General features: G+C 34.0%; 9 protein-coding genes and 1 long non-coding RNA gene across 17 annotated transcripts; 6 read left to right on the plus strand and 4 right to left on the minus strand.

The window, feature by feature from the left end:
* The first annotated feature begins 27,031 nt into the window (after nt 1-27,031).
* On the plus strand, nt 27,032-38,021 carry LOC132605628 (peroxisomal ATPase PEX6). 2 transcript variants are annotated; one of them, XM_060318795.1, is made up of 16 exons: nt 27,032-27,335; nt 29,075-29,698; nt 29,906-30,149; nt 30,795-30,936; nt 31,742-31,925; nt 32,445-32,606; nt 33,314-33,586; nt 34,101-34,172; nt 34,782-34,868; nt 34,979-35,101; nt 35,170-35,280; nt 35,754-35,792; nt 35,888-36,009; nt 36,090-36,234; nt 36,833-36,913; nt 37,367-38,021. In XM_060318795.1, the coding sequence occupies exons 1-16, from the start codon at nt 27,108-27,110 to the stop codon at nt 37,454-37,456; spliced, it is 2,727 nt and encodes a 908-aa protein (XP_060174778.1). In that variant the 5' UTR covers nt 27,032-27,107; the 3' UTR covers nt 37,457-38,021. The 2 variants fall into 2 exon arrangements, with proteins under 2 accessions (XP_060174778.1, XP_060174777.1); XM_060318794.1 differs by having other exon boundaries at nt 27,033-27,335; nt 32,445-32,627.
* A 6,183-nt stretch (nt 38,022-44,204) lies between these two features.
* LOC132605629 (cysteine-tryptophan domain-containing zinc finger protein 7-like) lies at nt 44,205-56,866 on the plus strand. 4 transcript variants are annotated; one of them, XM_060318798.1, is made up of 14 exons: nt 44,205-44,977; nt 47,387-47,459; nt 47,551-47,681; nt 48,398-48,742; nt 49,277-50,000; nt 50,091-50,849; nt 51,147-51,721; nt 52,321-52,469; nt 53,128-53,288; nt 54,173-54,276; nt 54,998-55,817; nt 55,903-56,092; nt 56,172-56,246; nt 56,348-56,866. In XM_060318798.1, the coding sequence occupies exons 1-11, from the start codon at nt 44,900-44,902 to the stop codon at nt 55,175-55,177; spliced, it is 3,279 nt and encodes a 1,092-aa protein (XP_060174781.1). In that variant the 5' UTR covers nt 44,205-44,899; the 3' UTR covers nt 55,178-55,817; nt 55,903-56,092; nt 56,172-56,246; nt 56,348-56,866. The 4 variants fall into 4 exon arrangements, with proteins under 4 accessions (XP_060174781.1, XP_060174782.1, XP_060174779.1 ...); XM_060318796.1 differs by having other exon boundaries at nt 44,207-44,977; nt 54,116-54,276; XM_060318797.1 differs by having other exon boundaries at nt 44,207-44,977; nt 54,116-54,276; nt 55,907-56,092.
* Nucleotides 56,867-57,355: 489 nt separating this feature from the next.
* LOC132604915 (cullin-1-like) lies at nt 57,356-67,230 on the minus strand. The gene is made up of 20 exons (XM_060318271.1): nt 67,122-67,230; nt 64,679-64,843; nt 64,305-64,404; nt 63,408-63,593; nt 63,209-63,256; nt 62,895-63,098; nt 62,434-62,511; nt 62,043-62,132; nt 61,852-61,932; nt 61,681-61,740; nt 61,319-61,348; nt 61,147-61,233; nt 60,412-60,561; nt 59,993-60,048; nt 59,773-59,893; nt 59,520-59,681; nt 58,958-59,101; nt 58,653-58,871; nt 58,402-58,569; nt 57,356-57,874 (listed from the first exon to the last, which is right to left on the minus strand). Exons 2-20 carry the CDS (start codon nt 64,816-64,818, stop codon nt 57,773-57,775), a joined length of 2,226 nt encoding a protein of 741 aa, XP_060174254.1. The 5' UTR covers nt 64,819-64,843; nt 67,122-67,230; the 3' UTR covers nt 57,356-57,772.
* Nucleotides 67,231-69,571: 2,341 nt separating this feature from the next.
* Nucleotides 69,572-78,871, minus strand: LOC132605630 (uncharacterized). Of its 2 annotated transcripts, none has more exons than XM_060318800.1 (10): nt 78,702-78,871; nt 76,372-76,536; nt 73,893-74,073; nt 73,187-73,243; nt 73,022-73,092; nt 72,038-72,116; nt 71,595-71,654; nt 70,857-70,960; nt 70,699-70,759; nt 69,572-70,115 (listed from the first exon to the last, which is right to left on the minus strand). In XM_060318800.1, the coding sequence occupies exons 1-10, from the start codon at nt 78,818-78,820 to the stop codon at nt 69,732-69,734; spliced, it is 1,281 nt and encodes a 426-aa protein (XP_060174783.1). In that variant the 5' UTR covers nt 78,821-78,871; the 3' UTR covers nt 69,572-69,731. The 2 variants fall into 2 exon arrangements, with proteins under 2 accessions (XP_060174783.1, XP_060174784.1); XM_060318801.1 differs by having other exon boundaries at nt 76,372-76,531; nt 78,702-78,839.
* A 1,830-nt stretch (nt 78,872-80,701) lies between these two features.
* LOC132605632 (F-box/kelch-repeat protein SKIP30-like) lies at nt 80,702-86,335 on the minus strand. 3 transcript variants are annotated; one of them, XM_060318802.1, is made up of 2 exons: nt 86,179-86,335; nt 80,702-82,470 (listed from the first exon to the last, which is right to left on the minus strand). In XM_060318802.1, exon 2 carries the CDS (start codon nt 82,397-82,399, stop codon nt 81,362-81,364), a length of 1,038 nt encoding a protein of 345 aa, XP_060174785.1. In that variant the 5' UTR covers nt 82,400-82,470; nt 86,179-86,335; the 3' UTR covers nt 80,702-81,361. The 3 variants fall into 3 exon arrangements, with proteins under 3 accessions (XP_060174785.1, XP_060174786.1, XP_060174787.1); XM_060318803.1 differs by lacking the exon at nt 86,179-86,335 and adding an exon at nt 85,108-85,742; XM_060318804.1 differs by lacking the exon at nt 86,179-86,335 and adding an exon at nt 82,944-85,079.
* A 1,249-nt stretch (nt 86,336-87,584) lies between these two features.
* LOC132604916 (uncharacterized) lies at nt 87,585-90,266 on the minus strand. The gene is made up of 3 exons (XR_009568930.1): nt 90,092-90,266; nt 89,322-89,372; nt 87,585-87,948 (listed from the first exon to the last, which is right to left on the minus strand). It is a non-coding gene; the product is annotated as an uncharacterized LOC132604916 (long non-coding RNA).
* A 2,992-nt stretch (nt 90,267-93,258) lies between these two features.
* Nucleotides 93,259-94,543, plus strand: LOC132604917 (uncharacterized). The gene is made up of 2 exons (XM_060318272.1): nt 93,259-93,600; nt 94,350-94,543. The coding sequence occupies exons 1-2, from the start codon at nt 93,354-93,356 to the stop codon at nt 94,382-94,384; spliced, it is 282 nt and encodes a 93-aa protein (XP_060174255.1). The 5' UTR covers nt 93,259-93,353; the 3' UTR covers nt 94,385-94,543.
* A 3,275-nt stretch (nt 94,544-97,818) lies between these two features.
* Nucleotides 97,819-99,089, plus strand: LOC132604918 (uncharacterized). Its single transcript, XM_060318273.1, has 2 exons — nt 97,819-98,177; nt 98,787-99,089. Exons 1-2 carry the CDS (start codon nt 97,907-97,909, stop codon nt 98,822-98,824), a joined length of 309 nt encoding a protein of 102 aa, XP_060174256.1. The 5' UTR covers nt 97,819-97,906; the 3' UTR covers nt 98,825-99,089.
* An 11,828-nt stretch (nt 99,090-110,917) lies between these two features.
* Nucleotides 110,918-112,171, plus strand: LOC132604919 (uncharacterized). The gene is made up of 2 exons (XM_060318275.1): nt 110,918-111,273; nt 111,874-112,171. Exons 1-2 carry the CDS (start codon nt 111,003-111,005, stop codon nt 111,909-111,911), a joined length of 309 nt encoding a protein of 102 aa, XP_060174258.1. The 5' UTR covers nt 110,918-111,002; the 3' UTR covers nt 111,912-112,171.
* Nucleotides 112,172-136,598: 24,427 nt separating this feature from the next.
* On the plus strand, nt 136,599-137,873 carry LOC132604920 (uncharacterized). Its single transcript, XM_060318276.1, has 2 exons — nt 136,599-136,971; nt 137,570-137,873. Exons 1-2 carry the CDS (start codon nt 136,701-136,703, stop codon nt 137,605-137,607), a joined length of 309 nt encoding a protein of 102 aa, XP_060174259.1. The 5' UTR covers nt 136,599-136,700; the 3' UTR covers nt 137,608-137,873.
* The last annotated feature ends 6,306 nt before the right edge of the window (nt 137,874-144,179 follow it).

Consider the following 144,179-nt stretch of genomic DNA (forward strand, 5'->3'; position numbering starts at 1 on the left):
CGGAGCACCTTTAATTTCCTATTAATTAAAAAACACCACTATTGGTTCAAAAAAATTCCTCATTTCCATCCCCCGAGAATCTTTAGTTTCACATTTATTAAAAAATACCACTATTGGTTCAAGAAAAATTCCTCATTTCCATCGCCGAGCATCTTTAATTTCCCATTTATAAAAACAATACCACTATTGGTTCAAAAATAAAATTCCTCATTTCCATAGCTGAGCATTTTTAATTTGTCATTTATAAAAAAAAAAATACCATTATTGGTTCAAAAAGAAATTCCTCATTTCCATTGCCGAGCATCTTTAATTTCCCATTTATCAAAAAATACCACTATTCGTCCAAAAAAAATCCTCATTCCCATTGCCGCGCATCTTTAATTTCCCATTTAACAAAAAATATCACTATCGGTTAACAAAATCCCTCATTTCCATTCTTGAGTATCTTAAATTTTGAATTTATCAAAAAAATACCACTACTAGTTCAAAAATAAAAATCCCTCATTTCCATCCCCAAGCATCTTTAATTTCCAATTTATGAAAAAATACCAATACTAGTTCGAAGATAAAAATAATACTAGTTCGAAGATAAAAATCCCTCATTTCCATCCCCCAAGCATCTTTGGTTTCTCATTTATCAAAAAACAAAAAAAATACCACTATTGGTTCAAAGAATATATTCCTTATTTCCATCGCCGAGAACCTTTAATTTCCCATTTATCAAAAAATACCACCATTAGTTCAGAAAAAAATTCCTCATTTCCATCGCCGAGCATCTTTGATTTCTCATTCATCAAAAAATATCACTATTGGTTCAAAAATAAAATTCCTCATTCCGATCACCGAGCATCTTTAATTACCCATTTATCAAAAAATACCATTATTGATTCAAAAAAAAAGTCCCTCATTTCCATCTCCGAGTATCTTGTAATGTCACATTAATCCAAAAAAAAAAAAAGTACCACTCTATTTTTATTTAACTTCGTTTAAATTTTTGTGTAATTCTTGTGCAGGACAATGCTAATTTATAGGAAGAAACTCACCTTTTATACCGGTCAATTTTATCCTCCATCACGTTTTTGGCTAAAAAATGCCATCACCGTAACGTTTTTTGTTCAATTTTGCTGACCAATTTTTTTTTAGCCAAAAACATAACAGAGGGTAAAATTAACCAATTTTTTTTTTTTGTTTCTGGGTCATTTTTGTGCAATGACTATGCTAGTTTTCTCTATACGAAAAACTTATCTTCTAGACCGGCTTCTGGTCCCATGGAAACCCATTCCGACTGTTGATCGGACTGTGACCAACCGTACAGCTCCATTTTTATCTGAATCTGCTTTTTACTTCGACTAAAGAATCAACAAAAAATGGAAAAAAGGGGCAAGGAATTTACACATACAAAACTGATCAAAGAACTAGATCATGTATATATGTACACAAAGTACTGACCTTTTAGTATACCTTTATTTGGTTTCTAATTTATCGTTGTTTAAGATTTAGAATTGTTAGCTTCCGCATGGCATCGTGTTATTTCGATCCCAACATCAATTTCTATGTGGATTATGAGATAGAACACAGAATGAGTGTGTGTTTTTGGTGTTTTTTTCCTTCTCTTGTAGAGAGCTCGTACAATGGAGTGAAGTGAGCTTTTTCTTTTCTGTGTTCCATCTTTGAGATTGTTTGCCTATATATTTCACACACAAGCGCTCTCTCTCTTTCTTTCTTTCTCTATAACAGTTTTTTTCTTTGTTTCTTTTTTTCCTAGGTACCCACCAAAGTATGGAAAGGGGTTAAGCATTAAATGAAACCACCACCCTTTAACTTTTTATGTATCAGGAGTCGAATTTAGAATTTAAATTTTAATATTTTTAATTTATTGAGTTTGAAGGTAATTACTTTCACTTATTTAATAATCTAATTCAAAAGTAAAACGACTATCTAATATACTCTCAAGACGAGTTTACAAGAATAAGAATGTTTGCTCTGACGGAGAAGCCAACTAAATTAAGTTTAAGTAAACTACATAAGTTACTCCTCAAACTTGTTTCATGTCAATTGAGTTAATTGTATGATGTTAGCTTTAGATATGAGGTCTCATCAAATGTTTTACTTTTGCAATAATAATAAAGAACATATAAACAGAGTTTTAGATTTTGAGAATCATAGGAGAAATTACAAATTAGCGATTTCTTTAATTTTATATTTTTGTAAATAATAAATAGACCCAAACCCGATTGTTAGGTATCTTGGATGTATTTTTGCCACAGAGCAAGGGACAAGATCAATTCTTCTAGGGTTTATCTCTTTTCATCTCTATTTCATCATTGAACCTTGTATTATCTATGAATTCTTGTGTTCTTGCTCGAATCATTAGGAGCTAAACCTTGTAGCTCTAGGGTTGTGGCACTAATATGACAGTTGACGTTTGACTATAATTTATATCTATTGGCTTTCCATAATTGGTTTATTTATTTATTCTTGATTTTAATTGTTTGATTATTTGACGAAATAATTAAGCACTATTTGTGGCTCGTTAATTGAACTTGAAAAGGAGATTTGCGAGCATAATAAGAATAAATAGGGCGTGTTCATGAACCTCTAGATAGGAAATTGTTTCGCTTATGAGGATAAAAATATACTCCCTCTGTCCCAAAAAAATTGTCCTGCTTTCCTTATTAATTTGTCACAAAAAGATTGGTACTTTTCTATATTTAGAAACAATTTAACTTTATGAGATGATTTACAGCCACATAAATATCTAAAGTTTGTTTTGGACCACACATTTTAAAAGTCTTCCTTTATTTCTTAAATTCCGTGCCAAGTCAAACTAGAATAATCTTTTTGAGACAGAGGGGGTACCATTTAGCCTCGCTTAGTTGAATACGGAAATTTAAATGCATTCGGCTATTTCCCAATGACCCTGGAAATATAGGTACTGGAGTAGTTTGAATAGGCTTAGGGTTATCAGCATGATGCTCATAAGTAAAATTAACCTGCAATTAGTAACTCAGGAAAATCAATAGGTGTAACGATTGGAATATTCAACTGGATTGCTAGTTGTCATAGTCCTGGATCTCTCACTCATTTATTAAAACCCAACTCTCTTCAGATTCAAATCATTCCTACATTTTTTTTTAGTCGGTACATTAGTTACAATAAACTCCACAATTGTTTACTCTCTTGAATAGTTACAAGTTGAGTTTGAATTAGACAGTCAATCATATAAGTCTCTATGGGTATGATATCTGGACTTCAATCCTATATTACTTGGCGATCACGTATATTTCTGTGTGTGTTTGGAGCAACATTTGCGCTGAGAAATTCTACATTGGGGAAAGTCGCTCCCTCCAAAGGCTAGCTACTTTATGCTCAAATCTGAAATATCTAGTTAAAACTAAATACTTATTTATCACTCCGCCACAATCTTCCACACGATTAATATGAATCTTTCATTTGTTTAATTAAGACATATTAGTAAGTGTTTTCTTTCCACAAGCAACTGTTCTTACGGTTTTTTTTAACCAAATGATAGCAACCGACACTTGTTTTCCTTTAATTAAGACATATTAGTAAGTGTTTTCTTTTCACAAGCAATTGTTCTGACGGTATTTTCAACCAAATGATAGCAACCGACACTTGTTTTCCTTTAAATTTTGAAATTACGGTCATGTCCTTCACATACTTGCGAAGGACATTCGTGATCGTTTCATCATCAAAAGTATATTGAATTATCTCTAAGGGTCCCACTAAAATGTCTTTTTATAAGTATAATTTGAATGAACATGACATTTCTTATGGGTTCAAGTTTAGTTGATTAGTAGTGGAGTACTAAGGGGCGTACATAAACCGGTTGGTTCGGATTTTTTAAATATCAAATTAAATTAATTGGGTCGAGTTTTTAAATTTATACACCAAATCAAACCAATAAAATTCGGGTTTTTCAATCTCAGGTTATTCGGGTTTTTCGGGTTTTTTTGGAGAAAAGTCTTCATACAAAACATATAACTTTTACTTCAAATATTTCTTTAGTTAAGAATTAAGGTGTTTCGTAAGAAAATAATACAAAATGTGAGATAAGTGACGACATTGTATTAAAATATTCAACTAAAAATATCATAAAATCGATTAAAATAAATATTTTAGCATGACCAAGTCATGCTAAAATAAGTATGGCTATTAAGTATTAATTACATGACAAAGAAAAATATTAAGTAATGTATTTCACTCTCTAAGCCAATTATGCAAAACTAAAGAATAGATATCCAACATCATTGTCATTCCTAGTAGTAGAATTGAATTTCTTTTGTTAGCATTAGTGTTGAGTTGGTTTCGGTTGGACTTTATTTGAGTTATTAACATCCATGGGATATAAAACTTATTGGCATTCAAAATTCTAAGTTTAAGCTCGAAATATAATATGATAAAAGATAAAAAAACTACGAAAAAATTCAAGAATATTTACAAATTACATTACAAATATATGTATAAAATAATTTAAAAAATGATTACATGTAGTGTCGGGTTGGCTCAGTTCCGTTTGACTTTTTTTAGCTAAAACCAAACCAAATCAATTATGGTCAGTTTTATTTTTCAACACCAAACCACTAATCGGTTTTTTTCTCGGTTTGATTCGGTTTATTGGCTTGATGCGGTTTGTCGGCTTACTTTGTACACCCCATATGGAGTACATAGTTAAAGTTTAATCCTAATTGTCATTACTAACATTTACCAAAATCCATTTTTGTGCGTATAAAATGTTTGACTAGGCACAAAGAAAGCTTTCAACTTCTTATTTATACTTCTTTCTTTTTTCGATTTACCCCTCTTCATATATTGGTTCTACATTGCCAAACACAAAAAGTAAACAAAACCCATTTCAGAAATAAACCATTTGGATCATCAGAAACCCTAAACACAGACACACACTCACACAATTTACACATGATCCCCCAAAAGAAAAACATAAACAACCCCAAAAGTCAAAATTCATCAGAGCAAAAATGCAAAAGGAAAGTTGTTTCTTTGGTGAACTATAGGTAACATAAAAGGAAAAATACTAAGTACAGTAGTATATATTCACTCTAATTTTTTTTAACCATATTGGTATTTTCCATCCCCAAGCATCTTTAATTTCCCATTTATAAAAAAAATACCACTATTGGTTCCCAAAAAAAAAAAATCCCTCATTTCCATCCTATGCATCTTTAATTTCCCGGAGAAAGAATTAATAAATGTCATTTTATAATTTTACCCCTGGGATTCTAATACAGACTGGGTCGTTTGGTTCAAAACCATGATATGCCGAATTATAATCAGGATTATAACAATCAAACTCGCCTTTTACATGGGATAAGTTGTTAAAAAAAACCCCCATTTCCATCCCCAAGCATCTTTAATTTTCCATTCATCATAAAATACCACTATTGGTTAAAAAAAAAATCCCTCATTTCCATCCCCCGAGCATCTTTAACTTCCCATTTATAAAAAGTTACCACCATTGGTTCTAAAAATTTCCTCATTTCCATCGCCGAGCATCTTTAATTTCCCCATTTATATATATAAAAAAAATTTGCATATTTTAAATTTCTGCGCCATTTTTGTGCAATGACTGTGCTAATTTTCTCTATATGAAAACTTATCTTCTAGGTCCAGCCGGAACCCATTCCGACTGCTGATCAGACTGTGACCAACTGTACAACTCCATTGTTATCTGAATTTGCTTTTTTCTTCGACTAATGAATAAAAAAAAATGGAAAAAGTGAGCAAAGAATTTACATTGATACAAAACTGATCAAAGAACTAGATCATGTATATAGTATACACAAAGAACTGACCTTTTAGTATGCCTTTTTTATTTCTGATTTATCGTCGTTAAGGTTTAGAAATGTTAGCTTCCGCATGACACAGTGTGATTTCGATCCCAACATCAATTTTTTTGTGGATTATGAGATTGAACACAGAGTGAGTGTGTGTTTTTGGCATCTTTGAGATTGTTTGCTTATATATTTCACACACAAGCACTCTCTTTCTTTCTTTCTTTCTCTCTCTATAACCGTTTTTTTTTTTTTTTTTTGCTTTGTTTGTTTTTTTCCAATGTACCCGCCAGAAATTTCAATAATGTACAATCTAGCATATAAAATTACATTTGTGCAGCCATATTTTAAAATGACACCCTGTGTAGCCATTTTTTTCACAATATACAACATTATACAACAATATATAACTTTATACATCTGGAGTAGAACATGTATCAACATTTTATAAAAGTGTATAATAACTTATATGAGGTGTATATATCCAAGAAAATTCAATTCTATACCTACAATATTTTTTTAATTGTAGTGAGGGTACAAATATACAACATGCTTTTGAAGTGAGGGGTACAAATTGGGCCATTTCGGGTAATTTTACAAACATGGGCTATTTTGGATAATTATTTTTCCTAAATAGTCATAGAGGGTTATTTTCCCTTAAATGAGAGCACCATCCTTTAACCTTTTATTTGTGAGGAGTCCAGCACAAGCGAGTTTAGAATTTAAATTTTATCAATTAAATCTAGATTTTTTTTTTTGATTTATTGAGTTTGAAGTTAATTACTCTCACTTATTTAATAATTTAATTCCAAAGTAAAATGACTATCTAATACTCTCAAGACGAGCTTACAAGAATAAGAAAGTTTTCTCTAATAACGGAGAAACCAACTAAATTAAGTTTAAGGAAACTACATAAATTACTCCTCAAACTTGTTTCACGTCAATTGAGTTAATTATATGATGTTAGCTTTAGCCTTTAGATACGAGGTCTTATCAAATGCTTTACTTTTATAATAATAATAAAGAACATATAAACAGGGTTTTAGATTTTGAGAATCATAGGGGAAATTACAAATTAGCGACCTCTTTAATTTTATATTTTTGTCTGAAATGCATATGTTAAGTCCTAAATAGTAACATCACAAAGAATGTATTTCCACCATCCCAAAAGCGCGTAAGGAGAGAAAAAGTAACGTAACAAAAAATGTATTTCCACCTTCCTAGAAGCGTGTAAGAAGAGAAGAGACATTAAAAACATAATACAATTGTATTCAGACACATTTTTTTTGCAGAAGTTGTCAAAGCGACTCTTACATTAAAGTTTTATTTTAGGAGTTTTTCACCCTATGTTAGATATTTTTATTGGGACTTGATTAAATGTAAATTTGCTGATATTTGACACAAATATATGCTATTATGTGATGCTTTTATGCTCTGTCTCAATACCTAGATTGCTCTTTTCGATATGAATTTATATATTATATGAGCTTATAAGTGTTGGCATATTTTAATTGTAGGTGAAGTTTAGTGGCATTTTGAGCTAAATCGAAGTCGAGCGAGCAGAGAAACGGATAAAAGCCAAAAAATATTAGTTGGGCGTGCCACCCGACATGTTACAATGGGCGGCACGGCCAGCTGCAAAAATACTTCAGAGACACAGGCATGCCACCTTGGTGTCATGCCCACGATTTCAGAATTTGCTAATCTTTCTAGGATTTGGTTTTGAAGGCCCAACCTTTTTGTAAACTATAAATAGACCCCTAACACGATATTAGGTATCTTTAGCGTATTTTTGCCACAGAGCAAGGGACAAGATCAATTCTTCTAGGGTTTATCTCATTTCATCTCTATTTCATCATTGAACCTTGTATTAATTATGAATTCTTGTGTTCTTGCTCGAATCATGAGTAGCTAAACCTTGTAGCTCTAGGGTTGTGGCACTAGTATGAAAGTTGACATTTGACTATTATTTATATTTGTTGGCTTTCCATAATTGGGTTATTTATTTATTCTTGATTTTAATTGTTTGACTATTTGACGAAATAATTAGTCACTTTTTGTGACTCATTAATTGAACTTGAAAAGGAGAATTGTGAGCGTAATAAGATAAATAGGGCTTGTTTGTGAACCTCTAGAGAGGAAATGTTTTCGCTAATGAGGATAAAAATATACCACTTAGCCTCGCTTAGTTGAAAACTGAGATTTAAATGCGTTCGACTATTTCCCTTCTATCAAAAAATACCCCCATTGGTTAAAAACCCTCTGTTTCCCCAAGCATATTTAATTTCCCATTCGTAGAAAAATAACACTATAGGTTAAAAAAATGCCTCATCTCCATCCCCCGAGTATCTTTATTTTCCAATTTATCAAAAAATACCACTACTGGTTCTATAATAAAAATCACTCATTTCCATCCCCCCAGCATCTTTAATTTCCCACTTTAAAAAAAAAAAATACTACTATCGGTTCATCTCATTTCCATCCCTGAGAATCATTAATTTCCCATTTATCAAAAAAAACAAAAAAGATCGCATATTTTAAATTTCTGTGCCATTTTTGTGCAATGACCCTGCTAATTTTCTCTATATGAAAACTTACCTTCTAGATCCAACAGGAACCCATTCCGACTGCTGATCGGATTGTGACCGACCGTACAGCTCCATTTTTATCTGAATCTGCTTTTTTCTTCGACTAAATAATCAAGAAAACTGGAAAAAGGGACAAAAATTTAAACTGATTAAAGAACTAGATTGCGTATATGTACACAAAGAACTGACCTTTTAGTAGATCTTTTTTTTTTGTTTTTGATTTATCGTCATTTAAGGTTTACAACGGTTAGCTTTCGCATGCCACCATGCATGTTATTTCGATCCCACCATCAATTTCTGTATGGATTATGAGTATGAACTGAACACAGAGTAAGTGTGTGTTTTTGGTGTTTTTTTTTCTCTTTTTGTAGAGATTCGTACAGTGGAGTCAGGTATGTGAAGTGAGCCTTTTTTTTTTTTCTGTGTTCTTTCTTTGAGAGCGGATTTGCTTTTATATTTCACACAATACTTCCAACCCGACGTGCATAACAACCCTTTTTCAAGTAATGCCCAATTCTACCCACTGGAAACTGCAGATCCACCTTAACGGAGCGGGAAACGGGCTTCTTCTTGGGCACACCTCCCTTTCTTCCACCATCACCTTTCTTCTCCATTTTAAAAAATAAAATAACAACAATATGCTTGTAGGAATTGATTGCGATAGATTTTTGAGTTAAACAGTGAGCTGACATTTTTATATAGTTTTTGTGTTTTAAGAAATGGTTTTGAGTAGTGAGGGGTGTTTTGAGTCTTTGGATTTTGGGAAAATCTACGGGAGTGAGATGAGAGGACAGAGAGCACGATGGCTTGATGAGTGAGGTTGACAGACCGGATAAGCCTAAAGCGTTTGCACCAGAAAAGTATTTTCCTAAAAAACAAAAACTAAGAGCTTGAAGGACTCGCCAAAATAAAATGTGGTAGAGAATCAAAAAGTTTCCGCTGCCGGCGGGCGGCACTAGCCAATATATGTCGCCCTTCTGGCCAAGAATATATATATTGGCGAACTTCGGGCCAATAATATGAGTATGAAATATAATCATGCTGATTGAAAAAAAAAGTATTGCAAGTTTCAAGAGGTGCAAACAAGTTTGCACAAGGGGAAGGAACTATCTTCTCTAAAAAATGGAGAAGTGGTTAAAAAAAAAATTGAGTGTTGGTGACAAAGTGCATCAACGGGGTTAGTGACAAGTGCATCAATGGGGTTGGAGACAAGTGCTTTAACAAAAATTAAAGGTTGGTGCCAAGTGCATCAACAGGGTTGAAACATGTGCATCAGCGGGGTTGGAGACAAGTGCTTCAACAAAGTTTGGTGTTGGTGACTACTGCATCAATGGGGTTGAAGCCAAGTGCTTCAACAAAATTGATGGGTTGAAAACAAGTGCCTCGGCAGTTTGAAGATGGTGACAAGTGGATCAAGAATTAGATACACAATTTTGAATTACGGGAGAATGTTGGAAATAATAATTTAAAATTTTAGAAAATCAAAATTGGTTAAGATTTGATATTTTAATCCGTACCTAGTTAGGATTTATAGTCAAATTAGTATATAAATAAGTTTTCTGTTTTGAGTTAAAGTAGGTTTCTAGGGTGCTACTAGCTATTTTCATAACAAGAGAGATTATGGAGATTGTTGGGAGCAGTCAGAGATTCATTGAGTTTATCAATAAAATATTTTCCATCACCTCTTAAGTTTACTTTAGTACCCAGTTCTGTTCCATTTTTGTGCATGTGAACGTGTTTGACTAGGCACAAAGAAAACTTTCAGCTTCTTATTCATATTTTCCTTCTTTTTTCGATTTGCCCCTCCTCATTGGTTCTCCATTGCCAAACACAAGAAGGAAACAAAACCCATTTCAGAAATAAACCATTTGGATCATCAAAAACCCTAAACACACACACAATGTACACATGATCCCCAAAAAGAAAAACATAAACTACCCCAAAAGTCAAAATTCATCAAAGCAAAAATGCAAAAGGAAAGTTGTTTCTTTGGTGAACTATATGTAACATAAAAGGAAAAATACTTAGTACACTATATATTCACTCTAATATTTTTGAACCAATAGTGGTATTTTCCATCTCCGAGCATCTTTAATTTCCCATTTATTAAAAGCTTTACTAGTTGTACTTATTCCAATTGTTAGCTGAAGTAACTGCTGGGGGTGCCTATCCAACTGTCTCCGCCGCTGGTGGAACTGGATATCGATCCAATAATGATGGATTCGGACGTGAGCGAAGGGAAGCTAGGTACTAGGGTTCGATGGGTGAGGATGCTAGGTTACCACTATTGGTTCCAAATAAATCCCTCATTTCCATCCTGTAGATCTACAATTTCCCTAAGAAAGAATTAATAAATGTCTTTTTACAATTTTACCACTGGCGTTCTAATACTGGGGGTCGTTTGGTTCAATACTGGTAAGCGTAAAACACAGTACAAATTAAGCGCTTCGCTAGTCAAAGATGATATAGTTTAAGATCGTCTCCACAGGGATTGGTACAAATAATTACTCAATTGAAACCTTGCTCAATATTATTCAGGAAATAAAAACTTGAGTTTGTTGTGGTTATAAACCACGATCATCGACTACAACGTAATTAAAGATAATTAACAACGAATGCAAAGGTTACTCTTAATATGAGAAGTAAGGATAATAGACAAGACATATGCAAGATTTTAGTAATTAGCTTCGATTCGTTTTATCATTCTCCTCTAAATTTTATTGAGTCTCTCGAATTCAATAAGTAATTAGTTTACTCTAGAATCTAATAAATATCTTCTGATTATTTATATAGATTTCAGAAATAAAACTAATTCCAGCCCTGTGAATGTTCAAAAAATATGGATAGAAATAGATCTTCAGACTACTTCTCACGAATATCGTCAGCTTATAACCCAAGATAAATTATTCAAGAGTCTCTTCCGATTACTCAATAAAATCATTCAATCATGAGCTAAATCAGATTTATATTAAGATAATTGATAAAACACTTTCTCTTCCTATTAAAGCATTCAAAAATATCTCAATAATCAAATAAAATTACTATCCACGAGTTCAAGATTGATGAAAAGCCTATAAAAATATGCAAGAAAACATTACGGGTTTAGTCTCAAGGAAATCATCTCTCGAATATTTTCCTCTCTTGGTTCAACCAAAAATTCAAGAAGCTCTTTCGATTACTTAGAAGAATCACCAATTAAAATCAAACAAAATAATGCAAAGATATTCACCAAACTATTCCTCTTTCGATTATAAACAAAATAGTAGATAACTCTGCAATTCAATTCAAAATCCTGTTAATGATTCAAGCAATAAAACAAGAATCGAATCTAGAAACGTCAATCAACACATCATGTATGTCAAAACCCTATAAGAAACTACTCCATAATAGAATATATAAGACCTAGCCCCCCTTGCTTGTACTTATCCTTGTTGATGATTTGTTTAATTATTATTATTATTATTATTATTAATAAAAAAAAGGTCCCCAATTTCAGATTTTCTGATTAAAAAAATAGAATAAATAAACATAGAAGAAATATAAGTAGAAAACATTGCAACCGACGAATGATCCAAACTTTCGTATTGAATCGAATCGTGATGGAAAGTAATGAATTCGGCCGTCAAATCGTGTTCTACGCCCCTCCAATGCTCTCTAGGTCAAAAGTCCCTTCAAAACCGTGTGTATTAAGTATTTAAACCCTCCAAAAAATAATCCCGGACCAAAATACCCTTAATAAAATTCAGAATAAAATTTTTGAAGAAACGGAGCACTGCTACTCAGACTTTGAAGTTCCAAAGTATCCATTTTACCTTCAAAGTTGCTCCTTAGCTAAAAATCAAGTCCTACATAATAAAACTCATGTAGTAAGTATAAAATACTAACATTATAGCTCAAACACGGTTAAAGTGTAGTAAATAAAAGGCACAATGTAGCTAAAAATATGTGTTTCTAGACTACCATCAAATACCAGGATATCCCGAATTATAATCAGGATTATAACAATCAATCTCGCCTTTTATATGGGATAAGTGGTTAAAAAAGCCTCATTTCCATCCTCGAGCACTTTTAATTTCTCATTCATAAAAAAATACCACTATTGATTTTTAAAAAACCTCATATCCATCCCCCAGCATCTTTAATTTCCCATTCATTAACAAAATACCACTATTGGTTAAATAAATCCCTCATTTCCATCCCCCGATCAGCTTTAATTTCCCATTTATAAAAAGTTACCACTATTGGTTCAAAAAAAAATACCTCATTTCCATCACCGAGCATCTTTAACATCCCATTTATCAAAAAATACCACTATTGGTTAAAAAATAAATCCTCATTTCCATCACGGAGCATCTTTAATATCCCATTTATCAAAAAATATCATTATCGGTTAAAAAAATCCCTCATTTCCATCCGCATCTTTAATTTCACATTTATCAACAAAAAAAAACACTCTATTTTTTTTTAATTTCTGTGTCAATCTTGCGCAATATTCATGCTAATTTTCTCTATACGAAAAAACTCACCTTTTAGACCGGTCAATTTTATCTTCCGTCACGTTCGCCCTTACATTTTTGGCTTAACTTTGTTTACCAATTTTTTTAGCCAAAAACATAACGAAGGGGATTTTATTTTATTTTTTGTGTGTCATTTTTGTGCAATGACTGTGCTAATTTTCTCTATATGAAAACTTACCTTCTAGACCGGTTTCCGATCCAACAAGACCCCTTTTCGATTGCTGATCGGACTGTGACCGACCATGCAACTCCATTTTATCTGAATCTGCTTTTTTCTTCCACTAAAGAGTCAACAAAACTGGAAAAAAAGGGACAAAAAATGTACACTGATCAAAGAACTAGATCGTGTATATGTACACAAAGAACTGACCTTTTAGATCCGCATGCCACCACGTGTGTGGATTATGAGTATGAATAGAACAAAGAGTGAGTGTTTTTTTTTTTCTTGGGTTCTTTCTTTGAGAGTGTTTTGCTATAACCGTTCTCTCTCTTTCACACACTCTTTCTTTCTTTCTTTCTTCCTATATAACCTTTCTGTTTTCTTTGTTTGTTTTTTTCCTTATGTACTGGCCAAAGTATGGAAAGGGGTTAAGCATTAAGGGTGTGTTTATTATGATGGAAAATGTTTTCCGTGGAAAATGTTTTCGATGGAAATTAAAGTAGCACCCCCAAACCCCCATTGAGAAAGAAAGGGTAGCACCCTTTAACCACTTATGTGTGTCACTACCTCCCAATGGCGGATTTATAAATTTTCTTGTAAACTTATTCTATTTGTTGAGTTCTAAATCAATTGTTCTAAGTAGATAAGAGGCATTTCGCAGAAGTTGTCAAAGTGGCTCTTACATTAAAAGTTTTCTTTTTGGAGTTTTCCACCTAATGTTCGAAATCTTTATAGGGACTTGATTAAATTTGAATTTGCTCTCGAGAGTACCACATTAATGGTAAAGCGCTCCCTGGCAAAAGCAATTTTATAGTTGAGATTCGAATCCAGAACATCTAATTTCATATGTTTGTCTGAAATGCATCTGTTAACTCTTAAAAAGTAACGATATATTCTCACCTTCCTAAAAATGCATAAGAAGAGAAAGGCATTAAATACCGAATACAAGTATGTTCAAACACTTTTTTTCTTGTGGAGAAGTTGTCAAAACGACTTTTATTATAAAAAAACGTTTGGGCTTTTCCACCCAATGTTCGATATCTTTATTGGGACTAAGATTAAATTTGAGTTCGCGATGAGAAGTTTCATATTTAGGGCACATCGCTATCTGATAAAAGCAAATTTATACATAGGACTCAAATCAAAGAATGAAAAATTATTTATCGCTCCACGCCTCCACCACAGTAGTGATTGGTTAGTATGAACCTTTCCATTTGTTTAAGACATACTGGTAAGTGTTTTCTTTTCATAAGCAATTGTTTTTAACGATTTTTGTAACAACTAGTTTCAGCTTACGTGCGTTGCACGTGCATATCGTGTCAATTGGTGAAGAAGCAGCTTTGGCGATACTCCGGCGAAGACAAGTAGCTCCTGGACTCAAGAACTTCCATATTTTGCGATTGATGTTGTTTCATAGGATTCTGTATCTATCGTGACTATTTAGCTTTTGTTTATTTTTTATTTTTATGTTTTTTCCTATTTATAATAAAATATCCCTCCACTTAGCGTTTTTTCAAAAATAATGCTCAAGAAAGTTCATTCATATAGCCCTTACGCAATTCCTGGCCCTCATGGTATGTTAAATTTATTCTGCAACTTGTTTCAGCGCACGTGTGGGTCAATTGGTGAACAAGCGGCTTTGGCGATACTCTGGCGAAGACGAGTAGCTCCTGGACTCGAGAACTTTTCGATTTTGCGATTGATGTTGTACTTACATGGGTGGAATTGGATACTTTTCATTATGCATCAGTTGTACAATATATATACGATTACAAAGATATGGGAAGATATTTACAATCCCAAAGAATATGCTACTATAATCCCACATAATATTCTAATTGATTTACACTTTAAAACAGATCTGCACCTAAAAGGAAAGCCAACTAATTTTCCTAACTCATGCTAATAGTTATTTCATAGGATTCTAGATGTGTCGGGACTATTTGGCTTTTGTTTATTTTTTGTTTTTCTATTTTTTACTTAGCCTTTTTCTATTCCCTCCACTAAGTTTTACTTAGCCTTTTTTTATAAAATTAATAGACGCTCAAGAAGTCCATTCATCTAGCCCTTATGCAATTCCTAGCCCTTATGGTATGTTAAATGTATTGTGCAACTAGTTTCCACGCACGTGCATATCGCGTCAATTAATAGTAAACTTATATTTGACGTTAAAATGAATTCAAATTTCATCTGAATGACAAACTTTAATGATACTAAATATAACAAAAATACTCGAGTGATAAAAAATTGGATATCTTCTAAACCTGTAAAGATAAATAAGTCAACTAAGTTTCTTCTTCTTTTATGGAAATAGAGAATTCTTCTTTGTCCTCCATTGATTGTTAGGTTTGGAGAAGAGAAAAATGAAAACTTTGAGACCATGAAAATTGGGTAAGAAACCGGGTTAATTTAATTGGGTGGGACCGGTAATTGATGTGGGCCATTTGATTGGAGGTCACATGTCCAATACTATTTTTGTATTTTCTGGCATTTTAAAACCAATCATTTGAGCAAGTGTATAAACGGGTCATTTCGTCACGGCGATGGCATGAATAGGACCAACTATTAACGAGTGGCATAAATGAGCCATTTTTAATAGTTCAATAGCGTATTTGAGTTTTTTTTTCCCCTTTAAGTTCAAGGGTAACTACATAAATTACTCCACAAACTTTGTCTCATTTAACACAATATTTCAACTGAATTATATGATGTTAGCTGTAACCTAGAGGCATGACGTTTTATCAAAGTACTTTACTTCCATATACTCTAATTTTATGAGCGACCTCTTTAATTTCATATTTTTCGTCATCTGTTAACTTCTAAAAAGTAATGTCACATAAAATGCACTTCCAACTTCCTGAAAGCGTATAAGAAGAGAAGAGGCAATAAAAACAGAATGCAATCGTATAAGCACATTTTCTTCGCAGAAGTTGTCAAAGCGACTCTTACTTCAAAGTTTTCTTTTTTGGAGTTTTTCACCTTATGTTCGATATTTTTATTGGGACTTGATTAAATTTGAATTTTCGCTGAGAAATTTCACATTTGAGATAAAGTGCTCCCTATAAAGACTACTTTCTACTAATTAAGACTCGAATCTGAAATATCTAATTAAAATGAAGGATTGTTAGTTATCAGTCCACCATAATCGTTATCGGTTACGATGTAGCTTTCATTTGTTTAAGATATACTAGTAAGTGTTTTTTACTTTTCATAAGCAATTGTTCATACCGGTTCTTTAAAATTTGAAATTACTGTCATGTCCTTCACATACTTGGAATTATGCTTCATCATAGAGCATCCGTGATCCTTTCATCATCAAAGTACATTGGAATATTCTATATTAAAGGTCCCACTAAAATGTCTTTTTATAAGTAATTGAATGAATTACATCTCTTATGGGTTCAAGTTTAGTTGTTTAGTAGTAGTTAGTTACTCCCTCCTATTCAAAAAGATTGTTCAGTTAGCATTTATTTTTTTATTAAAAAAGAGTAGCCCTTATTAAGTGTTAAGTGATCAACTCCCAACACCTATTTAATTAGGGTTAATTTAGTCAAATTACCTATTTTTATCTAGGAGTTAGTATTTTAGACTAAGTGAATACTCTTTTTGATCCAGAGGGAATAAGATTTACTACTAATTGTCATTACCAACTTCAGAACTAGCAGTAGAGTTTAAACATTTGAAGCACCTCCTAAGTTTAATTTAGTACTTCTAATTCATTTTCATGTGGACATGTTTGATTAGGCACGAAGAAAACTTTCTAACTTCTCATTTATATCTTCTTTCTTTTTTCAATTTATCTCTCTGTTGTCTGAAATTTGTTGGTCCGACTACAAGATAAAGCTCGAACATGAGCCTTGATCAGATTAAGATTGGCACCACCAGAAAATTATTACTAATTTTTTACGGACGTCTCATCGAAATTTAGCTCAGTAGTACAGTTGTTAATGTGACAAAGCAATGGTATCGTGAAAAAGCAGACATGACACAGTGACAGAAGCTTGGTAGACTTCTGGAGGAACCAATTACAGACGAACACGTGTGATCGTACCTTAATACAGTTTGTGGAGCCTAGCCACCTCATGTAGAAGGGATTATTATTTTTATTTTTATTTCACCCGGTGTCCGATATCTGTATTGCGGCTTATCTATGTCACAGCCGCCACCGTTTCGTTTTCTTCTCTTCTTTTAACTTTGCAATACAATGAGTAATAACCCATCATGCAATAACAGAGAACTAAAATTAATATTGCTAAGATTATTCTCACACGCAGTAACAGTTCTATACCACAGTCATCAACAATCAACAATTAAAACAAATTTGATCTCGGCTAAAAAAAAAAACAGGTCAAGAACTGCATATTCATGTATATATAACGAACATACATACATATATGTCATGTTATCTAGTTAGATGCAAGGTGGCTCTTGATGCCAATTGATGGAAATAAGGCATACGCAACGGAAGCAGATAGCCAGGAACGAACTTGCATGTAATATAGACAACACATAATCAAAGATTTTAATCAAACATAAAATTGATACTTTTCTCTTGGAGCGTGACCGCGGCTGCAAATATAACCTTCAAGCACGAGCAAAAGCTGTCCACGTGTTCATCCTTCAGTTCCACAGTCTTTTGCTGTGTAACCCGAATAATACCAGAATTTGCGAAATTCGTGTGGGCGAATTTCTATGAAAAAGTTGAAGAAACTTCTAAAACCCTTAGCCTCCTTATGGAATAAGACCCCTATTTTATAACTACAGGTTTTAGGGTTTTCACCCTTTTCCAAAACCTATTGGGTCTTATTTTCCACCAAGAATAATATTCCATTTAATTCTTTATTATTCGGGCACAGCAGGGACCACATAATTTAATTAACGAGGCTTCCTACTATGGAATTAATTCAAAAAATGTGAATTAATCCTACCATAATAAATTACGAATTATTCCACTAAAAAATCATAATTGCACTCCTCAGTTCAATTTCAAAATCATACATTAAAACTTATTTAACTCCCCATGTTAAGTTTACAGATATCAATCAATTAAATTAAATTACTGACAATTTAATTCATTGACTAATTGAATCTTTTATATTTCTGCTTAACTTACATCATGTGACGAATACAAAATCCACCTGCAGGGTTTTCACAAGAGACTTATAAGCACCCATGAAGGGGTACCATCAATCTCAAAGTCGAGACATGAATTCTATCAACTAATTATTATTTCGCAAATGTAATTTGCCATTATCCAATTTACCAGGAATAAATAGACTTGCAATTAAGTCGTACCTTTTAATAAATCAAAATAATAAACAAATCACATTGATCATAATAATCATGTCAAGATTAAGAGTATAAGTACATTTAATGAACTAGAGAATTTGTTTTATGTATTCAGTACAAAAACACTTATCTCTACTTTGTATGTATGAATTTGTTTTTAATACATACAAATTGTACTAGCACAAGAAGACGGAACTATACCGTTCCCATAATGAAGATACATTATATTAATCTTGTGCTACAATCATACTGATGACTTTGTCCAATTTCCATCTTAGATTGTGAACATAAATTTTATACTTATAAGAACCGACGATTTAATCTTCCGTGTATAAGCTAAACTCTATACACTAAATCATCTACTATATAAGTAAAGGACACACATACTAGTACATGATCTATTTAACTCTTTATTAAAGAATGAACAAATAATTGTTCTATAATAAATAGTATATCCAAATACATGGTTAATAGTATATATCCCAACACTGCCTCCATGCCCTCTCTCTGCCAAAAGCCTCTTCCCCCTCCTCTCTCAGTTTCCTTTTTGAAATTAATACATAGCCTAATTTTCTTTTTCCATTTCTATAGTTCTAAAACTTCTCTCGTAAATACTTATCGATTTCCTCTACTCCAAGAATTTCTATTCATATTGCTTTGAGTTACGTTGCTCACTGGCAGTCAGGGGAGGAGCCACATAGGGCCGAACCCCCTTCGGCCAAAAAAAATATTATTTATGCATGGTTAAAATTATTTTTTATGTATATATATGTGAGGACCCACAGCTGGGCGCTGACCATGCTGTGAACCTCTGGGTATCTGACCCCATGACTGACTGCTGTGGCATCTGCGCCCTGCTGACTAATCATGACATACTCAGGTATTGTATGAGCAAGAGACACAGACAATTCGATATACGCTGCAGCGGCTGGTATCGAACCCGTGACCTCTCCCCTTTTGTTCTCCCTAAGGAGACGTCTCTTACCAATTGAGCAGCAAGAGACACAGACAATTCGATATACGCTGCAGCGGCTGGTATCGAACCCGTGACCTCTCCCCTTTTGTTCTCCCTAAGGAGATGTCTCTTACCAATTGAGCTGCTCAATTGGTAAGAGACGTCTCCTTAGGGAGAACAAAAGGGCTTGAGGTCACGGGTTCGATACCAGCCGCTGCAGCGTATATCGAATTGTTTGTGGTCCTTGCTCATACAATACCTGAGTATGTCATGATTAGTCAGCAGGGCGCAGATGCCACAGCAGTCAGTCATGGGGTCAGATACCCAAAGGTTCACAGCATGGTCAGCGCCCAGCTGTGGGTCCTCACAATATAGTAAATGTTGAACCTCCTTTGACTTCTTCGTATGTTTACTTTTTTATATCTTGAACTCCCTTAGTGAAAATTCTGGCTCCGCCACTGCTGACAGTTAGCACTTTGCTTCTTCTAATTAGATTGGGGTGATTCAATATATATATTTGTAGGTGGTACGTAGATAATTAAGCATTCATGATTTACTTTTTATTTTTCTTGTTTTACATAATTTGGTACTAACGAAATACATGAATTGACGTCAAAAAGATGCATCTTCAACGTAGCTTTCATTTCAAAAGACGAGTCTCCGTTATCTTTTGTGCCGTTTTTTCTGCTGGGATGCTGAATGAAATGAAGATTCTGTTTTTTGGTTTATGATTGTTAAGTCATCTTTCAAGAGATAATAATTAGAAAGATAACTTTTTCTTAGCAAGGGAGAGTAATAAGGGAGATGATATAAAAAGAAAAAGGTTGTCGGTACCTATTTTCAAGCTGTGTCTGGTGGTTCTCTAGATGCAGGTTGGGAATTCATAAGAGTACAACAGAGCGAAGATTAGAAATCCAAATTTGTCCTTCTAATATTTAAGGATTTGTTAATTCATTTGATTTTTGTTAGTATAAGGACCTAAAATCACATACATTACCTAACTGAAGGTTAAATATGCTTAGTTACATATTACAAGGACTAAAATAGAAATAATGTAATAATACGAGGACTAAAAATGTTATTTCCCCTTTTTCAATTACTTTGTAAATGTTGGCTATATTCCAACAGGTGATCCAAAGAGGGAAATAATTCGTAAGTAGCCACTATTTAACTCATGCAGTTGAAAAATAATTAGTATTTCAAATTCCCAGATTAAAAATTTTAAATTAATAATTATTTCAAGGTCGAGCCAAAGAGTGACCAGAAAATTTCACCCTATGACCTTGCAAATGGACGGTGGTCTTGAACTTTTGATGCCCGCTTGTTCCACGAATAAACTTTTAAGGTTAAAAGGTAAAATTGGTTGATCCTAAAATTTTACCTATGAGACAAGCAGCAACAGCAACAGCAACAACAACACAATATCCAGTATAATCACATCAAGTGGAGTTTGGGAAGGATAGAGTGTACGCAATGTTGAAAAACTTAATTAACAACACAGGATCATCACAAGTAAATCAATAAACAATGATGAAGAATAATTGGTAAATCAATAGACAATGATGAAGAATAATTGTAGGAACACTAACCTTGTTCCATTGCAAGAGTTGATTGAGAAAACTTGATTGAAGAAGTGAGTCTTCTAATTCTGGAATTGTTCTTGATACTTTGTATTTTCAGAGATGGAAAGAAAGAGAACGTATTATGAATTTAGCGACCACCCCATTTAAAAGTTACGTTGTTGTCTTTCATGAAGCATGTATCCATCAAACATACAATAGAGAACAAAATATTGATACTTCTTAGGGTCATATAATATTACTTTATTATATCATGAGCTGGGCTCCTTTAAAGATAGCACATCTATGTATAAAATATATTAATATGTGAGTCCATAAAATAGAAAATTACTAACACGCAGACCTTACTTATTAGCCCAGTGGGGTCAAAAATTCAAAACTTAGCCACATCCAAGGTCATGTTTCTAAATCATCCAAAAGTGGCTGTTTTTTAGGATTGCCCCAATTTTTGGTAAGAGCTCCGACCCAAATCTAAAGTCCGACCCGAACACTATACTAACAACATAAGTTTGAAACAGTTAAGGTCCATGTTGTCGTCAACATATCTCTTTGTATGGTGAACTCTCCTTTCTTGATTTGCTCAATTTTTAGGTTCCAACAGAACTTCCAGGTTAATCAATTATGGTTGGAAAAAAATAAAAAACCTTTAGTTAAAGGATCAAATTGACCAAGTTTTCATTATTTGGAGCCAAGTAGGAAGGATATTTTTGAGTTATTTCATTTTATTGGAGGACATTTTGACCAATAACATAACGGGCGATGGTACTTTTGTGCCAAAAACATAACAGATGATAAAGTTGGCCTATTTTAAATAGATAGAGGAGTATTTTGCAAATTCTGACCATATCTCTTCTCTTTTCTGTTACATTTAGTGGCAATACTCAGTTATTGCATAATTCTTCGATGTGTATTACTATTTTTGCTATCTATTTTCTTTTGAATCAAGGGCCTCTCTACTCTACAAAAGTACGATAAGATGTGCGTACGTCCTAGGACATAAAACTCCAAGATATAAAGATAAAAATGTGACCAGTTAAATGCAATTTCTAACCGCAAAAAGAAAATAGTGGTTGTTTTGAGGATTGTCTTAATTATTGGGAAAATGGTCAAAAATACCCCTCTACTTTGAAAAAAGGGCTAAAAATATCATTCATTACAAATATGGGTTAAAAATACCCCTTCCGTCGTTAAAGTTTTCAAATATACCCCTATCTTAACGAAAATCTCCAAAATAAACCGATTTCATTTCTAAACTCGCTCCATTTAAACCCGATCCAACTAAATAAATAGCCCATATTTGTTACCCGTTGCTGTGCCTAGTGGCTCCAAATGTAGGACTCGGAAACAAGTTGATCGCATATGAGTTTTTTATGTAGGTGGATCGGGTTTAAAAATGAAATCGGCTTATTTTCAGAGATTTGGGGATTTCAGTTAAGATATGGGTATATTTGAAAACTTTAATAACGGGAGGGATATTTTTTATCCAAATTTGTAACGAATGATATTTTTAGCCCTTTTCTCAAAGTAAATAAACATTTTTTACCCTTTTCCCCTTAATTATTAGTTAGAGGTCCGACCTAGAACCGAACACTATGCTGACAACATAAACTCTCCTTTCTTGATTTGCTCAATTTGCCTGCAAATTCAATCACAATAAACCCAGTTTTTTTTTTAAAAACCAATTATGAACTTTACATCCACATGTTAACCGCAAATTACAACTAGGGGTTTATACAGATTTTCAACTATGGTTGAAAAAAGAAAGCCTTCAGTTTTTTCTTCCACAAAAAATCTGCTAAATTCACTCCTAAATTGAGAAACCAAATCCCGGATAGAAACCCATTTTAAAAAGCTCAAGCGTAAAATTAGCCATTTTTTCTTATTTTGAAGTCACCGTTAGTAGAAAGAACATTTTTGAGCTATTTGACTAGTTAAAGAGTATTTTGAGCCTATAACGTAACGGCGAGGCTATTTTTTAGCAAAAAACATAACAGAGGGTAAAACTGACATATCTTACGTAATTCAGGAGTATTGTTGACCCTTTTCCCTTTTAATTATTTTGCAAATGCTAGCTATATTTCGACATGCGATCTAAAAAGTGAAAATACTTGGCAAATAATCTTTCTTAGTCTTTAAAAATGAAAATTAGTCAACAACAAAATAACATACCCAGTACAATTTCACAAGTGTTGTTTGAGAGATGGTAGAGTCTATGCAGACCTTACCCCTACCCTAGGAAAGAGATAGAAAAGTTATTTTCGATATACCGTTAGCAGGAGCGGAGCCAGGTAGGCCCCAGGGGGTTCATCCGAACTCCCTCAGTGAAAAATTAACATTGCATATACAATGTTAAAATTATTTTTTATATATACATAATAGTTGTTGAACCACCTTGGCTTCTTCATGTATTTACTTCTTCATATATTTAAATTATTTTTCCACGTGGCACTGCCACATCAGCTTAAATGACCAGCCGTTAAGTGAAGGGGTATTGGTGGCTTCCTTTGGTAACGACGAGGGTATTTTTGACACAAAAAACTAACGGAGGGTATAGGTGATCTATTTCGAATAGTTCTGGGGTATTTTTGACCCTTTCTGAAATATATTAATATGTGAGTCCATAACACAGAAAATTACTGACCTTACTTATTAGCCAAGTGGGGTCAAAAATTCAAAAATTAGCCACATCCAAGGTCATGTTTTTAAATCACCCAAAAGTGGTTGTTTTTTGGGATTGTCCCAATTATTGGTAAGAGCTCCGACCCCATTCTAAAATCCGAGCCGAACACTATACTGACAGCATAAGTTTGAAACAGTTAACGTCCATGTTGGCGTCAACATATCTCTTTGTATGGTTAACTCTCCTTTCTTGCTTTGCTCAATTTTTAAGTTCCAAAAGAACTTCCGGGTCAATCAGTTATGATTAGAAAATTAACCGAACCGCACCGATACCGAAATGATGGGACGTTTCGAAAAGTCTAATTTTAGTTCTACAAAATCGAATAACCGAAAAATTAATATGAAGTAAATTTTATAAAATAACCGCCCGAACCGTACTATTAACACTCATATTACTGACAACATAAGTTTGAACATATCTCTTTGTATGGTGAACTCTCCTTTCTTGATTTGCTTCATTTTTAGGTTCCAACAGAACTTCCAGGTCAATCAATTATGATTGGGAAAAAAAAAAACCTTTAGTTCAAGGATAAAATTGACCAATTTTTCATTATTTGGAGCCAAGCAGGAAGGATATTTTTGAGTTATTTCACTTTATTGAGGACATTTTGACCAATAACATAATGACGATGGTATTTTTAAGTCAAAAGCATAACAGATGATAAAGTTGGCCTATTTTAAATGGATAGAGGTGTATTTTGCAAATTCTAACCATATCTCCTCTTTTCTTTTACATTTAGTGGCAATACTAAGTTATTGCGTAATTCTTCGATGTGTATTGCTATTTTTGCTGTTTATTTTCTTTTGAATCGAGGGTCTCTCTACTGTATAAAGGTATGATAAGGTCTACGTACGTCCTAAGACATAAAACTCCAAGATATAAAGATAAAAAGGTGACTAGTTAAGTTAAATGCAATTTCTAATCGCAAAAAAAAAAAAAAAATAGTGGTTGTTTTGAGGATTGTCTTAATTATTGAGAGAACGGTCAAAAATACACCTCTACTTTGGGAAAAGCGCTAAAAATATCATCCATTACAAATATGGGTCAAAAATACCTCTCCCGTCATAAAAGTTTTCAAATATACTCTTATCTTAATGAAAATTTCCAAAATAACTCGATTTCATTTCAAAACCCGCTCCATTTAAATCCGACCCAACTAAATAAATAACTCATATGGGTTACCCGCTCCTATGTCTAGTGGCTCCAGATATAGGACTCAGGAACAAGTTGATCGCATATGAGTTTTTTATGTAGTTGGGTCGGGTTTAAATGGAGCGGATTTAAAAATAAAATCGGGTTATTTTGGGAGATTTGGGAATTTCCGTTAAGATAGGGGCATATTTGAAAATTTTAATGTCGGAAGGGTTATTTTTTATCTAAATTTATGACGGAGAATATTTTTAGGGGCATTTTTGACCCTTTCCCCCTTAATTATTAGTTAGAGGTCTGACCCAAATAAGAAATCGACCCGAACCTATGCTGACAACATAAACTCTCCTTTCTTGATTTGCTCAATTTGCCTGCAAATTCAATCACCCATAAACCCAATCCTTTCTACCAATTATGAACTTCAAATTCCCATGTTAACATCAAATTGCAACTAGGGGTTTATACATATTCTCAACTATGGTTTGAAAAAAGAAAGCCTTTAGGTTTTTTCTTCCACAAAAAGATCTGCTAAATTCACTCCTAAATTGAGAAGCCAAATCCCAGATCGAAACCCATTTTAAATAGTTCTAGAGTAAAATTAGCCACTTTTTCTTATTTTGGAGCAACCATTAGTACAACGAATATTTTTGAGCTATTTGACTAGTTGAAGAGTATTTTGAACCTATAATGTAACAGCGAGGCTATTTTTCAGCAAAAAACATAACAGAGGGTAAAATTGACATATCTCACATAATTCACGAGTATTTTTTACCCTTTTCCCTTTTACTCATTTTGCAAATGCTAGCTATATTTCGACATGCGATCTAAAAAGTGAAAATACTTCGCAAATAATCCTTCTCAATCTTTAAAATCAAAATTAGCCAACAACAAAATAACATACCCAATATAATTCCATAATTTATTGTCTAAGTAGGGTAGAGTCTATGCAGACCTTATCCCTACATTGAGAAGGAGATAGAAAAGTTATTTTCAATATACTGTCGGTAGGGGCAGAGCTAGGTAGGCCCAAGGGGTTCATCCAAACTCCCTCAATGAAAAATTAACATTGTATATACAATGTTAAAATTATTTTATATATATATACCAGTGTTTTAAAAGGCGGGGGCGTAAGGCGGGGCGATTTAAATAGGTAAAGGCGGGGGCGTAAGCCTCGAGGCACGGGGCGTAAGCCCCATGGGTATTTAATTTTTAGTATTTCTTAAAATAATATAATTACAATAAATATTTTTAAATAGGTAAAATTACATAAAAAATAAAAGAAAACTGTAAATAAATGAAATATATATATGTATGTATGTATATGTGTGTCAGCGCGCGCGCGCTTGATCCTCACAAAAAAATGATCAAAGCAATTCATTATACACCGTTTATAACTTGTAATTATATATAACATAATTTTACAAGTATAAACAATACAATGAAATAAAAGCTATTATGAAAATGCAAAATAATTCTAACATTTTAACTTTCAAACACGGAAAAAAACACAGTTTCTTAAAACACTATTACTATCATACTATTCATTTTATCTCCCTATAAGCAAATAATCAATAAAATTTATCAATATTACAATTAAAACATAACTTCTTCATGAACAAAAAATAAAATTATATGATAATTCTGATACATAGGACTTATGACCAATGACAAGTGAAAATATACAATTCCGCTATGTGTTTTTTTTTTTTTTTTAAAATTAAGTGATATTCACCCTCACGACGTTCTCAAATAGTAAATATCCAATACTACGACTTGTTATATGAGTTACACCTAATCTTCTATTTCTATAGATGAAAAATTATTAAGTATCATTATTTTGTTAAACAATTATGAGGGTGAATGATTTTAATTAAGGAATTTAAAATATAATTTGTATAAGAACTGTTAGGCGAGTCTTGGGCGTTGGGCCTTAGGCGTGTTTAAGACGTACGGTTGAACGCTTAGGGTGTAAGCCTCATAGGAACTAAGCCCCGCACGTTAGCCCCAGGGCGTTTTGCCACTGCCCTGCCCCGGGATGAGTCCTGACACTGCCTTTTAAAACAATGATATATACATAATATCTTGAATTCTTCGTGTATTTACTTCTTCGTATATTTGAACCCCTCGGTCGGCTCGAGAGAAGACATTTCAAAAAGAAGGTCAGACAAGAATTAACACAATTTCTATAGAAAGTAACTCTTTTTTTTTAAGGATTTGTTTAAAAGTCCGACCCAAATATAGAGTCCGACCCGACTCAACCCGACCCGAACATTATGCTGACAAAATAAGTTTGAAGCAGTTAAGTTCCTTTCTTGATTTGCTCAATTCCCAAATTAACAGCAAATTGCAACAAAACTAATTCCAGGTCAGTCAATTATGGTTGAAAAAAGGAAACCTTTAATTCTTTCTTCCACTAAAAATCTACTTAATTCACTTCTAAATTTAGAAACCCAAACCCAAATTTCATTATTGTCAACAGTACAATTGAGAGCTGGAATTCTACAAGTATCAAAAGATGCAAAAATTGTTAATCTTGATGATTCTGCTTTGGTTGGGATAACTAGTAATCAGTTAAGAAGACTTTGTATTACTTCTGGTTCACTGGTATGATATGCTTATACCCAATCTTTATTTTGAGAAATTTACATAAATAGCCGCCTCGAAAAATAATAGCCAGCAACTGTATATTTTTTGTATATTAATATACATAAAATAGCCAGCAGCAGCCTCCAAGGTGGGGGTATGTTGTTGTTGTATTAGGCTATTGAATGTAATTAATTTTGGCTAAATAATCAACTATGGTGGAAAAAGAAGGAAGCCTTTGGTTCTTTTGGGATAAATAATCTTGGGATAAAAATTTAGTAATTGTTTCATCCCTTGTTTGGTTACTAATTCTAGAATATAAGTTATACCGAGATTAGAAATAGTATCGAGATTAGTTATCCCTGTTAAATGGTGGAATAATAGTACCAGGATTGATAAAAAGAGTAAGATGAAAATACCTCTGAGGTCCTCGAACTGGTATAATGCTTATACGCAATTTTTATTTGAGAAATTTACATAAATAGCCTACAAATATATGTTTTTTTGTATGTTAATATATATAATATACGTAAATTATACATTTTTTGATACATAATACTGCATATTTCTTGTATATTAGGCTGTCGACCGGCCAAATGTGTAACTTGCCCTTTTAATTTGAGAAATTGACGTAAATAGCCAGTCAGAAAATAAAACTACTGGTTCTGCCGAATTCGTGACCTATATTCTAGCTCCGCCTCTGGATGAGACTCGAAAAATATGTTGAATTGATATCGCCTCGTCTAAAGACTTAAACTTGGTAAAAAAACTGATCTTGTTGATGGAGGAGGATGAGAAATGAGCTTTGACTCTAATACCATATGTTGAATTGTGTGCAAAACCTGAACTTTAGTGAGTCGTACTTTTATGAATAACAATCTTCTGAAGTATTTGGGTTTTTATCCTTATTCTACATTGTATATTATGCTAATTTAAATTCTGAGGATCACCATTTTCTCCAAGAAGTGTTGATATAGGTGCTCTTGATTTCTCGTTGTTTGTTTGCTTTTTCAAATTTTGGCTGAAATGCTGCCTTTGGTCAAATCCAGGAGTGCTGTAGTTTTGTCCCCAAATGGCAAGTCTTAGATGGAGACTGCATAGAGAGTGATTCACTATTATTCATTGCACATTCATTTATTTGGTTTGAGTATTTGTTTACCTGAAATTGGAATCTTACTTGGCCTACTTGGGGCAGCTTGGCATGTTGATTGCTATTTTGGATTTAGCCTCTACCTTTCATACTTCAAATACTATGGCACATAAATGATCTTCCGAGCGTTAATTTGCAGCTAATAACAAATTTCCTATGTAGCAGTAAGGTTACTTGTGAAAGAATATAACAGTAAAGATATAGTCCTATTTGGATATACGTTAGTCTAGCTGCTAAAATTACCACCAACAGCTTACTCCTTTTATCGATCTCGTCTTAACTAGTTTCTGCCTCACTAATAGCCTGATTGGCCAAGCTTTTAGGAGAAGAAAAAGTGCTTTTGAGTAGAAGCAGAAGCTGAAAAAAGTAGCTTCTCCCCAAAAGTACTTTTTTGAAAATACACTAGAAGAACTTTTTAAAAGCCTGGCCTAATAGTAATTGCTGCTCAAACGTGCTTTTCAAATTGATTAGCCAAACACAAACTGCAATTCACCAAAAGTATTTTTTTAAAAAGCATTTTTCAAAATAAGCTGATTTTACAAGCTTGTCCTAACAGACTATTAGACATACATGATTCTGTATGACTTTGTGCTCCTCTTTTTTTCAATAGGTACTCATCAAGAATGTTAATACAAATCAACAAAGAATTGGACAAGTGGTAGTTCTAGATCCTCCCGGTTCGGACAAAGTTTTATCTGACCATACCTCATCACCTTCACATTCTTCTCTGACAACATTTATCTTGCCATTACATAGCTATCCTGACTGTACAAAACCAGAAGGAGAAGTTGCCTATTTATCTCCGATCCTGGCATTTAACCTTAATGTACATTTATCATGCTTGAGATCAATGATTCACCAAGGAAAAGAAGCTTTATCACCAATATTTGAGGCCAAATCAGATAACATAGCGAGTGGAAAAGATAATGCTCTCATTACTCTAGGACTTGAACCTTTGGATCAGTTGCCAAAATATGCGACACACCTGAGGGCTTCTTTTGTGAAGATACCGGAATGTGGGACCCTAGATTTAGTTAAAAAAGATTCATCTATAGAAGCTGAAGATCGTCAAGAGTTGATCGATATGGAATTGAATAAGTACTTTGGAGTAGATAGATTTCTTTCTAGAGGTGATATTTTCAGTGTATGCATCAATTGGAACTGCAAATCGGCTCTGTGCATCCCTTGCAGTCAAAAGAAGCAAAATGGTGGTCCTGACCTTATATATTTCAAGGTTTAAGTTTTATTTCTTACTGTCATAGGGGAGAAACTGACAAAAATGTTCCCTTATGTTTGAGAGTAGGTTCAAAATAGTCCCTTAAGTATGCTCTGAACAGTTTTGAACCTACTCCCAGAAATAAGGGACAATTTTTGTCATTTTCTCGTTATAGATTAATGAGTAACTTAAATGCCTTGACACTCACTCTTATAAGTATCCCAGGTTGTGGCCATGGAACCTTCCGAAGAATGTGTTCTAAGAGTCAACCGTACTCGAACTGCCCTTGTACTTGGAGGGAATGTACCTTCTGCTGTTCCTCCAGATTTCTTGATTCCTCGACCACGAGGTTCCCTGCCTTTACAAGTGAGCACGGTGAAGACTTTAGCCTCCATACTTATACCACCATTATGTCCATCAGCCCTTTCATCAAAATTTCGGGTTGTTGTGTTGTTGCATGGCTTGACTGGTACGTTTAGACTTTGTCATTTGCTGGTTAATTGGAAGATGCTACTTACTGGATACATTTTGAACTTCTTTTCTTTTCTTAATTGCTTTATGGTACTCCCTCTGTCCCAATTTATGTGAAGGGGTTCAGAGTAAGAGGGTCAAAACACTTGACTTTGACTATGAATTTAGGTATAGATTCTTCAAATATGTTAAAAATGAAATTTACGTGTTTGAAAACTACACGAGAAGTACTACAAGTCAGCATAGCTAATGATTCAAAATATTCTTAAAAAGCTGGAGAAAAATTATAGTCAAAGAAAAAACTGTCTTGACTTCCCAAATCATAACAACTTCTCATAAAATGGGACGGAGGGAGTATTCTCTGTTGACACTGTTCACATGAAGTTGCAGAAAATAACATAGTGATTTTCAAGTTCGTTACGTATCAGCATAATCTCTAGGTCCGGAGTTCAGTGTTTGGATTTTAAAAAAATGAATGTGGTTTATACGTCTATAGTGGATGAGTAGGATAATGTTTAAGTTATCAGAAATGTGATTATATGGTTCTCGTCGATGGATATTTTTAAATGTACTTTACAAAAGAGTTATGCAGGTAACAGCTGCAGCTTTGTCTATTGATGAGTGATTTCAAAATTTTCTGCAGGATGTGGGAAAAGAACTGTGGTTAAATTTGTTGCTCGTCAATTAGGCCTTCATGTAGTGGAATATAACTGTCAGAGCATATTTGCAAATTCTGATAGAACAACATCTGCTGCCCTAGCTGAAACCTTCAGTATGGCTCGCAGGTAATTTAGATTGCATAGGATTTATTATCTATTATCTTACTACTTTGGAGCTCTAGCATTACATATGAAAAATCTTCACGTTTAAATAATTAATCTTCACGTTTAAATAATTAATCTTCACGTTTAAATAATTACTCATTGTTTTGGATTCTCATATAATTTCATGATGGTCTCTAAATCATTCCTCTCTTCCAATTTATATAAGCTAGTTTCCTATTCCCTTCTTTCAAGTTTATTTGGGTCTTATGCTAAGTGGAATCATCTTCCATATACAAGAAAACAAAATTGTGGTCAATGAAGTGGGTTAAGAACCACGAGACCTCAAGTTTAAATTCAAGCAGATCCAAAAACACTAGGTGAGTTATTCCCATTTGTCCAAGCCTAGGTGGACAGAGTAGCCCGGAACCTATGCTGGCGGAAATAGTAGATACCTCGTGAAATTAGTCAAGGTGCGTGCAAGCTGGCCCGGACACCATGGTTGTAAAAAATAGTAATATAAATAAAGTACACCTAATTTATATTCTTTAATTATTATTTTTTGGCATTGTCTATATAGACCAGCCACCCACTTATAAAAGATTTCGAAAATGATTTTGAACGTGTATAGAGTATTATTCGCCTTCCCCCGGGCCTGCATAGGCAGGAGTCTGCTGACACTGGGTCAGCCTGTTAAACTACCTCGATTAAGTCCATTTCCCTCTATTTTAAATCCACTTGTCAAACAGTGTCAAGTATATCGGCGTTAAAAAACTTGGGATGTCTTTAATGCGTTCTTTAATTCCTTTGAAATCAATTTTCACTACAGATACTCTCCTACTATTCTACTTCTTCGTCATTTTGAGGTCTTCAAGAACCTGGCCTCTAACGAGGGTTCACCACATGACCAAGTTGGTATGAACTTAGAAGTTGCATCTGTCATAAAGGAATTTACTGAGCCAATTGCTGAAGATGAAGAAATCTACTCAGAAGGAAAGTCAAATGCCCATGATGTAAGATACAATCCAAGTTCGTTTATTTTTCATGCCTTTGTGTCAGTCATATAAAACTGAACAGTGTTGATGAATTTTCTTGTGAATTATCATGATCATCATCAATTGGATTGGTTTGCTTTTCTTTCCTGTTCTCTTTTTCAACTTTTTTCGTCTTGTTATAATGTATTTGGATTCATGCTTATATGTATGTGAATATAAAGGAATAGGGAGACTCAGAAAGTTAAATTATCTTCGATGTAGTATCATAATCACTAGTCAGAATTGTGCAGAAGTTGCAGAACACATGGTAAAAATGGATCCATGTAATGGTTATCAAGACAAGGCCTACTCGTGCTTTGTAGAAATTTGAGTCAAAATAGCTACATTTGGTTGAAATTCAAAACATGTCTGCTACATAAAATCTCTTTTAGGTCGTCCGTTCGTTGGAGCTAAGTCCTCTTAATTTTGTTAACTACTTTTGTAATGTTGATAGCAATGACAGAATATGACCTTCTATTGCCACCCCTCTTTCTGAAGGTTGCTCAACCCGTAAATCGGCACCCAGTGCTGTTAGTTGCTGCTGCTGATAGTCCTGAAGGCCTTCCACCAACTATTAGGCGTTGTTTCAGTCATGAGATCAAGATGGATCCATTGAATGAAGCACAAAGGAAGGAAATGCTCTCCCAGTCCTTTCAACATGTTAGTGAACTACTTCCAAATGTAGGTAAACTTGATGTTTCCTTCTCTAAACACAGGTCTTATATTACACATTAGTAGCTATAGGCCAAAAGAGCACTATTGCAAGTGAAAATCTCCGTGTGAAAATGCCCATAATTTCATCCAATGTATCATTTCTAGGTCCGGTGGAATTCATAGGTATAGGAAGAAGCCCTATAAAATAGAGATTTTTTCTTTCGACCATATGTCGATTGTTAATAAGATATACAAGGACAAAATTGCATAGAATTGCTTTTATTTGTCATTGATGAATTATTCGTTAGAATCGCCATCAGAGATCTAGTAGTAGTATTTTTATTTTTTTTTGAATTATTTCAATTGAATTTACTTCGATTATTTTATTGGGGAACTTGCAAAGTGTAAAGGGTGAGAGAAAAGGGGCTGGTGGGCAGAGGCTGAGCCAGGATTTGAACTTATGGGTTTTGGATTTTAGTCCTTTATAGTTATTGGGTTCTAAATTAATAATTTGTACATATTCAATGAATTTTTTAATTCAAATACAGGGTTTGTACAAAAGCTACTGGGTTCGGCCGAACCCGTAACTAAATGGATAACTCCGCCCCTGTGGATGGGGAGGAGACACATAATGAATAGACTCTTAGTTATTCCTTTCTGTTATTTTCTAATAACTGAAGTAATGGGTGCCATTTGTCATCATTTTTGTGCAGACGTCTTTGGAGGACCTTGTGAAAGATTTGGTTGGTCAGACATCAGGATTCATGCCAAGGGATCTGCGAGCTTTAGTTGCTGATGCTGGTGCAAATCTTGTCCTTAGTCGTGATAGTCAGGAGGTTGAGCATCTGAGGGAGGGTTCTCATGAGAACAAGTCGATCGAGAATAATGGCACACATGAATGGGCAAAGTCCCTAAGCAAAGAAGATGTAATGGAATCACTGGAACGATCAAAGAAAAGAAATGCAACAGCATTGGGTACTCCAAAGGTAAAATCAGGAAATAATTTTGTAAACAAAACTAATCTTATGGTTGGAGTTGCTCAGCATATTACTGCTTTCTTCAAGAAAATGAAGCATTAAAGTTATTGTTTTTATTTGGGGGGTGGTGGGGGTTGAATTTTGCGAAAGTTCAGATCTTCTGCACTTCACTATTGGACTCTAACAGAGGCGGATCCATAATTTAAATTTAATGGGTTCAACTTTTAAGATTTTCAGCAGTGAATTCATTGTAATGTTAAACTTATGGGTTCTGATCTGATATTTGTTGATATTTTAGTATATTGGTACATATATATCTATACCCTGTCAAAATTTATTGGTTCAGATGAACTTGTAGCCGAGAGGCTACATCAGCCCTTGGACTCTAATGTGCTGACTGCTTATATTGGTTTGGTACATCTTTCGTGTAGTTTTGGACGGCAATACAGGCAGTCAAATATTGTCTTGAAAAGTCTAATGCTGCTTGAGTAAATGCTTATATATCTGCTTTACACTACTGTAGGTTCCAAATGTCAAATGGGAAGACGTTGGTGGGCTTGAGGACGTGAAGAAATCAATTTTGGACACTGTACAGGTATTGCTTTATCTTACTCCCACATAGGGGTGTCAAATGGGTGGGTTGGACTGAATTTGGGGGGGGTCAAAATGGGCTAAGTTAATGGAAGGGCGGGTCAAGGGCTGAAATGGGTTGCACTAAAAAGCCCGTCATAACCCAACCCACCCAATCTTATGAAGTTTTAATTTCTTTGTTTGTTCGTTACTAATTTTTTAAGTACCTACTAAAACTACTTTTTTTTTCCCTTTATTATAGCTATATTTAATATATGAAACTACCAAAAGGCTTTTTAATTTTTTTTTTGACAAGGTTTCTATGGGTCGATATGGGCTAAATATCAGCCCAATTTGGGCTACATATCAGCCCATTTTGTACATGGGCTGAAATGGGTTAGGCTAATGGGCTTGAACGGGTTGGGCAGGTCATGTTTTTATGGGTTAATTTTCCACCCCTACTTCCACATAACACTTGTAAAAACTAAAATGAATAAACCTTCTTTTAAAGTTGATACTTGATTATGCTGACGTGTGTCGAAGGAAAAGTTGTACTTCTCTGGAGTTATAAATATTCATTTCTGTTATCTTTTGGATGATGTGACTTACATTGTCTTCTTCATTTGAAATGCAGCTACCTCTTTTACATAAGGACTTGTTTTCGTCTGGATTGCGCAAGCGATCTGGGGTTCTTTTCTATGGCCCTCCTGGCACCGGAAAAGTGAGTTTATGAGTTGCTTTATATGGTGTCACATCATCCGTCTTGTCCGGTCCTGTTCGTGGTCATCTATAATACAGTATTCATTATTAACTTTCTGTTGAATTGTTCAGACTTTACTGGCGAAAGCTGTTGCTACTGAATGCTCCCTGAATTTCCTCAGCGTGAAAGGGCCCGAGTTGATTAACATGTACATAGGAGAGTCAGAGAAAAATGTCAGGGACATTTTTCAGAAGGTAATCTATTTTATGCTTTTGCAAGGATGTTTCCAGAAAATATTTTCAATTCTTCTGCAACATTGCAGGCCAGATCAGCTCGACCATGTGTTATCTTCTTTGATGAACTTGATTCGCTTGCTCCTGCCAGGGGTGCTTCTGGAGACTCTGGTGGTGTAATGGATCGAGTGGTTTCTCAGGTAACGAAATCATTGGTTTAGGGATAATAGCATGTTTGGTCCCTTAGTTTTTTGGTAAATTCTGCTTTTCATGCTTGTAATATCTAACAAACCACAATTAACCTTTACTTAATTAAAATGTGTGTTTTTAGTCTTTTAAGTAGGAAATATATTGCATTTAAACTACTTTTAGAGCTATATTACCGTCAAATATGGAGTAACAATACAAGCTTAGCATAACACGTGGAATTATGTAGTGAAACAGTTAATGATTTTGGTAAATTTGTGAATATTCGCAAGCAAAAGGATCCAAAGTGCACATTTCAATTAATTGAAGTTTAATATGTTTAGTCAGATATTACAAGGACCAAAACTATAATTTACCAATAATTGAGGGATCAAAAGTACTATAAACCCCATTGGTTTATTTGTCATATTTTTTTCATCTCCCCACTAATATACTGCTTGGTATACCAAACCTATGTTTTTTATAGATGCTTGCTGAAATTGATGGCCTGAACGACTCTACCCAGGTTATAGCCACTCTACTCAAATCATAAAGTAGCTTTTTCTTCTCTTTGTAGTGTCTTATGCGTAGATTTAACTCGTGGGCCCTCTCTTATAACAGGACTTGTTTATTATTGGAGCTAGCAACAGGCCTGATCTTATAGATCCCGCCCTTTTGAGGCCTGGGCGATTCGATAAGCTCCTTTATGTTGGTGTTAATTCTGAAGCCTCGTACAGGGAGAGGTACTTTTATATTCTGACCGTCTGCTGTACTTATCTTTGTATTCTCTGGTTGATGTCTTGAATTCCTTATAACTTTTTAGGGTCTTGAAAGCGCTAACACGGAAGTTTAAATTGAAAGAAGATATATCTCTACTCGCAATAGCAAAAAGGTGTCCGCCAAACTTCACGGGGGCTGACATGTATGCGCTGTGCGCTGATGCTTGGTTTCATGCTGCGAAACGCAAGGTGTGTTTTCATCCCATATTGCTAATATCCAGATCGGTATTCTACTTTACCTGTAGTGTCAGTGCTATAGCTAACTAAGGGTAATCTAGCAATTCTCAAAAAAACAAAAAACGATAGTATCTCAATTTATTAAATATGAGTATAACTTTTTCTGCATTACGGTCATAGCTAGGAGCGGCAAACGGGCAAGTCGGATCAGATATGGGCGGGTCGAAAACGGGTTAAACAAAAATGGATAAAATATCCGACTCCCATATTTGACATGAAAAGAAAATGAGTTAACTGATGGATAATATGGATGTTATCCATGGTTTCAGGAATAGTCAGGTGAGAACACAAGCTAAGCAAAAATAAGCTTAGACTCCCAGAAAGCAAGAACTCCCGAAAAATAACAAGCAGACAAATGGGAATTAATAATATGGATATCCGACTTTTAGTGGATAATATCCATATTTGATCCGTTTTCAAAAATTCAGCTTTCCAACCCTTGTCTGATGGATCGGGTTGGATGGCTACTTGTTTTTTAAAACCATCTTGCCAGCCGTAGTCATAGCTGTTTCCTGAAAGATATTAAGCAATTTTAACGTTTTTGCTGTAGGCATTAGCTTCGGGTTCAGATTCAACTGGTTCAGATGATCTGGATGGCTCAATTGTCGTGGAATATGAGGATTTTTTAAAGGTAAGACAGCCATTAACAGAATGTTTTTGAGGTCTCTCTATGGGTGGACGCAGGTGGATCCAGAATAAACTCATGAGTTCAGCCTTTAAATGATTTATCACTCAGTTCATTGCATACGTTATATGGGTTCAGAGTGTAAAAGTCATTGGAACTTTTAGTAATTTTTCACTTAGATATTACGCTCCGTGTCGATTTCAGATTAACCAGGCTAAATCTGCCTCTGTGGGTGGATACAGACCTCTTTATAACAACCATCCTTTATAAAAACACTTCACTTATAATGATCTAGTTTTCTTTGGAACCAATTTTTTATGTATGTTATATTATATGTTCTCTATAACAGCATCTTCACGATAGCAGTAAAAAATATCCCGACAAACGATGCCGTTATAAAAAGGATTGTCTATATCTCCTAAGCTGCTATTGAAATGATCATCTTTCTCCATTTTGAAGGTCCTGGGAGAGATCTCTCCTTCGTTGTCTATGGCCGAGCTTAAAAAGTATGAGTTGCTTCGGGAACAGTTTGAAGGATCATCAAGATGATAGAAGACGAGTCGCCCGGCAAGCTGCCTCCACAGCCTGAAACCTTCCACCCTTCTTTCTAAATGGGGTTGCTCGAGGCACCCTTATCTTCACTTCCATTGTTGCTCATTCCCGTTAGGATGAAGTGTTTGGTCTTTCCTCTCCGTGCACGATTAGGCTTCCTCCTATTGATGGGTGAGGAATTCGAGTCACGACTTTCCAAATGTCCCTGCCGACACTTCTCCTTCACGTGTCTGGATTTTTGGCGTCGTTTTTGTCGTTGACGACGGGAAGAAGAAAGATAAAAAGGGAAAAGGAAAGGATACTCGAGATAGATTAGTGTTGGTAGTGGCATTTGTCATGTTAGATGAGGGTGCTATCCACTTTCCATTTTGAGTCATTGTTGACAATAGTTGTCATTCTGCTAAAGTTAAGTGGCAGTTATTTGTCGATTTTGGCTTTGTGCATTTGTATACAATAAATTCCATCCACTTCCATTTCAAAATCATGTAATAGTTGATTTTGCAATGAAGAACTATGTTTTGATATATTGTTATTCACTATAATCTTTATGTGCTGAAGAAAACTCACCGGTATTCAGTATTTTGACAGTAAGCCAATAAATATACATCTTTTATATAATCTTTTACTAGCAAACTATGCCCGAGCAATGCACAGGGCTCTACATGATTAATTTGGTTACTCAATTTAGCTAGTCCTTATGGTTTGTATATTTTGCAAAGAATATTGTGATTTTCTTTAGTGAGTCTTTATATTTTTTTATTTTCGTCTTATTTTTTCCCTTAATTTCTCAATTGTTGTTAAAATTTATCTTATTTTAATTATGTCCATTTCTTTTTATATTTAGTAAGTTGATAATTTAAATATCCTACATGTCAAATTTATAATAACAAGATTCACGATATTTTATTATATTATATACATTTGTAATTTAGGATCGCAAGATAGTTTATCTTTATTTCTTAAATTTCATGTCTAGTCAAACGTAGACACTTAAATTGAAACAGAGGGAGTACATGCCAAATGAAAGAAATGAAAGGATAAATAAGACACTGCGGACACGTGATAACTTAAAAAGTAAACACATAAGAGGTAGTATTAATGTTAAACTTATAAAATGTATACATATTAGTCCTGACTTAGAGTACAATTTCAGTTGCTTTTTGTACAACTTATTATTGCTGTGTTCGTCCACTTGGGCGTTTGTTGTTAAAAAAAAATTGTCTTATTTTGATTATATCCGTTTTTTTTTAATTTTTAGTGAGTTGACAATTCAAATATCCTACATGTCAAATTTATAATCACAAGACTCAAAAGATATTTTATTATATCAAACAAATTTTTAATTTAGAACCACGAGATTTGAAAGTCTATCTTTATTTTTTAAACTTCATATCTAGTCAAACATAGATACTTAAATTGAGACAGAGGGAGTGCATGTCAAATGAAGGAAATAAAAGGATAATTAAGACATCGCGGGTCTATAAGGACTTAAAAAGTAAACACACAAGAGGTAGAATTAATGTTCAACTTCTGAAATGTACGCATGTTAGTCCCTGCTTAGAGTACAATTTCAATTGCTTTTTGTACAACTTATTGTTGTTGTGTTTGTTCACCTTGGACGTTTATATATAAGAAGAAGAATAAAAAGAAGAAGAAGAAAAACATAGAATAGAAAAATAGACATATATTTTTAGTAATATGGCTAAGTAATATTGGACGAAGGGAGTACTTCATTTTTATTAATTCTTAAAGAACATGAAAAGTCGAGTATAGTAATGTGGCCAAATAATATAGGACGAAGAAAGTACTTCATTTATTAATTATTAAAGAACCTGATAAGTCAAGTAATGTGGCCGAAAAATATAGGACGGAGGGAGTACTTCATTTATTAATTCTTAAACAACGTAAAAAATCAAAAGTGAACAAGTAAAAGTACACGAAAGAAATAAATATGTGTCTGATAATTAAAATTGAAGTGCATATATGTATACATGAAAAGAAAATAAACATTCAGCAAGAATATGAAAAGTCAAAAATGAACAAGTAAAAGTACATGGAGGAAATAAATATGTATCAGAGAATTAAAATTGAAGTGCACACGTATATACACGAGAAGAGAATAAATATTCAGTACTATAATATATATTCACGTGGGATTTTTTAATTTTTAAAGAATGTAAAAAGCTAAAAGTGAACAAATAAAAATAAACGGGGGAAAAAAGTGTTGGGTGTGCGAACAAAGTACCACATTGGTAGCTAAAAAGAAAAAAATGAACCTTTACGCATAACTTTGAAGATGCATTCACATCCTTTGGGCTTCGGTGACCGTAAATACTCTGACAGTGTGGGTGGCACACAGACATGTTGAATCTTTGACCCGTGGTATGATAATGAGCCACGTGGAACTTAGTTCAAGGGGGAGATTGTTGGGTGTGCGAACAAAGTACCACATTGGTAGCTGGAAAGAAAAATGAGCTACTTATAAGGAGTTGGATACCCTTAATGATATGAGGCCTTTTGGGGAAAACCGTGCGGGCTTGGCCCAAAGCGGACAATATCACATCATGTTAAAAGTATTTTTGGGCCGTTTTAGCCCAACAACTGGTATCAGAGTCAATGATTTAGTGGGACAAGTATGCAGATGGCGGAGTGTGGCGTGGGGCCCGGCTTAGTGCCTTGGCTCGTTTATGGGCCGGTTTACAACCTTTACCCGTAGCTTTGAAGACGCATACACAACCTTTGGGATTCGGTGACCGTAAATACTCTGACGATGTGGGTGGCACACAGACATGTTGAATTTCTGATCCGTGGTATGATAATGAGCCATATGAAAAAGGAGTTGGATACTCTTAATGATGTGAGGTCTTTTGGAGAAAACTGTGCGGGCTTCGCCCAAAACGAATAATATCACATCATGTTAAAAATATCTTTGGACCGTTTAGTTCAACAAAAAGATGCCCTAGGTTAGGGGCTAGAGGATCAGTCAAACACAGGTGTTTCACTGAGAACCAAAGTAAAACAGGGACACGCGGTAGTAGTTTATTTACTACAAGGACACGTCAGCACAGCAAAACATTTTTAAGAAAGTGACCAAATTACCTCTGCAATTTCCTGTGTACAAATTCTATTACTTTTGGTACAGTAGAATAGAAATGTGTTCGTACACCAATTGTCATTTCTATAATAGAGTAAATTACTTAATCATTATTGATTAATATATATTTTCATATCTAGTTGTGATTACTTATTACTCCATTTGATGCTAATATTGGGTGGGTGGAAATAGTTTTATTTAAGATCTTTAATTTATTTAATCATATTTTCATATCTAGTTGTGATTACTTATTACTCCATTTGATGCTAATATTGGGTGGGTGGAAATAGTTTTATTTAAGATCTTTAATTTATTTTCACTGAGTATGTTGTTTTTGTTCTTCTTGTTTAATTTATTATCACCTGTACTAAAATTATTTTCCTTGCCTCTAGTTATATTTCCATGTATTATTACTTATCGAAAAGAAAAAGATGATTGCACGAATGCCGGCCTAAAGGGATCACAAAGAGAATATTCAGTGTCACCATCTCTTTAGAGTATTTCTCTAATATGGATGAGGATAACTATGCACATTCAAGGACAAAGCTGATTAGATCTTGAAAGTGACATCTTTCTTTATGGCTATATATATAGAAATAAACTATATATAGGTTAGGTTATGTATATTGAAGTAGCATATAAATCTCTCACACTATTGATAATAACTATGCTTCAATCCCAAATAAATTTTATATTGGTTGCTAATCTACTACAACCCTCTTATATACATATCTTATATTTTCCGTTTTAAGATTTCTGCGGTACTTAACTGAAATTCTAGGACGGTGATATATATAAAATAATTTTAACCATGTCAGATGACCCTTATTGGCCTACTTAGTTCTGCCCCTAGTGATATCATGTTAGTAGCTGAGCTTTTAAGTTTAATTTTTGCATAAACTTAATGAATTTGTTAATACTTTTTTTTTAATTACATAAGGGGTAGAGAGGGAAAATGGGGAAGCGAATTACAACGTGGGGATTCGAACTCTCAACAATTAGGTGAAAGTTCATATAATCAACCAACTGAGCTACTAGATCTCTACGTGAATTTGTTACTACATATGCAAGATTTGAATCAAAATTATTAAGTTCGGCTAAACTCCTACTTTGGCTTCTAGTTCCACGCGGGCAATTTGCACGATTGCCCTTATTCGGGAGTGACCTTTAATTTTTGTCCTTCGCCTAATACTCCGAGATTCTGGGTTCGAATCATGGCTTAGTAAAAAAAATTCGCAAGATAGAGTTTCGTAGCAAAATTAGGCCTATTCAAACAAAATTTAGGCCTTAAGGCAGATGTTTCGTGAAAGCCTTACCTTAATTTTTTTTTTTGTGACTGAGCGGAGATTCAAATTTATAACCTCAGAATATTTTCGATCACTTTTTAAGCGAAACGCAAAAATTAAAGACCAGTGCGTTTGAGAGACAATCCGCACAAAAAAATGGTTCCGCGCTGGTGGGAAGTTTACTCATTTTGGCATAAATAAAGAATTGAGCTACGAAACATAAGTAGGAAGATTTATAGTATTAGTATTTATAGTTAATGGAGATTCTAGCCTACTGACTAGGAGAAGTATTTCTAGATTCGTCCACATAAATTGATCTCGACAAGCAAGGTCTTGGATGTTGTTCAACTTTTTTATAAACACTTAAGAGCACCTCACTTAATTCATAGAATATTTGTTATTGTCTCTCAATACCGGCACATATAATAACTCTTATCTACTGAGGGCGCTTAGATAGATTGAAAAAATACTTAACGTTTTTTATTTTTATATGAATTTTAAATGTTGATCTCCAAAATTTTCACCTACTTCATTGACTACTATTGATCTCGACATGCTTGAGTACATGTGTTTTTCACTTACAGTGACATTTTATAAAAAAATAAATTGAATCTTTCACGAGCTGAAATAGTTTGAATTTTTTATTAAATTCTACTAATAACAGAGAACAATAATTAAAATCTGACTAGAAGTTAAGCTACAAGCTGATGCAACCTTTTCTCGTCAGTTTAACTAAACTCAATTTTATAAAAATAATGTGTTCAACCTAAGAATTTCAATGATCAACTCATCAAATATAAATTTTAATGATACTGTGACTACTGAAAGTGATTGACCACCAAAGGATACATAGAGTGGAATAGGGCTGCATATCGGTCGGTTCGGTTCGAATTTCAAAGTTATCGGTTTAACTTATTGGTTATCGGTTTGTAGACATGTTAAACCGTTAAAGAACCATTAAGATATCGGTTAATGGGTTATCGGTTCAATTATTGATTTAACCGTTAAGATTTCACACTAAAAAAAAAATCAAGAAAAAAAAACCCATAAAAAAAATATAAAAAAAAGGCTTGACCACTTTGTACAACAACAACATAACAGCATCACTTGCATTAGCTAGATCGGTGCACAAAAACCTGATCACATCACCACTTCATTCAAAATGTATCATAGCACTAAAAACTGACAGCAAAAATAGCACCTCATGAAAATGTAGCACAATGACAGCACCAAAAATCTAGCAACTAAAAAATGCACAAGTGCCCCTTTCTCAAGTGAAATCACCTCTTGAGACTTAAGAGAGAGACTGTTTATGAAGTGGAAATCAAGTAACCCTAAATCTAGTCAAGTGACTTTATATATTAAAGGGTAGAATTATAATTAAATAAATGATTATCGGGTTATCGGTTCACCCGTTAACAAAAATGGCCAAATCGTGACCCGATCCAATAAGCCAATAACCACAAGGCACCACCCGATACCCGAACCAATAATCCATTAACCCGAACCATTAACCCAATAACGCAATAATCTATTCGGGTTATTGGTTTAACCGTTAATATGCACAGCCCTAGAGTGGATGATACCCTGCACTCTTAATTAGGTCTTAATTTCAAGCCATGAAAATAATTTTTTTTAATAGGGAGTACTTTTTTCTTTAATGAATCTTATGCGGTGAAATATCTAAACTAATGGTATCCTTTATTAGATAATGAGCATTTAAAATCTATCATCAAAGAATGTGGTGCAACAGATGAGACTGTTTTTTCCTTAACCAAAGGTCTCGATTTCGAGCCCTGGATATGGAAAGATTCTTGGTAGGGAGAATTTCCTTTAATCGATCCTATGCAGCGCGAATCAAAATAGGAGGGCTCTAATGCATATACAAAGAATGTGGTGCAACGGATGAGACTATTTCTCCCTTAACCAGAAATCTTAGTTTCGAGCCTGGGATATGAAAGATTTTAAATAAGAAGAAATTCCTTTAATGAATCATATGCGGCGCGAACTAAAATAGGCGGGCTCTATCGCAGATACCGTTTGAGGAAAAAAAAAAACAGTTAAAATCCAAAAAGAAAAAAGGGATGGTGAAAATGACTACATATGCCAAAGGTGAAAGGTACTGTTCAACAGTTGGGAGGTCGGCAATGACCAACTTTTTACAGTTTAGGTAAAAACAGAAAACCTTAAAGTACAAAAAACACATTTTACAGTTAAGGCAAAAAACAGTTTTTTCTTTCTCTTTTTAGTTAAAAAAAAAACAGTTAACCTGAACAAAATGAAATTAAAAAAAAAAGATAGAAATATTACACACCAAAACCATGTTCTTTCTGTCTCTTTTCTTCTTTCTTTCTCTTTCATCTCTTTTTTCTCTCTCATCATTTTTTGAGCTAAATTTAGATCCCACTAATTTGATCCAAACTTCAAAAATATATATTAGAAATTAAAATATTTTGAGCTTTTCAAAATAAAGTCTTTTTTTTTTGGGTCCCATTTTTTTTCTTCCTTTTTTTTTTGGTGAATTTATTTATTGTCAAAAAAAGGTTAGTTTTTTGGTTTAAAAAAATTGTTTTTTCTACTGTTTTGATCTTGTTGAGCAGAAGAAAATTGTGGGGTTTTCTTGGTTTTTGCTATATTGTAATTGGATAGAGAAAATTTTATTTTAAATTTTGTTTTTGAGCTGAATTAAAGGATTTGAGAGTATTCTTGAAAATCCAACTTTTCTACAATTTTGATTTGGTTTTGAAGCAATTTTTTTTTCTGTATTTTTGTTGTAACTAGGTGTTTTTTTTTTTTTTTTTTTTTGAAGTAAGGGGCTTGAGAGTTTGTAAGTGTTCTTGAATTTACATTTTTTCTAAAATTTTGATTTGGTTCTGAAGATAGTTTTGTATTTCTTTTTTATGGGGTTTTGTTAATTCATGTTGTAATTTTGTGAAAATATATATTTAGTTTAAGTAAGGGGTTTAAGATTCTTGAAATTCCAGTTTTTATTTAATGATTTCTATAGTGAGTTGGGATGGAAGAAAGGGTTAATTTTTAGAATTTGGTGTTAAAATAGAGATGAAGGAAACTAAGCTTGAAGAAGGAGAGGCTTGTGATGATACAACTGTTGACCCTGATGTTGCACTCTCCTATATTGTATGTGTTTTTTCCTTCCTGTTTTACTTTCCAAGATTACATTTTTATTGATCAATGTTACATAGCGATATATATATCGGTAGAAAATGTAGTGAACTTCTGATAGTTGTCTAATAGTGGTCTGAGAAGAGCTTAAACGGAGCGACATGGTCAATGACTATTTATTGAGGCGTAGTTGTTGTAGAGAACTGCGAATACATTTTGTTTTTATCTTCTGTAGTAGCGGTTTGAGGTGAGCTTAAATGGACCGACATGGTCAGTGAGGATTCAAATTGAGGTGTAGTTACGTTTCCAAGATTACATTTTTATTAATCAATGTTACATAGGAATATATGTTAGTAGAAAATGTAGAGAACCTTTAGTACCTTTTATTTTTATTTTGTGTAATAGTGGTCTGGTATGAGTTTAAGTGGATGACATGGTCAATGACTATTTATTGAGGTGTAGTTGTTGTAGAGAACTTCGAATACATTTTGTTTTTATATTGTGTAGTAGTGGTCTGAGGTGAGCTTAAATGGACTGACATGGTCAGTGAGGATTCAATTAGTGTAGTTACGTTTCCAAGATTACGTTTTTGTTAGTCAGTGTTACATAGGGATATATGAAGAAGAGAGAGCTTAAATGGACCGACATGGTCAGTGAGGATTCAAATTGAGGTGTAGTTATGTTTCCAAGCTTACATTTTTATTAATCAATGTTACATAGGAATATATGTTAGTAGAAAATGTAGAGAACCTTTAGTACCTTTTGTTTTTATTTTGTGTAATAGTGGTCTGGTATGAGTTTAAGTGGATGACATGGTCAATGACTATTTATTGAGGTGTAGTTGTTGTAGAGAACTTCGAATACATTTTGTTTTTTATCTTGTGTAGTAGTGGTCTGAGGTGAGCTTAAATGGACCGACATGGTCAGTGAGGATTCAGTTAGTGTAGTTACGTTTCCAAGATTACGTTTTTGTTAGTCAGTGTTTATGCCCAAGGTGGGAGTGGCATCGGTGGAGCACAAGATGCGGGAAGCGAGACTGAGATGGTTTGGGCATGTGAAGAGGAGAGACACAGATGCTCCAGTGCGGAGGTGTGAGAGGTTGGCTATGGACGGTTTCAGGAGAGGTAAAGGGAGGCTGAAGAAGTATTGGGGAGAGGTGATTAGACAGGATATGACACAGTTTCAGCTCACCGAGTACATGACCTTAGATAGGAGGTTGTGGAGGACTCAGATTAGGATAGAAGGCTAGGTGGCTTATCCTTTCACCATAGTAGTTGTAGTTTTGCTCATTTGTTTATTGCCATTTGATTTCTGCATTTGATTGCTGCTTATATTTGTTGGGCCATTGTACTTTGCTTATCTTATTTATCTATAGTAGTTAATGCTCCTTTCTTTCCGGACTGTTCTACCATGACTTTCTCGCTTTTGTTATTCCTTGTTTTCATATTGTTTTCGATATGCTTGGTCCTATCTGACCTTTTGTCTTGTTTTCCTCTCTTGAGCCGAGGGTCTTTCGGAAACAGCCGCCCTACCTTTCAAGGTGGGGGTTAGGTCTGCGTACACTCTACCCTCTCCAGACCCCACATGGTGGGATTATACTGGGCTTGTTGTTGTTGTTGTAGTGTTACATAGGGATATATGCCAGCAGAAAATGTACAGAATCTTTAATTGTGGTCTGGTATGAGCTTAAATGGATGACATGGTCAATGACTATTTATCGAGGTGTAGTTATTGTAGAGAACTTCGAATGCATTTTGTTTTTATCTTGTGTAATAGAGGTCTTAGATGAGCTTAAATGGACCGACATGGTCAGTGACGAGTCAATTAAGGTGTCGTTACGTTGTTGTTGTAGTATATTACATAGGGAACCACAGAAGGGGGAGAGTGGGAATTGAACCAGTATGTACCTGATAGATTCCCAACAGTTCACTAGACTATAAGTGTTGGTTAAGATTACATATCTAACTTTAAACTAAGATTAAAACTTCAGCTTCTCAGTTATAATCAATCATAAACTTCGGCCCAATTGCAAACTAGATTTGTCCGCGAAATGGTTCTTTTCTTGAATCCTTTGCTCATTTAACAGTACACTCGGGTACCTCTGTCACTTCTTGCTTGTACCATATTCAATTGTAATTTGTTAAGTTTATATTGTTATTTGCTTCATCTTAATTTTTCTACTTCACTAATATATTGCTCAGTTCTCTATCAAACTATAAACTTTATCATCGCCAAGTTTATGCTTTTAGTATTACTTTTGTCATTGAACTTACCAAAAAGTATCATTCTGCATTTGATTATCAGGCCATCTTGGCTTTCTTTTATTCTCTACTGGCTAAAACTAGCTGTTGCAACAGCCAGTTTCATACAATTGTATTATGCACTTTCCAGCTTCTCACATAGCTGTTATCTTATTCTTTCAAGGATGAGAAACTCCAAGATGTTTTGGGACATTTCCAAAAGGATTTTGAGGATGGAGTTTCATCTGAGAACTTGGGTATTTACAATGGAATACTCTTAGATGCAGAACTGTGCAGTAATGTGTTTGTGCCTTGAATAAATGACTATCTATTTGCATGTTTTTGCAGGGTCAAAATTTGGTGGATACGGTTCGTTTTTACCTACCTATCAGCGTTCACCTTCTGGGACCTGTACAAAGACTCCACCAGAGGCCTACCACAATAACATATCAAAATCACCGAGCAATTTGCGCCCAGAGGTAGCTACCTTCTAATGCTGCTATGTTTTTATTAAGAGAAAATGACAAAAATGGTCTCTTATCGTTGTTAGTAGGTTAAAAATAGTCCCTTAAGTATCAACTGAGCAGTTTTGGTCCTTTAAGTTTGCCAAAACTGTACAGTTTTGGTCTCTGTCAAATAGTTACCAAACTCTAATTGTCAAATTTAACTGGAACTATGATTTTTTTTTTACCAGAAACACCAAAAATTTCCTTCAAAATTTCAGAAACCAACAACAACATACCCAGTGAAATCCCACAATGTGGGGTCTAGGGAGGGTAAGTGTACGCAGACCCAGGGGCGGACCCATGTAGTAATATTTGGTGCTCGAACAACCATTAACCGTGGTGGATACTTTATGTAGACATATAGACCAATAGACCAAAACAAAATAACATAAACCATAAAATCCGTACTTCCAAATGTGAGTTCTCGTTAAATATTTCTATTTTCAAGAAAGTTCCATTTAAATTGAACAATCAGACTTTGGTAAATATCAGATGGAGATCAAATATGTTCACTTTGGCAAAGTTAAAGGACCAAAACTGCTCAACTGATAGTTAAGGGACTATTTTGAACCAAATATCAAAGATAAGGGACCATTTTTGTCATTTTCTCGTTTTATTAACAAGTATAATTGCTTTCCTCACATTGATTTCTACTTTGACTAAGCAATATGCATCATCTTGTTATGCAGGGTGGTCGTCGACCCTCATCAGCTTCTTCATCCACTTCCCTATCAGGAAGGCCCCTAGCACTGAAGACTCCAGCAGCTAATGGGAAAACAAATCCAGATGAAGACTCCACTTCAAAAAGTGATATAGTCAAGAAGCCAACAAATCTCTCAGACAAGAAAGCTCCCCAGTTGCATAACAAAGTTGGTAATGAAAATTTGTCAACTCAAAAGAAAGCTGAAATCTACAGCGGGCTTGGCCTTGATGTCTCTCCATCATCATCGCCGGATGATAGCCTGATGAACAATGAGGGGTTATCCCATGACCTTAAGGATTCCCGAAATGAATCTCCGACAAGTATACTTCAGGTGAATGCTCTCATCTCTCTCCTAAAAGCATCAAAGTTTCTTTAGGGTTGATTACAGTAAACAGCCCTGTAATATTGACTCAGTGTTGGATACACCTCCTGTATTTTAGAATCAAAACACTTATACCTCCCATACTACGGGAATCCTACATTTACACTCCCATGAGGTATATCTGAAACCAAGGATATTGAAATACGACTATTAAAAGATAAATGATTTACTTTTTCATAATTATATTTTAATATACTTGGTTCGGATATTCTTCACAGAGGGTGTAAGTGTAGGATTTCTATAATATAGGTGGTATAAGTGAATATAGGGGGTGTATCCAAAACTGAGTCATATTATGGGGTGTTCAGTGTAATTAACCCTTGTTAGTATAGGAGGTATAAGTGAATATAGAGGGTGTATCCGAAACTGAGTCATATTATAGGGTGTTTAGTGTAATTAACCCTTTTTGTTATGTATCTCTTGCTTTTTTTGGTCAACTTGACCTTGGGTTCTCCGTTTATTTTCTTGCATGTGTTGCGGCAGATTATGACCTCATATCCATTGCATGATGGTCTATTATTATCCCCACTTTCGGATGATTTGATTTGCTTGACCGAAAAAGTAAAGCTCTGGGGGAAATGTGGATCCCAACTTATGATCCAGGGAAATCTAGAAACTTCTGTTGCAGTAGTAAATGGAGCTCATTGTGCAAAAAATGGTTCGGAGCACAAAAAGAAATATGTTAGAGATAGATACAGTGAATTCTTTGGGGACATAAAAGCTGAGGAGGATGATGTTGAAACTGGTTTACAAGAAATTCATTCACCAGAAATGCTGAAGGTTTCTGATGCTGTTGGTCATAAAAGTTTGGTTGAACATAACAGCTCGATAAAGGAAAGAGTTAATGTTGGCAAAACTGAGAATCTGTGTCCGTCTGGGGAGTATCCGATATTGGCTTCAAATGGACCAACTTCCGTTGATGCTTCGCATACAAGCCACGAGAACCCGAGTCTTGGTGTACAAGCTATCGATTCAAGTGGGAAGACAAGATATGGATTAAAAGTTTCGTCAGGTGGAACTAAACAAGACGGCTCACAATCTTCAAACTTTCAGGAGAACCCGAATTGTAGAAGCTCAAGTGGTACTTCTCATTCAGTTGATGAAAATTTCCATCAACACTCGGGCCATCCAAATAGCTCAGTTGTAGAGAAGAGGAGACATAAAAACAAAGAGAAGAAAATTTCTCTTGACAACCACTCTGATGAAGGTATTCATCTTTTAGTAGTCATATTTTGAACTTGCTGAACCCGTGGAATCCTAGTAATCTTCTTTATTTTCCGTATGGCATGTTTGACAGGTACAAAGGATGCAAAGATTCGGGATAAATATACAAACAGGGACTCAGAAAATGATTCAAAGAAAGACCTGGTTTCAGCAAAAAACCCAGAAGCCCATATTTCAGACATGTCAATGCATATGGAGAGGTGTGACAACAAAATTTCTTTGACAAAGAGAAAAGGGAGCGAACTTCGAGATACCTTGACATGTAATCCCCAAGATTCTATGGAAAAAATATGTGATGACATCTGCAGGAAGGAAAAGAAAGCAAGGATATCCAAGTTTGACCAGAAAGACACTAGCACGAGCTATTCGCAGAGTGTAATGGCTGCAGATTCTACAAAAAGGGATCTATGCAATTCGCGGCCTTCTATTGCTGCCTCTTCAGCCTTTCCCACTTCTAGTCCCAAGAGGTCTTCTGATGGCGAAAATAATGGCTTCTGCAATCAATCCAGTATGGTTAAGAAGGATAATGCCTGCAATGGCAAGAGTTATGATCTAGAGTTCTCTGAAGCTGATTTGGCGGAGAAAGATGTTCATCGTGAATCAGGTAAATCAGCTGCAAAAGTCAAAGCAAAGACCATGGTTTCTGGTTATGCAACTCATCAGGACGCTGATGTAAATGCTTGCAAGACAGAGAACTCGAACCTAGGCTCTGATAAGGAGAGAAAGAATGACCATCAGTGTCAGAATAGTGGGTCTGTCTCAAATGGTAGAAGAGGTTCCTCGTCACGGCATAAAGAGAAGAAGCGAGCTCCGAAATCTGATTCTGACCAACGTAAGACCAAAAATCCTGATATTTTTGTTGAATGTGTCCATCTCATCGCAAAGCCTAAGCTGTTAGAGAGAGCGCATTTTTATTTACTTATTTATATTATCAACACGCCCCCTCATGTGGGGCCTGATTCCTTTTTTCATGGGCCAAGCACGTGGATACTATTTTTGATAATGAGTGGCAGTGAGATTCGATACCGTGTTAAAGTGTGGGTCCATGTCATCTAAAAGCTTAAGCTGTTAGAGAGATCACTTTTTTTTCACTTAATTATATTCTCAACAATTTTAAATTTATCTTCAGATCATATGCCATTAGATGAGGAGAAGACGGCACCTGGCAAAAACAAGTCTCAGGAGAGATCTGATGTTGGTTCAGATAGATTTAAAAAGAGTTCTAAGAAGGATCCTTCTGGAAAATTACTGGACGAAAATGTTAAAGGAGATAATCAATCGAGATTTGGTCATCATGATGATGCAGAAGTTCGATCAGATGTTAAAAGGCAGGCTGCAGTACCAGATCGAGATGATCAGAAATTATCGAAGAAACCCGTTACCAACAAAAGTGAGCAGATTGAAGTCTCTTCCAAGTCTCCTTATCAGAGTGAGACGGTTGTATTTAAAGAGCCAGTTCCTGGATCTGAAAGAGAAAATGGGGCAAATTTGGTTAAAGTTGATGCTTTTGAAAGGGAAAGGTCAAATGCTTCAAGACAGAATAAAAAAGCTAAAACCCACCATGGAAACCTACCTAATAGTACTGCTAATATGGTCAGGGATCTAGATGTTCCCAGCCCTGCTCGGAAGGATTCATCAAGTCAAGCTGCTACTAATGCCATTAAAGAAGCCACAAACCTTAAACACCTGGCAGATCGTCTCAAGGTTAGAAGAATATACACTTACGTCCAAAGGAAGGAGGGGACAAAATATGGAGGCTTAATACATCGACAGCCCTTAAGCTTGCATGTAAATATCATTTGGACACTCGAACTACGGCTTGTTCAAATTCGACACCTGAACACACGATAAAATGTTCCTATTGACACTTTTGGTTCAAATTTTGGAAAAACTTTTGTGCGTGATCTCAAGTGTCGTTACTTAGATAAGTTAACCACTTAAAATGTGTCACATCCTTTGATTATACGCATTAGCCTCAATAAACCGTGAAATGGTAAAACCTCGGGCATGTCCCAATTGAGGTTGATGTGTATAATTAAAGAAGATGACATATTTTACGTAGTTTAGCTTAACTACCTATTAGACGTTTGAGAACACGCACAAAAGTTTTTCAATAATTTGAACTGAAAGTGTGTAATAGGAACACTTTATCATGTGTTCAAGTGCTCAACTAGAATAAGTTGTAGTTCGAGTGTCTAGATGAAATTTACTGGCAAGTTTAAGGGGCTGTTGATGTATTAAGATATGATTTATTATTTGTTTCATTTTTTTAATGTTGGTGTAACTTTGGCTATTTGTTTCAGAATTCTGGATCAAGGGAAAGTACGGGCATCTATTTCCAAGCGGCACTGAAGTTTCTCCATGGCGCCTCCTTACTAGAATTAGACAGCTCCAAGCACGGTGAAGTGAATCAGTCACGGAGAATCTATAGCAGCACCGCAAAACTCTGCCAGTGAGTTCAACTTGGAACTCCATTCATTTATTGAGACGACATGCAAAACTCTGTTGCAAGCATGAAAATATTATGTTAAAAAGATTGTAGAGTAGGTATTACTCCCTGCGGTCCTAATTTATGTGAAGGTGTTTGATTGGGCACGCAGCTTAAGAATGAAAGGGATAACTTTGAAACTTGTGGTCTAAAATAAGTCATTGATACTCGTGTGGCTGTCAATCATCTCGCTAGGGGTAAAATGGCATTTTAAAGTTAAATTGTTACTAAATATAGAAAGGTGTTGTTCTTTTTGGGATTGACTAAAAAGGAAAGAGTGTCGTATGAATTGGGACGGAGGGAGTAGAATTTTGGATGCAACTTCCTTCATCTTTGTTATATATTCCAATAAACTTCATGACCTAATCTATTTTTCTGAATGTGATTAGTTCTTGTCAATTTCCACTTTTTTGAAGAGACATTTGTGCCCAAGGTTTATGGTGCTTTTGCATTCAATCAGAGCAAATTCCATTGGATAGTACTTTTAGAACACGTGGAATGAATGCTACTTATGGATGTATTTTAGAAATCAGCTGTTACAATGCCATGACAAAACTTGACTTACCATCGGAAATGTCAATGAGGATGTAATGCTGATTGTTGGCCCTTCTTATGTTCATAGGTTTTGTGGTCATGAATATGAGAAATTAAAAGACATGGCAGCTGCTGCACTTGCCTATAAATGCATGGAGGTCGCATACATGCGAGTAATCTATTCTTCGCAGTCTGATGCAAACAGATACAGAAATGAGTTGCAAACAGCTCTACAAATTTTTCCTCCAGGTAATCTGGATTGAGATGTCTGGGAAAATCTACATTTCATATCATGTTGCTTCTTTAGGCCACTACTTCTAACTTTTGATACTACTAGGGGTGTCAATTTTTTTTTTTGGGGGGGGGGGGGGGGGGGGTTGTTTGAGGGGTGCTGGGCTGAATGTGGGTGGGTCAGTTACTTGGGCTGTAATGGGTTGGGCTAAAGAGCGGGTCATAACCCAACCTGCTCAATTCTTACTAAAGTTTTAATTTCTTTCATAATTTTTTAAGTACCTAATAAAACTATTTTTTTCCTTTATTATGAGTACATATAAAATATCAAATAAAAAAATATATTTGTGAAAATATTTTGACAAGATTCATGGGTCAATTTGGGCTACATATCAGCCCAATTGTTAGATGGACTGAAATGGGTTGGGCTAAAATGGGCCAAGCTAATAAATGCTTGAACGGATTGGGCAGGTCATGTTTCATGGGCTAATTTTGCCACCCCTTGATACTACTAACCAATATGCTTTTTGATGGTCACTCACTAAGAGAACATGTCAAACGTTTTCTTATTTTAATCTATAATCATCATGTGTACGTATTGGCCAATGCGTTTTTGCACTTCTGTCCTATCAGTCGGGACATTCTGGCATATGTCAAATTGGTGATATCCACTGTTGATGAACAGAATTGCTCACGAAAGAAAGCATCACAACATATATGAGTACCGGAATAGTTAAACTAGTTAGAATGTGTTACAACCATATGTCTCTAGTGATGAGAGCTGCTTTGGACTTTTCTTCTTAATGGTTTAAACTCTTATCAGACTCATTATTATTATATAATAGGTGAGTCTCCTTTCTCTTCTGTCTCTGATGTTGACAATTTGAACAATCCAACAATAGTAGACAAAGCTGCATCGGCGAAAGTTGTTGGTTCTCCTCAAGTAGCTGGAACTCATTTTGTCTCAGCAAGAAATGGTTCTAGCTTCACGCGGCTAATCAACTTGGTAAGTACACATATTTTAAGGATAAACCAACAACCCAATTAAAGAATTATTTGGTGATAACTAACACCATTATTAGTTAGATTAATCACCTAGAATGGTTAGATTAGCTAGTTGAACCTATGTTCATTAGGCTTCATTAGAGGTAGCAAAATCAGCCAATCAATACATGACCCACCCAACCCGTTCAAGAATGACCCACCCATTTATTAGCTCATCGTATTTTAGCACTACCCGTTTCAGCCCATCTAAAAATTAGGCTGATATGTTGGCCAAATGACCAATGGAGACCTTGTCAAAATAATTTCATTAAGACAACAACATACCCAGTGTCCCACAGGTTGGGTCTGGGGATATTTTCAAAAAGACATTTTCGTATATGATACATTATAATAGCCGTAATGAAGAAATAATAGTTTTATTGGGTACTTAGAAAATTATAAAAGAACAAACAAAGAAATTAAACGGATTGGGTTATGATCCGCTTTTTAGCCCAATCTATTTCAGCCCAAGTAATTTTGACCCACCCATTTATTAACTCAGCCATTTTGATCCCCCCAAATCCAGCTCAACCTGCCCATTTGACACCCCTAGGGCTTACTTCTGCATAGTCAAACCTTTTACCATAAATATCCATTATGAACTCACTTTCGGAATTCTTGATAGTTTGACTATGTAATGCTGTTTCAATTTTCTAGCATCTTAGAGATTTGTTATTTTACAGGCACAGGAAGTTAATTTTGCAATGGAGGCCTCCAGGAAATCACGTGTTGCTTTTGCAGCAGCTAATCCAGGGCCTGGAGATTCACAATTATCCGTTAAGAAGGCCCTTGATTTCAACTTCCAGGATGTGGATGGATTATTACGTCTTGTGCGTGTCGCCATGGAAGCTATCAATCATTAGATTACAAGCTGTTGCCGAAATTGTCCACACCTTGGAACATACTTCTGTACCTCCTCTCCGTGTACTGTCAGTTGAGCAAGTTGAAAAGAGGATCTCTTGGTTGGAGTTTGCTATACCATCTCCCAAAGTTTCATCTTCTGAATTCTCTTGTACACCTGTACAGTAATACAGTCAAACCTCTCTATAACGTCGTTTGTCCCGAAATGTTTTAGTTGCTACAGCGAAACGTTGTTATAGAGAACATATAGTATAACATAACAGGAAAGATCTGTTCCACAGAAAACCTGATTGTTATACTAAAATGTTGTTATAGAGGATGACTGTTATAGAGAGGTCTGGCTGTACCATTTACTGTTTGTAAGATATCCTAGCAGAAGGGAGCCTTGGAGCAATGGTGAAGTTGTCTTCGTGTAACCTAACATCAAAAGGTCACGGGTTCGCGCCATGGAAGCAACCGCTGATAAGCATAGGTTAGTCTTCCTACATCAGATCTCCTTGGGATGCGACCCAACACAAACCGTACGTGGAAGTGGGATGCTTCACTGGGCTGCCTTTTTTTATAAAAGATATCTTAAGGAATGCGGTGGTGCTGTCAGAAATTCACATCATTCAGTGGCTTATTACTTATCCTGCTGACTTGGTAAGATGAGCTTCACAGTTGTGTGTTTGTTTAAGTTCTGGTTTTGCCTCGTCTTATATCAATTTGTTGTGTTTTCTGTTTCTAGCCAGTTGACTGATTCCCTCAAATTACCTTTCCCCTGGTACATAAGAAACCGAGATAGCTTGTTGGTTTTGATCAAAGCAGGAAAGATGTCGGGAGTATAATGTAACCAATATATATATATATATATATATGCTTCACATGGGTTGTTGGATTGTCGATTAGAGGACGAGGAGTTGCTATACCTTCTCCCTGTAAGTCAATTGTCCACAGCTGAATTCTATTAGCAAAAATAGAGAGATATTTGCCTAAATTTGTTGGTTTTGGTTGCAGCTCTACTTTTTTGCAGATAGGGGTGTCGTGTGATGAGATCTCCCGTTGTTACTGACAGTTTCACCTCTTCATTTGGTTAGAACTCTATTGCCACTATTTCTTCTTTTGTATCCTGTTTATCTTGCAACATATTGTGATCTTTCTATTGTTTTTCGCTTATTGATGCCATATTACAGGCAGTTGAGAACTTCAACAGAAACAGCTGCAGGAGCTATTACTAGTGTTTTGCTACCTACCAAAGCCAATGGCTATTCTTTTTCCCCAGTCTTTTGGGGTATTTCTTTATCTTAAAATATTACACTCGGACGGACTTAAATGGAGCAACGTGGACGTAAAGATTCATAAGCGGACTCCTGCACTCGGACGGACTTAAATGGAGCAACATGGATGTAAAGATTCATAAACGGACTCCAACTTGCTTTGGAATAATAAATTATAGTTGCTGTTGTAGTTGCAGTTGTACAGAAGACAATTGATTAACAGAAAATAATTGTCTTTCGTTAAATCTTTATTTATAGTTAAACACCATATTGATGTACATTAGTAAGATTTATTTGACTTGTAAAAGGTAAAATAAAGGAATTTATATCAGCTTAGAAGATGTAGAAGTTCTCAATCATAATCTTGGAATGAAGTGCTGAAGTTTTGTATAGATGGTGTTTACATTGCAATCAAAGATATGATCAGTTCAGCCCCATCCCCCTCCTCTTTTATACTCCATCCATTCTTTAATTTGGGTTCATGTTATTACAAATTCTTCCGTTATTTCTCTTTCTGACCTGTTTTGAGTTGCTTTTCTTGAGCCGAGGGTCTATCGGAAACAGTCTCTCTACCTCTCAAGGTAGGTATGACATGCGTACACTCTACCCTTTCCAAACTCCACTTGTGGGACTACACTGGGTATGTTGTTACAAATTCTAAACAAAAATTCATTTTAGAGGATACATGTGTATTATCTTTTTATATGTACTCTCATTTTAATTTGCAACTCTCAAGGTTGTAAAACACTGGTTTTTACACCGTGTATTTTCCACTGAAACTATACGAATCTATTCACTTAGAGAGTGGCTCTTCAAGCTTTTCAAGTGAATTTAATCTTTTAGGTTCCAATCAAGATGTCAAACAACTAAAAATCAAATGGAGTTATAATTAAACACTTGGTTCATGTTATTCACAATATGTATTTTGCCCTCTCTCTTTCCCCTTTGAAGATTCTCCAAGTAGTTAAACCATTCCAATTCTCGCCTTACAGGTTGCATTTTTTATCTACTTTTATACTGAATTACCTCAACTCCACGGAGGATGGTATTTGGACAAAGAACAATAAGGAATCACTAACCTCAAAAGAAGAATGACAAAAGTGCAACTTATTCTCTTATACGTAGCAATCTTACTATATATATCTTATACTAACTTCTTCAAAAAAAGACATAAAATTTCTAAAACTGCAAAATTTTCCTACTCATAGGGGAAGGTGGACTTTGCCTTATGAGACTAACAACTCTTTTCGACCCACAGTTAAGTACAACCAAGAACTAGCAGCACTTATTCAATGTAGTGTCAAAGTGCAGTCGATGTCAACCAGGTACGAGATCAGTGCCTCAAGCAATGTACTTGTAAGTGTTCGTGTTCTCCAAGTCTCTTTCCAAGTAGTCTCGAGTGATAAGATCTTCGATCCGCTTTTTGATTGCTTTGACATCAGGCTACATAAGTCAAAATTCAATCGTCAGACTGAGACAAGCTAACTTCATTCATTTCTCCAACTAAAGCCACAAGAATGCAGAATCTAGAGACACTAACAGGAACTAAGAAGTATTTGCATGCTCGGGTTACAGGAACGACACCACATAGCACAAACATTATAAGCACTCGGCTCACCAATATCTACTAAATTACTGCATTAGTACATCTTCCTACAATTGGTTGAGTATGTATCTCCTCTCTTAGTTTTAAGGCCCTTTTATTTATGAAGGTAGGCACCTAACATCTTATAGAAAAGGTGAACATATTTCATTACTATGTAGTTAGAAGTTAGAAAATTTTAGAACAATGCCTTTCAATTTGTCTATTAGCAAGCTAGCTAATGAAATGTCCAATGTGGGGGTACTGATTTCAAATTAAATGAGAGAGAAACTATTTGGATTTTGGCACATTGCAAAACTAAGCTAACTTTCCTAAAACTAGTTCTTCAATCGAGATAATCCAAAGTGGTTGAAAATTTATGGCATACCTTGAACATTTTGCTTAACTGCTCAACACACTCCAAAATTAGCTGTTGATGAGTTAGAACTTTCTTGGCCTTCATTATACGCACCAGACAAGCGTCAATTGCATAACGCCTGTCCTTTCCGACTTCCTCAACCATTTTCTTCCTGTCATCAACAGGAGGCAAAGGGACCTGGAAGGTACAAACAAGTCATGTTGCTAAAGAATAAGTGCCAAGTGTACCTTACAACGTGAAATTTGAAACAGTATCTATACCCGGATCCTCCTCATCTTGTCGGTGAACTGGGAGTTGAACTCAAAATGGTCAGTCGATGAAATAGTTTTACCGCTGGGCTTCTTGTTAAGAATTTTGTACTTGGCACATGACAGGGATGCCAGCACCCTGATCAAGTCATCGTCGGCTAAATTTAACTCACTCTTAATGTCAGAGTAACTCCATTTATCAGAAGCATTAAACAGTAATAGAGCAGCAGCCTGAAAAGAGGAAAAATATTAATCCAAAACCATATTTTCTATCAAACAAGGATATTGCAATGGAAATACTTGACAAATTTGATTACCTGATAAGTTCCCAGAATCAGTTCAATAGTTTTCTGCTCAAACTTTCCATTAAGGTTACATTGTCCCAATGAAAATATCCATGTCAATTTCCTGTGTTTTGTCTTTTTCTGATAAAATTCCTTGAAGGATTCCACACCCTTTGCCTGATACAGATGAATGACAAAAGAAGAGCTCAGATCAGCAGAAAAAGGATCTTAACAAGAGAAGTAGAAGTGTCAAATGGGCAGGTCGATTCTTACTAAGTTTTAATTATTTGTTTGTTCTTTTATAATTTTTTTTATTTTAGTTGTTTGTTCTTTTACAATGTTTAAGTACCTAATAATTTTTTTTTCTTTATTATAGTAAATAGATAACATATCAAACAAAAAATATGTCTTTTAGAAAATATTTTGACAAGGTTTCTTATGGGTTAATTTGGACCACATATCAGCCCAATTTTTAGATGGCTGAAATGGGTTGGGCTAAGTTAATAAATGGGCAGGTCAATGCGGGTTGGGCGGGTCATGTTTTCATGGGGCTAATTTTGCTACCCCTAAAGAGAAGCACATCTTAGTATCTTACCATTTCCACGGGGAGATTCAAATCACAAGATTTATAACTAGGCCAGAACCCAGTCGTAAGAATGGTTACAGTCAAATCGATTCCAGGATTTGCTGCAGGGTTGTTGCTGATATAATCCTGAAAGTGGGTCTGATTTTCCTTCACCAATGACAAATCTGTCACCTGTTTTACATTCCAACCACCCGATTTTATAAAAGATAATTTCAAAGGAGGGAAGAGACAAAACTGTAGGAGTCCATTAAACTATCCTCACCATTCCCTCCATCTTGGATGTAAACTGTCCACCACACTGCTGCTTTAGCTTTGATAAGATCAGCCTTTCATGTTCTTCATTGGCACTTTTATCAAAAAGCAATCGGCGAGAAAGCTTCTTCCTATCAGTCATTAAGACAATTAGCATATCCAAATGGTTAAAGATGTAACAAGCAACTAAAATGATTTTGTCAAAAGAACTGCTGGCACTAGATTCCAACCTGTAGAACTCAGCAAACACATCTTTGTCGCTGATGTACGTAACAAGCTTGACCACCTACACAAAAAGTATACTGTTGAGAATATAATTAAGTAAATAAAGTGTGCTCTTTCTAATAGCTTAAACTTTTAAATGAGATAGTCACACGCTTCAACATGGTTTCAGAGCAGGCAGAGGTCCCACGATCGAATATCACCGCCACCCGTTCCACGTGCTTGGCCATGAAAAAGAATCAGGCCCGCACGTGAGGGGGCGTGTTGAGATTATAATTAAGTAAACAAAGTGTGCATTCTTTAATAGCTTAAGCTTTTAGACTGAGATAGTCACACACTTCAGCATAAACCATTATGATGGTATTGTTAGAGCAGAAATATGGAGTTCGACGACCAAATTGAAGAGGGATGTAAATTTTGTGCACACCTTATCCAATGTATCCTCAATAACATCGTCACTGAGTTGCTCATTCCCACCTTTCTTAAGGGTATTGTCACAGTAAGAGGCAAGGAGCTCTGCAGTTGAAGAGCCGGCAATACTTCTGTTACAGAAGACCTCAAATGCCTCTTTCAGAGCCTATGAAAGTCAAGAGTTTAAACATCAGCGAACAACATTAAATTCTCAGAGAATGTGAAGACGATGCTTGAGTCCTTCAATATTCACACTTTTCCTTGTACAGAGTTGCATTTATCCATGTGGGACACATACGCATGGCTGACTTATGCAAATATTAGGCCACCATTTAGATTTTGTCCTCATTTTTAAAAGTTGTCCAAATATAACCGTAGAGAAATTACCCTTCAGAAAAGTTTTAGACTCGAGTCTAGTATTTGATCATATGTTAGCTCAACCTTACGGACAAAACATTAGACTATCGCCTAGCATTTGCAATAACTTACAAAATTTTAGACCGTTGTCTAACATTTTCTTATAAGATTTTCATTTTGCTCAAAAAGAATCTTTAGACCGTGGTCTAAAATGTCCATAAGTTGCAAGAAAAATGAAAAGAGTGTCATTTAATAAACAGCTGGCCAAAAAGGGACAACCGGTGAAGATTTCTGCATATGCATAGGGTACGATAACACATCTAATCGTTTTAGCTAGCGAACATCTCAATTAATTCAACATGAAAGGGATCAGTACGACGGTCAGCTGGAATACCTTGTGAAAGATAGTATTATCAGCAAAACATCCTTTCACATACACCATCTCCTTGTCATGCAGATCAAATGCCTTTTTAACAAAGTCCTGAGGAAAGAGATGGTTCCATCATTGAACCAACTAACAATTACATAAAATGGACCTCTAGTTACAATATAAAATAGTATTTTACCTGCTCCTGTGAACCACCTGAACTATCGGCCTGTAGAAGAACATACATATCATCATTTACAAATTGCAACATCAGTTGATTACCATGCAGAACAAGATTAATTGGAAACCATAAGCATTTTGCGAAAGCTTTTTATTCCACTCAGATTCTAGTTTCTTGGAACTTCGAAAGTTTTCTAAGATTGGGATACCGATACATATGTCCTTTATCTTCTTCTTGTTAAGACTCAATGGACTTTAGATTGGATTTACAGTTTACACAACACCATCCCAAGTATTTAGATGAAACGCCTTTTTTTAATATTAAAGTCCACATACAACATTGTCAAGTAAAGCAAAAATTTCGGTTATTATATAGCAAACCTTGTTATTTGCTGCCTCTGCAGCCTGTTGTACCACGGCCATGCCTTCAGCAGCAACGTGCTGCAAATATGTACCATCAGAAAATGGCATAGCCCCAACAACAACAAAAAGAAAAATTGGCAAAATTTCAAGTGCTGATTGATCAGTAAATGGTATAGATGATTAAAATACCTGCTTAAACGTCTCTGCTACTAGCTCTATCCCTTTTGGAATTTTGTGGAATAGACTATACATTCGAGTTAAATCCTCAACCTGTATGAAGGATGGGAGAATGGAGGAATAAGAAAAGAAAAAAAAAAGCATCAAATACAATGTAAGATCCCTAATAAGCACATAACGAAAAAAAAAACACGGTTTAATACCTTGTCATCTCTAAGCAAAGCTCGGCATCCAGAATCCTCCTTCTCAAGCAATTGATTGGTATATGCAATCAATACCTGATTTTGCACTTTCTGCAGCAAAAACGTTGGTCTCAGCTTTGAAAAATAAATCCAACCAAAGGCAGATTCTGAAATTTCAACATACCTAGTGAAGTATGAATCAGGTAAACTTAAAGCAATGACACTATGAAAGGAATATAATAGACTAACTCTTTATGAGTAAAATTTTAAACCTTATTTTTGTGTGTTTGCTTCAAGAAAGAAAAGCTTCTGTCAGTAAAGAACAGTTAATACTGGAATATGATGAGATGGAAAATGCTACTAGCTATCACATGACATAACACCGATATAATTATGAATCTCCGACACTGACCTCCAGAATTTTTGGCTCACTGCTCGAGTGCAGATAATGAGACACCCTATCCTTTTCCTTTTTCAAGCACTCCTCTGCCTGTGTTAGCAAAGAACAGGTATTAGAACCTATTCCAGATATTAGCTTGTTTGGCTAAACTTCTAAAATCAACTTACTTTGAAAAGTGCTTTTCAGAATGTACTTCTCCCGAGAAGCAGTTTGTGTTTGTCTGATCAATATAAAAAGCACTTTTGAGCAGTAATTTGTGTTTGGTCTAACTTTACAAAGTGCTTCCAAGTATTATTTCTCATCTTTTACAAAAAGTACTTTTAGGGAGAAACTACATTTTCCAGTTTCTCAAAAACAGCTTTTGCTTCTACTCAAAAGCAGTTTCTCTTCTCCTAAGAACATGGCCAAATATCTTAACTTTGAAAAAACAAAAAACACTTCTGGGGAAAATAAGTTATGACAATCATTTGTACCTTTAGCATATATTCTGGACAAGTATCTTCAACAATCCAGGATGAAGCTTTTCGTGAATAATGACAGGCAGTATCTCTGAGCATTGCCTCTTCAAAGTCATTAACGTAATAGTCCATCTTTCCCTTTCCCATGTCAATATACAAATCTATCACATTCTTCAGCAAAGCTCTGTCGATTTTCTCACCCTCACGTTCCTGATCAATCTGGTAGGAATTGAAACGATTCTTCATTAGAACTTACAACTAGAATATGGAACTATAATACGTTGAATCTAACGAGAAAAAGAGACAAAAAGAAAAAGGGAGGCACTTGCCAGTGCTATCACAGCATCTGTCACTTTACTTTGCACCTCATAATAAACCTGTTATCAACAACACAAAAATGAAAAGAATGTGCGCAATGATATAAAGAGCATTTATCATAATAGTGCTTTAGAGAAGAAAAATAGTAATTTTGAGAAGAAAATAAATGAAGAAAAATTAACTAGCAGAATAATCATTCCAAAAGCTAACCAGATCCCGGAAGCAAGTCAAACCAACTTCATTAAGTGCAGGGACTTCAGCTCGTTTGATAAAAAACTTGTCAAGATAATGGAAGAACTTTAAAAGCCACTTGACCATAAGTTTATGAGATGCCCATCTTTTCTGGAGCTCCTTCAACAAGAATTCATCGTGCTTCTTTTTCAGAGAAGGCAAAACCTAATGAAGTAAATGGAGACTGGTTAGTGTTTTGAATATCAACGCAAATCAATGAGAAACTAGAGCAAGAACACTTGCTTGATCACATAAGTTTCACGGAAATAAATATGGTCCATCAGCTAATAAGAGCCTGTTTGCGTTAGCTGATTGTAAATAGTTATAAGCATTACGTGCTAATAAACACTTTTAAGTGCTGAAATTAATTTTATAAATCAGGAGTTATGCATTTGGATAAAAGCGTTTAAAATGATAATAAGCAGATAATGTGTTTGGTAAAACAGAGTTGATAATTTGTTCTATTGATGAAATGTCTATAGTGCGCTTAATTTTTTTTTTTTTAAACAAAAAATTATAAATTTTAAAGTATCTGTGTAAGGAAACGGATGAACGACAGATATGGAACGGAGACGAAGTTAGAGATTTCTTTTTGGAAAAAGTATTTTGAGAATTAAACAAAATATCAAGGATAAAATAGTAAAAATTTGTTCAAACTAAAAGTTCTTATAAGCTGAAAAACCATAAGATAGGAATGACCAACTTACGGCTTTTGACTGAGTTTTGCTTCTAAGCACTTTGGATATTACCAAACACGTAGATAAGTCAAATGTGCTTATAAGCCAGTTTGACCAGCTTATACGCTTAAGCCAAACACCTTCTAAGTTTAAATCCCATTTGGGTAAGGAGAAATCTTGATAGCGAAAAAGTTCTTACGATAGTGAGGATGTAATCTTCAACTGCTTCCTTGTACTTATCATACAGTTGCTGAGAGTAATCATGAGGGGCTTTCTGGGTACACATGTTATAGATAGTGCTATGCTTCAAATTAAGGAGAAACTTGTTTGCTCAGAAAGAAAATACAAATTAAGAGGATGAGACGAACACATGTAATAAAGGGAAGGGATAAATTACAACAACAACATACCCAGTGTAATCCCATAAGTGGGGTCTGGGGAAGGTAGAATATACACAGACTTTACTCCTACCTTGGGAGTTAAAGAGGTTGTTTCCGATATACCCTCGGCTTAGGGAAAGGACAACTTAAGAAAGAAAATATGCACTCTAAGCTCAAAGAAAGCCAAGGATACGTGTAGAGCATCACGTACTCGTCTGAGGTGAATGACTCCGGCTCTCCTTCTATGATTACTTTTAACTTATTAAGTCCCTTCTGAACACACTCCATTCCTTCCTCCAACGCGATAGTCTTCTCCTCAGTCTCCTCCGCCATCTTCGAAGTTTTTTGTTAACACGATCTAATATAACAATTAAAAACCACAAATAAAATTACATTTCATGCTATAAGAAATGCAGCGAGTCTGGTTAACTAATGTCATAACCAACATTAGTATCCATAGAAGCATGTAAAACACATTTATCCATTGAAGCATGTAAAGAACATAACTTAGCAAAGACTCCACGTCGACTACTAAAAACTAAAATTTCTTTTGAAAGTTTCCCCATAATATGTTTAAATAGAAAATTAGTATCATTTAGACAAAAATTTCAACAAGCAGTTCAATTTTCAAGAGTTGTAGCCCATTCTATACCAGCCAAAACTGAGAAATAGCATCCAACAACAAGACAACAAGAAGCATAAGAGTCCACAAAGTTAACCAGGAGAAAAAAGAATATTAGTTTTCCTACACATAATTTCTCTTAAATAAACAATTACTTAGTATTAAAAAAAAATGAATCCACATGGAGCAACATAGATATAGATGATTCATATTAACTGATGAGATGCAGATCTAGGCCTTCACAGCAAGTTCAGCTAAACTACTTTCGACTCAGACCATGTATAGACATGTAAAAATTTCTAAAAAGACCATAGAAAAGTTAACATCACTTAAACAAAAATTAAGACAAACATTTCAACATTACGAGTTTTATAAGAGTCTATAGTCTAACCAGCCAAAACTGAGAAACAACACCCAACATTAAAATAATAACAGGCATAAGAATCAACAAAGTTAACGAGGAGATAAAAATAGAGTACTGTATTAATTTTCCTTAACATAATTTCCCCTAAATGAACAATTATCTAGTATTACTATGAAATGACTCCACTTGGATCAAAATAAATAGACATATATATAGGCCTTGGCAGCAAGTTGATTCAAACACACAATTAAAATTTCTAAAAATCACTAAAATTTCAACAGCTATTAGATTCCGAACCCAACATTCAAAATACAGTGAGTTCAGCGCTAAAAACTTTAAATCCTAGATCCCCCTCTAGTATCTGAGCAATTGTTAAAGAAGGCAAAACGAGCTCAATGGGTTAAGTGCACGCATAGCAATATATATGATTCATAGTAGCTAATCACATTCAGATGTAAAAATTTCAACTACTTTCGATGCACACGTAAAAATTTCTTAAATAAAAAACACAAAATTTCAACTGATATTAGATTCTGAACCCATAATTTCAAAAGAACAGAGAGTTCAGTGCTAAGCATGCGAAATAAGTACTCCCTCTGTCTCAAAAAGATTGTCCTCCTTTTCTTTTTAGTCTATCCCAAAAAGATTGTCACCTTTCTATATTTAGAAATAATTTAACTTTATACGATGATTTACAGCCACACAACTATCTAAGGCTTGTTTGGACCACATATTTCAAAAGTCTTCCTCTATATCTTAAATTTTGTGTCAAGTTAAAGGAGGACAATTTTTTTTGGGATTGAGGGAGTATTATATTGATCTAATTACAAATAAAACTTCATACAGAACATCTAGACAACCCCCCCCCCCCCCCTCCCCCGGCGCTCCTCTCTCCCCAGTTTTTAGAAGGAGATGTAAAGGCTCGTATATATCCATTCACCTATCCATAGAAGCATGTAAAACACATAACTCAGCAAAGACGCCACGCCAACTACTAAAAACTAAAAATCTTTGGAAAGTTCTCTCATCATATGTTTAAATAGAAAAATTAGTATCAATGAAACGAAAATATCAACAAAGCATTTCAATTTTCAAAGTCTAGCTGATTCTATACCAGCCAAAACTGAGAAACAGCATCCAACATCAAAACAACAAGAAGCCTAAGAATCAACAAAACTAACAACTAGGAGTAGAAGTACTTATTTTTCTTAATATAATTTGCCTTAAATGTACAGTATTAAAAGGAAATGAATCCATGGACCAAACTATTACTGCATAAATCTAGCCCTTAGCAGCAAGCAGAGGCGGAGCCAGTAAGGTGGTGTTCATCCGAACCCCTTAGGCGAAAAATTACACTTTATATATAAGGTGTTAAAGTTATTTTTTTTATGTATATATACTAGATGTGGAACTCCCTAAGTAAAAATCTTGGCTCCGCCACTGACAACAAGTTCAATCAAACACACTACTTTCGACTAAGACCATGTATACACATGTCAAAATTAAAACCACTAAAATTTCAACACATATTATACTCTGAACTCGTAATATGGAAAGTAAGTGATAAGAACTTCAAATCCTAGATTCGCATATCATATTCTAGCGATTGTTTAAGACAAAAATGAGTTCAATTGGAAGGCGAAATCGTACTGGTTTAGGTGCTAACTGAATACTTTCGAACTGTGAAGAAATTACAAAAATGGAGATTGATTTGGAGATACAAATGGGATAAATAAAACATGTAGACGTTAGACTCGGTTGCATGCATGTTGGTTGAAATACTAAATGCCCTTAAAATCGCATCATACGAAGACAACGGTAAAGTGTATGATTTTAAATGAAACTTTGATGCTATTCTGACGGACAAGATGGGGAATTCCTTGTAAATTCTTGTCTGAGTTTCATTTATATTTTAGAAACTAACGATATTAACGGTAAGTCTTTTTATTTTCATTTTGCCTTCTTTGTGTTTTTGGATATTCTAAAATGATTGATACTCTGTTTACTTTTACTTGTCCACTTTTGACTTTTCACGCCGTTTTGAGAAATAATAAATAAAGTGTGTATTTTACCAGATGCCCATATTAATTGATATATAATGGTATTGATTTTGAAAAATGATTTGGACTGAATAATTAATGTTAAGGGTAAAACAGGAAAAAAAAATTTGTCTTATCTTGATATGTGAAAAATGACAAGTAAAAATCAAAATCTGTTTTAGGAATAGTGGATAAGTAAAAGTGAACGGAGGGAGTAATATTCCATTGACAATATTAGCTAAATTTATTTTTTCACAGTTTTTAACACCGCATGAAACTTTTTTTAACTATTAGTCCCTCCATCTCATATTACTTGATCACTTTCCCTTTTGCACACCCCTTAAAAAATTATAAATATTGACTATTTTCAATAAATACATTCTAATCAATATTGACTATTTTCAAGAATATTTAATACTAAGAGTAAGATGAGAAAGATTTAATTAATTTTATCTTGATTTTGTAAATGGACAAGTAATTTGGGACATATATTTTTAGTAACGTGGCCAAATAATATGGGATGGAGGGAGTATTAAATCATTTTATCATTTATAATAAGAAACAACAAATTTACTAGTTCAACTATATATATGATGCGAAAAAGAGCTAAAGTGCATCTGAATTATTGAAAATATGGTAATTATACTCTCCATTTGTTTTTAGTACAATAATTTAATACCTGTTATAAACAGCTTGTAGATATTGTCCGCTTTGGAGTCTCAACCCCTCACGGCTTTAAAACGCGTCTACAAGTAAAGGCTTCAGGCCCTGCTTATAAGCACGCACACAATCCCGTGTGCGAGCGATGTGCGAACTTCCAGTTCACAACACACCCTCCCATCGCGAGCATCGTGCTGATAACGTGTTATAAACAGCTTGTAGATATTGTCCGCTTTGGAGCCTCAGCCCCTCACGGCTTTAAAACGCGTCTACAAGTAAAGGCTTCAGGCCCTGCTTATAAGCACGCACACAATCCCGTGTGCGAGCGATGTGGGAACTTCCAGTTCACAACAATACCCTTAATATTAGTCAATTGGAGCATATAATCCTGAACTATTTGAAGTAGAACAATTATGTCATCCGTTTGCTTTGTAGGGGCAATAATGCCTTTGTCGTTAGCCAAGTGCAGAAGATTTTTTTTTTTTTTCACCCCATTTAGGAGGATTTATAGTGTTTCCACACTTCCCCTCCAGTGTGACTCGAACCCAAAACCTACCGATCGTGGATGGAGATGCCTAACCACTGAGTCATCCCTCACTTGTCCAAGTGCAGAAGATATGACCCTCTCCACTAACATACTTTATATCATAAGTAAATTAACATAAAATAATAATTGATTTATTAGTTCAGGGGCGTATTGCTCCACTTTGCTAAAGACAAAGGCATTTTTGTCCAAAAAGCAAATGGATGACATAATTGTTCCACTTTTAATAGTTTAGAGATATTTTTTCTAAAATTTAATTTCATATTATATTTAAGAAACCCCACATTAACATGCACCCACTAATGTGATTAAGAAACTTGAAAAAGAAAATAACATTTAGAAAAATAAACCGACTTTACATCAATTCGATTTAATTTATAAATAAATTAACAAATTTAAGAGAGAATTGACACAAACCGAACCATTAATATCCCTATACCATGTTGTTTGGTTCTTTTTCAAGAGAAAACCAACTCAAATCCAACCATGTACAATTTACAATCAGTTCTTATTTGCCTTTTTATCGATTTTGACCTTTGATTCCACTGAAAACAAATCATAATAGCTTAAGATGTGAACGACAATACTGTCTAATTATTAAGCTATGTAATTACTTAATTGTGGGGCTATGCTTAAATTTCCGTTGAAGATGAAAGATAAGTACCTCGTCGCTAAATCATGTACACCAATAAAAAAAAAATGAATGTAATTTCAAACAAGGCATATCAATGTCGAAAAAAGACAGAAATAGGCTTTTAACTTATATGCTATGTCAAGAGCACCACAATTAGCTACAGCAAAGAACCAGAACTAATGCAAGGTAAATAATTAAAACAAGTTACAAGGAGGGTGAACGCTTTGTAAATTATAGTAGCCACCATTGAAACAATGAAGACAGCATCATATCACAAATAGTGAATAAAGCAACCAGTTTAAAAAAAAACATCACAGCAAAATCTGAGATATTCTGCTAACCTCCTCCCCAGTACAGATACCAAGTAACTTTGCCGACTAAGGTCATTTTTTCTTATTTACTTTCTTGTCGTTCCTCCCTCTCTTTCTAAACTCTCGATTTTCTGAAGGGTACTGCTTCTTTATTAATAGATTACACATTGCTGTTTTTACCGCTTCTGCAGCTGTCGATAACGCATCTTTCTCAATGAACGAACTCCCTTGCAACGTTTGAAGGAGTTGTTCGCCACCTTGTATATCTGTATCTTCTAATGCACGTGTCTCTTGCTCTTTGCTCTCACAGAAACCATCGAGAACCTTCACACGAGCTAAAGGTGCTGAATCGGAAGCACACAGAGTCGATGCACCCATGACCATCCACAATTGCTTCGATGAAGAGCCGGCTGCTAAGCTCGTGGGAATAAAAGTCTCCCCAGGAATTGGAACCACCTGCAATTTACATCCAAGGGAAAAGGTTAAACAAATACAAATACTTACTAATTCCCCGCATTAAACAAAAAGTATAACATTGTCAAGCAGAATCATATAACATTTCCACGTGATATTGGCTGCTGTAATTTTTTTTTTTTTTGGGGTACAGCATTGGCCATTGTAACTTTGAACGACACAAAATCTAATTAGGCTATTTGGTCAAGCTTCCAAAATCTGCTTATTTTGAAAAGTGCTTTTTTTAAGAGGTACTTATCAAAAACGTACTTTTGGAGAGCAGCGGTTTGTGCTTGACTAATCAATTTGAAAAACACTTTTGCTAATATTAAAGCAGTAGTTTGTGCTTGGCCAATGTTCCAAAAGTGCTTTGGGGAAAAAACTACCTTTTTTTTTTTTTTAAGCTTCTGAAACACAGATTCTGCTACTACTCGAAAACACTTCTTTTCTCTTTAAAAGCTTGGTCAACCACCTCAACTTTCTAAAATAAGAACTTTTGAAAAACAAATAAGCACTTTTGGCTTTGCAGAAGCTTGGTCATGCAGGGTTTAGATTTCCATGATTCTGAGAAAGTAACGGAACGCACTCTTGCAAATTGGAGAGATCTAGCTGAAAGGTTGCAACTCAAAAGCATTACTCCTGCCAAGCTACAATACAAAAGTGAAAAGTATCACGATTCAAGTTACAAATTGAAACAGGCTGTAAGGATGAAAAGGCATCATGTGGACATAACAAGAGATTTACCTCTGAATGGCCACCGCGATTAATGATCCACCAGGAGTGGCGCAGAGATCGGTGACAGCCAGCAAGCTGTCATCTATTCTTTCTTCTGACTGTAATAGTCCTGTCTTCACCATTGTAGAGAAAATTAAGAACTAAGCTGAACATGAAAGCTCAAATACACTTTCTCATTTCAACACTAAAAGGTAGAGGAAGAAAGGAAATGGAACAAAAAAAGTTAGATCAGTTCACGCCCTATTTCATTGTCACTACTAAGGGGGTCAAATGGGCTAAGTTAATAAAAGTGACCCACCCAAAAGTTACTTGGGCTGAAATGAGCTAAAGGTGGTCATAACCCAACCCACCCAATTCTTAAGAGTTTTAATTTCTTTGTTTGTTCTTTTCTAAAAAATTTTAGTACTTAATAAAACTATTTTTTAGTCTTTATTATGGCTACATATAACATATCAAACAACAAAATGTCTTTTTGAAAATATTTTGATAAAGATCTCTCATGGGCCAATTTGGGCTACATAAAAGGAAATGGTACAAGAAAAGATTAGATTAGATCAGTTCACGCCCTATTTCACGGTCACCACATGCTTGTGGATTGAAAATCAGTCATATCATATTTCTAAAGACCAGGAGTTGCCAATTTTATTTCCCAGCGAGAGATTCAATCAGCCAATTTTTTAATGTGATGGGAGAGAGGAAATTAAGATAAATTTATCAAATATCTATGTCCAAAAGAGATAAACTTACCTCTGATCCAACATGACAGGTATCAAGAAGAGAACCGCAAGAGAAGTCCCACAAGCGTACCTGGAAAAAAGAAAAAGACAAAAAGAGCAAAAGGGTTGAAATGATACTATCATTCCTTATATTATATGCTTCAAGGTCGATAAAAATGAATATGAAATTAGACTTGTCAAAAAAAACAAAAAAAAAAACAAAAATGAAATTACTTGATCACATAATTCTATTAAGGTATTTGTTTAGTAATTAATTCCTTTTTGTACTTTACGTCAATAAATCTGTTTAGCCTTCTAGCTGTTAGGTCACAAGCTTGTGTTTAACAGAGATAAAATGAATAGCCAAATCCTGAGGATGGCATTTGTTTAACTCTTCCAAATGGGTTCTTAAAGGCGCAAAAAGGTAATTTGAGTGAAGTCAAAAAATTAAATCATTTTAGAAAATTTACTCACAGTTGAATCACCACCTCCAGAAAGTAAATACCACTGCTGGGAATCCTTGCTGCTTATGAAGGCAAGGCAGGTAACAAACCTGACAATCAAGACGTAACAAATGAGCCCATGGCCATCATAATCAGAGAATTTCCTACTCTGAATATGCAAGTTGAAGTCGAAACAATCAAAACAAAGGTTTTCATCTCTCTTTTATTTCGGGGTATGGGTGGGGATTTAAGCAACAGTTGTTGGCTGGAAGGCAATAAAATGCATCTTTAATAAAACAATATAATAGTCAGCACAGGCACCAAAAGAGAAATACAGATAACACTAGCAAATATTACATGCTCGCCTTTTTAAGGCCTTAAAATAGCTCACTGAGTCCATCTAATTGGCAAAAAATTGTTATTATTTGGAATACAACCCAAAAACACCTACATTTTTGCGAAGTTTAGATATGGTAGTTTGTGAAACAACAATACATGATATCACAAATATCAATCCATCAATTTCTTCTTAAGATCGGAGAACTATACACTGATATTTGAAAAATCTGGACTAGTTAGTAATTTTTGAGCCAGCTTAATCGATGTCAACAATGTGCTTTATTAAATGCAATCATTTCTAGTGCATCCAATACTTAACCAAGCGGAGCTACCAAACATATAAAAGGAGAATAAATTCCGCAAATATACATAAATATGCTCCATTAACTCACTATTAGGCATGACACAGATATTTCACATGTACTAAGTTGAAGGACACAAAAAGACGATCTAAATCATCCTGGTCAAAATGTTTTCTCCTTCTTTTGGTCAAGTACCCTGTTCAAATGTCAAAATTGGCTTTTATCAGTAATAGAAAGAAAACGGTCACTAGATTTTACCAATTTTAGCAATATAACCAACATTTATCAGAAAAGACTGTTCTGCACCAGCTTGATTATTACTACTGAGGGTGTTAGCAGCACTTAGCACCACCAGAATTTCAAGAAATTCTTACTCTGTATGGCCAAGGCAAAAGCTTTGAATCTCGTGAGCTCCATCTGATGGCTTTTCCGGGAACACAGAGACCTGTAATTATGAGCCATAAGAAATTTTGATGTTAGCAAGCAGATCATCAAGATATCTTACTGGGATTCATGATTAATAGGAAGCATGACATTACTCGGATTTTGAAGTCCCGATCAGCACTAATAATGTACCGTCCGTCAGGTGAAAACTCCTGAACAATGAAAAATTCACTTAGGTGACATTCAGTTGGAGGTAGTGGGAGAACTAATCTCCACATAAATTTTTTGATATTGTTAATACAATGTTGGTTTCCTTACGCATAAAGCTTAGAATTATTTATATAATGTTTGGTTCCAATTTTGCTTTTCCACATAAGTTATGTGGGAATCTTCTGTATTATTATGCGGACAAGAATGTAGAAAAGAATGCAGGGATAAGTAATACATGAATTAAAGCAACTATATGACAAAAATAACCCTTCACGCAGTAACCAATATTTATTTTCATAAAAAAGTCAAAACATATTTTAAAATATACAGTAGAATATTAGATAATAACTTTAGTACAATAAATAAAACATCCAATGATAACTAATCCTTATATTACAGTCCCTGCATTATAATCCCTATATTACTAATTCTTACATTATAATCTCTGAATTACTAATCCTTGCATAACTTGCTTCTAAACCAAACGACCTCTTAGAGAAAAATCAATTAGCTTTTGAAACCCAGAGGCCTTGACTATGGGGTCAATCTAGTTTAAAGAAAAGAAAGTGTGATATGATATGCACCAGACTAGGAATAGATTCATAGAAAACTAAAGCAATTCAAGTGAAGAGGAAAAGAAAAGAAAAATACCAGACTAGTAATGATACTGCAGTAGTGGGCAAGAATTGGGACTGCCTTCTTATTGGGCAAACTTTGATTTTCATGAAAAGCTTCTATTTCAACTGCATATATTACACCAAATTTATCCGCAAAAGATACAAAACGACCATCATTACTAATGGCAACAGCAGTAACTCTCTTCTCGGATGACCTATTAAAACCATAGCAGTTAGATAAACTTTAACTCCTAATGACGAAAATCCAAAACAAACAAAAAACCATAAGGAAGCGGGGCGGGGGGAGGAGGGCAGAGAAAAGGAGCAGATTTCTGCAGTGGACCGTTCAACCAATAACTATCAGGGGAAAAAACAGTTCACGTATTAAACAGACATCCACTTATAAAAAGATTTTCTGATGCAAGAACTGTAGAGCATTATTATCTATTCACGGTAGCATTTAACTTGATAATAGTCATTATGCATGTACGTCATGTATGGATTTTCACGTGATTTTGAAGGGCACGTATGAATGAATCAATAATTATCAGGGGGGAAAACAATTTATATATTAAATGGATATCCACTTATAAAAAGATTTTCTGATCCAAGAACTATAGAACATTATTATCTATTCACAGTAGCATTTAACTTGATACTACTCATTATGCATGTACGTGATATATGGATTTTCACTAGATTTTGAAGGGCACATATGGATGAATCAATAATCTATCACCGAATTCAAAATGATCACAAATCAGTTGAACTTAAAACTTTATAATCTACCACTTCAAAGTGATCAGATATCAGTTGAACTTAAAATTTTGTAATCTATCACCAAATCAAAATGATCGGATATTATTTGAACTTACAAATCTAAAACTTTTTACAAGATTTAGTTAACAATTGTAGCAATATAGTTCTAATAAATCTTTCATTTTGCTTTCTTCTTTTCATTTTTTAGGGAACCTGTCTTGGATGAATTTCTATCCGTTATTACAGCTTAAGTAATGACATGGGGCAAAGATCTACACTAACACCGTATAAAACTGAAGCTAGAGCTGCTACACAATATTGAATGAGATCCTAACCCCATATACATAGTTCAAAAACACTCGTTGGGAAGGAGTCATAGTTACTTTACGCAACTCAAATAAGGAAAGAATTTATATAAGTAAAATCTTACTCGATTTTAAAATCCTAAATATTAGGAGTCCATACACGTATATAGTTCAAATATGGAAAGATTTAATAGATAAATCGTTAGTTGATTTCAAAGTCCTAAATATTAGAAAAATAATTAAATAACAATTGTGTCCAATGTGACATCTATTTTTATAAAGGGTGAAAAGGTCGATCAACATTCTTGTTGGACCTTCGTACTTTCATAATAGTACCTCAAATTGAACAAAATTATATTTCAATTATTTTCCTAATATTTAGAAATTTGAAATCAACTAAAATTTAAGCTATTAAATCTTTCCTTATTTGACCTATATATGTATAAACTCGTAATATTTAGAAATTTAAAATTGAGCAAAATTTTACTACTATAAAATCTCTCCTTATTTGAGTTGTGTACATTTCATTTCATATGAATGCTTTTGACCTATGTATATGGAGTTAGGATCCCATCTAATATTATTTGGTTCAATTTTCTTCTGTCCTATGTCATCAATTAAGTTGTAGTAGAAAATCATTCATGCAAGACATGTTCACAAAAAAGAAAAGTAACAAAGCAAAAAAGTTTGTAAATCTCGAACAACTGAGAATCACTACTATTATAGCTTAAGTAACAACATGGGGCAAAGATCTACACTAACACCGTGGAAAACTGAACCAAACATTATTGAATGGGATCCTGACCCATATACATAGTTCAGAAACACTCATCGAGAATGAGTTATAGTTACTTTACTCAACTCAAATAAAGAAAAAATTTATACAAGTGAAATCTTACTCGGTTTTAAATTCTTAAATATTAGGAGTTCATATAATTCAAATAAGGAAAGATAATAAATAAAATGTTAGTTAATTTCAAAGTCCTAAATATTAGAAAAATAATTAAACGACAATTTATGTAGTATAGGTCTCACATTGGATAAAATTGTCATTGAATTATTTTCCTAATATTTAGGACTTTAAAATTAACTAAAAGTTTAACTATTAAATCTTTCCTTATTTGAACTATAAATGTATGAACTCCTAATATTTAGAAACTTAAAATTGAGTAAAATTTTACTTATATAGATTCTCTCGTTATTTGAATTGTGTAAAAGTAACTAAACTTTCATTTCATAGGAGTGCTTTTGAACTATGTTTATAGGGTTAGGATCCCATCAAATAATATTTGGTTCAGTTTTCTCCGGTGCTATCTGCCCCGTGTATCACTTAAGCTGTAATAGAAAATCATTCTTTCTGCCAATTTTTCAAAAAAACTGTAAGCAAATTGAGAACTTTTTGCTGGACCGCACCTTAGCAAAAGCAAAATTTGAACATCAGAAACTTACACGGAACTTATACACCGCCAAGAATCAGTTACCCAAATCTTTACAAGTTTGTCATCTCCAGCAGATACAAAGAGCTTGCCTTCAGCACCATAACGAATTGCTCTTATTGAATCTTTATGCATATGCGCTCCCGACTCATCCACCAATGAAACTGCACAACCTTCTCTGCATCAAAATTATGGAGTATAATATAACCCGACTGTAAAGTGCAAATCTTCGATAATGTTGTTAAATTCCCTCTAATTTATCTTAAGAGAAAACAGATTAACATAAGCCCAGAAGTGCCAACCTATATAAACAATTACTTCCATTACTGATCAGAAATATACAAAATTTTCCTTTAGTTGTTGTTGTAAAGAACTTTCATAGAAAAAAAAATCTGATCTTTAGTAAAATCTTTATAAAAATTTCTTTAAAATGTATGAAAATTTTTAACTTTTTTTATGACAGCTCAAAACGTTGTTTCAACTTCAAAACTCATAATAAGGGACGCAGCCATCTACCATTCTCCGCTTAAATAACAAACATAATGCATAATCAGGTGTCGAACTCGTGACGTGGGCGGTGGGCCCACAACACATTTATGCTGTATTACAAAAGCTCCTTTCTAAAATCTATATCAAAAGGAGAGCAAGTCTGCTCTCCTTTTATAGGTATTTGCTCGAGTTATATACATACAGTTGAAAAGTTTGCTATATTTTTTTTTACATCCTCTGTTCGATACTCTGCAGTACTATTATCAGTCCGTCACAAAAATAATGACCACTTTTTATATTTGAAACCAATTTAACTTTAAACTTGCTGTTTTAAGACCAAAGTCACTAAAGTCCCTTTCTTAAACTCGATAGCCAATCAAACTAAACCACACAAATTGAAATGGACAAGTACTAAGTTTGAACACATTATCATAAAAAAGGTAGTGGATCTAATGAACTTTCACGTACAGGGACGGGAAAATACTAAAGGTATTTGCTCAAGTTACATACATGTAGTTGTGAGGTTCTAATAGTATATATTATACATCCACTGTTCAATTTTGTACTATTATTAGTCCATCACAAAAAAAAATGACAACTTTTTGTATTTGAAAACAGTTTCACTTTAAATTTCCTGTTTTAAGATCACAAGTTACAAAAATCTCTTTTTTTCTTAAACTCCGTGCCCAGTCAAACTACGCAAACATCATTCAAATGGACAAATGCTAAGTGAGCCATAAATCCGGAATTTGAGAAACGCCAAGAAGTTGTTTTCGCTTTTTCACTCCAAATCACTCACAAAAATTCTAAAACAACTCCTATCTGTACTAATGGCCAAACACAACTCCAGTTTCCACCATACCACTTTTCACTTCGAAAATAGAAAACTCCTTTCCAAATACTCACAATTTTCATGGCCAAACGGCCCGTCAAATTTCCCGTTTCAAGACCACAAAAATAACAAAAATCCCTATTTTCTTAAATTCTGTGCCCGGTCAAACTAAGTAAACATCATTGAAATGGACAAGTACTAAGTAACCGTTTGGCCATGATTATTTTTTTACGTCTTTCCAAAGTTGAATTCCAGAAATCATGTTTGGCCGTAAAAATCCGGAATTCAACTATTCCGAAATTTTGAAAAACACCAAAAAGTTGTTTTCACCTTTTTCACTCCAAAATCACTCACAAAAATTCAAAAACAAGCTTCAATTTCCAAATACAATTTTTCACTTTGAAAATAAAAACTCCTTTTCCAATTACTCACAATTTTCATTGTACCAAATTTCCTGTTTTAAGATCACAAGTTTACAAAAAATACCTCTTTTTTCTTAAATATCGTGTCTAGTCAAACTAAGTCAACACAATTGAAATGAACAAGTACTAAGTTTGAGCACATTTATTTGAACACATTATCATTGAATAAAAAGTACTGAATTTAGTGGTTTTTCGCTTACCAGGACACATCTCATTGGGACACATGTAGTACATAAATACTCCTTCCTATTCAAAAAAAGTATCCGCTTAGCCTTTTTTTCTTAAGTCAGAAAAAGCATCCACTCATCAAATCAAGAAATAATTAACATCGTCTTTCCAAACTTTCCCCTATTAAGTGTTATATATTAAATCTCAATGCTTATTTAATTAAGGGTAGTTTAGTCAAATTACCTATTTTTGTCTAGAAATGGCTAAGTGAACTCTTTTTTTTTTTATCTAGAGGGAGTAACTCTTATCTTAAATTTCGTGTCCAGTCAAACTAAGTCGTCACAATTAAAACGGACAAGTACTAAGTTTTACCAAATTATCATTAAAAAAAAAGTATAGTAAATATACTGATTTTTTGCATAATGAACTTACTGAAAATTAAAGACACGTAGATTAGAACCAACAGCAACAGCAACAGATTGGTGAGTTGGATGAAGTGCAATTAAGGCAGGAGCAACCTCAGATTCATGTTTGTTTTCACAATCATCCATTGTAAAACCTTAGTTTTTGTCTCTAGGGTTTAAGGTTGTAGGTTTATACAGATTGTGTAGTCAGTTAAATTAGTTATTTTTTGACGGCCCAATTGATGGGTTATTGCAGATCAAATTAGTGGTCCATGACTTTCGGCCCATGTAAGTTTTTTTTTGAAAAAAAAAATTAAAATTATTTAAGGTATCAATGAATATAATTTAGCTCCCGTTTGATTATAGATTTTGAAACTGAAACTTGAAAATTAAAAATTTGAGTTTTCTGAAGTTGTGATTTTTGAGACTTGAAATTGTTTTTGGACATGCATTTTACTTGAAATAAATTTGAAGTTTTGTGAGTGATAATGAAAGTACTCCCGAAATTGAAAATGTTTTGAAGGTAAATTTTCAAAAGAAGATCAAATTTTGTGGCTGAACAAGATAATTGAAGATAAATTTTTAAAATCCGATCCTAAATCTATGGGTAAATGCTAGGTTAGAGAAAAATAAGGTGACATGGCAAATATTTAGACTGTATTTATGATACATAGTTATAATTTCAAAAAATAATAAATATGTTTTGGGTTTCGTAGCAAATACACAATATACACGCATAATTGTATGCGCTGATAGAACTCTTACACATGAGTTTAGCTAATCCAACTGATAACCGCCTAATACCCACCTTATACTTGCCGCCTGATACATATCCTCTGCTTGATACAACAATCATAACTATGTTTCGTAATTACTCTTTAAACTATAGTTATTTATGAAATTTTTGCAATAATTTAACCTTAGGCCTAATTTTACTACAAACCTTTGCCTTGCGTTTTTTTTTTTTTTTAACTAAACCAAGATTCAAACCCAAAACCTCGAGGTATTAGCGAAAGCCAAAGATTAATGACTAACAATTTAAGAGACTAAAATTAAAGACCAGTGCCTTTGAAGGCCAATCGTGCAAATGACTGGGTTGTCCACTAGTCCAGAACTTGCCGCCCATACTGACTTCTTTTTGGGAAAAAAAAATTGAGAATTATTTACGTCGGTGATAATGTGGTAAATAACTATAATTTAGTGTGTAGTTACGAAATGTAACTATTATTTGCGTATTTACAAAACATAGCTATGGTTGATGAATTAGGTGGGTATTAGGAAATGAGTTGTACCAGACAACGGGTATCAGTTGTATCAACTGAAATTGCGCGATAGAGCGTTATCAGCGTATACAATTATGTGTGTGCATTGTGTATTTGCTACAAAACCCAAAATATAGCTATGTTTCATAATTTTTTGAAACTATAGATATATATCATAAATACAGTCTAAACGTTTGACATGTCGCCTAATATCTCCTATAATTTAACTGGTTATAATGTGTTAATTTACCAGATAATTTCACTTTCCACGAGTCGGGTTATCAAAAGTTTGTGGCAGCCACTTCTTTTAAAAGTATTCTTGTTATATGCACATTGAAATAGGTCACCAAAAGTTAAAACTCTTTTTTTTTTTAATGTGTGGGGGTCAAGGATTTTAAGATAAAGTTCGTTAAATTGGAATAATCACTTATAAAAGTTGTAGTGACTAATAGGCTGCACTACAAATTCCAGAGTTATGTCAACTCAATGTTCGATTGAACAACAATATTTCTTTTGTTTCTCTTTTATAATGTCCAAAGATATCTCCTCAGTTTAGGACATGACATGCATTATAACCGATATCTCGAGAAAATAACCGATGTTACACCGATAAGAGTAAAAATCAACAGCAATAACAACAATAACTATATCTCAATTTCAAACGGTTAACAAAAAGTGTCCCTTCAACAAGCACAACAGGATTGAAGTGACCAAGTACAACAAGTTAATCTAAATCTAATTATAACATCGGTAGGATTCAGGTGTATGGATCGTCACTGACCATATTACTCCATTTAAACTCAATCTCAATTCTCAAATTACACGGACTAAATATAACTCAAAAATATAAGCACTATAGTGCTCCTTAATGCAAATATATGTATTCATCATGTTAAAATCTCCTAATAACCCAACAACTGAAAGCAATAGGATTTACACAATAGATAAGGAAGGTGCAAGAAAACAGAATATCTCACTTCTTCCCTGATTCCGGCACGGGATTTTATTTACCGTAACTTTTAGACAACTAATAGCTAAGCCACTAATCATATAGCTAATAAAATAGAGTCAGTCACTGCTGAGACAACTCATAAAAATCGTTTCAAATAGGATTCCCATCATCTTCAGTCTACGACAGAGGAGATAAGGGCGAGGCAAGGAACATCTTACCCTCAGCTTCCATTCACCATTAGAAATCTCAATTCATTCTCTTTTTTTTTTCCTCATAACTATAGTGTTCGGGCCAGCTTGCACGTACCTCGACTAATTCCACCAGCTATTTTCCACCCCCACCAATAACTGGTACCAAGTAACTCTGAAATATCAATTCACTTTTCCTGTTCACTTGTAGCCCCTTTAGTGTCAGACGTTGTTCCAAGCATTTATCTGAGGACACCGCGATGAACTTCATCCCATTATGCATGTCCTAAATTCTCAGCAGCGTCCAGCCAAGAATTGTACCTCTGCACCTCGTCATTGGAGCAACCTTACGCCACACTGGCCTCTCACTTCCAAGGGTCAAGACATCAACATCAGGCAGCACTTTGATGTCACAATTCCAGTGCTCCGGTCCATTAACCCCTCCAACTATATAAATATCATCTCCGAGCCCTATCAAAGCATACCCAATTCTCCTACGAAACTCGGATGCTGAAACAATCACTCTCCTTGATTCTCCTTCCTGCTTATGAATAAACCAATTGCTCATAACATAAAGGTTTTCCCTAACGACAGTCATCGGGCCCTGAAGCCAAGAATACTCGTGAGCAATCCAACCCTGCCTGAAACTTTCCAAAACCTGAATAGTCGACAAACCTCTATGCAAGACATGAACTTTACCGCCAAAAACTACTCCCGAACATGCGGAATTGTGCGCATGATGGAGATCGGGTAATTGAACCCAGACATCCGTCTCAGGATCATAGATTTCCGCATTGTGTATCGACTTTCTGCGGTTAGTAAAACCCCCTGCAACAACTATCTTCCCATCCAACACGCAACAAGCAAACATGGCACGAGGGACAAGCATAGATGCACACAGACCCCATGCTCGGGTTACGGGATTATACGACCAGACCTCGTCAGTTGCAAAAATTCCGTCTTGGTCGCCCGTCAACGGATCCACAGCATCACTTCCACCACCTAAAACAAACAACTTTCCGGCAGTAGAAACAACACTAAATCGAGCGAAATGACTGATGTTTGAGGGAAGAACAGGGAGAGTAATCCAAAGGTCGTGCGTCGGATCATAGAGCTGCCATAAGTTTTCAGGTTCAAATGCGGATACGCATAAAAATTCTTCGGACGAGTTGATCTCGTGTCTCACTTTAAATAGTTCAGTACTTCGAATAGCGGCTCTCCAGGAATGGGAAACTAGCTCTAACTTCGGATGAAGGTAGAATGGAACCCGTGCAAGGCACCTAATGGCAACAGCATCGGGAAGACCTTCGATGAGTGAAGTCATAACCACCAAGCTCGCATCTATTTTTATCAGCAAATAATGATGGTGGTGCACTACTATTGGTTGACGTCAACCTGAAATATGCAATTTGAATAGTTAGACAGATAAACAAATGAATTACACCCATTGTCTTAATTTATGTGACACTCATTCCTTATTAGTTAGTCCCAAAAAGAATGACACCTTTCTATATTTAGTAATAATTTAACTTTAAACTTCCCATTTTATTCTTAATGAGATGATTGATAGCCACATAAATATCTATGGCTTATCCTAGACCACAAATTTCAAAAGTCTTCCTTTAATTCTTAAACTTCGTGCTCAATCAAACACCTTAACATAAACTGGGACAGATGGAGTAATACAGAACTAATATTATTATCCATACAGTTCTAGAAAAAAGAGAATCATAATGTAAATTGCTAGCGTTTTACATATTCAAAGTAAAACTTTTCTAAATAGAAAAGGACACCATCTCTTCTCAGCCAAACTAGTGCACTGAAATTGTAAAACGAATTACAGAAAAACAAGTTCCACAGTGGCCTACCTTTATGTAGTAAGTATTGTAACATGTGCAAATGCCAAGCTCACATCAAATTTAGAAACTTCCAATTCAAAAAGCTAAAAAACACCCGTCTAGCAAAAAGAAACAACAAGATGAATAATCCTCTCTTTTATTTTTATTTAAAAAAAAAAAAAAAAAAAAAACTTGCTCCATGATAAATTCAACTCATCAATACCTAAAAATAGAATACATACGTGTCCATATACAGATAGAATATGATGGACTATTAGTTTGATGGCTACATATTGGACCAGCGTAGGTGGTAGTTCAGGATAATGCCCTTTAGATTTACAAATATGGTCCCTTATGCATGAGGTCTTTGGAATATATACTTAAGGAAAATCATCCTTGTTTTGTCGGAAGTCCTAGTTAACGGCTTGTCGCTACCAGAGCATTTGCAGCACTTGGAGATTGTTTTTTTATTTCGATAAGGTAACACTGTATATATATCCAGAAACAGAACTGTTACAAAAGCACTTGGTGATTGTACTAAGCGAGCGTCACTTGCAAGCAAATAAGTCCAAGGGGAGTACTTGGGAGGTGGATATATAAACTCTAGTAAAGAAGTGAAAACTAACCATAGTGAAGAATGGTAAAGCTTTGAAGCCAAGCAAGCAGCTAATTGAAAACTTTTTTTTTTGGGAAAAAATGAAGAAAGAAAGCAGAATTGGCCATAGCCCTGCATCCGAAAAGTTAGCAAAAATGGAAAACGAAAGCAGAATTGGCCATAGCCCTGCATCCGAGGGGGTGGCTTGGCAGTCAATGAAGTCGGTGCAAACCTTGGAGAGCAGGGTTCAAATCCAAGGGAGAAAAAAAAAGCACTAAGTAACTTCTTTCCATCTACCTAAAGCCACGGTGAGCAGAATTATATGATACTTGTGTTGGTCGTAGGTAGCAGGTATTTGGAGGAATAGTTGAGGTGCACACAAGTGGGCCCCGTATATCAACAACAACAATGACATACCCAGTGTGTTGTCACAAGTGGGGTCAAGGGAGGGTGGAGTGTACGCAGACCTTTGTGGCCCCGTATACCACCATTATAAAAAATTAATTGGTATGACGTTGAAGGGATTCCTTGACCTCATATTCCATAACAGAAGACTTATAAGTAAGTCATGGAAAGCCAGCAGGCCCCTTAAATTCCTAGTGAAGAAGGATGTTTCAGCATGAATCCTGTGAAGCCACTGCATTCCTAAACCTCAAAAAGGCCATGATGGAGGCACAACTTTTGGCATTATAGAATTTTACCAAAACCTTGATTGCGTAAATGCATAACTAAAAACCCAAAGATGAATACATCATCTTAACATAAAGTGTTGACCAAACTATTGCAACCTAAGCTGTGAGATGCAATAGGGAAAAAGGGTCAAGAAGGGAATAACAGTCTGCTTGCAAAACTATCAACATCATGAATAAAGAAATCATAGATGACAATGCAGAATTGCAGATGATGATGACACCACCGAGGCCATTACTGCTCTAGACCAAATCCTATTTCTTGTGTAACTTTTCAGGATAAAGTGCTCATTTATTAAGGGAAGACATGGGTTGGAAGGGAAGGCAAACCCAGGAAACAGCTTATAGAAATCATGCATGCACACACAGGTATAATCGCAGCTTATGTTTCTCGGACTCTTCAAAATGATGACCGGTGCATGTTGGATTCTCCAACAGTAGTGCATTTTTAAAGGATCCAACATGGGTACGTCTACTTTTTTGCAGAGACCGAGCAACATATTTCACAACTCAACAGAAACTAAAGTTAGTTTCAAGTTGGCCTAAGCAATTAGATGATGCAAAAAGGATTGTGCAGGAGCATGGTATACGCCCAAGAAGTAAAACCTCAGAGCAAGAATATGATACATGCCAAAAAAGTAAACACGCGAGTGTCCAAAATTCTGGGTCCAACAACCATTTTCTATTCATAAAAGCAGTAGCAAAGCCAGGATTTTTAAACTTAAGAGCAAGAATATGATACATGCCAAAGAAGTAAACACCTAAGTCTCCAACTCAGCGTTCGAACAACCATTTTCTACTCCTACAAGGCAGTTGCATAGCCAGGATTTTCACTAAGGAGAGTCAAAATATAAAGAAGTAAACACACGAAGAAGCCAAGAGGATTCAAGATATACATATAAAGCTTTACCTCTCTACACTGTAATTCGTCACTGCCTACAAGAGCTTAGAAAGAGTACTCCCTCCGTTTCAATTTGTTTGTCTTACTTCCCTTTTTAGTCCGTTTCAAAAAGAATGCCTCTTTCTTTTTTGGCAACTCTTTGATTCAAACCTTCCACATGTCATGTTTAAGACCACAAGATAAAAGGCACTTTGATACTCATATAGACCACAAGATTCAAAAGTCTTTTTTACTTTCTTAAACTCGTGCCAAGTCAAAACCAGACAAACAAATTGAAACGGCGGGAGTATTATAACCATCCCCACTAGAAAATTAAAGCCTTTGAGCAAACTAAAAGAAAATCCCATCTTAATATCACAAAAACCCCTCTGAAAGAGTGCCTAAAATTGAAACTCCACACTTAACATAAAGTAAAAGAATCCAAAAGAACAATACTTGGGGTGTTTCATATTTTGAAAAAGAATCAATCTTTACAAGAAAAACAGAATTTAATGCTAATTCTACAATTAAGTAGAAATAATCCAAAAGAACAAAACTTGGGGTGTTTCAAATTTTGAAAAAGAACCAATCTTTACCAAAAAAAAAAATTATGCTAATTAAACTATAATGTAGTGATAATCCAAAAGAACAAAACTTGGGGTTTTTCTTATTTTGAAAAAGAACCAATCTTTATATCTAAAAAAAAAAAAAGAGAGAGAGAATTTTATGCTAGAAATTATCAAAAAGAACAAAACTTGGGGTGTTTCATATTTTAGGAAACGATCAAAAAAAAACTATGCTAATTAAACTATGAAGTAGTAATAATCCAAAAGAACAAAACTTGGGGTTTTTCATATTTTGAAAAAGAACCAATCTTTATTAAAAAAAAAAAATTATGCTAGAAATTATCAAAAAGAACAGAACTTGGGGTGTTTCATATTTTAGGAAAGGACCGATCTTTAAAAAAAAAAAAAAAAAAAAAAAAACAACAACAACAGCAGCATAGAATTTTGTGCTAATTAAACTATGAAGTAGTGATAATCCAAAAGAACAAAACAATGATTGTAATGGAATTGAAAATAAATAGATAGAAGTATTTACCTGCTTAGACAAGAAGATAACTAAAGAGAAAAGCCCCAAATAAAAAGTCACCCCTTTGAAGATATTGTCAAATAGAATTGCTGTGAGTTTACAGATTTGTTTGGCTTTTGTCAAATACATAAAAACAAATTAAAATTAAAATTAAATTTTTTAGAAATTTAGATATTTTTGCTGCCGGTTTGTGCAGTGACAAAAGAATTAGACAAGGTTTATTTATGTGTCTACACAAAATTAATAAAAAGAAAAAAATCAATAATACTACTAATACATTTAAAAAAAAATATTTCAATTTAATTTAACACAGAGTTTAAAAAAACAAAAGAATATTTTTAAAAAACGTGGTCTAAAAAGAACAGTAGATATTTATGCTTTAAATTATTTTTAAATATAAAATTATATTAATCTTTTTGATATAAATTAATACAAAAATAAGATCATATTCTTTAGGCAGATGGAATATTAGTGTACCCCACATGTATGCGATGGGTGAATAAAAAAAAAGTTTGATTCAATTTATTCTTTCAATTAAAATTGAGATTTTCTCCAACTCTCCTATTTAATTTTACAAATTTAAAAGTTGGGTAAGTACGTTTGAAACATATGTGGAAAAGAACATATTTCATTTAATATTGCCTCGTTATGCTTATTAAAATTAGTTTTTTTGATTTTCTATTGGTAAAATACGTTAAATTACTCTTAAATTATACCCAATGTCGAGTTCACACTCAAACTACACAGATGACCTATTACACGTCCGAACATTTAAAAACTGAATTTATTTACACCCTACAAGCTGATGTGACAAAAAAAATTATAATTAATAAATAGGCGAGTGAAGTAATAAAAATAATTTTTTTCAACTTTTCTTCTCCATTTCACCACTAACACCCCCACCACTCAAACCCGCCTCTCCTCCTTATTTTTTTTTAACTCTTCTTGTCCATTTCATCAGCACACACCCCTCTTCTTCTTCACGCCCCACCCTCCATTCTTTCTACTTCTTCTTTTTTTTTATATATCACAATTCTCTACAACAAAATTCGCCATGTTACAACAACTTCACCAACTTAATCTTTTTCACTATCCAGTATTAAATCCGTACACAACCACCGTGAATTTCACTACCGCTCTAAACCCCACCCTTCCAAAATCATACCAATTTCACCACTACTAAACCTTCCACCACCAAAAGTCACAACACCATCATCACCTATTTCAAAACTCATCACCAAATATCACAACAGCACCATAACCACTATCGAAAATATCAACCATCATCATCAATTTCATCAACTTCCACTAAAATCACCACCAAAGAATAATTTGGTGCAAAATCAAGAGAGGATTTTACAGAGAGGGGGAGAGAAAGGTGTCACATCCCAATTCCACTAGAGAGTGATGGGCACCCGACCCCATATCCGGAGCCGAGCGAACCCACAGATTCTTATTACACACATAATTTTTTCAGACGCTGAAAATCAGATAAAAGTAAAATACATATTAAGCTTTCGAAATCCATCTTTTATCGTTCTCAATTTTAGGCAAAATCCGTAATTATATAAAATTTACTACATAACACAGAATGACATATCGGCTGATGGAGCCGCTTACAGACTGATAACCAATACCCACGACTCTGTCTGCAAAGTCTCTAACATAAATCCAGAAATCATAACATACAAACTCTGACTCGGCAACACTCCGAGAACAAATGGAGCCTGCCAACTCCTGGAACATCTTCTATAATAACTTCATATCATCTGGGTGTACCTGCGCGACATGAAATGCAGCCCCCGAAGAACAGGGGGTCAGTACGAAATATGTACTGAGTATGTAAAGCATAAAGTACAATAAACAGAATCATAATCAGGTCCAGAATTCCAGAAATATGACAGATGAAAACGTATCGAAATCGGAGGTACCGAAGTATAACAGACAATATCATGATCGGGATCGAGAGTACAGACGTACAACAGAAGGAATTATAATCAGAGTCAGAAGTACAGAAAGTAAGTACCATAACCGGGATATCAAAGTGCTTACTCATAAAGCAGAGATAATGCATGTCAGAACATATGCCATATCCGGTCCCCATTATGGGACTCGGTGAACAGACATGGTCGCCACCCCGACACTGGCGCCACAACACATCATACTCCGGATTAGGAAATAGCTCCATAACATATCATATCATATCAGAGTGTGCACATATCATAGCATATCATATGGCCATATCATATCATATCATAGCATATCAGAATAAGTGTACATGACACATCATACTCCACAACCCATGTACACGTATACCTGCCCCCTCACCATCGAGGCACGGTGAACAATGCAGTGAAATACGCGTGATAACATATCCTGGTCCGGGATCAGTGAAGGAAACATTGAGGCATCCACGAATGGAGTAGTGAGAAACTTATGCATCATAAAATATTTACAAAGACTCGACAGAATAATCCAAATGACAGGTCATTTAGGAAAGAAATCAGACGATAATCATAGCACGTACCTTTCGGATGTCATAGGGGATTATATCAAATTAAAGCTTGTGGGATTGTTTTAACATATCAAAATATAAACATTTACAGAATCTCGATAGCATAACTTAGACGGCAAATCATATAAAAGAGATTGAACGGTAGTCATAGCGTATGCCTTTCAGATATCACAACAACATATGTCAAAATAAGCTTTCTGAAATTATTTTCATGTTTCAAAATATATTATGGGACTTAACAAAATGAGTCAAACGAATGTCATATAGTAGTTAGAAGAGTAACCAAGAGTTTTCCTTTGAATTTTTTTTTTCAAAATAAGTCAAACGAAACAAATCAGAAAAATTCGGGAAAGTGGGCCCACCTCGGGTCAACTGAGGTGGCGCACATAATTTACGTATGTTACACTTCATAACGTTACCCGTGAGAGTTCTAAGGTAGTCGGGTCCTATTTGTGCAATTTCTATACATTTAGGCACCTTTTCTAACTATTCATAACATATTCAATTCAATTCTACTGAATGAAAAAGGGGCAAATTCGAACGTAGATTCCGAAGAGTAGAGTCGTCCCCGAGGCTCGTATCAAAGCCTATCATACCTAGGACATGCCAAGAGAAGGAAAGGTAAAGCTTTACATACCTTATTCGCTCCTTACGCTTCTCCAAATTCAAATCCCGTTTCGCCCAAAATCTACAATTGGTCACATTTACCAAATATAAATCATAAAACTTTAAGAATTCAATCTTAACCAATACTTGTCTACAAAAATTTGGGCAGCATCTCCCCTATATATACAACATCCCCGAGATTTAACTCGGCTCAAATTAGCAACAGCCATACCAACAACATCAACAATTGACTAGAAACACATTCTAACAGAAATAGTCTTCTTTTCCAAATAATGCAACAACTTTCATTCCAACTTCACATTTTCAATTCAATACCAACATTTTCATATCATTTTACAAAATATTCACAAAATATACAAATTTTCCACCAAAACCATAATTCATCCGAAACTTCTAATCTTCAACATACATATTCATAACACATTTCCATCTTCCAATTTCATCAACAATAATCATAATTTGCACCTTAACAATTTCATTTTCATCATTACATAAATCTTCCATAAAATCACAAAACTTCCTATAACAACTTAACAACCAATATTTCATGCCAATATGGATTAGTATCCTTCCAAATCCACCAACTAACATAATAATCCACATTTAGAACTTCACTTCCATAATTACATAAAAACTACATTTATTTTTATCCAAAATTCTCTTCAAAGCTCATTCCATAATTCACAATGCCAACAAACGAATTTATATCGCTATTTTTCCATTCTAATCCGTTAAAACTTTAATAAACTTGTTAGCAATGAAAAGGAACCTTATCCATACCTTAAGAATTCAGCCACCACGTTATCACTCTCCTCCTTGGTTGATCTTTAGCTCAAATTGAAGACAACGCGTCGTACAACACTTTTCTCTTCATGAGCTTTGGAATTCGGGGCTCGGATTTTGGTCAAAAATTGATTTTTATCTCTAAGATATTTTCTCTCCTTTCCTCCAGAAATTTCTGGGTGTTTAGGTGTGAAAATGAGGGTGGAAAGGCTGAAATTTTACTTATATAATCATGGGTCATGGGCCTAACCCGGTTGGGCTCGGATTGGGCCTAGCCCAATGACCTTTCTGCCTTAAAACGTCCATATCTCCTTATTCCGACGTCACCTTGGAACCCACGACCTATGGTTGGAAAGATAATTCAATTATCTACAACTTCTATTTCGTGGTATGTTTCCAAATTCCAAACTTATAATACCGTGTTTGCCCCTCGAAGTCAGGTCACCCGAAAACGTTTTCTTAATAATATTCGTTTGGAGGGTTTCCACTTTGATTTGGCCCAAGGGCCCTTCTTGAGTTGTGTTTAACTTCACATATGTGATTCATATGATTTTTCAGATGTTCCAAAAAAAATCTCGATGTGTGGGCCCCACCTCAACTTGCAAATAGTCCGACGTATAAACATACGAGATACAACACTATCAACGTGAGTTTAAATTATGTAGCAACAACATGATTGTCAATTTTTTTGATGAAGCACGTGTCACGCTCATGCTCTGAAAATGCGGGATATAACAAAAGGAACGGTCCAAGAAATAGCAAAGATTGGATTTGTGCAAAACTCAGAGAGAATTGTCCGGCATCTTGGCCGGATTTTTGCACAGATCAGTTTCTATTTTTTTTTAATGGTGGGCCGTAAAATTGGTCGTGATGGCATCTTTTTTTTATGACTAGTAAATTTGATGGTGATGATGCAATTGATGATTGGGTTTGGGGATATGCCACCAGTGATAATGGAGGTTTTGTAATGAGTATAGAAAAAAAAAAAGGAAAAAGAAAATAGTGTAAATTAAGAAAAATAGAAAAAAGAAAACAAAAAAAGTACTGGAAGCAATAATATTTATTTTATTTCCACGTGGCGCTGACGTGGATGTGTGTGTGGAACACCACACACTGTGAAAGTGGTATAATGCCTTGCAGGGTGCAAATAAATTCAATTTTTAGATGTTCAGGTGTGTAATAGGTCGTTTGTATAGTTTGAGTGTGAACTCGACATTTTGGGTATAGTCTAAGGGTGATTTGATGTATTTTGCCATTTTCTATTAGCGACTTTTATTATAACCTCAATTTTGTTTATTAGTCAGAGCAAAATATGACTTATTTAAATTCAATATTTAAAATGAACAATTAATAAAAAATAAATTCTTCTGTGAAATTATATGTATTCTATATTTACTTACGTTTCCAATTATCATTTTTTTTTTCAAATTGTCACTGAGATTTCATATCAATTCATTCTCTTCAAACTTATCAGAATATATTAAGTGAATTCTTGAATGCTACTAAAAGAAATTATAGTAAAAAAGAGTAGTGCTAACTGACCATATTTCTAATGTAGGTAAGTGTCCAAGAGGGACTAACACAGCAATGAATATTTGTACCAAAAGTTATATAAATTATACACTTTAATCAACTTTTTTGTTATCCCACGCGAACATATGTCATAGTACTGAATATTTATTCTCTTCTTATGTATACACGTATGCACTTCAATTTTAATTCTCTGACGCATTTATTTTCTCTGTGCACTTTTACTTGTTCACTTTTGACTTTTCATGTTCTTTAAGAATTAATAAATGAAGTGTTCCCTCCGTCCAATATTACTTGGGCATATTACTAAAAATTTCTAATATTTCTATCTCTATCATATATAAGTGTCCAAGAGGGGCGAACACAGCAACAACAAATTGTACCAAAATTGTACCAAAAGTTGTCTGAGTTGTACAATAAATTTAAACTTATCTTAATTGTACTTGGTTTTTTTTTTTTTTCGAGTTGTAGGTCCACTTCATTTAAGAATTACTACTACTTGGTTTGCCACCTATTCTCTCTACATGTGTATTCTCTTTAATTTTAATTCTACCTCTTGTGTGTTTACTTCTTAAGTCCATATGTGTCCGCATTGTCTCAATTGTCCTTTCATTTCCTTCATCTGACATATCATCACCTAAGATTAAGTTACGTCCTACTACATTATCTTTTTTTTTTCCAGTAGTATATTTATTTTTATTTCTTAAGATGGTTTTTATATAGGGCATAGTGTTGACTTGTCAAGAACTTTCATGAAAAGATGCAAGTTACGGATATGAAGATGATGAGGTGGATATATGGCATTTGGGATAAAGTAGGAGTGGTTTAGATGGTTTGGATGGTAGAAATGAAGCTTAGATGGTTTGGACATGTGAAGATGAGAAGAGTGGATGCCCCCATGAGGAGGTGCATGCGAGAGGTTGATAATGATAGGCGTGAGGAGACATAGAGGTAGGTCGAAGAAGTGTTGCGAGAGATGATTAGAAAGGACATTGAGGCATCTTGAGCTTACCGAAGGCATGACCTTATATAATAGGGTTTGGTGATTGCAGATTAGGATAGAAGGTTAGTTGATAATTGAACGTTCTTTCGCTTTCCTGCGAAGTTAGGCTTGGTGGTCATATTTGTTACTACCTTTTTACCAATAGTATTAACACTATTCTTATAGTTTCTTGTTCGTCTATTTCTATTCTCACCTGTGTTTTTTGTACTTCGATTAACGACCACTATCATGGTACTTCAACTTATACGCTTTTGTTATTATTAGTGGTTGTATTAGAATGTTTAGAATTCATGTTAAGATGTTATCACCATATATTTAACTTTTAAAGTTTATGATTTTAATGTTATTTTTCATAATTTTTATATTTCTATGAATATATAAATTTAACAAAATTTAAAAATTTATAGGGCTTACGCTTCATATCTCGGTACTAACATTTTGCTCCATCCTATACAGAAATACATTTTATATTACGGTTTTCATGGCTCCAATTTTTCAGTTAGTAAATTAACCTTTAATTTAACACAAACACAACCACAAACATCCTAAAAAGCTGGTTATCCACCACATTAATTTGAGGTACATTCTCACACAAAAATGCTATAAATAGGAGAATAAATAGCATAAACAAATCGTCCAAAAAAGAAACACAAGCAACAAGCACCCAAAAAAAAAAAAAAAGGTAACCGATTTAAAAAAAAAAAAATTCTCGACAAAAAATTAAAAATGGAGGCATCAAAGAAGCTTGTTGCAGTGTTTCTTGTGTGCATGGTTATGCTGTCATCAACTGTGTATGTCTCCATGGCTCATGAAGAAAGTAATGCAGAAAATATTAAAGAAGCATTTAAAACCGTTGCAAATGAATACAAAGATTGCTACACTGACTGTCACAAAAAATGCTCAGATGAAGGATTTGGATACACTCATTGTGAGATGAAGTGTGACAGTGAATGCACCGCTATGTTAATCAAAGGTAAATATTTTTTGTCCTATCGGTATAATTTTAACACGTAATAGTACCTGACACTATAAAAAAAATGAAATTAGCTATGAATTTCGACACTAATTCGTCGCTAAATAGAACGATTTTTGATGTTTAGCTACGGAATTTATCGGTATTCTTGTTTTCTTAATTAGTAGTGTGACAGTGAATGCACCGCTATGTTGCCCAATGGTAAATATTTTTTGTACTATCAGTATAATTTTAACACGTAATAGTACCCGACAATACAAAAAAATTAAAATTAGTTATGAACTTCGTCGTTAATCCGTCGCTAAATAGAAGCGACGATTTTGATGTTTAGCTTTGGAACTTGTCCGTATTCTTGTTTTTTAATAGTGAATGATACAATGGATTTTAATACTATGTTTTATTGTAGTTTTTAAATGTGATAATTATAGCATGTTAGTTCAATTTTACTGAATTAAAATTATATACACAGAAAACTTAAAAGAACTTTTACACTGTGTGGTTTAGCGTATTGTAACATATTCATGTTTATCATTTACGTTATTAACTTATTATTATCAGAATTGTGCAATTACTAGAGCTACTTCACGCCATCAGTCCAAAATACTTGAACTCATTATTATCAGACTATTGATTAGGGTTTATTATAGAAATTAACATGTAATTAGTTACCATATAATTAACATGATTATAGAAAGTTCTCTTGTTTCCATTTTCTAATACTCATACGTTATTATCTTCTATTTTCGCAGAAAGAATCCAGAAAATGAAAAATGAGAAGCCTTGAAGATGGACCAAAGGATGCAAAACATTCTTTAGTATGGCAAATATAGGGAAAGAAGAATAAAACAGTGGTTTTTTTTATTTCTATTTTAATTCGTTCATTCATTTATTTACCACTGTACTTGCAATTTCAAGATTCAATAAAAATTGTGTCTTTCTCTAATTACTGTTGCTTTTCTCGAGTCAATCGCAGTTAAATTCATTTATTTTTTATTAGTTTTATTTTGTGTCTTATTAATCTTCTTGATTGTCTGGGAAATATTCCTTTTTTGTGGGTTTAATTCCTATTCGGTGTTCGGTATTAACTTTTGTCACTGGCGTAGCCACTTAAAGCGAATAAAGGCATAGTTTATGAGTTACCCTTATATAATAAAGTAGAGATCATTTTTTCTCTTAAATTTTGTGCATTCATAATTTAATATTATGGGTATAATTAGAAGCAATAGCCAACTTTCCCTTGAATTTCTAAAGTGATAACTATTTCGAAATATTTATTGTGCTAAAGTGACTGTTAATTTGGGATGAAAGCAGTATATACTACTCCCTCCGTTCCAAAACGATTGTCTTTCTTTTCTTTTGGTCTGTCCCAAAAAGATTGACTCTTTTCTATATTTAAAAATATTTAACTTTATGAGATGATTTACAGTCACACAAATATTCAAGATTTATTTTGGACCACATTTCAAAAATCTTTCGTTATTTCTTAAACTTTGTGTCAAGTCAAACTAAAACAATCTTTAGGAGCAATGAATTTCAACCTAATGAGGTAAAAAAATTCAAAATTTCGACCTCATGACCAGGTCGATAAGAGCTTGGTCAAAAATAAATTTTCTAGGCAAATTAAGAAAATAAAGTTTTCAACCTCATGAGGTCGATAACTGTATTTTTTTAATTTAAATATCATTTAATGTTCGACGTCATGTGGTCAAAATTGTGAATGAATAATAAAATAAAATAAATATTTGAATTATTTTGACCTCATGCGGTCGAAATTTAGAAATATTATTGTCAGATTTCAATCTCACGAGGTCGAAATTAAATATTCTGGGGAACCTCATGAGGTCGAAATTTACAGCAGCCCACCTGCCAAACAGTGGCGTACGCAGAAAGACTACTCAAATCATATAATTAAAAGAATTTAGGGTTTTAACTTTGCCATTTTATTTAAGTTGCGCTGTATCAGTTGCTTTTAGGAGGAAAAATGAGGCTGAGTGAGTTCGAACCCACAACCTCTGATACAAAATTGTAGTGCCTAAGCAACAAGAGAGCGCACAATACTATGTACAAGTAGTGTCCTATTGCTAATTTTACCCTTTTTTTATATACATATATCTAGTAAAATATATTAGATGAAGTCGTGTCACTTGACACCTCTCGGGCCAAGGTAAATCTGCCTCAGTTGCCAAACAAAACACCAATATCGAAAGCTCAACATCCAGCTCAGCTGCCATAATCCAACCAAAACAAACATAAACTATACAACCAATTGGTTCTACATTCTACAACCAATTCAATGACTTCAACAATGCAACATAAACTATATAAACTATGCACCAACCACTTCAACTATAAACTACATTCTACAACCAATTGGTTCAAAGTAGTTGTAATAATACATTATATTCAACTTCAAAGTACTTCTAATTCGAATTAAAACTCCATTCAAATACTTAAACATCATAAACTTAAACAATATATACATATCCAACAAAAGCTAGAAAAGTTAGAATTCAAAACTATACGAATCAAGAAGGTCGACGTTGTGTGTAGAGACGTGATCTGTATCCTCCCCACTAGACTCATCAACAAGAGCATGATCTACGTGAGTACGTGGCCTATGTCATCTACCTTGGGAAGGTTGGGGGGGCTGTGAACTACGAGCATCCCTGGGATACGGGAGAATAAAAAATGCCCCTGAATTAAGTAAGCTATTGATTTGGGCTTGCATACCCAACATGTTGAGCAACCTGCTGCTTCGTCGCTAGGTACTCCTTAGGATCCATAACCCCCTCATCACTAGAACTACCTATGCCTTGAAGGGCCGATGGGAAGTGACGAAAGGCTCGATTAGCATGCCATAAGCCATCCCAAACCTTGACGGGCCATCAACTTTCTCCATCCAGTGCTTCTCTACCAGATCTGGGGTTACTGGCGTGCCGGTAGGCTGAGTGGCACGAAACTCCTCTAAGTGTTGTTGAAATTCGTTCTAAAATTTGAATGATACAATGTCAGTAGCTAAATTTACATTTTTTATTATTGTTAATTAGTGACTTACCCAGGTTTGCTCAGCTCAAGACTCAACCCATCAGTCCGTACCATCAGTATTCTTCGTCTTCCTCGTGTGAGTGATCTTGAACACCTCATTTTGAGGTACTACTTGCCCCCCTCTGGAGCTCCTGCCACTACGACACACTGTACCTATAGCTACGAAATCTAAGCTATGAATTTAAACATCGTAGCTATTACCTAGTAATAGACACAAAAATTGAGTATCTTTAAGACAAATTGAGTCGATTCATAACGTAGATTAAGTAGCTTCTCCTACACTTGTTGTTTAGTTTATAGGTGTCTATCTGAACTTTAGATCTGCTTAAGACCTGAAATGCTTATAGTATTTCACTTACAAGATCTACTTTTTTTCTACAGTTTCTTGAATTTTCCTTGGGTTTTGTAAAGTTGGGTAGTCATTTCTAGATTCCTCATCTTATACTATATACTTTTCAAAAAGACTTATTGAGATTCCCTTCAATTGTTTCTTCTCGATGCCATAAAAACAAACCCCAGTTACTCATCATTTTTACCAAGAAAAAACACAACTAGGCTGCTACTTCTCCTTGCCGGTTGTGCTAATTAATTGTATTTGCAATTCAACAAGAAAACATGAATATATAATGAACATAGTGTTTTAACACTTAAATAATTACAGTAAGAGGGGTAACATAAATAATAATTTAAGTGTGAAACTAATAAAAACGAGATAGTTTAAGGGGAGTTTGATCCATTATGTCAATATATTAAAAATTTTAGCTTCAAAGATAGGGCTACATTTGGCAATCAATCTTCTGGCCATTCGAGTACAAACAAATTGCAAATAAATTATTTTCATGTTTATTGACAATAACAACCTTTGTTCCAGTATTATTAATGATTGCAGATTATTAATACATGAAGTGGGAAGTTCAACTTTAAGGCATATTTATAGGCAAGGAAATAGTCTTGATACCTTTGAAAGCCTAGTGCCGTACGATGTGTCCTAGCCATATCATATTTTGTAACACTTCCTAATTTTTAGTAAACTAAGTCTTCATTACCAATCAAAAAAAATAAAACACAGGCACAACCAGAAATTTCCTACAAAGTTGGATAACACCACTTTAATCTGAGGCATTTTAGTGTCCCAAAACACCTATAAATAGGTGATTCATTAGCATTAACCAAAAAATCATCCTAACAAAGAAACACAAATAAACAATAACATTTGAAAAAAAAAAACACAAAAAAAAAAGTATAACAAAAAAGATTAAAAATGGAGGCATCAAAGAAGCTTTTTGCATTGTTTCTCGTTTGCATTGTTGTGTTTTCATCATATGTGCATGCCTCTAAAGCTGATGAAGAAAGTAATACAGAAGAATTTAGAGAAGCATTTAAAAAAGGATTTGAAGAAGGATTTAATAAAGTCATGAATGAATACCTAGGTTGTTTGAACGAGTGTGAGAATGAATGCTCCAATGAAGGATTTGTACATGGTCATTGTGAGAAAAAGTGTAGCAGTGATTGCAAGACTAAGGTGCTTAAAGGTATATATATTTTTATTTTATTTTTTCAAACTGCTTTAAATTGTTTTTCTTTGAGTCAAGGGTCTATCGGAAACAGTCTATCTACCTTCTAAGGTAGGAGTAAGGTCTGCATACACTTTATAATTCCCAGACCCCACTTTGGGGATTACATGTATGTTGTCGTTGTTTTTGTTTTACCACATGATAGCACGTTAATTTTTTTTTTTTTTGAATCAAAGTAATATACCTGATAATACAAAGGATTCTTATAGTATATTTTACTGTAATTTAATATGTGATGTTAATTACAGAGTTATAATTTTACTGAATTTAAATCATATACACTGAGAACTTACAAAAAATTTACATGCACTGTATGTAGTTTAGCCTATTGTAACACATTAATGTTTTATCATACATGGTACTACCTTATAAATAATCATAATTGGGCAATTACGAGCTACTTCACCTCGTCAGTGCAAAATTAAATTACTTATATTATTATCAGATTGTTGACTAATTATATTTATCATAAAAATTTACATGTAAATAATTATCATATAATTGACCTGACTATATAGAAAGTTCTCTTGTTTTCATTTTCTAATTTATTATCTTCTATTTTCGCAGCTCAACCCGAGAACCTTAAAATTTTGAAGAATCCTTGAAGATGGACCAAAGGAGGCAAAACATTCCTTGGTATAGAAAATATAGGGAAAGAAGAATAAAGCAGTGGTTTCTCATTTTTATTTTAATTTATTCATTCATTATTTACCACTGTACTTGGAATTTTCTTTTATTTTTTGTCGATAAGATTATATTATATTAATTAACAATAAAAAAATAGGGAGCATTAAGTGTTACAAAAGAGGGAGAACTCATCTGTGACACTGCTTGTAATTGTCAAGATTCAATAAAATCGTTTGTTTGCTAGTTATTGTTGTTTCTCCCCAGTCAATAGCAGCTAAATTCATTTGTTTTTATTTTTTATTTTATGTCTGCTTAATTTTCTTGATCTATGTAAAGAACCATACTGCTTAATGAGATCCTGATCTTCACTGAATTTAATAATACCATAAACTTCATCGTGGTTCTCTATGTTGTCTCTCTTCATAGTCACTTTAAATATGATCCTTCTATCCAGAATATTATTCATTTCTAATGGATATGAAAATGCATCAGCAACGCAAGACTTGTAAAATTAAAGTAGTATCAGAAGTTGTAAATAACCAAAAATAAAAATGAAAAAAAAAAAACTTAAAGAGAATAACATACCTCAAGTAATCCCGCTCTTAATTCATTAGCAGTCTTTCTGATGAGTTTGTTGCATCGCGATCCCAAATTAACAAATAAACAGAGCCCCTATTATCCATCACTCTACCTTGTCGTCTATACTTGAAAGGCCGGTTTTATTAAAATTATTTATTCTATGTTTTAATAATCTCATTTATCGAAAATATATTGCTTTCGAACCAGGTCAACGCAGAATTTTTGTTGCTTTTACACTTTGGGCAGTTAAATTTACTGCCCATTTTATAAACATTCTTAGCGCATTTTATGAGCTATCAACCAACCGTTCTTAAGTTCTATATACACTATAGTGGCAACAATCCAGAAGTTCCCTTCCTATAGTAAAAAACACTGTTAAAAGTAGTTTTAAATGACATACTACTATTTAATCATGAAAATAGTAAAACAGTGTACTCACCTGAAGACACTCAACCAAGTTTCCGATTGTTTTAACTTGAGCCGTTCCAGAAGCCAACTCTTCCGCAGCAGAACAACAACGTTGAGAGGATATTTGTGAAATCCTCTCAGATTTCTCCCCACACACATTTCCCAATCTACATGTATCAAAATTTGTAAGAAAGCCTAATATAATAAAAAAATATTCCATAAATATTTTAAAACTTATAAATGGAATTTATAGTATGATAAACCTGGAACTAAATTCTGCAACTTGAGGCAAATCTGGATTAATCTAGAATTTTGAGGCATGCCAAGAATTACGTATAGGTTTATCTATATATTTAATCATATGTTAAATATACATAAAACAAAACTCCTATGTACATCAAAATTAGTTGAAAACCTTGAAATTTATAAGCTCGTATTAGCTGCATAACCACGATGACAGGCTTTTTGATAGATCTGTCCAAGTGTAGCACGATTTGCTCCACAAATTCCCCCCAAAAGTAGCTGAAATATTGTTATTCCTACATGAAAAAAATGTGCAAATTAATCATATGAAAGCAGGACAACATGAAATATATCACTAATCGAATTCATGATCGCGAACTTACTCGTGATCCTGGAGTTCAACATTCATAAAAGCACTGGACTTATCACCTTGTTTGTGTTCTTGTATAGGTCCGTAACTAACAATCTCTCCCATGACATCTATCTCAATGAAAAAGGCAGTCTGTTATAAAGTTGGTAAAACGTTCAAATTAATCAAAATGCAAGAAGAATAATTACTGAATAGTTTAGTCTCCTCAACGTTCACTTGATTTATCAAGTGCTCAATGGTCGAAAATTGAAGTCTTCCATACCAAAATGTGCATCAACCGTTTCCTCCACACTTGTTGTATGAGTAAACATTAGCTTAAGTTGGTGCTTGTTGGTCTAATTTTTTAGTTTATTCAGGCCAACAACGAAATTCTTCATATAATATAGTCCTAGTTCCTTTATCTCTATTTGGAACTAAACCTGTTAACTGGTTCAATCGGAACCGGACCGGTAACCGGTTATAAAATCGGCTAGTTTCAGGTCTAAAAACCGAAACCAGCTACCGGTTCCTATTTCCCGGTTCCAAACATTGAAACCAGAATCGGTCCAAAACATTAGAAAACCCTTTTTTGTTTTTGTTTTTTGTATAATATATATATATATATATATATATATATATATATATATATATATATATATATATATATATATATATGTGTGTGTGTGTGTGTGTGTGTGTGTGTGTGTGTGTGTGTGTGTGTGTGTATGTATATGTATAGTTATAAGTTATATATATATGTTTAAGTTATATGTATACTATTTATAGTTATAATATGTATACTACATGTAGTTATAACTTATATATATACACATATATATGTTTAAGTTCTATGTATACTATATATACTTATATATGTTTAAGTTATATGTATTAAGTTTTTTCTATGTTTATAAAATACGTATATTTATATTAAAGTATATTCTTAGTATATTTTAATTATTTTTCAAGTATATAACTTTCTAGTTTTTAATTTAAGTAGATGTATATTATAAGTATATTATTAGTATATTCTAGGTATATTTCTAACTTAATATAAGTAAAAATATGAACACAAGTAAATAGAAGAAAGCTTAATGAGCCATATATTTTATTCATTCATTGATAACATTTATTGGCAAGTTGTAATTTTTTTTTAACTTGCAAATAATACATGAGTTGCAAAAAATTAGTAGAATAATAAAATAAAAAAGTGTCAATCATTTGGCTAATATATGCTATATCATATTTGGTCATGGAGATATCTTCAAAGTCTTCCATTTGGTACAATTCACTTGCTATGAAATCTTCAATCTCTTCCTCTTCGCCTTTCACCGCTTTTGAGTTTTGGTTGCGTCGCTCCGATCTAATCCAATCGCGAATGCATACTAGTACTTGCAAGCTAAATCCGGAAATGAGTGTCTATGGTCTCCAATTTGTTGTCTTCCCTGGATAAATGCACTCTCTGAAGCCACAGTTGATATTTGAACTGTAAGCAGTGGCGGAGCCACACCCTTTGAAGGGTGTTCATATGAACACCCTTCGTCGGAAAAAATCATCGAATGCCTATGTTAAATATAGAATTTAGTGGATATATACTAGTAATAAACAACCTTAACATAAAAACAAAGAATAGCCTAGCGGTTAAGGGTGTGCAAACTATCGCTCACACATCCCCTGTCCTAAAATATGAACACCCTTCGTCGGAATCCTGGCTCCGCCCCTGACTGTAAGGATATCTCGAGGCATTCTTCAAAGTATCGGATGACTTGCCTTGTATCTCTTCCACTATGCTAAGACATCCAAATCATCTAGTTCCTTGATATCCACTTTGCTGCATCAAATAAAGGTGATATTCATCAAAGTTTGCATTATAAGAATGAGTTGGATGTGAATGTAAAACTTTTAAATACGACAAACTCCACAAGCCCTTTTTGCTACTTTGAGAAGTAGTAGGGCGTGGAGCAACGGGTGTAACATTTTCTTCCAAATTAGAATAATGACTAAAAACTTTTCTAAACTCGGCATCAATCGCGAGCTCGGCGTAAGTTAAAGATGGTTCAACTTCCTCTTCAACTTCTAAAAAAGTATAAATTTGATTAACCAATGCTCTAAAATAAGACATTTTTAAACAATGATTTAAAAGATAACCCAATATAAAAAAGTTGGGATTGGAAAAAAATACTTCTTAAATTTTGTTGTCATATTAAAAATAGCCGCTTGATAACCGGATTTATTTTTATACTCTTGTAAAACTCTAGCTATTTCCGCTACGTAGGCTAAACTTCCGATTACCATGGGATAGAATTGTCTAGGAAAATCAAGAGTTGCATTATAAATTTTTTATAAAAGTTCAACACATTCCTTAACATCCTTTCCAATCGGTAATATTTAACCAATCATCACTATTCGTATTAAAATGGTTATAAACTTGTTGTACGGGAATCCTATAATCATATGCTTATTGTAACATAATGTAAGTGTAGTTCCACCTAATGTCAACTTTTACTTGAATTTTTCTAGGTCTAAGGCCATTTTCTACACAAGAATTCTTAAAATCTCTCAGTTTTCCTATTAGCATTACAAAAAAGAAACGCAACCGCATTTCTTACTTTTGAATAGAATCTTCAAAACACTCAAGATCATCTTTAACAATCAAGTTTAAAATGTCACAACTACATCCACATGAAAAATATTTTTTAGCGAAGGGGTTAATTCTGTTGGAATTAAACCAAGATTACTAATCCAAAGTTACTTAGGATTGATATTTGGTATTTATTTCATTCATACTTAATTAGGTTTCAGGTTATTTAATTCACATCTAGTTAGGATTTATTTATCAAATCCATATTGGAATAGGTTTTTCTAGTCCTGGTCTATTTTGGTTTGTAGTATTATAAATAGGGATGATATGTCACAAATTTTAATTGTATTGAGATTCAAGAGTTTTGAGTTATTAAGTAAAGTCTCCTACCTTCTCTCTCTAATTTGATAAATTTCTTTTATATAGCCATTGTTGAATCTTCCGCTTGTGCTTATATTATTCCTTTGAGTATTTTTATTTCCTTCAAATTCTCTTTTAAAATACCAATCGCCTTTGTATTATTGTTGACACCCAATTTTGTCCCGCCTCTCTTCCAAAATACCTATTTATGCTCCTAACATTTTGTGAAAAATTAAAAATATATATATTATATTTTACTATGATTGTTAGCCTTTTATCAAAGCCGGGGTTTCATTATTATATTACAGTTACTAATTATTATTATTATTATTATTACAGTTCACAATTTTTATCATTTTAGCATTTTTACCAGCTTACGCACACACATCGCATTTATCTTTACATAATTAAACAATAGTATTTATTTTAGTGCGAATTGTCGGAATATTATTGCACGGCTAGTACAACGCCACTTTTATCCGAGCATTGAAGATTGCATATTTTGTATTGAGAAATATTTAACACAAGTTATTTAGACAGGTCTTTTATTTAAATTTAGAAGCCAAACTATTCTTTGCACTCGGTCCGTATTTTGACTTACCGGACCCCAAATCAAAGTCCGATTAACCCCTAATATTTTTTGGACTAGTCCATATCTCTTATCTCAATTTTTAGAATAATTCGTGTTTTAATTTATGAGCCTATTCTCTTAATACCCGGTCTAAAAAAAATTAACCCAGTCCATTTATGGACTGGGTCCGACCCATTTCGTCCAAAAGGGGGAAACCCTTAGGTTTCCTCTCATTTTCATCATCGCCTCTTCTCCGCCTCCCTTCCTTTATCCACCACCGTCTCCACCATCCTCGTCCATCACCGCCTCCAACCTCCGCACCACCACCTCCACTAATCCACTCCGTCGCCACCCCACCACTTCACCCGACTCCTCTGACACCCTCCACTACACCACGACACCCACACCACTGTCATCCCTACTCAATTTTGTTCCCCACGCCGCTCTCTCTTTCCTTCACAAAGAAACCCTAGATCTCCCCTATAAATATTGATTTCTATGATCGTTGAGAGGAGGGGATTTTTGATTGGTGAAACCCCCCAAGAACGGGAAGAATAGTTTTTTTTCGATTTAGGAAACCCCCCCAAAGAACAGGATCCTTTTTGATTCAGCAAATTACCAAATAGCCGATTTTTCGGTTCAAGAAACCCTTGCAAAGTATTTTTTTTTTACTGTCACAATATTACCTAGTATCGATTCGAAAAGAAAACGTTTTTTTTGGGGTTCATTTTTTTGTTGGCTGTCTCGAATCCGAGAGGATATCGATTTAGAATTTAGTGGCGTTCGAGGGTAAATCGAGACTTCGTACCCATTTCGCTGCACTCGAAGAAGGAATCTTGCATACGAGTCCAAGAGACTTGTCTCCCCTCCGCATTTGGAGTCGGGCTAAAAACCCAACAAGATTTCCTCTCTCTGTCCAGCCCCATCCGCAGCAGGAAAAAATGAATTCGGGGGCAAGCCCAATCGCAGCAACAGCCCACAACGATACATTGAAATTTCTGGGCTAAAAACTCAGCAACAATCTGATCATATCAGTTTGGAAATGGGCTGAGCCCATTTAAATTATCTCTTCCTCTATTTTTTTTGTGCATATTAATTTGTATTATTCAACTAACTCTTTGTTTTTTTATTTTTGTTTTATTAGTTTAGATAAATCTTAATTAATTAGTAGGTTTAGTTTTAGTTAAAGGGTAGTTAATTTGAGAAAGACTAATTAATCCCATAAGCTTCATTTTTTTCTTTTATGTCAAAACTATTTATAGCATCTAACATTTATTTTATTTATTAATTCGCAAATAGCGTAACTAGGTATTTTGAGTTAATGGAATTATATTTTATTCTTACTATCATATACATTTCAAAATGTCACTAATACACAGTATAAATTCAAGTATGTTTTATACATAACTCTTCGAGTTTGAATCAATCACGCATATTTTTAGCTAAGTATAGTTCATAAGAATTAATAAAAAATGAAAAAAGAAATTCACTTCCTTTTGAATCCTATTCATAAGTCTAGATTTTTTACATTGCTATATTCATATAATATAATTTATCTAAAGTTCAAAATTGCTAAATCTCTTCTCAAAAGCTAGTATTTATGGGCAAATCATTATATTTCCTACAAGTCTTATCTTAAACAGCATTTATTATATTTCATATAAGGTCTTAGCAACATTTTAATCTTTATTTAAATAGCATTTAAAATTCTCTTTTATGCAAACCATCTTTTATAAGTTTTATTTATAAACAACTTTTTATCTAAAGCCTTAGTAATATTTACAAGTTTTATTTAAAATGGCATTCAAGGTCCTCTTTTATACAAATTCTCACCTTCATTAATTAACCTAAGTTTGGCCGGATAACCGTAGTTAACGGATTCTAAAGGATGCCTAACACCTTCCCTTTAGGATAATATAGAGCCCTTACTTAGAATCACACTGGTTAGCAGACCATTAACGGAGGTTTAGTTTTAACTTTACCTTAGTTAATATTTAGGTGTCCTAATTCACCATTAAATTAATTAGGTGGCGACTCCTTAAAATAAAATAAACAGGAATCACCAATACGTCATACTCCTAAATCAACCCGGTTAAAATAGGGTGTGACAATTATTAGAAGCACTATCTAAAGCAATACAAAGTATTTTTCTATAAATGTTCAAAAATCTCATAATAGTAGACATTGAATCCGCTAAAATTTTTCTATCGTGACGGTCTTTCCCATCATCATATAAAAAAGTTTTAATTCTTTTTTACATCACTCAATTAGCATCAACCCAATGACATGTAATAGCAAAAAAAATCTAACTTGTTAAGACTAAGACCCAAATCGGCGGTAAGAGAAGCACAATAATTTAAAGAATTAAATACATGACGCAAATAAAATTTATATTTTTATACAAATCTATAACATCCGCTCTACAAGTACTTCTAGGAATACCCTCAAATAATGGATTATAACAATGTTGAATATAAGTAACAAACCCCAAACATGAAGGAATGGAAAATGGTAGGGCAGCAAAAGCTACCGTTTTAGCTATTTTTACACGCTCTTGTTTCTTGTAATAGCAAAATTTTTTACCGATCCGTGGGTTTATCATCATTTGAATACCCCCCACATTTGAACCCGTTTTCTCTCCACAAACATCCTCATGTTTAGCTTTCATATGACCCGTTAGTGTACCCGTTCCACCATCCTTACTAGTTTGTTGCCTAAAGGCAAATTCTTGTTTACATAAACTACATGTAGCTATTTGCCTTTCCTTATTCTTAGTCATAAATTTTCAAATTTTAGCGATTGGCTTACGAGTTCTTAACGGTTTGTCTTGTGTATGTGATCGTGCAAGACCTGTATGTCCTATGGGGTTTTCGGGGGCTTGTGTTTCATCATCATCATCATCATCAATTTCATTAAAAGTATCGGTACAATGTTGTTGCATTGCCTTATGATCTAAAAGTGGTTTATTTCCACCAACATCAATACCTAAATTAGGTGTTTCGTTCACAAAAGTTTCCTCATTAAATCCACCCCTAACAATATCACCACTACCTGTACCACGTCTAAATCTCTTCGCCATTATTAAATAGTGTTAATTTAAATCACAAGAAAAAAAATTGCAACAAATTAAATTTCTAGAATTAAATTGCGTAAATTAAATAGCGGAAAGTAAAGATAGAGTTGGAGCGAAGGTACCAAATTGCCAGACTAATTTCCAACAAAGTGAAAGCGGCTAGAATTGCAAATCCACTAAAGTTTTGGAGCTACTTTGGATTGTTGCAAAATCACCAATTCCACCAGCAATTTGTTTTTTTTTTATAATTGCAAAATTAATAATTGAAACTAGAACAAAACTTTATAATATTTAATTGAGAGAAATTTAAAGTGGCAATTGTTGCAAGGTAACTATAATTGAGAGAAATTGAGGAAATTGTAACAGAATAGCCAAATCGTAAACATACCCTCTCATCGTACAACAATATCTCTAGCGACAATACGTTACCGGCATTTTCAATTTCAGTAGTCCTCCAGAATCGGACTACGTGAACCTTTAAAGTCCACATCATCTTAGTACTCTGTATATAACTAATAAAGTCAATTTTGAGAGACATGCGTTTGATGTAAGTAATGGACAGTGTATTTGTTTTTCAATATTGAAATTGAACTATGTTACGGAGAGTCTTAGAAGATTGGTTTATATAAGAATTGAAGAGCATGGTTTAAGAAGTAGGACTCTTTTAGGATAGATTCAAATACAATTATATATATCAATCTGTGCAATTGAAGATAATTAGTTAGTTATATGCAGGTGTAGGACTCTTGCAGATTATATTTCCGTTGAAATTGTTGGGTTTAGAGTGTTTATCCCCTATTTAAATTGTGAAGTTCAAATAAATTCAGATTCATTTGTTTATCTTAAGTTTTGTTAGATATTATCAATTCCCAATAGGTTTAGATCACTTCTTCAAAATTCAAACTTACGGAAACATATCTTCTTATTAAAATTTGAATATTTATATTTCAATTATCAATTCACAATTTATATTACAATTCTTATTAATTTTGTCCTAATTCTCATTGGCTTTGTCTCTAAATTGCCAAGTGACTTGCTATTAGTTTGCTACTTGACTTAACCAGATTGCTTATACCTCTTCTATATTATATATATAGAAGATTTGCAAATTAAGAAGAAAACATGAGCATATAATGAACATAGTGTTTTAACACTTAAAAATTATAATAAGAGAGGTATCGTAAATAAGACACAGTTTAAATATGAAACTAATAAAAAACGAGATAGTGTAAGGGAAGTTTGATCCATTATGTCAATATATTCAAAATTTTAGCTTAAAAAATAGGGCTACATTTGGCAATCAATCTTCTAGCCATTCGAGTAAAAACAGATTGCAAATAAATTATTTATCGGATGTGCGAACAAAGTATCACATTGGTAGCTGAAAATAAAAAGAAACTACTTATACAATGTTGGATAATTTAATGATCAGATGCCTTTTGGAGAAAACCGTGCGGGCTAAACCTAAAACGGACAATATCACATCATGTTAAGAGTATCTGTGGACCGTTTTAGCACAATATTGTTTCATGTTTATTGACAATAACAACGTTCGTTCCAGTATTATTAATGACTAGTGAATTTGTCCGCGCTTCGCGCGATCATGGAAAACAATAATAAGAGTGTGTGTGTATACATGTATATATTATTTATGTAAATTGATGAAATCAGTAATATAAGTTATTCATGAAAGAATTCATACGAACCAGCTTTTATAAATTGACTATATTTGTATAGTTGGTATGTATTTTCTTAATCATTTAACTCTTTGGTTTCTTAAAATGTTGATGTTTGAAGTAAATTTGTATCATTTTTATATAAATAATAATGTGTTTATCTAATATATAATATTTAATATATGCATATCTTAGTCCGATGGCTCGATCGACTTTTATAAATGGACTATATTTGTATAGTTGATAGGTATTTCTTAATCAGTTAAACTCTATGGATGTTGATGTTTAAAGTAAATTTGTATCTTTTTCTATATAAATAATAATGTGCAATATATATTTAATATATGCATATTTAAGTCAAGGTTTTTAAATATTTTCCAATAGTTCCTCCTTACATAAAAAAAGAATGTAAAATAAATAAATACAAATAAATAAAGACAATTTTATATATACCACCCACCTAACCCACCTAGCCGTTTCTATATAAATCTCATAAGTACCATTGGATTCCATAAAAAGGTTTAGAATTCATATGTGATTACTCTTTTATAAGTGAAAGAACACACTTTTTATTCTTATAATTTACACCGATTTTAAATTAAATCACATAAGTACACAATTTCAATTTCTAAAGTAAATGAAAAAAAAGAAGAAATAAATAAACCTTTAAATAAAACATAAATAATTCTTCATCATGCATATAAAACAATTTAAATTACCTTATTCTTCCTCCCCTATATAGTTTATATTCATCAATTTTCAAGCTTTGTATATTTCTTACAGATTTTACAAACTTAAAATAACAAATATCATGTATTTCAATGTTTAAATTTCTTCCATTTAAAAAATCAATTATAAATTTTGAAACTTGCTGAAATGCAACATATTGCAAAGAAAAAACCAGCCATTCACTCACTCTCTCAACATTTGAAAGAGTTTTATTTTTTCGGAAACTTGCTGAAATGCAACATATTCCCCCTCTTTTTGTTGTCAAAATTCATGAGTGTACATTCAGTGCAAACTTCAACACGAGGCATGCACCTATACCTATCTAACCAGTAAGATTCCATGCATGAAATGAACTTTTTTTATCAGACTGTCAATAAAAAAGGTTAAATGTAATACAAAATTTGAGAAGCTTCTAGCAAAATATATTTCAGCGCTTTCAATTCCGAAAGAAGATGGCCAACATGAAAATTTAAGATAAAGTTTAGCCTAACAAAAGAGTACGCTGCATGAGTTTTTTTAATTCTATAAATGTCCAGGATGGTGGAAAGTTTCACTTGAATATAAACTTAACCACCCTATGCATTTTGTTGTTATTCGTTAGTAACAGCAATCACAAGTCATATAAAAGTTAAACTAAAGAGTATTATAGAGAACATACAAAAAATAAATTAAGAAGAAAATACTACAAACACATCATTCTAACAAATTTAACCATAAAAATATAAAAGAAAAATACCAAAGTAGATGCTCCAGATTCTACCACACTGTCATTATGTAATAGCAAGAAATAGTTACCATTTAGGATGGAGCAGAATTTGGATGAAAGAAACCATAGATTTGTGAAATATAAATCCAAGAAAGCAGATAATGGAGGAAAGTGGTAATTAAGAAAATTTAAGTAGTGCCTTTTGGGTTCAAAATTTAAAGCAAATAAAGAAGAGAAAAAGATAACTGCAAATAGTATTAAGTGCTACAACTACGTGGGTTCTGTTTAAGAAAATGGATATCATCCTTTATTTGGCTACTTGGGTTTTATTAGGCAAATTAAACGGATGAAACATTTTCTTTCTTTATTACTCCATTTTGTGTCAATTAAATTGAAGGAGAAAAATTTTAAAAATTCAAAAAAAGGAGAAAAATGATAAATAGGAATGAAGGTCATAGGAAGGTGCCACATCACCTTGTTTATGCCTAGCTTTATATTATATATAGATTGCAGATTATTAATACATGCAAGCGAGAAGTTCAACTTTAAGGCATATTTATAGGGAAGGAAACAGTCTTAATACCTTTGAAAGCCTAGTGCCGTACGATGTATCCTAGCCATATCATATTTTGTAACACTTCCTAATTTTTAGTAAACTAAGTCTTCATTACCAACCAAAAAAAATAAACACAGGCACAACTAGAAATTTCCTACAAAGTTGGATAACACCACTTTAATTTGAGGTACTTTAAGGTCCCAAAACACCTATAAATAGGTGATTCATTAGCATTAACCAAAAACTCATCCCCAAAAAGAAACACAAATAAACAATAACATTTGAAAAAAAAAACATAAAAAAAGTATAACAAAAAAGATTAAAAATGGAGGCATCAAAGAAGCTTTTTGCATTGTTTCTCGTTTGCATTGTTGTGTTTTCATCATATGTGCATGCCTCTAAATCTGATGAAGAAAGTAATACAGAAGAATTTAGAGAAGCATTTAAAAAAGGATTTGAAGAAGGATTTAATAAAGTCATGAATGAATACCTAGGTTGTTTGAATGAGTGTGAAAATGAATGCTCCAATGAAGGATTTGTACATGGTCATTGTGAGAAAAAGTGTAGCAGTGATTGCAAGACTAAGGTGCTTAAAGGTATATATATTTTTATTTTATTTTTTCAAACTATTTTAAATTGTTTTTCCCTGAGCCGAGGGTCTATCGGAAACAATCTCTCTACCTTCTAAGGTAGGAGTAAGGTCTGCGTACACTTTATAATTCGCAGACCCCACTTTGGGTATTACACGTATGTTGTTGCTGTTGTTTTACCACGAGATAGTACGTTAATTTTTTTTTGAATCAGAGTAATATACCTGATAATACGAAGGATTCTTTCAGTATATTTTACTATAATTTAACATCTGATGTTAATTACAGATTTACAATTTTACGGAATTTAAATTATATACACTGAGAACTTACAAAATTTTTACATGCACTATATGTAGTTTAGCCTATTGTAACACATTAATGTTTTATCATAAATGGCACTACCTTATAAATAATTATAATTATTCAATTACTAGCTACTTCACCTCGTCAGTGCAAAATTAAATTAATTATATTATTATCAGATTGTCGACAATTATATTTGTCATAAAACTTTACATGTAATTAATTGCCATATAATGGACCTAATTATATAGAAAGTTGTCTTATTTTCATTTTCTAATTTATTATATTTTATTTTCGCAGCTCAACCCGAGAACCTTAAAATTTTGAAGAATCCTTGAAGATGGACCAAAGGAGGCAAAACATTCCTTGGTATAGAAAATATAGGAAAAGAGGAATAAAGCAGTGGTTTCTCATTTTTATTTTTATTTATTCATTCATTATTTACCACTGTACTTGTAATTTTCTTTTATTTTTAGTCGATAAGATTATATTATATTAATTAACGATAAAAAAAATAGGGAGCATTAAGTGTTACAAAAGAGGGAGAACTGACACTGCTTGTAATTTTCAGGATTCAATAAAATCGTTTGTTTGCTAATTACTGTTGTTTCTCTCGAGTCAGTAGTAGCTAGATGCATTTGTTTTTATTTTTTATTTTTATATCTGTTTAATTTTCTTGGTATTTTGGGCAATATTTTTTTTTTGGTTTAATTTTTAAACACAGTTTGAATCAAAATTAATGAGTTTTGTGGAACACATAATTGTTACTGTAACTCTGTCCCTGATCTAACTTGGCTGGTGGATTAGTGAATGGTTTGCAAAACAAATCCAAAAAGTTGGAAGAAGTTACACTTTCATTAGTTTATTTGGATCTTAAACATAACAATGGACTGCAAACTTTTGTCGATATACAAGGGGAAGGTTCTTCAACAAGTTGGAAAACGATGTTGGTCGAGGAATTTCAAGAACTTTTTTTAATGTATACTAGGTAGTGTTGGCCCCTACTGGTGCTACAAAATTAGAATTAATATTTTTCTATAAACTTTGTTTTGATATTTTCTTTTTAATTAAACCTAACTTTGTTTTGATATAAAATGACAGAGATGAGAATTAAATGTCGGTTTTACACGATAGATTGAATGGGAAATGGAGGGAAAATAAGTGGAGGGAATGTGTTGTTTCTCTTGCTTTATAAAATGAGCATTGTCCTTCATTGATAGCGGAAATAAAAGTTCTCCTACTTAAAAGTAGAAGTACTCCTTGTTGTTGCTAAAGGTTAAGAAGAGGGTCTTCTCTCGCTCCGTCGTTGTTGCTCGGCTTTGATTTTGGATTTGGACAAATGATCTGATTGATTGATAATCTTTTTGGACCAATTTTCTTTAATTTTAATTATTTAATTAATTAATTAACTTATCCAATGCTTATAGTATTTCATTTATAACATCTATTTTTTTTCTACAGTTTCTTGAATTTCCCTTGGGCTTTGGAAAGATGAGTGGTCATTTCTAGATTCCTCACCTTATACTATATACTTTTCAAAAAGACTTATTCAGATTCCCTTGATTTGCTTCTTCTTGATGCCATAAAAACAAACCCCACTTCTCATCATTTTTACCAAGAAAAAACACACTATGCTGCCACTTCTCCTTGCCAGTTGTACTAATTAATTGTACTAGTATTCGGGATGCGCAAAAAATATTAAAAATATATTTATAACAAATATCTTGCTTGTTTAAGTACATTGAATCATATATTATTCTAACAAAATTCGATTGTCATTGTATCTTTTAATGCAATCTATTTAATAACAACATTTGTATGAAAGCTAGAATATCTTGTTAGCTCTTTAAATATATCGAATTTCTTTTAGGTAGAATATCTTGTTAGTTTCTTAAATAGATATAAAATTTCTTTTACTCCCTTAATAATATTTTTGTTTTAAGTTTGATTAAACTTATATCAGCATAGGGGAAAAATATTTCCCTCTAATTTTACTTTAAAGGTTAAACACCTTCCCCTAACTTTGAACAATCACATCCCCCACCCCCAACCCCCACCGCCACGCCCCATCTCAATTACACTTTTAAGTACCTTTTTATTCTCTATTATTGACCTTTTTCTTGTTTTAGTGTTTTAATATTATGATATTTTCTCCTTCCTTTCCTCCCCCCCCCCCCCCCCCCCAAAAAAAAAACAAAAAAAAACAAACACCTTTTGGCCCCACTTTTTTTCTCTCTTTTTTCTTAACTAATTGCCAGAACTTGTTTCAGTTGCATATGATAAGGAACAACTATAACTAATTTCCAAGCAACTTAATTAATAAGGAAAAAGATTATTTCCCTCGTTATGTAAATATTAAACTCTTTTAAAAAAACAAAATATGGTTATCCTCCCATATCTCTTAGCAATTAATATTGGAATCGTGTATCCAACGACATCTCACCTCTGCGATCCGTCTCTCATATCATTTTTCTTAAAATCCTAAATTCATCAATTATTAATTAGATGTATATAGATTTTTCTCTAAAACTAAATAGAGTATCCGAAAGTACTGAACACATCTTGTTTAAGTCTCCACTACATTCAAAGACTCATGCAATTTTATCCTTCGTTATCATTCTTTTGGCCTTATTGCTAGAAAGTTGTGCACTGAGATTATCATCGATTTCAACCACAGATGACCCATTCTACGATCTACTCCTATATGCAGGGGTATTTGTTAGAGAGCTCATGTCATTTTCAGCGATGGAATCCTACAAAATTAAGATATGAAGGTCAAGAAAAAATAAGTTTCTTTATGAGTTTTTCAAATAATCTTTAAAGGAATGTTAAAGTGAGTGTCCATATCAACATGAACTCATTATATACAGATGAGTCTTTTTTATGGTTGAAATACGGATCCTGTCAAACAACAATAGTGACATCATCAACAATCATAATTGATGATAAAAATATTTAATATAAACCAAGAAATTTATATGTTATGAGATATGCTAGTTTATGTTATGAGATATGCTAGTAAAACAACATATAGAGAATGCATCTTCGCTTAAAGAACCATACTTCTTAATGAGATCCTATCTTCACTGAATTTAATAACACCATAAACTTCATCGTGGTTTTCTATGTTGTCTCTCTTCATAGTCACTTTAAATATTACCCTTCTATCCAGAATATTATTCATTTCTAATGGATATGAAAATGCATCAGCAACGCCAGAATTGTAAAATAAAAGTAGTATCAGAAGTTGTAAATAACCAAAAAAAAAAAGAAAAAAAAACTTAAAGAGAATAACATACCTCAAGTAATCCCGCTCTTAATTCATTAGCAGTCTTTTTGATGAGTTTGTTGCATCGCGATCCCAAATTAACAAATAAACAGAGCCCATATTATCCATCACTCTAACTTGTCGTCTATACTTGAAAGGCCGGTTTTATTAAAATTATTTATTCTATGTTTTAATAATCTCATTTATCGAAAATATATTGCTTTCGAACCAGGTCAATGCAGAATTTTTGTTGCTTTTACACTTTGGGCAGTTAAATTTACTGCCCATTTTATAAATATTCTTAGCGCATTTTATGAGCTATCAACCAACCGTTCTTAAGTTCTATATACACTATAGTGGTAACAATCCAGAAGCTCCCTTCCTATATTAAAAAACACTGTTAAAAGTAATTTTATACGACATACTACTATTTAATCATGAAAATAGTAAAACAGTGTACTCACCTGAGGACACTCAACCAAGTTTCCGATTGTTTTAACTTGAGCCGTTCCAGAAGCCAACTCTTCCGCAGCAGAACAACAACGTTGAGAGGATATTTGTGAAATCCTCTCAGATTTCTCCCCACACACATTTCCCAATCTACATGTATCAAAATTTGTAAGAAAGTCTAATATAATAAAAAAAATATTCCATAAATATTTTAAAACTTATAAATGGAATTTATAGCATGATAAACCTGGAACTAAATTCTGCAACTTGAGGCAAATCTGGATTAATATAGAATTTCGAGGCTTGCCAAGAATTACGTACAGGTTTATCTATATATTTAATCATATGTTAAATATACATAAAACAGAACTCCTATGTACATCAGAATTAGTTGAAAACCTTGAAATTTATAAGCTCGTATTAGCTGCATAACCACGATGACATGCTTTTTGATAGATCTGTCCAAGTGTAGCACGATTTGCTCCACAAATTCCCCCCAAAAGTAGCTGAAATATTGTTATTCCTACATGAAAAAAATGTGCAAATTAATCATATGAAAGCAGGACAACATGAAATATATCACTAATCGAATTCATGATCGCGAACTTACTCGTGATCCTGGAGTTCAACATTCATAAAAGCACGGGACTTATCACCTTGCTTGTGTTCTTGTATAGGTCTGTAACTAACAATCTCTCCCATGACATCTATCTCAATGAAAAAAGCAGTCTGTGATAAAGTTGGTAAAAAGTTCAAATTAATCAAAATGCAAGAATAATAATTACCGAATAGTTTAGTCTCCTCAACGTTCACTTGATTTATCAAGTGCCCAATGGTCGAAAATTGAAGACTTCCATACCAAAATGTGCATCAACCGTTTCCTCCACACTTATTGTATGAGTAAACATTAGCTTAAGTTGGTGCTTGTTGGTCTTATATTTTAGTTTATTCAGGCCAACAACGAAATTCTTCATATAATATAGTCCTAGTTCCTTTATCTCTATTTGGAACTAAACCTGTTAACTGGTTCAATTGGAACCGGATCGGTAACCGGTTATAAAATTGGCTAGTTTCAGGTCTAAAACCGAAACCAGCTACCGGTTCCTGTTTCCCGATTCCAAACATTGAAACCAGAACCAGTCCAAAACATTAGAAAACCCTTTTTGTTTTTTGTATAATATATATATATATATATATATATATATATATATATATTGATATATTATAGTATTTATTAGTATATTGTAGGTATATTTATGTATGTTATATAAGTTTATAAGTAAAGTTTATATATTTACTAACTAATAGCAAATACATATATATATATATATATATATGTATGTATAGTTATAAGTTATATATATATGTTTAAGTTATATGCATACTATTTATAGTTATAACATGAATACTACATGTAGTTATAACTTTTATATATATATATATATATATATATATATATATATATATATATATATATATATATATATATATATATATATATATATATATGCGCTTAAGTTCTATGTATACTATATATACATATATATGTTTAAGTTATATGTATTAAGTTTTTTCTATGTTTATAAATTACGTATATTTATATTAAAGTATATTTTAGTTATTTTTCAAGTATATAACTTTCTAGTTTTTAATTTAAGTAGATGTATATTATAAGTATATTATTAGTATATTTTAGGTATATTTCTAACTTAATATAAGTAAAAATATGAACACAAGTAAATAGAAGAAAGCTTAATGATCCATATATTTTATTCATTCATGGACAACATTTCTAAGTAAGTTGTAATTTTTTTTAACTTGCAAATAATACATGAGTTGCAAAAAATTAGTAGAATAATAAAATCAAAAAGTGTCAATCATTTGGCTAATATCCGCCATATCATATTCGGTCATGGAGATATCTTCAAAGTCTTCCATTTGGTCCAATCCACTTGCTATCAAATCTTCAATCTCTTCCTCTTCGCCTTTCACCGCTTCCGAGTTTTGGTTGCGTCGCTCCGATCTAATCCAATCGCGAATGCACACTAGTACTTGCAAGCTAAATCTGGAAATGAGTGTCTATGGTCTCCAATTTGTTGTCTTCCTTGGATAAATGCACTCTCTGAAGCCACAGTTGATAGTTGAACTGTAAGGATATCTCGAGGCATTCTTCAAAGTATCGGATGACTTGTCTTGTATCTCTTCCACTATGCTAAGACATCCAAATCATCTAGTTCCTTGATATCCACTTTGCTGCATAAAATAAAGGTGATATTCATCAAAGTTTGCATTATAAGAACGAGTTGGATGTGAATGTAAAACTTTTAAATGCAACAAACCTCACAAGCCCTTTTTTCTACTTTGAGAAGTAGTAGTGCGTGGAGCAACGGGTGTAGCATTTTATTCCAAATTAGAATAATGACTAAAAACTTTTCTAAACTCGGCATCAATCGCGAGCTCGACGTAAGTTAAAGATGGTTCAACTTCCTCTTCAACTTCTAAAAAAGTATAAATTTGATTAACCAATGCTCTAACATAAGACATTTTTAAACAATGATTTAAAGATAACCCAATATAAATAAAGTTGGGATTGAAAAAAAAATACTTCTTAAATTTTGTTGTCATATTAAAAATAGCCGCTTGATAACCGGATTTATTTTTATACTCTTGTAAAACTCTAGCTATTTTCGCTACGTAAGCTAAACTTCCGGTTACCATGGGATAAAATTGTCTAGGAAAAGCAAGAGTTGCATTATAATTTTTTTTATAAAAGTTTAATACATTCCTTAACATCTTTCCAATCGGTAATATTTAACCAATCAGCACTATTCGTATTAAAATGGTTGTAAACTTGTTGTATGAGAATCCTATAATCATATGCTTATTGTAACATAATGTAAGTGTAGTTCCACCTAATGTCAACTTTTACTTGAATTTTTCTAGGTCTAAGGCCATTTTCTACACAAGAATTCTTAAAATCTTTCAGTTTTGCCTATTAGCATTATAAAAAATAAACGCAACCGCATTTCTTACTTTTGAATAGAATATTCAAAACACTCAAGACCATCTTTAACAATCAAGTTTAAAATGCCACAACTACATCCACATGAAAAATATTTTTTAGCGGAGGGTTTGATTCTGTTGGAATTAAACCAAGATTACTAATCCAAAGTTACTTAGGATTTATATTTGGTATTTATTTCATTCATACTTAATTAGGTTTCAGTTTATTTAATTCACATCTAGTTAGGATTTATTTATCAAATCCATATTGGAATAGGTTTTTCTAGTTCAGATCTATTTTGGTTTGTAGTATTATAAATAGGGATGATATGTCACACATTTTAAATGTAGTGAGATTCAAGAGTTTTGAGTTATTAAGTAAAGTCTCCTACCTTCTCTCTCTAATTTGATAAATTTCTTTTATATATCCATTGTTGAATCTTCCGCTTGTGCATATATTATTCCTTTGAGTATTTTTATTTCCTTCAAATTCTCTTTTTAAAATACCAATCGCCTTTGTATTATTAGAAGCACTATCTAAAGCAATACAAAGAATTTTTCTATAAATGTTCAAAAATTTCATAATAGTAGACATTGAATTCGATAAAATTTTTCTATCGTGACGATCTTTCCCATCATCATATAAAAAAGCTTTAATTATTTTTTACATCACGCAATTATCATGAACCTAATGAAATGTAATAGCAAAAAAAAAATCTAACTTGTTAAGACTAAGACCCAAATCAGCGGTAAGAGAAGCACTATAAAATTAAATACATGATGCAAATAAAATTTATATTTTTATATGAATCTATAGCATCCGCTCTACAAGTGCTTCTAGGAATACGTTCAAATAACGGATTATAACTGTCACGACCCGACTAGGGGCCGCGACGGGTAACCGGGGCTAACCGCCGAGCACCCCTCTTACTAACATTGCCTTAACCCATTCAAAGATCATCCATTGATTTTATGTTAACTTTAAAGAAAAGATCTACTGTTTCATTACATAATATAATGTTTTAATACCAAAACATATTACAAATACTTATACACATATATACTCCCTACGTTGGGAGCCACATAACCCACATCGAGTGACTACGAGCCTCTAAGGAATAACATATACAAATATACACAAAAAGATCAACCAAATAGCACCTCTGGAATAGTGGAGTGCTCCTGTAAATCCACGGATGTCTCCTACGAATCCGCACCGCCTCCCTGTCTACCTGTGGGCATGAACACAGCGTCTAAGAAAAACGGACATCGTCAACAATCATAATTGATGATAAAAATATTTAACATAAACCAACAAATTTATATGTTATGAGATATGCTAGTTTATATGTTAAAAGATATGCTAGTAAAACAACATACAGAGAATGCATCTTTGCTTAAAGAACCATACTGCTTAATGAGATCCTCATCTTCACTGAATTTAATAACACCACAAACTTCATCGTGGTTATTTATGTTGTCGCTCTTCACAACCACTTTAAATATGACCCTTCTATCCAGAATATTATTCATTTCTGATGGATATGAAAATGCATCAGCAATGCCAGACTTGTAAAATCAAAGTATATCAGAAGTCGTAAATAACCAAAAAAAAAAAGAAAAAAAAACTTAAGAGAATAACATACCTCAAGTAATCCCGCTCTTAATTCATTAGCAGTCTTTCTGATGAGTTTGTCGCATCGCGATCCCAAATTAACAAAGAAACAGAGCCCCTATTATCCATCATTCTAACTTGTAGTCTATACTTGAAAGGCTGGTTTTATTAAAATTATTTATTCTATGTTTTAATGATCTCATTTATCGAACATAGATTGCTTTCGAACCAGGTCAACACAGAATTTTTGTTGCTTTTATACTTTGGGCAGTTAAATTTACTGTCCACTTTATAAACATTCTTAGCGCATTTTATGAGCTATCAACCAACCATTCTTAAGTTCTATATACACTATAGTGGTAACAATCCAGAAGCTCCCTTCCTATATTAAAAAACACAGTTAAAAGAAATTTTATACGACATGCTACTATTTAATCATGAAAATAGTAAAACAGTGTACTCACTTGAAGACACTCAACCAAGTTTATGATTGTTTTAACTTGAGCCGTTCCAGAAGCCAACTCTTCCGCAGCAGAATAACTACGTTGAGAGGATATTTGAGAAATCCTCTCGGATTTCTCCCCACACATTTTCCAATCTACATATATCAAAATTTGTAAGAAAGCCTAATATAATAAAAAAATATTCCATAAATATTTTAAAACTTATAAATGGAATTTATAGTATGATAAACATGGAAATAAATTCTGCAACTTGAGGCAAATCTGGATTAATCCAGAGTTTTGAGGCATGCCAAGAATTACGTATAGGTATATCTATATATTTAATCATATGTTAAATATACATAAAGTAGAACTCCCAATGTACATCAGAATTAGTTGAAAACCTTGAAATTTATAAGCTTGTATTAGCTGCATAACCACGATGACAGGCTTTTCGATACATCTGTCCAAGTGTAGAACGATTTGCTCCACAAATTCCCCCCAAAAAGTAGCTGAAATATTGTTATTCCTACATGAAAAAAAATGTGTAAATTAATCATATGAAACCAGGACAACATGAAATATATCACTAATCGAATTCATGATCGCGAACTTACTCGTGATCCTGGAGTTCAACATTCATAAAAGCACTGGACTTATCACCTTACTTGTGTTCTTGTATAGGTTTGTAACTAACAATCTCTCCCATGACATCTATCTCAACGAAAAAATCAGTCTGTGATAAAGTTGGTGAAACGTTCAAATTAATCAAAATGCAAGAAGAATAATTACCGAATAGTTTAGTCTCCTCAACTTTCACTTGATTTATCAAGTGCCCAATGATCGAAAATTGAAGACTTCCATACCGAAATGTGGATCAACCATTTCCTCCACACTCGTTCTATGAGTAAACATTAGCTTAAGTTTGTGATTGTTGGTCTTATATTTTAATTTATTCAAGCCAACAACGAAATTCTTCACATAATATAGTCCTAGTTCCTTTATCTCTATTTGGAACTAAACCTGTTAACTGGTTCAATCGAAACCGGACCAGTAACCGGTTATAAAATTGGCTAGTTTCATGTCTAAAAACCGAAACCAGCCACCGATTCCGGTTTAACCAGTTCTTGTTTACCGGTTCCAAGCATGGAAACCGGAACCGGTCCAAAACATTAGAAAACCCTTTTATTTTTGTTATATATATATATATATGTGTGTGTGTTTAAGTTCTATGTATACTATATATACTTATATATGTTTAAGTTATATGTATTAAGTTTTTTTCTAAGTTTATAAATTAAGTATATTTATATTATAAGTATATTCTTAGTAGATTTATATATATATATATATACACATATATATGTTTAAGTTCTATGTATACTATATATACTTATATATGTTTAAGTTATATGTATTAAGTTTTTTTCTAAGTTTATAAATTAAGTATATTTATATTATAAGTATATTCTTAGTATATTTTAGTTATTTTTCAAGTATATAACTTTCTAGTTTTTAATTTAAGTAGATGTATATTATAAGTATATTATTAGTATATTTTAGGTATATTCCTAACTTAATATAAGTAAAAATATGAGCACAAGTAAATAGGAGAAAGCTCAATGAGCCATATATTTTATTCATTCAGGGATAACATTTATTTGCAAGTTGTGGTTTTTTTAACTTGCAAATAATACATGAGTTGCAAAGAAATAGTAAAATAATAAAATAAAAAAGTGTCAACTACTTGGCTAATATCCGCCATATCATATTCGATCATGGAGATATCTTCAAAGTCTTCCATTTGGTCCAATCCACTTGCTATCAATTCTTCAATCTCTTCCTCTTCGCCTTTCACCACTTCTGAGTTTTGGTTGCGTCGCTCCGATCTAATCCAATCTCTTCCTCTTGTGCCCGAATCGAGTCGGTTCGGTTTTGGCAATCATCGAGTTGAAATTTCGAATTTTGGCTTTCTAAAATTCTCAACCAAACTCGATCCATTCTAGGTTCAATTTGATTCGTTTTTTATTGTTTCGCTTCGTTACACAATCGATTTGTTCGGTTTATTTGAAATTTAAACAAGCAACTATTTCATTTTAGTTTTAGGTAAACATAACAAAAAATAATGAGATCCTAAATTTGCAGCCTTATAACCAAGACATTAACCAAGAAAAAATCATCAACTTGCAAGCATAATAGCATATAAATGGCAAAACAAGAGCTTAAAACCTTGTGCAAGCATACAAATCCACCAACACCACATTACAAATACCAAATTAGTCATATTAGTCACTAGTGGCATACAAATTCGGTTTGTTCGGATCAGTTCGGTTGATAATTGAAGCAAATTGTATTCGAACCGTTAAACCGTAATATTTTACAATTGCATTTGTAAATCGAAATCGAATTGTATTATTCAAATTAAATTATCTGAATTGATTCGAATCGGTTCGGAAATTCGGATTGAACCGATTTGTGCACAGGAGACACTAGTACTTGCAAGATAAATACGGATAATGAGTGTCTATGGTCTCCAATTTGTTATCTTCCTTGGCTAAATGCACTCTTTGAAGCCACAGTTGATATTTGAACCGTAAGGATATCTCAAGCCATTGTTGAAAGTATCGGATAACTGTTATACCCTATTTTAACCGGGGTCAAAATAGTTTACAACATCCCGGTAATTCGTGGGTTAATTAAATTTAAGGAGTCGCCACCTAATTATTATGGTGAATTAAAGAAATCGTCTAATGTTTACTCTGTTTTGATGTCTACGAAACTTAAGATTCTAGGTAAGGGTTCAACTAATCTAGAGGGACGGTGTTAGGCATCCTCTAAGATTCATTAACAATGTTTAACCGACCGAACTTGTGTTAGTTAATTAAGGCTAAAAAAATGTAGATGATATTTTAAATATTTAAGAAAATAACTTGTAAGTGTTGCTAAGGTTATAAATGGAAATATAATAATGCCCTTTAAAATAAAGGTTTATAAATAATTTAAGGAAAGGCTATTTTACAAAAAGATCTATAGGCAGATATCTTTGCAAATAACGTAATGCACTTTTTGAATTTTAACAAGAAAACAACTACTTTTATAAGGACTGAAATTATTTTTTATAAACCATATATCTTAGCGACGTTTGCTTCCAAACAAAGTATTTTCATAACATCTTGTATGAATTTAAGGAGTTATACATAAATAACTACTTTAAAGAAACTTGATAGATTTGATCAGGGAGTGAGAAATACGTTATAGTAATACATTGATGATATTGGAATAACGGGTTTGCTCTAAAACATACAGTGAAGGAAAAAGATGCATGTTTTCTTCCAAAAATATATATAATTACTTCATAAAAAATTGAATTAAAACGCTCCGTTATTATATCAACTAACATCCGTTTTCCCCTTTATAGGTATACTTTAAAACGTTTCGCGGGATGAACTAAAAGAAAGGTTTCCATTATTATATAAGATAATGCCCCAATTAACCCCACTAGATCAATTATTCTAAAGTAGCTAAAACAATCACCTATGAATATAATTAAAGTAAGAAAATATCAGATATGCTAAAAGAAAAACGCAAAAGCCTTTCCTTTTCTCCCCTTTCTATATTGCTTCGAACTGGTCATTTTCCGAGGGGAGATCGAATGGAGAAATCAATCCCAATCGTCATCGGATTTATTTCAATCAAACTTAGCGAACTTTGTCAGGTGCAGTGAACGGGGCGTCGGGTCTCCAATCTACCCTCAATCTCAAAGTAACAGCCGGATTGAAAGAGTAACCACTCAATATTTCAAAAATATCCCGAGATATAGTGATTGAAAAATGTATATATGTCAAAGGGGGGTTTAGGCGGCTGAAAAAAAAAATCTCCCCTCCAATGGATAATGAAACGAATATTTATAGTAGAATCTCTACGGTTTTGTCACTCGATTTTGGGCGGGACTTTGAGTGAATAGCCTTTTGAATTTTGAATAAAGTTGTTTGTGGATTCTTCAGATCGAAGGAAAATAATTCATCCTCTTGTACTGACTCGCCTGTCAAAGATAAGAGAGAGAGAAAGGGAAGTTTGTGCGAAAATAGCATGGCAAGGTTCTGCCATGGCTGAGCAAGGTTTGGATTTTGCTGAGAAAGAAAAGAGATGAGAGAGAGAATCCAAGGGGGAGATACAGTGTTGTGGGAGAGAACGGATGAAACCCTACTGGTTTCATTCTTTTGTTGAGTGGATCGGGTCGGGTGAGTGGGTAACGGGTAGTGTGTATTGGGCTGGTCATGAGTTGGGCTGGCGGAATTAAAATATGCGGATTGGGTTAAGTTGGTGAATTTAAAGTGTGGGCTCGATTTGGCTGAAATTTTCATGCCCTTTTCTCCTTCAGTTTAATTCTTTTTGGGATTCTTAGTGATCAACTTCTACAAACTCAAAGTGATTAACTTGTACATATATAATGACGATGATTAGTGATTAATATGTAGAAAATAAAGGATTTAATAAAGTATAATTAATTTAACAAGCAAAAATTCGAAAATGAAATGATGACGAACCATTTTGAATTTTGTGATAAAGTAATGCTAGTAATGTTGATAGTAAGGTAGTGAAAATGAAAGTAACGATATTAATAGTAATAGAAAATAAAATAATATAAAAAATAGTAGTGAAAATGAAGTATTTAGTTTGTTAATAATTTTAGAAGCTCAAGGAAATAAATTTAAAGGAGGGACGAAATTGGGTGTCAACAGATGCCCCTCTTTAACCGGAGACGATGTAAGAGTTTTCAGGCGAAGAAGTTGACGTAGTAGCCAATTTTGTTCTGACCAAAAGATATGAACTTGGAAGAACTTGGGAAAATATGGGTTAGGAGAACTGGTGAAACATATTATGGGATGGAAAGAATTATGGCCGAACCCAGTCTCGAGTTGACTATATATCTCGGGTTCCATGTAGTTCGAAAGAAGTGGGTCGATACCTACGCTACATTTTTTGCCCTAGTGTTGAATTATGGTGAGACTGGGATATAGAAGAGGGTATAAGATTGTGAAAAGAGTTGATTAAGTAGAGTTTTAGCGGTGGATATGAAAGAGCAAATTTGGATAACCTACGTATCACATGCTTGTGGACGTAGGCGGAGTTGCATTTGAGAGTAGATCCGTAACCTTTGCTTGTGAGTTTGATATTCCTCTTCAGCATATTTGCCCCAGTTCACTGCGTAAGATAAAGTTCCACGTTGCACTGTGTCTCTGATTATACTTTCTGTCAAAATTGAAATTCATGTCAAAATCATTAATAAAGTATGGGGTAAAGTTGAAAGTGTAAAACTTATAAGGAGTTTAAAATGATAGTAAATATGAGTGTGAGAATGAGGATGAAGCCGTGTGGCTTATAATGAGGTCGTGTGTCCAAATATTGTCTCTTGTTGTCTTCAGGGACTTGACTAAATGCGTGATGTTTTATGCGGATGAGGCCGTATAGTAAAATAATATCTCCGGTTGATTTCAGGGACTTGATGGTAGATGATATTCCGATGAGGCCGCACAGCCAAACGATGTCTGTGAAATTTAAAGTAAAGTCATTAGAGTAGGCAAAGTAAATAATAAAGTAATTGATAAAGTAGGGAGTAAAGTAAGTGTGCAGCCGTTTGGCTTATGAAAATGAGACTGTATAGCCATATGATATCTGTGAAATTAAGGTAAAGTTATTAAAGTGGATGATAAGGTAATTGATGGAGTAGAAAGTGAAATAAGAGTATAACTATCTAGCTTATGAAAATGAGGCTGTATAGATCTCCGGTTGTCTTCGGAGACTTGATAAAGATTCCCATAAAGTCCGGGGTAAAGTCGTTAAAGTAGGTAAAGTAAATGATGTCTCCGGTTGTCTTCGGAGACTTGATGAAAATTCCCATAAAGTTCGGGATAAAGCCGTTAAAGTAGGTAAAGTAAATGATGTGTCCGATTGTCTTCAGAGATTTGATGAAGATTCCTATAAAGTTCGGGGTAAAGTCGTTAAAGTAAAGTGAATGATGTCTCCGGTTGTCTTCGGAGACTTAATGAAAATTCCCGTAAAGTCTGGGGTAAAGTCGTTAAAGTAAAGTGAATGATGTCTCCGATTGTCGTCGGAGACTTGATGAAAATTCCCGTAAAGTTCGAGGTAAAGTGGTTAAAGTAGGTAAAGTAAATGATAAAAATGTAGTCATTTGGCTTATGCATATGAGGTTGTATAGCCAAATGATGCCCCCGTTGTTTTCGGAGACTTAATAACAATTCCTGTAAAGTTAAGGATAAAGTCGTTAAAGTTGGTAAATTAAACGATAATTGATAAAGTAAAGTGATAGTGTAGCCGTTCGACTAATGCAGAAGAGGCTGTGTAGCCAAATGATGCCTCCGGTTGTCTTCGGAGACTGAATGATAATTCCTGTAAAGTTCAGGGTAAAGTCGTTAAAGTTGGTAAAGTAAATGATAAAGTAATTGGTAGAGTAAGGAGTAAAGTGATAGAGTAGCAGTTTGGCTGATGATGTTGAAGGTATTGTGACAGGCCAAATGACGCGTAATCCGGATTTAATTCGCCTTCAACCTCGTCAACCTACAAAACAAGTGTATTTTCTAATAAAGTCATAAAGTTATAAGAAATGAAATTAAAGATAAAGTTGGAAATAAAGCCGTTTGGCTTTTAAGTCAAGGCCATAATGAGCCAAATGATGCTTTTCGGCCATGATTGATAAATTTGACTGTTGGTCACGCGACCTTTAAATTCCTGCACTCAAAGAAAAATTCTTAGTTTGGGAGATGGAAGTTAATTCGTGTTTACTCGAAGCTTGATGTTGTTGGCGCTCCATTCGTCTTTTTTGATATGGAGGTGCTCGGGGTTGGTAGTAGTTTGCTTGGGCGTTGTAGACAGGGTAAGGAGATAGCGGAGCTTGGTAGGGTTCAGCGTATTGGTAAGGGTAGAAAGGTTGTTGTGGATGGTTAAAGTATGTAACGGCTTGGCTTGGCTTATGTCCTTGGACATTCATGACTGCAGCGACGTCTTCTTTCTTCTTTTTGGTCCCACTGATAGAACCATATTGAATAGCTTTGTTTACTGCTTGCAAAGTAGTAAGATCCTGATTTTTTCCCGATTTGATTCCTTCTTCTAAGGCTTCTCCCATTCGGACAACTTCTGTGAATTTTTGTCCCATCATACCTATCATTTTCTCATAAAATATGCTAGCCTAGCATTCAATGAAGGTAGCATTCATTTCTCCATCACTCATGGGGGGTTGAACCCTGGCTGCTTCTGACCTCTAACGTAGAGCATACTTGCGGAACGACTCAGTTGACTTCTTAGTTAACTTAGTCATATAGACTCTATCTGGTGTGATATCAGTGTTGAAACTGAACCGATCCATGAAGTCTTGTGCCATATCACTCTAACCACGCCATTTACGGACATCTTATAGTGTATACCAAGTAAGAGCCTCACCAGATAAGCTTCTTATGAACAACTTCATCCTTATGTTCTGGTCTCTACCTACTCCAACCAGTTTGTCACAATAAGCCCTTAGGTGTGTATGGGGTGGGTCGCCTATCCCATTAAATGTGTCAAATTTTGGCGGCTTGTATCCTACGGGAAAATCAACGTCAGGCTGAACGCACTAATCTTCATATTCCACACTTTTGCTTCCTCTAGCAACTTGGAGGTTTATCATTGCCTCTTTGAGACTGTGGATCTCTTTTAACAACATATCATCCGCCCTTGATTTTGCTTATTTTTCCATTTCCTCGTATTGATCCACCTCGGGCTGGAACCTGACCGTTACTAGGTTGGTAAAGGCTTGAGTTTCTGCTGCATATACTGGAGGAACATATTGTGCATTAGGAGTGACAAAATGTGCCCCTTGTATATGCTGGGTTGGATATGTTTGAACGGTGGGAGTGTTTTGGACTGGAGGTGGTATGTTATAGGTGGTATTTGTAGGTAGTTGGTTTGGTAGGTTTAGAGGAGTAGTTGCAGGTGGCGGATTAGTATTGGTGAGGCAAATGAATGTAAGGAGTATGAACTAGTTATTGATTTGGTCGGTTGACGGGTGGATGATTAGGAGTAACATAGGTAGTGTAGGTGGGTGGTTGACTTTGCGGAGGAGTATAGACGTATGGTGGATTTGGTGGATTTGCGAGGGTGATTAGAGGAAAGTTGTTGTTGGTGGGTGCATTATTTTGTGGAGTAAAGTGTTCAGGCACTGGAGATTCAAGTGATGGAAAAAGAGGTGGATTTGGTGCGACATTTCTAGGTTCAAGAGGTGGACTTTGGAGTGTGACGGACGAATTGGTAAAGTCCCTAACCCGAGTCAGTTCTCCACATAGATCCTCAATCTATTGAGTCAAGCGGGCGATATGTTCATCATGTTGAATAGTAGTTCTATGTTCGGAAGTCTCGGGGGGATCACTAGAGATCACGATGTTTTCCAAACCAGTTGAAATAGTTGCGGCTGGATCAGACATAATAATTTCCTTTCCTTGAACAACCCAGATACATCGAGGTAATGATGACGTCTTTGACCTTGTGAGGTAAGGGTGGTCGGCCAGCTCGAGTGTCAACATGAATCAACTCTTTTGGGAAAATAACAAGAAAAAGGGAACTTAAAATGCAAATGATGTCAGTCTCATTAACATATCTAGGTAAAGTCATAATCACGTAGAGTCGAGTACGTTATGTAGCAAATACTTCATCAAATAAAGTCAAACAAATGTAAACGAGTATATAAAACAATAACGCGTCCTAATATGAATGTGACCTCTTTGTGCCAGAAGTAGGCCTAACATTTGTTCGAAGGGTAAAGTGTGTCATAATACGTCATCCCATTGCTTTTTTTAATTAAACAAATTCTATTTCCCAAAATAAAGTATAAAAGTAATGTAATATTTATTACATATCAAATGAATACAACATAAAGTGTTTCCTAATCTAAGTACAGTCGATACAATTTCCTATGTCTAACTTCTAGCTCCAGTTTGTGATGTCCTTGATCTTCGTCAATTGTTGTACTCCAATGCAAATCCATACTTGTCATAGAAACATTAGTCATTCCCTCCCTCCTAAAGTTTAATTAATTAGGGCAAATAGTCAATATATAGGCACAATTATCCTTCAAACACGCACATAAAGTATGATTAGTGTCACTTGGGGTCGTGAACTCACTCGGACGTTTGGGTAAAGTATTCTAATGGGTTTAATACACCAAGGATATTAAACCTCCTAGGTTATGAAATGTATGCTCCTAATAAAGGGTGTTGCTTTAGCTCTACCCTAGGATGACTAAGAGTTGGTTTCTTATGACACAAGGTTCTCCCAAGTGGACAACTTGGGAGTGGAAAGTCCGTGGCTGTCGACTGCACCGCCGATCGACTAAATTCACAAGATCGATCCAACTAGGGGTTGATTTTAGTAGTGCATAGCCACGTACCGCGAAACCGCTTTAAGTGAGTGGATTTGTGTGAATTTTTCAAGAGTGGAGGAAAGTGAAACGGAATGACAATTTATATCAAAACAGTAACACTTAAACAGTTTATATCAAACAAACAATCAATAACATGTACAAACAGTTAACAACAAATGAAGTAATTAAAACAAGCACACAAAGCCTAATTAAAACTAAGTCCGTTATGGTTAGAACCTGAGCGAATCCGCAGCGAAGTCGCCAAGCTATTATATCCTATTTTAACCGGGGTCAAAATAGTTTATAACATCCCGGTAATTCCGGGGTTAATTAAAGTTAAGGAGTCGCCACCTAATTATTATGGTGAATTAGGGCACCTAAATTTGATTAAAGAAATTGTCTAATGTTAACTCTGTTTTAATGTCTACGAAACTTAAGATTCTAGGTAAGGGTTCAACTAATCTAGAGGGAAGGTGTTAGGCATCCTCTAAGATCCATTAACAATGATTAACCGACCGAAATTGTGTTAGTTAATTAAGGCTAAAAAATGTAGATGATATTTTAAATATTTAAGAAAATTGCTTGTAAGTGTTTCTAAGGTTATAAATGAAAATATAATAATGCCCTTTAAAATAAAATTTTATAAATAATTTAAGAAAATACTATTTTACAAAAAGATATATAGGCAGAAATATTTGCAATTGAATTTTAACAAGAAAACAATTACTTTTATAAGGACTGAAATCATTTTTTATAAACCATATATCTTAGCGATGTTTGCTTCCAAACAAAGTATTATCATAACATCTTGTATGAATTTAAGGAGTTATACATAAATAACTACTTAAAGAAACTTGATAGATTTGATCAGGGAGTGAGAAATACGTTATAGTAATACATTGATGATATTGGAATAACGGGTTTGCTCTAAAAAATACAGTGAAGGAAAAAAATGCATGTTTTCTTCCAAAAATATATATATATAAGTACTTCGTAAAAAATTGAATTAAAACGCTCCGTTATTATATCAACAAACATTCGTTTTCCCTTTTATAGGTATACTTTAAAACGTTTCGCGGGATGAACTAAAAGAAAGGTTTCCATTATTATATAAGCTAACGCCCCAGTTAACCCCACTAGATGAATTATTCTAAAGTAGATAAGACAATCACCTATGAATATAATTAAAGTAAGCAAATATCAGATATGCTAAAAGAAAAACGCAAAAGCCTTTCCTTTTCTCCCCTTTCTATATTGCTTCGGACTGGTCATTTTCCGAGGGAAGAAAGAGTTATTCGAATGGAGAAATCAATCCCAATCTTCATCGGTTTTATTTCATCCAAACTTAGCGAACTTTTTCAGGTGCAGTGAATGGGGCGTCGGGTCTCCAATCTACCCTCAATCTCAAAGTAACAGATGGATTGAAAGAGTAACCACTCAATATTTCAAAAATATCCCGAGATATAGTGATTGAAAAATGTATATATTTCAAAGGAGGATTTAGGCGGCTGAAAAAAAAAAAGCTCCCCTCCAATGGATAATGAAATGAATATTTATAGTAGAATCCCTAGGGTTTTGTCACTCGATTTTGGGTGGGACTTTGAGTGAATAGCCTTTTGAATTTTGAATAAAGTTGTCTGTGGATTGTTCAGATCGAAGTAAAATAATTCGTCCTCTTGTACTGACTCGCCTGTCAAACATAAGAGATAGAGAGAGAGAAGTTTGTGTGAAAATAGCATGGCAAAGTTTTGCCATGGCTGAGCAAGGTTTGGATTTTGCGGAGAAAGGAAAGAGATGAGAGAGAGAAGCGACGGGGGAGATGCGGCGTTGTGGGAGAGAACGGATGGAACCCTACTGGTTTCATTCTTTTGTTGAGTGGATCGGGTCAGGTGAGTGGGTAACGGGTAGTGTGTATTGGGCTGGTCAAGAGTTGGGCAGGCCGAATTAAAATATGCGGACTGGGTTAAGTTGGTGAATTTAAAGTGTGGGCTCGAATTGGCTGAAATTTTCATGCCCTTTTCTCCTTCAATTTAATTCTTTTTGGGCTTCTTAGTGATCAACTTCTACAAACTCTAAGTGATTAACTTGTACATATATAATGACTATGATTAGTGATTAATATGTAGAAAATAAAGGATTTAATAAAGTATAATTAATTTAACGAGCAAAATCCGAAAATGAAATGATGACAAACCATTTTAAAAATTGTGATAAAGTAATGCTAGTAATGTTAATAGTAAAGTAGTGAAAATGAAAGTAACGATATTAATAGTAATAGAAAATAAAATAAAATAAAAAATAGTAATGAAAACGAAATATTTAGTTCGTTAATAATTTTAGAAGCCCAAGGAAATAAATTGAAAAGGAGAGGCGAAATTGAGTGTCAACCATGACTTGCCTTGTATCTCTTCCACTATGCTAAGACATCCAAATCATCTAGTTCCTTGATATCCACATTTTGCTGCATCAAATAAAGGTGATATTCATCAAAGTTTGCATTATAAGAAGGAGTTGGATGTGAATGTAAAACTTTTAAATGCAACAAACCCCACAAGCCCTTTTTTGATACTTTGAGAAGTAGTAGGACGTGGAACAACAAGTGTAGCATTTTCTTACAAATTAGAATAATGACTAAAACTTTTCTAAACTTGGCATCAATCACGAGCTCGGGGTAAGTTAAAGATGGTTCAACTTCCTCTTCAACTTGTAAAAGATAACCCAAATATAAATAAAGTTGGGATTGGAAAAAATACTTCTTAAATTTTGTTGTCATATTAAAAATAGCCGCTTGATAACCGGATTTATTTTTATACTCTTGTAAAACTCTAGCTATTTCCGCTACGTAGGCTAAACTTCCGGTTACCATGGGATAGAATTGTCTAGGAAAAGCAAGAGTTGCATTATAAATTCTTTATAAAAGTTCAACACATTCCTTAACATCTTTTCCAATCGGTAATATTTAACCAATCATCACTATTCGTATTAAAATGGTTGTAAACTTGTTGTACGGGAATCCTATAATCATATGCTTATTGTAACATAATGTAAGTGTAGTTCCACCTTGTGTCAACTTTTACTTGAATTTTCCTAGGTCTAAGGCCATTTTCTACACAAGAATTCTTAAAATCTCTAAGTTTTTCCCTATTAGCATTAAAAAAATAAAATAAAAAAATGCAACCATATTTCTTACTTTTTGAATAGAATGTTCAAAACACTCAAGACCATCTTTAACAATTAAGTTTAAAATGTGACAACTACATCTCACATGAAAAATATTTTTTAGTGGAGGGTTTAATTCTGTTGGAATTAAACCAAGACCACTAATCCAAAGTGGTTTAGGATTGATATTTGGTTTTTATTTAATTCATACTCAATTAGGTTTCAATTTATTTAATTCACATCTAGTTAGGATTTATTTATCAAATCCATATTGGAATAAGTTTTTCTAGTCATAGTCTATTTTGGTTTGTAGTATTATAAATAGGGATGCTATGTCACATATTTTAATTGTAGTGAGATTCAAGAGTTTTGAGTTATTAAATAAAGCCTCCTACCTTCTCTCTCTAGTTTGATAAATTTCTTTTATATAGCCATTGTTGAGTCTTACGCTTGTGCTTATAATAATCCTTTGAGTATTTTTATTTCCTTCAAATTTCCTTTTTAAAAGACCAATTGACTTTGTATTATTAGAAGCACTATTTAAAGCTATACATATTTTTCTATAAATGTTCAAAATCTCATTATAGTAGACATTGAATCCGCTAAATTTTTTCTATCGTGACGACCTTTCCCATCATCATATAGAAAAGCTTTAATTCTTTTTTGCATCACGCAATTATCATCAACCCAATGACATGTAATAGCAAAAAAAATCTATCTTGTTAAGACTAAGACCCAAATCGGCGGTAAGAGAAGCACTATAATTTAAAGAATTAAATACATGACGCAAATAAAATATATATTTTTATACAAATCTATAACATCCGTTCTACAAGTACTTCTAGGAATACCCTCAAATAACGGATTATAACAATGTTGAATAAAAGTAACAAACCCCATACCTGAAAGAAAGGAAAATGGTAGAGCAGCAAAAGCAACCATTTTAGCTATTTTTACACGCACTTTTTTTCTTGTAATAGCAAATTTTTTTACCGATTCGTGGGTCTATCATCATTTGAATACCCCCACATTTGAACCCATTTGCTCTCCCCAAACATCCTCATGTTTAGCTTTCATATGACCCGTTAGTGTACCCGTTCGACTATCCTTACTAGTTTGTTGCCTAAAAGCAAATTCTTGTTTACATAAACTACAAGTAGCTATTTGTCTTTCCTTATTATTAGTAATAAATTTCCAGATTTTAGCGGTTGACTTACGAGTTCTTGGCGGTTTGTCTTGTGTATGTGATCGTGCAGGACCTGTATCTCCTATGGGATTTTGGGGGCTTGTGTTTCATCATCATCATCATCAATTTCATTAAAGTGTCGGTATAATGTTGTAGCATTGCCTCATGATGTAAAAGTGGATTATTTTCACCAACATCAATACCTAAATTAGGTGTTTCGTTCACAAATGTTTCCTCATTAAATCCACCCCTAACAATATCACCACTACCTGCACCACGTCTACATCTCTTCGCCATTATTAAATAGAGTTAATTTAAATCACAAGAAAATAAATTGCAACAAATTAAATTTCTAGAATTAAATTGCGTAAATTAAATAGCGGAAAGTAAAGATAGAGTTGGAACGAAGGTACCAAATTACCGGACTAATTTCCAACAAAGTGAAGGCGGCTAGAATTGCAAATCCACTAAAGCTTTGGAGCTACTTTGGATTGTTGCAAAATCACCAATTCCACTAGCAATTTTTTTTTTTTTATAATTGCAAAATTAATAATTGAAACTAGAATAACACTTTATAATATTTAATTGAGAGAAATTTAAAATGGCTAATTGTTGCAAGGTAACTATAATTGAGAGAAAGAGAAGAGTGGGGAAGGGGGGGGGGGGGGGGGGGGCAGAAGGGGAGTTTTGGAGCCGTTGCCAACGGTCCAACCCACAATGGTAACGGCTACTTTTAAAAAAAAAATCGTTTTTCACCGATTTAACCTATCCCTAAAATACAAACCTGGACCGGTAAGTTTTAAACGATTGACTGTGACAGTAAACCGGTTTCACCGGTTCCGATTTAACCGGTCCGGTTACTGATTTGAACCGGTAAAACTGGACCCATTGCCAGACTTACTTGCAACCTGTTCATATCAGATTTTCCCAAAGACGCCTGAATACGACCCCCCTGGAAACACATAATTATTTGTCAACATTTAGTGAGTTTAAATTTATGGATACAAATGAATGAGATCATACAACTATGAAGTAAAAAATGTAACAGAATAGCCAAACCATAAACATAAACATACCCTCTCATTCTACAACAATATTTCTAGCGACAATACGTTGTCGGCATTTTCAATATCAGTAGTCTTCCAGAATAGGACTACGTGAACCTTTAAAGTCCACATCATCTTAGTACTCTATATATAACTAATAAAGTCAATTTTGAGAGACATGTGTTTGATGTATGTAATGGACAGCGTATTTGTTTTTCGATATTGAAATTGAACTATGTTACGGGGAGGCTTAGAAGATCAGTTTATATAAGAAATTGAAGAGCATGGTTTCAACAGTAGGACTCTTTTAGGATAGATTCAAATATAGTTATATATATCAATCTGTGCAATTGAAGATAATTATCTAGTTATATGCAGGCGTAGGACTCTTGCAGATTATATTTCCATTGAAATTGTTTGGTTTAGAGTGTTTATCCACTATTTAAATTGTGAAGTTTAAATAAATTCAGATTCATTTGTTTATCTTAAGTTTGTTTAGATATTATCAATTCCCATTAGGTTTAGATCACTTCTTCAAAATTCAAACTTACGGAAGCATATCTTCTCATTAAAATTTGAATATTTATATTTCAATTATCAATTCAAAACTTATATTACAATTCTTATTAATTTTGTCCTAATTCTCATTAGCTTTGTCTCTAAATTGCCAAGTAACTTGCTATTAGCTTGCTACTTGACTTAACCAGATTGCTTATACCTCTTCTATTTTATATATATAGAAGATTTGCAAATTAACAAGAAAACATGAGCATATAATGAACATAGTGTTTTAACACTTAAAAATTATAGTAAGAGGGGTATCGTAAATAAGACACAGTTTAAGTATGAAACTAATAAAAAAATGAGATAGTGTAAGGGAAGTTTGATCCATTATATCAATATATTCAAAATTTTAGCTTAAAAAATAGGGCTACATTTGGCAATCAATCTTCTAGCCATTCGAGTAAAAACAGATTGCAAATAAATTATTTATCGGATGTGCGAACAAAGTACCACATTGGTAGCTGAAAAGAAAAAAAGAAACTACTTATACAGTGTTGGATAATTTAATGATCAGAGGCCTTTTGGAGAAAACCGTGCGGGCTAAACCTAAAGCAGACAATATCGCATCACGTTAAGAGTATCTTTAGACCGTTTTAGCACAAATTTTTTTCATGCTTATTGACAATAACAACCTTCGTTCCAGTATTATTAATGATTGCAGATTATTAATACATGCAAGTGGGAAGTTCAACTTTAAGGCATATTTATAGGCAAGGAAACTAAGTCTAGTGCCGTACGACGTATCCTAGCCATATCATATTTTGTAACACTTCCTAATTTTTAGCAAACTAAGTCTTCATTACCAACCAAAAAAATAAAACACAGGCACAACTAGAAATTTCCTACAAAGTTGGATAACACCACTTTAATTTGAGGTACTTTAACCAAAAAATCATCCCCAAAAAAGAAACACAAATAAACAATAACATTTAAAAAAAAAAAAAACACAGATAAAAAAAAGTTCAACAAAAAAGATTAAAAATGGAGGCATCAAAGAAGCTTTTTGCATTGTTTCTCGTTTGCATTGTTGTGTTTTCATCATATGTGCATGCCTCTAAATATGATGAAGAAAGTAATACAGAAGAATTTAGAGAATCATTTAAAAAAGGATTTGAAGAAGGATTTAATAAAGTCATGAATGAATACCTAGGTTGTTTGAATGAGTGTGAGAATGAATGCTCCAATGAAGGATTTGTACATGGTCATTGTGAGAAAAAGTGTAGCAGTGATTGCAAGACTAAGGTGCTTAAAGGTATATATATTTTTATTTTATTTTTTCAAACTACTTTAAATTGTTTTTTCCTGAGCCGAGGGTCTATCGGAAACAGTCTCTCTATCTTCTAAGGTAGGAGTAAGGTCTGCGTACACTTTATAATTCGTAGACCCCACTTTGGGTATTACACGTATGTTGTTGCTGTTGTTTTATCACGAGATAGTACGCTAATTTATTTTGAATCAGAGTAATATACCTGATAATACAAAGGATTCTTATAGTATATTTTACTGTAATTTAACATCTGATGTTAATTACAGATTTACAATTTTACGGAATATAAATTATATACACTGAGAACTCACAAAAGTTCTACATGCACTATATGTAGTTTAGCATATTGTAACACATTAATGTTTTATCATAAATGGCACTACCTTATAAATAATTATAATTATGCAATTACTAGCTACTTCACCTCGTCAGTGAAAATTAAATCAATTATATTATTATCAGACTGTCGACAATTATATTTGTCATAAAAATTTACATGTGATTAATTTCCATATAATGGACCTAATTATATAGAAAGTTGTCTTATTTTCATTTTTTAATTTATTATCTTTTATTTTCGCAGCTCAACCCGAGAACCTTAAAATTTTGAAGAATCCTTGAAGATGGACCAAAGGAGGCAAAACATTCCTTGGTATAGAAAATATAGGAAAAGAGGAATAAAGCAGTGGTTTCTCATTTTTATTTTTATTTATTCATTCATTATTTACCACTGTACTTGTAATTTTCTTTTATTTTTAGTCGATAAGATTATATTATATTAATTAACGATAAAAAAATAGGGAGCATTAAGTGTTACAAAAGAGGGAGAACTCATCTGTGACACTGCTTGTAATTTTCAGGATTCAATAAAATCGTTTGTTTGCTAATTACTGTTGTTTCTCTCGAGTCAGTAGTAGCTAGATGCATTTGTTTTTATTTTTTATTTTTATATCTGTTTAATTTTCTTGGTATTTTGGGCAATATTTTTTTTTTGGTTTAATTTTTAAACACAGTTTGAATCAAAATTAATGAGTTTTGTGGAACACATAATTGTTACTGTAACTCTGTCCCTGATCTAACTTGGCTGGTGGATTAGTGAATGGTTTGCAAAACAAATCCAAAAAGTTGGAAGAAGTTACACTTTCATTAGTTTATTTGGATCTTAAACATAACAATGGACTGCAAACTTTTGTCGATATACAAGGGGAAGGTTCTTCAACAAGTTGGAAAACGATGTTGGTCGAGGAATTTCAAGAACTTTTTTTTATGTATACTAGGTAGTGTTGGCCCCTACTGGTGCTACAAAATTAGAATTACTATTTTTTTATAAACTTTGTTTTGGTATTTTCTTTTTAATTAAACCTAACTTTGTTTTGATATAAAATGACAGAGATGAGAATTAAATTCATGTAAATGATTACCCCACAAAAAAAAAAAAAAAAAAAAGAAGGGGAAAACCAAAACTCATAAATCAAGTCAAATTAATCAAATTTGCTGGTTTTATTTTATCATTGTAGATTTTCTGTTTTGAAGTTTATTAGAAATTTATCTCTATCCCCAACCCCCACCCCCACCCCCCATCAAAATTGCACTTTTTAGTACTTTTTTAACCTCTATTATTGACCTTTCTCTTGTTTTAGTGTTTTAATAACTAATTTCCAAGCAACTTAATTAATAAGGAAAAAGATTATTACCCTCGTTATGTAAACATTAAACTCTTTTAAAAAAATTAATATGGTTATCCTCCCAGATCTCTTAGCAATTAATATTGGAATCCTGTATCCAACGACATCTTGTTGAAGAATGAAAAAAGTCCCTCATCGGTGGTTAATGAGATGGGTGGTCTTATTGGACAATGAATAGAGAAAAAGATACAGAATTTGGGAAATTTTTCTTGTGCACTGTTTCATTGATGATGTACTATATTTATACAAGTATTGTTTGTACAGAAAAATAATGAATCTCCTAAAACACTTTCTCTAATCTTATTGGCTAGAAAAATAACAAACTCTGTACAAAAGTATTATTTGTCATGTTGCTAATTATGGTTGGACAGCTGTGTGCTGAGTTGTGTTTGTATTGGGATGTGCTTGATAATTGGGCCAGAAGCAACATAATCTGTGTTTGTGGAACTTGGGCTTGAGTGATGATTTGACCCAAGTATTTCTTCATCTGGTTCAAATGTTTCCTTACATAGTCCAACATATGTGTGTTTCACAGATTTAGGAAATATCGAAATTGACCTGTCCATTTCTTCTCCTTCACTTTGTTGATCAGTTGACCTGTCCATTTCTACTTCTTCTTCACAGATCAGTTGATCGACATTATTGAGTTCAATAATGCCAACACCCCCCCTCAAGTTGGAGGGTAGGGGAGACACACCCAACTTGCGAAGTATCGAATGATGGGAAGGACTTGAAAGAGATTTGGTGAAAATGTCGGCGATCTGAGACGAAGAGGGCACGGAATTCAGGGAAATTAACCCAGCAAGGAATTGTTGCCGTACGAAGTGGCAGTCAAGATCGACATGCTTTGTACGTTCGTGAAAAACGGGATTCCGAGCTATGTGTAAAACAGCTTGGCTGTCGGAGTGGATCGGAATGGGAAGAGGAGGTGGCACCGACAAATCCCCCAAAAGACGATTCAACCAGGTAAGTTCTGCAACGAGTCTTCGCATAGATCTGTATTCTGCCTCTGCATAAGATAGGGATACTGATGCTTGTTTGTTTGAATTCCATGAAACAGGGGATCCTCCCACACTGATGAAATAACCACTTATAGAGCGTCTGGTGTCATGACATGTAGCCCAGTCCGCATCGCAAAATGCGAGAATGGACATAGAGGGAGAAGCATTCATGAATAGACCAAGACCAGGAGATGTGCGAAGATATCATACCACGCGAAGAGCAGCATCAAAATGTGGTAATCGAGGATTCTGCATAAATTGGGAGAGATGTTGCACAGCAAATGACATATCTGGTGTGGTATGTGTCAAATAATTCAACTTTCCTATGAGTCGTCTGTATATGAGAGGAACCTTAAGTAAATCACCTGTTGTAGCTGATAATCTTTGAGTAGGATCTAAAGGAGACGAGATAGTAGGAAAATGATCACAGTTAAATTCTGAAATTAGATCCATGGTAAATTTCCTTTGATTCACCATCAATCCTTGTGGTTCCCGAATAACTTCTAATACCAAGAAATAATGTAATTCCCCAAGATCCTTGATTTGAAATTCATTATGTAAAAATTCTTTCAGATGGGATAACTCAAGTGAATCATTTCCAGTAAGCAATATGTCATCCACATAGACTGCCACTATGGAAATAGACTTACCTTGATGTTTAAAAAACAGCGAGTAGTCATTTAGGGAAGAAACAAAACCTTTAAAGTTTAAAGCTGCCCCAAGTCTAGCATACCACTGTCTTGAGGCTTGCCTCAGACCATATAAAGATTTCTTCAACTTGCATACCAAAGAATTAGGACTGGAAGGTTCCATTCCAGGTGGGAACTTCATATAGACTTCTTCTTGCAAATCCCCATGCAAGAAGGCATTATTGACATCCAACTGTGAAATGGGCCAATTTTTCTTTATAGCAACAGCAAGCAAACACCGAATTGTTGTCATTTTAACAACTGGTGAATAAGTTTCATTAAAGTCTATGCCTTCCCTCTGTATGTCCCCCCTCACAACAAGTCTTGCTTTGAGTCTCTCTATAGTACCATCAGATTTGTGTTTTACCTTGTATACCCACTTACAAGGTAAAGCCTTCTTTCCACTAGGCAAAACAGTGATGTCCCAAGTCTTATTTTGTTCTAAAGCCTGGAACTCAGATTCCATTGCCTTTCTCCAACCAGGGTGCATCATAGCTTGGGCAAAACTGTTTGGTTCTTGAATTGTTGAGATAGAGTTTAACACATTCTGGTTATTGAGAGATAAAGCAGAAAAAGGAAAAATTGGTGGTCGAATAGGAGTGGTGAAACAAGCAGCAGTGAGATTTGTAAGATAAACAGAATCACATACATAGTCATCCAAGTAGGCAGGCCTTTGAGGAGTCCTCTGTGTTCTTCTTGGTGCAGGAATGGGAGTGAACTCAATAATGTCGATCAACTGATCTGTGAAGAAGAAGTAGAAATGGACAGGTCAACTGATCAACAAAGTGAAGGAGAAGAAATGGACAGGTCAATTTCGATATTTGGTTGAGCAGGAAGAATAGTGGGTGAAATATCTTCAGGGAAAAGTGATTGAGTAGAAAATATAGGAGGTGAAGGAACACTAGAGGCAAAAGGATAAACTTGCTCATAAAATTGTACATCCCTGGAAATAAACAATTTCTTGGTTTGCAAATCCATTATTTTGTAACCCTTATTTCCTGGAGGATAACCTAAGAAAACACATGGTACTGCCCTTGGTGCAAATTTGGGCCTGTTATGTGCCAAAGTGGAAGCAAAGCATAGGCAACCAAAACACTTGAGATATGTGTAAGAAGGAGGTTGACCAAACAGAATTTGATAAGGTGACTTTCCTTTAAGAACACTTGAAGGGAATCTATTAATTAAAAAGGTAGCAGTTAGTAAACAGTCTCCCCAGTAGGAAATAGATACTTTAGATTGATGTAGTAAGGCCCTAGATGTCTCAAGAAGATGCCTATGCTTCCTTTCAACAATCCCATTTTGTTGAGGGGTGGCAGTACAAGAGGTTTGATGTTGAATCCCTTGTGATGCAAAATAAGAAGATAAAATAGAACCAAAACCTAGTTCTAGAGCATTGTCTGACCTAATACACTTTACTTTGGTACTAAACTGCCTTTCAACCAAGGCTAGAAAATTTTTGATCATGGGAAAAGCATTACACTTGGTTGTTAACAAGTAAGTCCAAGTACCCCTACTAAAATCATCCACAATAGTTAAGAAGTATCTAAAACCATCATAGGTAGGATGCTTATAGGGTCCCCATGTATCAATATGAATAAGTTCAAAATCTTTCTTGGTTTTAATGGAACTCTGTGTGAAGGGCAATCTAGATTGTCTTGCAAGAGGGCAAACATCACAAATGTAATCATCAGAAGTATTAGGTAAATTGAAACTAAGATTTCTCATTGCAGTAAAGGGCATATGGCCTAGCCTTTGATGCCAAAGTCTTACATCATCCTTATCTCTTACAGGAACAGAAAAAACAACTACTAGGGATATTACAACTGGAAATAGATTTTCTAGAATTAGTGCTAGTATTGTCTTGAAAAAAAAATTGAACAGAATTAGAAGAATTGAGCACGTAGATCCCATTCCTTTCCTCACCAAGAACCAGAGGCTTCCTCATTGAAAGGTCCTGTAAAAGACAACATGTAGGAGAGAACATTAGAGTACATATGAATTGGACACATAATTTATGTACTGAGATTAGGTTTATTCTGAATGAGGGGACAAATAGCACATTCTTCAACACTAGATCAGGAAAAAGAGAAACAGATCCTGCATGAGTCACCTTGACAGTGAAAGAGTTAGGTAATTTAATGGTTAAAGGAACCTTTAGAACTGATAAGTTAGTGAAAACAACAGGATCATAGGACATATGTTGTGAGGCTCCTGAATCTAGAATCCAACACCCAGAATTTGCATAAGTAAAATATGCTAAAGGATTGTTTTGAAAGATACCAGCATATTGAATCACATTTGCTTGCACATCTAAAGGTGCATTGGGAGGAAATGCACTTTGCCCAAGTTGTGCACTCTGAAACATTTGATTCAACTGCATATACTGATCCTGGGAGAAAGCTCCATTTCCAATACTAGCCTGCACTCCAATACTAGGCTGCATTCCTGTATGTTGTCCCTGTTGTCCATTGCCTGTGAAACCAGGCTGCATATTTGTTGCTTGCCCTTGAAAGTAAGGTCCAGACATCTGATGTCCATGACCTGAGAACATAGGTTGAAAACCTGTTGATACACTGTTAGCAACTCTATTAGGATTTTGTGCTTTTCAAACTCTTTGTAAACTTAAAATCTGGGGGGTATCCTATCAGCCTGTAGCACTTTTCAATTGTGTGTCCTATTTTCTTACAATATGAGCAATAAAGATTTCTATTGTAGTTGTTGTTCTTTCCTTTGGAATTCTGATAGAAATTTCCTGCACCAGATTTCTGTTGGTAAAGGTTTCCTGTACTAGACTTCTGTTGAGTCACATGAAAAGAAGATGTTGCTCCTGGGAAATGTGGGTTAGCATAAACCTCCCTTTATTTCTCATCTTGAATGAGAAGAGAATAAGCTATGTTAACATTTGGTAATGGAGACATCATGAGTATGCTGCTTCTTACAGGTGCATAAACCTCATTTAAACCCATCAAAAATTGAATCAACCTCTCTTCTTGGATTGATTTAAGCATTTTTTGTTTTCCTTCACAGGAGCAAGCACAAGAAGAACTTACCTTGGTGTACAAGGTATCTAGTTCATCCCAGATCTTCTTTATTTTGGTGTAATAAGCTGCTATGTCTGATGCACCTTGTGTTGAATCCACAAGTTTCTTTTGCAGCTGATAGAGTTTGGCCCCATTTGGCTGACCAAACCTATCCTTTAGATCTTCCTATAGTTCCCTAGTACTTTTGGAATAAATGACACTCCCAGCTATGTCCTTTGATAGGGAGTTCAATAGCCATGAGGTCACCATGTTGTTGCATCTATCCCAGAGCTTGTGCTCAGGTGAATCTGGTGAAGGAGCTTTGCAGGTTCCATCAATGAACCCCAGTTTGTTCTTTGCTGCAAGTCCAACGAATATGGATCTCCTCCATCCACCATAGCAATGACCATCAAAGATGAAGTTGACAAGATTCATGCCAGGTGAATCTGAGGCATGAAGAAAATAGGGACTGCTAGAATCAACAGACCCATTGTTAGGAGTTTCTTGTGTTTGAGTGGTGTTTTCAGCCATTTTTGTTGATGTGGAGAAAAAGGGAGATGTCAGAAGAAAAAGAAGGAACAGATTCAAGTTGGTATTAAAATGAAAGAAGAAATGAAGCTTCAGTAGATGAGGATCTCACTGTAGCTTTGATACCATATTGGACAATGAATAGAGAAAAAGATACAGAATTTGGGAAATTTTTCTTGTGCACTGTTTCATTGATGATGTACTATATTTATACAAGTATTGTTTGTACAGAAAAATAATGAATCTCCTAAAACACTTTCTCTAATCTTA

This window comes from Lycium barbarum, chromosome 8 (genome assembly GCF_019175385.1).
Source record: "Lycium barbarum isolate Lr01 chromosome 8, ASM1917538v2, whole genome shotgun sequence".
Taxonomy (NCBI): domain Eukaryota; kingdom Viridiplantae; phylum Streptophyta; class Magnoliopsida; order Solanales; family Solanaceae; genus Lycium; species Lycium barbarum.

Coding starts and splice junctions, on each gene's coding strand:
- LOC132605628 (XM_060318794.1), top strand. CDS start 27,108: ATGGTTGAAAAAAGGAAACCTTTAATTCTTTCTTCCACTAAAAATCTA. Junction 33,587..34,100: donor CAGCATTGGGTACTCCAAAG/GTAAAATCAGGA, acceptor ACACTACTGTAG/GTTCCAAATGTCAAATGGGA. Junction 36,235..36,832: donor TTCATGCTGCGAAACGCAAG/GTGTGTTTTCAT, acceptor TTTTTGCTGTAG/GCATTAGCTTCGGGTTCAGA.
- LOC132605629 (XM_060318796.1), top strand. CDS start 44,900: ATGAAGGAAACTAAGCTTGAAGAAGGAGAGGCTTGTGATGATACAACT. Junction 51,722..52,320: donor ACCTGGCAGATCGTCTCAAG/GTTAGAAGAATA, acceptor TATTTGTTTCAG/AATTCTGGATCAAGGGAAAG. Junction 52,470..53,127: donor AGCACCGCAAAACTCTGCCA/GTGAGTTCAACT, acceptor TTATGTTCATAG/GTTTTGTGGTCATGAATATG.
- LOC132604915 (XM_060318271.1), bottom strand. CDS start 64,818: ATGGCGGAGGAGACTGAGGAGAAGACTATCGCGTTGGAGGAAGGAATG. Junction 63,594..64,304: donor AAGATTACATCCTCACTATC/GTAAGAACTTTT, acceptor TTACTTCATTAG/GTTTTGCCTTCTCTGAAAAA. Junction 58,872..58,957: donor TGATTCTGGGAACTTATCAG/GTAATCAAATTT, acceptor TCCTCTTTTCAG/GCTGCTGCTCTATTACTGTT.
- LOC132605630 (XM_060318800.1), bottom strand. CDS start 78,820: ATGGATGATTGTGAAAACAAACATGAATCTGAGGTTGCTCCTGCCTTA. Junction 73,244..73,892: donor GCAGTATCATTACTAGTCTG/GTATTTTTCTTT, acceptor TTCATTGTTCAG/GAGTTTTCACCTGACGGACG. Junction 73,093..73,186: donor ATCGGGACTTCAAAATCCGA/GTAATGTCATGC, acceptor TCATAATTACAG/GTCTCTGTGTTCCCGGAAAA.
- LOC132605632 (XM_060318802.1), bottom strand. CDS start 82,399: ATGACTTCACTCATCGAAGGTCTTCCCGATGCTGTTGCCATTAGGTGC.
- LOC132604917 (XM_060318272.1), top strand. CDS start 93,354: ATGGAGGCATCAAAGAAGCTTGTTGCAGTGTTTCTTGTGTGCATGGTT. Junction 93,601..94,349: donor CACCGCTATGTTAATCAAAG/GTAAATATTTTT, acceptor CTATTTTCGCAG/AAAGAATCCAGAAAATGAAA.
- LOC132604918 (XM_060318273.1), top strand. CDS start 97,907: ATGGAGGCATCAAAGAAGCTTTTTGCATTGTTTCTCGTTTGCATTGTT. Junction 98,178..98,786: donor CAAGACTAAGGTGCTTAAAG/GTATATATATTT, acceptor CTATTTTCGCAG/CTCAACCCGAGAACCTTAAA.
- LOC132604919 (XM_060318275.1), top strand. CDS start 111,003: ATGGAGGCATCAAAGAAGCTTTTTGCATTGTTTCTCGTTTGCATTGTT. Junction 111,274..111,873: donor CAAGACTAAGGTGCTTAAAG/GTATATATATTT, acceptor TTATTTTCGCAG/CTCAACCCGAGAACCTTAAA.
- LOC132604920 (XM_060318276.1), top strand. CDS start 136,701: ATGGAGGCATCAAAGAAGCTTTTTGCATTGTTTCTCGTTTGCATTGTT. Junction 136,972..137,569: donor CAAGACTAAGGTGCTTAAAG/GTATATATATTT, acceptor TTATTTTCGCAG/CTCAACCCGAGAACCTTAAA.